The following is a 143,253-nucleotide window of genomic DNA, read 5'->3' on the forward strand; positions in this document are numbered from 1 at the left end:
CGTGGCCTGGGAAAGACAAGGCAGGTGTTCCTACATTAGGCAAACCTGAGAAGGGAGCCCTTGGGGCATCTGGATCCTTGTGCAGAATGGGCTGTCTGTATGACTTTATTTCAGGGGTTCTGCGGGCTGACCACTGGCGGAGAAATACTGATGGGTTGGCCAAGGGGCAAACCCCAAATATCCCTGTGAAAGAACCCTGGTTTCCTTCACATATCAGGGAGCCATGTGCTCAGAGAAGATAGGTCCAACCTCCAAATCAAGATCTGGAGCTGAGCCGAATACAGGTATCAGGCCCCTCTAGTCAGTGATTGGGCTAGCAGTTGTCATGTGACCCAGTACAGGCCAATGAGATGATCAGGAAAGTCTGTGGAGAGCTTCAGAAGTGTGGGAGAATTTCCTCCTTCCTCCTTCTCTCGGGGTGGTCATGCCATGGCCATGGCAGCCATTGTGTGATCATGAAGATAAGAGAATCTCGGAGAAAACCAAGAATCCTGAGGTCTCTGCTGCTGTGACAGACCCTCGCATCACCTACTCCTGGATTTTGTGTTCAATGGAATAATCAAGGTCATCATTGTTCAGGTTCTACTTAGGGACCACATACCATAGTGGTTAAGAGCACAGGCTCTGCCTGGGTGGGAATCTCTGCTGAGCCACCTCATATCAGGGTGATTTGGGTCATGTCTCTGTGGTCCAGGTTCTTCACCTGTCAAATAGGGATGAAGGACAATGACATAGGGTTTTGTGAGCATTAGATGAGGTAATATTGTCATTCACAGCCCGTGGAAGAGACAGGAAAAATGAGTATCCTAAGTTAGCCTCACAATAGAGTTTCCCAGAGGAAAGAAACTAATCCGGATCATGAGGAGGCAGGGAACGGGACACTGGATCTGGACTTTGGAAGGTGACTAGGAGCCCGCCATGTGGGAAAAATGATGGTTGGAGTTGGGGGACCATTCCAAGCAACAGAAACAGTGTAACAAAGGCCCTGTGTATATCAGTTTTCTGTTGCTGTTTAACAACCCCAAAATGTAGCGATTTAAAATGAAACTGTTGTAGGGCCACCTGGCTGGCTCAGTCGGAAGAACATGTGACTCTTGATCTCAGGGTTATTAGTTCGAGCCCCACATCTGGTGTAGAGATTACCAAAGAAATTAAATAAAACATACAAAATAAATAAACTTTAAAAAATGAAATCGTTTTATTATTTCTCATGCTTTTATGGGCTGAGTGGGGCTTAGCTGGATGGTTCTTCTGCTGGTCTCACTTGGGATCTCACAAGTAACTGTAGTCAGATGCAGGTAACATCTGTAACATCTCAGATGGTGACTTGGCAGGGACACTTGACAGGCTGTGCTCAGCTGGGATGTCGAGGTAGCTGAGTCACTGTCTCTTCTCATGTAGTTTCAGGGCTTCTCACTCTGCATGTGGCCTCTCCAGCAGGGAATCGGGGCTTATGTATCAGAGCTCTCAAAGGCACAGAAGTGCGTGCTGTCAGACCTTCTTTAGGGCTTAAGTTTGGAAATGGCATCACTTCTGTCGTGTTCTGCTGGTAAATATGAGTCACAAGGCCAAGCCCAGAGTCAGTGTGGATTGGAACTGGGCAAGGTGTGCCTACCAAGAGGCAGGCTCATGGGGGGCCATCTTTGGGAAGCAGCTACTACTGGGCCAGAAGTCGGAAAGTCTTTGCCTGCAACGTGGAGATGTAGTGGTGGGTGATGAAGCTGGAAAAGCAGACAGGGCAAGGGTCAAATGCAAGTTTCCATGCCCTGCAATCCCAAGTTGGTGGGGGGGGGGAGAGAAGCACCCCATCTTTGTGAGAAAGAAATACCACAATTCTGGCAACTGTCTCCTCAGACCCCAAATGCCATCAGTTGTCTCCCCATCTCCATGGAGGGGGATGATGGTTAGGGGCCATCTAGGACCCACCGTGTGTCAGAGGGGCCAGCACTCTCCCTCCCTCTGCCACAGCAGAAATTGAGATCTCAATTTCTTTAAAAAGTCTTTAAAAAAACAGTCTTTTACATCCTAAAGGTAAAAATCAAATCAGCTACTCCCTGCTTAAAACTTTTTAACACTCGTGACATAAAATCCAAATACCTCCCCACAGCCCTCGCCTACATGATTTTTCTCATTCTGTTTTTCTCTCCTACTTCATCTTGGACCACTCTTGCCCTCACCAACTCTGCTCTGACCACATCCACCATCTCACATCTCCTTCACCCTCCCTCCTGCCCCAGGGCCTTTGTATCTGCTCTCCCTTCTACCTTTAGCTTGGAATGCCTTCCCCCTGCTTTTTTATGGCCTACTGATTACTCTGATTTACCACCCATCTGCAACATCACCACCCCCTCCTTCCCATTTTCATACTTTTTGCATTTCCTGCTCAGCAATTATCAGTGTTAGATTATTTTTAAATGTCTCTGTTTATGTCTCCCATTTGAATGTGAGCTCCAGGAGGGTGGGTTGGCTTCACTGCTCCTGCATTTCCAGCATGCAACATAAGCTCAACACATAGTAGGTGCTCGGAAAATATGCACTAAGTGAACAAATGGCCTTTTCCTCATTGTGTGAGAGTTTGTCCTTTACCTTGGACGGTGAAGAGTCATGAAGGTTTATAAACAGGGGAGTGACATGGTCAGACTTCTGCCTTTAAAGGTCCACCCTGGTAGCTGGGGAGGGGTTGGGTTAGAGGAAGGATGCACCTAGGGGAGGAAAATCAGAGAGGAGGCAGACAAGACTGGGAAGGGGGGGCAAGAGCAGTGGAAAGCAGGTAAGAGACCTCAGTCCCCAAGGGCAGGGGATCTGGATGTCAAAGAAATGTTATCTTACAAGAATCAGTTCATTAGCTCTTGATCACTGTAGCTTTGATTTCCTCCTTTTGCTGACTTGCTCCTTTTCTATCACATCTTGGAGTTCCCAGGCTATCTGCGGGAAAGAGATATTCGTTTACCTTTAATTGCTTTGCTGGAAGCCCGTGCCTCAGTCCATCATTGTTTGGCCACAGACCCTGGGAGACTGGCTTTGGCAAAGTCCGGGCCACAAAGGGGTTCAATGGACTATGTGCAGCTTTGCCTATCTCCCTCTGTGTGGTCCTCTGGGGGTACCCATACTTCCTCCCAGAGAGGGAGCCAGGGCTTAGCAGAGAGCATTACGTGTAATAAACGCTTTAAAATGTTAGGTAGTAGATGAGTGGGGATGGCCGAGTGAGTGGGTGGGTGGGTGGATGGAGGACGGATGGATATTTGGACTGGATGATCATGTTGGGGGGATGAATGAGTGAATGAGTAGGTAGATAGGTGCATGAGTGGGTGTATGGATAGATGGATGTGTGAGTAGGTGGGTAAGTAGTTGGGTAGATGGGTGGGTGGGTGGGTGGGTGGGTGGGTGGATGGGTAAATAAATGAACAGTTAGATGGTTGGATAAATGGTTGGTGGGTGAATGAATGGGTGGAAAGATGGATAGTGAATGGAACATGTGAATGAATAGAAACAAAGATGGATGTGTGAGGGCATGAGTACATGGGTTGATAGATGAGTGGGTAGATAAACGGTTCAGTGTGTAGTTGGATAGTCTGGTGGCTGTGTGGTTGGATAGTATATGGATGGTTGAATGAATGGCTGAATGATGGGTAGGTGGTAGACAAAAGATGGAAGGAGAATGGGTAAATGTTTGGGTTGGTAAGAAATCCAGACTCACCCATTTACCAGGAACCTGGGCCAGGAACCCCAGGGCTTGATAAAGGCTATCAGGCTAGCATAGAATGGGCACTAGAATCAGACATCTGGTCGCTCAAGGGTCATCCAACAGCTAATAGGTATTTATATTAGAATATTCAGCCAAAGGGTGAGAGAGCTAGAAAGACTCTTAAGTGAGGTTAGATACATGCAAAGCATTTAGTACAATGCCTGGTACATAGTAACAGCTCAATGTTAGCTGCTATTTTACAGTTGTCGGTACTACTGTTACATTAATGTGTACTTCTTAGTGTTAATCGTGGTGCTAAGCACTTCATATGCATTATCTCATTTGTCCCCCCAGCAACTCCGAGAGGTAGATGCTATCATTAGCCCCATTTTACTCATGATCATGATTATTATTATTATTGGGTGTGACAACAGAGAAACAGGCAAGAAGACTGGAGTTCAAGCTGGTGGAAAATTCCCTGGGGCTGCTGGGAGTTTGGGCAAGCCACAGCAAAGAGCAGTTGTCTTGACTGACATCTACTCAGAGATGTCAATGATTTCCCTTGAGCCTTTGGGTGCCCCCATGACTACCCTCATAGAGTAATTATTCCTTCCCAGGGGTCTGTGGGGGAGAGGGGAAAGGGGGTTAATTAGTCATGCTCAGTGCCCAGAAGTGCCAAGAGAACTGAGGACACTCCGTGGGGTTATAAATAAGTGATGGCTGTTATTATGGAGTTTAAGAAGGAAAAACTGGCTTCGAGTGGATAGATCACTTGCTACCACAGTTTAGAGGGGGTTCACCTGTATTTACAGTGACGAATTGGGCTGATTTGATGTCGTTCAGCCTCCGGTAAAAATATCAACACATTTTAGCAGGAAGTCTGCCAAGAGGCCATGAACAGATAGGGTTTGTGACTTGCTGCTGGTACTCAGCTGTCCACTCTCTGGTTTGACCTTTGGGATGCTGTTCCCCTTGTGGGCTTTGTATCTTTCCCATCTGTAAAATGACATGTATCTTTCCCATCTGTAAAATGACCTGAACTCTTACGGGGGGACCCCTTCTCTATAAAACATTTTTAATTTTATTGTTCTTTTTCCCTGGGTCCTGTGAGTTCATTTTCTTTTCTCCTGTTTCTTATAAGTACATTCTAAGGAGATGGTAAATTTTGGTTTGTGGAGAAAGAATTGTATCAGTTGGCTCTTTGGGACATAAAGGAAAATATCATAACTTAATCTGGCGTAGGAAAAAAAGGGAGTATTTACTAGCTCACACAGCTGGAAAAATCCAGGGGTATTACCTTCAGGCACATCTGGATCCAGAAGTTCTAATGCTATTGTCAGGACTAGTATCTCAATCTCTGGGTCTACTTTCCCCTGAATTGGCTTTATTTCTAGCTAGTCTCTCTTCTTATGATGGCAGAAAATTCTAGGAAATGAAGGCCAGATGTTTCCAAATAGTTACAGTCTTCATTCAGAAAATAAAAATTCTAAACTGGGTACAGTGCAGAGCCTGGGGAAACAGAGCGAGACTAGACCTATTCCACTGTCTGCACTTCCAAGATCCAGGCGTGGGTCTAGATGTTCTTTATCTAAATCCGGAACCAAACTTTGCAGGAATTGGGTCACCCAGAGGGGAGAATATGAATGACAAGGAACATCTAGAAGTAGCCTTGGGCTTGGGGAAGAATCTGCCCCGGCAGAACCCTGTGGCTGTGAATTACCTAGCCACCTTCACTACCATCATCCCAGCCCAAGCCCATCACCTCTGGCCTGGACAATTGCAGATGTCTCACAAGGAATCTTCCTGCTACCTTTGTCCCCCAACCCTTCATAATGCAGCTGGAAGAATCAGTTCAAAAAATACACCAGCACATGGGACTTCCCTGCTTAAAACTCTTATCATGGCTTCCCATCGGGATTAGGAAAAACTCAAACTCATTCCTTGAACTTGAGAGTAAAATCCCAACAAGGCTCTGCATGACCTAGTCCCGTCCACCTCTCTAACCTCCCTTCCCAAGGTCATTTCCTCCTTAGGGCCTTTGCTCTCCTTGGCTCCCCTGCCTGTCCCCCCTTCCTCGGAACTTCACATGGTTGTCTTGTCCCTGACCTCAGGTTCTCACCTTAGATATATCACCTCCTCTGGGAAGTCTTCCTTGACTGTCCAACCACTCTAAAGTTGCTGGCACCTCTCTCAGACATGCTCTATCACTTCCACTTGTGTACTTTTCTTCATGGTATTTATTACAATCCAAGTGATCTGGTTTCTTTATTTAGCTTGTTTATTAACTGTATTCCCCACCAGAATATAAATCCATGAACACAGGGTCTGCCCGTTTTATTCTTCTCACTGTATCTCCAGTGTCTTGAGTAGCGTTTGGCATATAGTAGATGCTCACTAATTATTGGTTGAGAGAATAGCGTTTCCAGACCAGCGAATACCTTTGCCTTCTGCTAAATTAATCTAGGGTTTCTCAGCCTTGCCACTATTGACATTTAGAGCTAGAAAATTATCTGTTGTGGCTGTCTGTCCATCCTATGCACCTGGAGGATGTTTCTCAGCATCCCTGGCCTCTACCCACAAAATGATGACACCTTGGACAAGGCTCATGATGATGGAGGTGATGAGAAGTAAACAAATTTTAAAAATATAGTAATATTATGCACAACACTATGGAAACGAATCCCTTTATTTAAGAAATGAAGGGAGGAGCCAGAGAGGGGAAGGGGCCCTATGGCTTTAGTCAGTTTTTGTCTTTTAGGGAAGCTTTGCTCATCTCTTCAGGTAAATCCTTTGGTCCTACATTCATTTCTGGAGATTATTTGATGGATTCTGTCTCCTCCACTGGACAGGAGATCCAAGGGAGGATGCTTCCTTTGCTGAGCCTGGCACAGGGCCAGGCACACAGGACGTTCTCAAAAACCAGATGCCCAAGGTAACATGAATAAATGAATGAATCACCAGGCTATATAAATCAGCTGACCCCTCACTCTCTCTTCCTCTCACCCTACTTTATTTTTCACCTTAGTGATTATCACCAGCTGCCACATTGCATATTTATTTGTTGATGTATTTCATTGTCCGTCTTCCTCCACTAGAACCCAGAATTCCATTCTGGAATTAGATTTTAGCAACTAGCATGGAAGCTCATGAAAGCAAGGGCTATTTAAAATTGCAGTCTGCCCCCACCCCAGCCCTGCCTCTTTCCCTCTCCTCTGCTTCCTTACCCTCTCAGCGCTTATCACTGCCTGACATATTACTACTTGACTTTCTTGTTTTTCATCTGTCTCCAGCCAGTTCTACTAGGGCCGAACGTTTGTGTTTGGTTCACAGCTGTTTCTCAGACGTTGATCCTAGTGCCTAGCACATAGAAGGCACGCACCCCCACGTTGTTGACCTGACAAAGGATGGAGGGATTGCGACTCAGCCAGGGAAGGCAGCCCAGGTGGGAAGGGCCGGACCGCCAGGTGCATCTCCTTCGCCCAAAGCCCCAGCCTGCCCCCAGCTTCACCTGGAGGCTGGGCCGGGCAGGCAGGAGTTAAGCGGTGCTCACGCTTCCGACCCGCAGGTGGCGCCGTCCCGCCTCTGTGCCAGACTCCGGGCGCTTCGAAGTGCGGGACAGAATCGCAGCCAGCGCGGAGCCGAAGCTCAGCCCCGACTTGTTGATCTCGCTCAAGCAGCCGCCGCCGCCGCCGCCGCCTCGGGAGCAGAAGCAGGAGCAGGAGCAGGAGCAGGAGCAGGAGCAGGAGGAGGTGGAGCAGGAGGCGCCGCCCGACCGCGGACCTGCCACCCGCGCACCCAGCGTTCGCCCGCGCCCCCAACCTCGGAGAGGGCGCCCGGCTCCGCGGCGCCTGCAGCCCTAGCGCGTTGCTTGCCCGGCCGGCGTAGGCCGGGCCCGGCCCGGCCCCGGGTCCGCCGCTGCCCGCGGGCGGGGGCGCCCGGGCGGCCGGGGCGATGCGCGGTCCCTGGCCCCGGGAAGCGGCCGCCCTGGGGGTGAGTGTTGAGACTCGAGGCCAGCGGCGGGGACACGGGGGGGGGGGGGGTGGGGACACCGAAAGGGGGCTCGCCTGCCGCGGCTCGGCCTGTTGGTCTACCCGGGCTCCGCGGCTTCAGACCGGGGAGGGGGGTTGTGTGTGTGTGTGTGTGTGTCGGGGGGGGGGGGGATCCTCGGGCAAGGGTTGGGGCCTGGGGAGACGCAAGGGGAGAGGGCGTCAGGCTCATATGCTGGGGGGCTCAGGACTGCCCCCGAAATCACTAGCGCGCGGCGGGAGGAGGGCACATTTTGAAAAGGCCAGAAAATTCAGCTCCTTTCCCCGCCTCCCACCTCCCCCACCCCTTCCCTTCCAAGCCCCGGGAAAGGCGCAGAACCCGGAGTTATAAAAAGCCATCGCTGGAGAGGAGCGAGGAGGAGGAGGGGTGGGGGGAAGGAGGAAAGGAAGAATGGAGCAGGTGGATCCGCAGGACTCGGCGTGCCCCTCCTGCGGTGGGGTAGGGGGCACAGAGGGAGGGGCGGGACTCCTTTGCAGATCTCGGTTTGGCATCTTCAGAGCTCACTTAGTCCCCAGAGCGACCTCAAGAGACGCTCCCGTGGTTTAGGGAGCGGGGTCGCTCCGGAACAGAGACGCGGTCTTGACCACCCCATCTGTTGTGACCCCCGACAGGTGGGCACCTGGACCCCCACCAAAAAATTCCCCCAAAGCTTTCAAGGTTTAGAAAAAGCAAACCCGCTGCCACCCCCACCCCCACCCCAGAGCTCAAATTCTAATTATTTCGGAGCGGGGGGAAGGAATAGATGAGAAATCTAAAAAAAAAAAAAAAAAAAAAAAAAGTTTTTCATGCAGCGCCCCTCTCTGCCCATTGCGGGGCCTGGTTCGGGACTCGACGGGGAGACCCGGAAAGAAGAGAGTTTCAGCACTCGAAGGGGAGGACAGCGCCCCGGGCGGCTGGGTCGGGCCTGGGCCGCAGAACCCCGGGGTGGGGCCTCCCGGGTCGCCTGAGCGTCTCTTGGGGGCCCTCTCCCCGCCCCGAAGAGCGGCCCCTCCCTCCACCCATGGGGTGGGGCGGACTTCAGCACCGGCGGGAGGGACAGCGCCAAGCCTTTCTGCACCCACCCCCCCACCCCCACCCCCTGAGCCGCTTAAGCACCGGGAAGGTCAAGGCCGCTTGGGGTCCCGGTGGAGGGGTGGGGAGGGGCCGCGCCCAGCTCTCTGTTTGCTGACCCGCGTCCGCTTCCTGCCTTGCAGCGGTCGGGATGGAGGTGAGAAGACGGCCGTGACGCGCGCCCGCGCGGCCACCTGCACCCCCAGCAGCCCACAGCGCTCCCTGCCCCCCTCCCCCGCGGCGGCCGGCCTTGCCGTCCAGTGACAGCGGCCTGGGGGGGCAGGGGGGGCGGGGGCAGCCGGACCAGCGATGCCGGCGGGCATGACGAAGCATGGCTCCCGCTCCACCAGCTCGCTGCCGCCCGAGCCCATGGAGATCGTGCGCAGCAAGGCGTGCTCACGGCGCGTCCGCCTCAACGTCGGGGGTCTGGCGCACGAGGTGCTCTGGCGCACCCTGGACCGCCTGCCCCGCACGCGGCTGGGCAAGCTGCGCGACTGCAACACGCACGACTCGCTGCTCGAGGTATGCGACGACTACAGCCTCGACGACAACGAATACTTCTTCGACCGCCATCCAGGCGCCTTCACCTCCATCCTCAACTTCTACCGCACCGGGCGGCTGCACATGATGGAGGAGATGTGCGCGCTGAGCTTCAGCCAAGAACTCGACTACTGGGGCATCGACGAAATCTACCTGGAGTCCTGCTGCCAGGCCCGCTACCACCAGAAAAAGGAGCAGATGAACGAGGAGCTCAAGCGGGAGGCAGAGACCCTGAGGGAGCGAGAGGGGGAGGAGTTCGATAACACGTGCTGTGCAGAGAAGAGGAAAAAGCTCTGGGACCTCCTGGAGAAGCCCAATTCTTCCGTGGCTGCCAAGGTGAGTCTGGGATCTGCGGGAGATTGCATCGGTGGCTCCGCTTGTGTCTCCAGATCGAGGACCACGGCCTGGTGTGTGTGTTGGGGCGCGGAGGGGGGGGGGTCCTCTGGTTTAGTTCCCAAATGAGACCAGAAAGGGGAGGGGCTATGGCCCAGGCCTCAGAGATGAGGACCAGCCCCTTTGGACTGTTCCTATTTGCGTTGGTGACCTCATCCCTTCATTATTCAATACCTCGACTTTGTGGGAGACAAGGATTTGTGGAGGCATAAAAAATCCACAGCAAAGGGGTGGGCGCTGTAAATAAGAAAGCACAGAGCGACGCGAAAGCCTTGCTGGGATGGAATAGAGTGTGGTCTGTATACACAGTGCTCCCTTGTGGAGTCCTCGACCCAGACTGGAGGGGGGGTGGTCACCTGCGATTCTAATACTTATCCCTGTATTCATAACCCCACTTTGCCCCAAGGAAGGAATGAAAGCAGCTTACAGACATGCGTGGAGGACACTGAAATACTGTCAGGCAGTTTTAACATAAGTAAGGAAAATGAGGCAGAGAGTCTCAGGGGTGGGTGTGTGCCTGCATGACGAATGCAGCTGGCTGTGGATGCTTGTGGGCGAAGGGTCACCCCTGGTTTGTTCTTTATTTGTTTGGTGAGTTTATTCCAAGAATGATTTGGTGCAGCTTGTAAAGATGCTTGGGCTGTCGGAAGAGGGTGTAAATTTTGAAATGAGAGAGAAAAATGAGGCAATGTGGAAAATGAAGCAGAAGGAGACAGAAAGGCTTCAGTCACACTGAGTGGACCAGTGTGCTGTTGGGTAAAGGCAGAGGCTGTAACAGACTGAGGAAGACTTGGGGCGGGGGGACAGGCCAGGGAAGGGGGTCACTGGTTGATGAGCGGCTTCTTTGTGTTGTGCTGGCTTCTGGGAATGCCTCGGAGAGATGGGGCCTGTCTTCAGGTGGCCAACAGGCAGGGTGTCGGGAATGAATGACAACACAGTGTGCTCAGCACTCTAAAAGAGGTTGTGGGAGGCCCGGGGGGAGCCAGAAAAGAGAAGTGTTGATGTTGAAATCCAGGAAGACCACTTTGGGAAAGATATGTTGGACATAACTCACTTTCGAAGAGTGGGGCCAAGAGGACGGTGGGGGTGGAGTGAGCAGGTAGGTAAATGTATTCGTGGCAAAAAGAAAAAGGCAGGAGGAAGCATACGTATCAGCATCATGTATTTGCTCAGGTTGCCTCCTGCCCGGCCTGGCCTCTCCTTGTGGGATTCCCCTGGCTTAGGTAGCCCATTACTGAAGATCCACCTGCAAGGCTGGGTCCTTTTGCTAGATCTGGCTGCCCAGGAAGAGGCCTCCGAGAAGGAATGCAAGAGGAGGTGGCTGGTAGGATCGTGGAGGGAGGCCTGAAGGTTTTCTCTCTTCCCTGGCAACCCTAAGTACAGATTTCTAGGCCTGGTTTCTTCTTCTGTGGGCTGCCTCTGACCATAATCCTGCCCTAGGTTTCGTGTCCAAAAAACCTCCCTCTTAAGACAGTCACTCACCCTTAACCGGCTTAGGATCAGCAGACTTATTTTGCTATTTCCAGGCCTGACATGGGTTCTTCCTACACACACCCTATTTGGGTCTAAACATGACTCTTCCCCCTCCCTGTCCTGTCCCTAAGACATGAGACTGAGGGGCCACAGGGGTCGAGCCGCCCTCCCACAGAAGAAGCAGGCAAAGGACCGTGTTTGGGTTGGAGTCTGGCAGCACGATAGGGGAGCTCAGGCTTGCAAAAGACGCCGTCTGGCAATAAACAGCCTCATCTTGCCCTCGGGTTAATCCGCTCGCAGGGACGAGCTTCATGACCTCTCCGTGATCCCAGGCTCAGGCTGTCAGCTCACATTCCTGGCAGATGGACAGTCTAGGATATTCTTCAGGCAGAACTGAGATGGGGAGGCAGGCAGGCTCATTGATCCTCAGCAGAAATCCTGACCACCATTGATCAAATATTTTACTGTGTACGAAATGTAACAACACAATTAATCCTTACACCAGCTCTCTGTTGTTATCCCACCTTTCACAAATAGGTTCAGAGAGGTTGAATAACTTGCCTGAGGTCACACAGCAAGCAAACAGGAGTAGCCAGAAGTTCAATCCCAAGTGTGATTTTGAAGACCTTGTTCTTTCCATAATGATTTAATGCCACAGACTCCTCCCTAGTCTCCCCGCTTCCACTTTTGCCCCCTGCGATCCGTTGCCCACACAGCAGCCAGAGTGAGCTTTTCAACATATAAATTGGATCACATTATTCATCTGTGATCCTCCAGAGATTTCCCACAACACTCTGAATAAAATCCACTCCCTCCACCATGGCGTACCAGACGCTACTGAATCGGTCCCCACGTCCTCTCTGAATTCACCTGTTCAGTCTCCTGTCATTCACTGGGCTCCAGACCCACTGGCTTCCTTGCTATTCCTGAAACAGGGCAGGCTTTAGCCTTCCTCAGGACTTTTGCACTTGCTATTCCTGCTGCCTACAGTGCTCTTCCCCAACTTGTCCCGTGGCCAGCTGCTTCTCCTCATTCCTCATTTGAGCAGGTCCCTGTCCAAATAACCCCTCCGCAGAGAGACTTTTCCTAACTCCAGTCCAAAACAGCCTCCTCCTCCTTACTCTCTGCGACCTCACTCAGGGTCTTTCTGAAATTGCATTTGCTTCCTTTCCTTTCTCCCCCTCAAGAGTGTGAGTGCCACGGGTTGTGTTTGCTGCTCTGTTCCCGGCACCCATCAAGGTACCTGGTGCAGAGGAGCTCCAAATAACTACATGTGGAATGAATGAATGGATGGATCAAGCAATCCGCCAGTCAGGGTGTCTCAGGTGTGGGGGCTCTGTCTCTCCTTCCTCACTGCCTGCCTGTGGCCCAGCTTCCCGGGCCTCTGGCCTCCTTAGTTGTCTGCACTTTGCCCATCCCACCCCGTCCATTCCCCCCACTTGGTTGTCTTGCTGGTCAGAACAGTAAAGCCTATGGAAATTTCTTGGAGACCACAGAAGGAGATGGTCAAATGAAGGATCATTCCCAGGTGGTTGTGAGATACAGAAACAACCTTACCTCATGCGTTTAGAGCAAGGACAGACCAGGGGTCTGGGCCCAGCCGCATCACCTCCCCAGTTTCGGGCCTCACGTAGGTTCTTCGCCTCCGTAAACCCTAGCCTTCCACCTATAAATTGGAGCTAAAAGGCCCACCTTGCAGGGTCATCAAGAAATCATGTTTGTCAAGATTTAGCACAGGGCGCATAGGAGTAGGGGGGGCTTTTTTTTGCTATAAATAATGGGCGCAGGCCCTTCTCTATGACCAGGTGGGCTGAGTTGCGACAAACTATTTCCTTCTACTGGAAGACAGCGCTGACGCTGTTAACAACCGATGGGATGTTCGGCAACGGGAGGCAAGCCAAAGCACAGGCCCTAGCCTTCACCGTCAGGGGCGTGGAAATCAAAATCCATTAGGCAAAAGGCAACGTGATTGATTCTTGTTGGGAAGCTGGGGTCAGCCCCGTCGGAGCGGCAGGGCTGTGGTCCTGGGCCACCACTGGGTTTCTGCTTTCTCGGAAAACTCTACAGGCTTTTCTTAGCAGGAGAGCAAGAGGGAAATAATTTGCGAGGCCAGGAGTGTCTGCCCTCCCTGGAATAGTCTCACGGCATATATCTCAGTCTGAGATAATTTCCTGATTTCCAGATTGGCTACTGTTTATGGTGCTAGGCACTGATTAGAGGTACTTTATATGTCCTATCTCATTGAAATCCCCTCAACAATCCTATCAGATAATCTGCCAATTTGGACTGCAAGTAATAAAATAGAAGACTCAAAGTGACCTCTACAAGAGGGAAGATTCTCACATAACAGAAAGCTCCAAGGTAGCTGGTTTCTGGTTAATGGCTCCATGATGCCATCAGGATTCTAGAATCTAGAGTCCTCCAGCTGGCTTGGTCCTCAGGCTGGATGCCTCATGTCACAAGAGGGCTAATGTAGGCCCATGAGATCCACCCAGTGAAGAGGGATATTTCCTCCTGTGTACCACCTTTTCTCTGAGAGGCAAACCTTTCCCAGGAGGCTCTATGAGACTTCTTTTCACATCCTATTGGCCACGATCTGGTCACATGCTCATGTTCTCACTGCAAGGAAGCCTGGGGGAAGCAAGTGTGGCATTTTCAGATGCTGGAAAGAATGGCTTTGATGAGGGGTATTAAGACTCAGGGGCACCTGGGTGGCTCAGTCAGTTGGGTGTCTGACTTCAGCTCAGATCACGTTCTTGCGGTCTGTGAGTTCGAGCCCCGTGTTGGGCTCTGTGCTGACAGCTCACAGCCTGGAGCCTGCTTCGAATTCTGTGTCTCTGGCTCTCTCTGCCCTTCTCCCACTCATGCTCTCTCTCTCTCTCAAAAATAAATATTAAAAAAAATTTTTTTAAACAGATTCTTTCACAGAGAGTAAATGGAGACTCTGAGAGGTGAAGTCATTTGCTAGAACTCACATAAGCAAATGCTCAGCGAATATTTGTTGAAGGAATGAAAATGGGGTTTGGACCAGGGTTTGAACCCAGCTTGGTCTGGCTCCCAGCCTGCGTTTCTTAATCCTGGAATCTTGGGTAGACCTTTCAAGCTGTCAGAGCTTCAGTAAGCTCATCGGCCAAATGGTAGTTATAGCCATGCCCACCTCTTGGGCTGTTTTGATGACTCAGTGAGATTTCAGATGTGAATATAATTTGCAAGTGGAAAGTACTTTATATGTGTGAATAATCATCATTATATATTATTATATTCAAAAGCAGGAATGGTCTTTATGTAATGGCAGTGATGAGTATTTTGCCCACCACAGATTTGCTTAAGAATCATCTCAGGTGAAAGGGTGGGGGCAGGACCTGGCTGGCTCTGTCCGGGGAGTGTGCAGCTCTTGATCTCAGGGTTGTAGGCTCGAGCCCCACTTCGGGTGTAGAGATTACATAAAAATAAAATCTAAAAAAAAAAAGAAGAAAAAGAATCATCTCTGGGGTCCAGCAGATGTGATTCTGTCTCGACTCCATGGCTTGCCAGTAATATGACCTTGGAAGTTCCTTTCCTTCTGTGACTCAGTTTCCTCATCTAGGAAATGGGAATTATAAGGGAGCCCACCTCAGAGGGCCATGAGGAGATAAGCTGCATAAAGTGCCTGGCACGTGGTCAGCATTCGATAAATGACAACAGTGATTATTAACGTTATCACGGAATTCCTCTATACCTGCTACACCCCTGGTTGGCAACCTCTCCTATTACAGTGTTGTTAATTGCCGGGTCACTGCCTGCCCCTTTGGGACTTCATGCCTCTAATGTGATGATGCTTCTGCTTCCTTGACCTGAGCCAGGGGGCTTCATGTATTATCATTAAGTCGTCCGGCTGAGGTTCTTGCCAGCCCCAGGTCAGTCATCCTAGATGTCTGTATTTATTCCTTGGAGGCGAAATTGCAGAGATCCAGAATCCTGGCTGTGGGGTCACACAGTCCTGGGTTGGAATCCCAGCAACCGTAGCTTCCGTTTTCTAATCGGTAGATGAGGATGATAATAAAACCCACCTCATGGGGTTGCCCGAGGGATTAAGTAAGATAGTGGATGTAAGGCATTGAAGTCGGGCTTCAGAGATGCCGTACCCCCTTTTAATACAAGGAAACACGGAGGATGCTTCAACTAGCCTGGGTCCTGCATCGAGCTGGTGAAAGGTCAGGGACCGTTTCCAGGCCTTTCTGACCTCACTGGTACCCTCATCAAGGCTCAAAGATCTTTCCATTCCTTTGGAATCGATCAGGATCGCACCTTGGCAGTGGGTCTCCCGGGGGTTTTGAAAGGCTCCAAGATGTGAAAATGTGAAAATGCTTAGGAAGGAAAGTGTTGGCCAAATGAACGTTTGGCCAAAGCTTCATTGACTGAAAGAGAATAATAAACACTAATTCCATACCCAGCACTTTGTGTACTTCCTAGACTTAACAGTATCATGGATGGGAGCCCTGATTTTAAAGCTGGATTGCCCAGGTTCAAAGTTTGGTTCCTTTACTCACTAACCGTGTGACGTGGGACGAAACGCTGTGCTTCTCTGTGCCCTGGGTCCTTCGCTCATAAAATGAGGGCAGTAACAGTGCCTGTCTCCTTGAATTGCTACCAAATTAAATGGGTTAATGCACGCAAAGCACTTCGAATAGGGTCTGGCACAGAGAAAGCATTCAGTAACTGTCGGGGGGTTTTGTTTTGTTTTGCTTTTAATTGTCATTGTCTCATTTCATCCTCCTGATGATCCTGCCAGATAAATAAGCTCCTTTTCAAAGAAATGTTCTTCTTTTAAAATGGTACGTGCTCATGGTAAGGTGAAGTTCTATAACTTGCTCAACAGCAAGAGGGGCCGTCGGGACTCAGCCCTGATAGAGGCCATGCAGGTCTTACCCAGATCCTTTTAGCTCTTACCATTTCGGGGCCACTAGCCCAACTCCCAGCCACCAGCACCTACTGTTCTTTGCCTTAGAGGCTCCCTCTGGCCGGTGGAGTCCAGTAAAGACAGAGACCTGATGCCCCACCCAGAGCAGCCCTCAACTGCTGCCTGATGGGGGAAGGTTGCAAACACTCCAGTTCCCTTACCCTGGAGGGGGGTATAACTCAGCACCGGATGGTCTACACTGGGCCCCAGAGTTCCTGAGAAGAATTAAGCTCCAGGTGCCTACAGTAAGTAGTTCCTTGCTTGACAATACACCCAGTTTGCTTCTTTCCCTTCCCCGTCTCACGTCCCCTCTCCCCTACCAGGGTTTTCTGGGATCCCTTCCCACATAAGCTGCTTGTGCTTGGATCCCTGACTTCGGATCTGGTCCTGGGGGAGCGAGCCAAAGATCTGTGGGAAATGTTTCTTCATCAGTGTCCTAGTATTGTCTTGCGGGCCAGAAAGGCCTCTTACGACAACACCCCCACCGGAGATGGTCTTAAAAGAAGAAAACCCAGGGCCAGCGGGCTGTGTCGGCCCCTTCCCCATCCCTCCCCGATGAAATGAGAAACAATGGCAGCCGTAGCTACCACTCACAGCTTCCAGTGAGGAGAGCCAAGCGCAGTGCAAGGAACATTACATGCCCTCCAGATCCGATTCCCACATCACCCTCGTCTTGCTGCCATGGAAACTGAGACCCCGGGAGGCAAAGTGGCTGGCCCACGGTCACACAGGGAATAGGAGGACTCCCTGACCGGGAGCCCGTGGTCTGGCCTCTGTGCCGTGTGGCTAGCCTTCCAGAAGTAAGAAGCGAGCCCAGGATGCCACCCCCAGCTTTGCCTTCTCACCATAGGGAGAATGCTGTGAGGGGAGAGGTGTATTTGGTGTCTCTCACCTGACTTGGGGGTGTTCCTGGCTCCTGATCCATAAGGACCTTGCCCCCAAAGGCTTCTGGATGGGACCACTGGAGACACAGGGTTAGCATCAAGCATTGTTTTCATAGGTAATTTCACCGATAAAGTCCACGTCCCTTGAACTTTGAGAAACACTTCTGCCTGGGCCCCACAGTAGGAATATAACCCCAGATGATTTCTTGCTTTATTTATGGCAAAATACATATAACATAAAATTCACCCTCTTAACCATTTTTAGGTGTATAGTTGAATAGGGTTGAGTGTATTCACATTGCTGTGCAGCCAGTCTCCAGAACGTTTTCATCTTGCAAACCTGAAACTCTCTATCTGTTAAATTCATTCCCTACCTCTCAGCCCCTGGCAATCATCATCCCGTCTCTATGAAGGTGATTGCTCTAAGTACTTCATATAAATGGAATCATACTGTATTTGTCTTTTTATGACTGGTTTATTTCACTTAGGTCAGCGTCTTCACAGTTCATCCATGTTATAGCCTGTGTCAGGATTTCCTTCCTCTTTAGGGCTGAATAATACTCCATTGTATGTGTGGGCCATACTTTGTTTAGCCCTTGATCCATCAATGGATGGTTGGCTTGCTTCCACCTTTCGGCTACCGTGAACAATGCCGCCATGAACATGGGGGTACAGATACCTCCTCAAGACCCTGCTTTTAATTCTTTTGCGTACATAGCCGGTAGTGAAATTGCTGGATCGTGTGGTAATTCGATCACCTCCATGGAACCGCCATATTGTTGCATCATGGTGCATTTCCACCAACAGTGCACAAGGGTTCCAATTTCTCCAGTCCTCACCAACACTTGGTATTTTCTGTTCTTTTGATAACAGCCACTCTTTTGGGTGTGACGTGGTATCTCGTTGTGGTTTTGATTTGCATTTCACTAATGATGAGTGATGTGGAGCATCTTTTCGTGTGCTTTGCTGGCCATTGTACACATTCTTTGGAGAGATGTCTATTCGAGTAATTTCCTTATTTTCTAATCAAGTGGTTTGTGTTTGGTGGTTGAGTTGTAGAGTTCTTCATATATTCTGGGTATTATAATACCCCTTATCAGATGTGTGATCTGCAAATATTTTTTTTAATTTTTTTTAACGTTTTATTTATTTTTGAGACAGAGAGAGAGCATGAACAGGGGAGGGTCAGAGAGAGGGAGACACAGAATCTGAAACAGGCTCCAGGTTCTGAGCTGTCAGCGCAGAGCCTGACGCGGGGCTCGAACTCACAGACCGTGAGATCATGACCTGAGCTGAAGTCGGACGCTTAACCGACCAAGCCACCCAGGCACCCCTACCTGCAAATATTTTTTACCATTCTGTAGGTTGCCTTTTCACTTGAGTGATTGTGTCCTTTAATGCACCTAAGTTTTTAATTTTGATGAAGTCCTATGTGTCTATTTTTTTCTCTGGTTGTCTGTGCTTTTGGTGTCGAAGCGAAGAAGTCCTTGCCTAATCCAATGTCCTCCACCTATCTTTTCTTCTAAGAGTTTTATACTTTTAGGTCTTACGTTTAGGTCTTTGAAACACTTTGAGTTAATTTTTGTGTGTGGTGTAAGGTAAGGGACCAACTTTATCCTTTTGCACGTGAGCATCCAGTTTTCCCAGCACCATTTGTGGCTCCAGATGACTTTGACTCCTGGGAAGAGCCCTGGGGTAAGGAGAGTCAGAGGTCCTGACAGATGTAGAGTTCTGCACACCGTGCTGGGGATGTAGAGAGGTGCCGTCTGGGTAATTGTTGACAGAGATAAGGGACAGTCCCTGACACATCCAGCATGGCCCCCCCATTCTCCTTTTCCACTGAAGAAAGCTTTGTGGAATGCCAGTCACACACACACACACACACACACACACACACACACACACACACACACACGTCAGTGACACCTGTCCAGAATGTGGCCACTTCTCACTGCCCCACTGCTGTGTTCCTGACTCAGGTCCCCCTCCTCTCTTATCTGAACCACTGCAGGAGCCTCTTCCTGTCTGTGCTCCCACCTCCCCACACCCCCGCAGTCTGTCCTCCACATGGAGCCAGAGGAACTTCTGAGTCAGATCTGCTCACCCCCCTGCTCAGAATCCTCCCATGGCTCCCATCTCCCTCGGAGAAAAAGCTCAAGTCCTATCATCCAGGGCCCTTGTCTGGCATCTTTCCTCTCTCTTCCAACGTCCTTCCGGCCTCCTTCTCTACCACCCTCCCTCTCTCCGTCACTGCAGTCTACCCACAGTGGCCTCTTTGCTATTCCTCAGGCATACCACTCTCCCACCTGAGGGCCTTTGCATTTGCTGTTTCTTCTGCCTGGTAGTCTTCCTGCATACAGCCGTAAGACTCACTGCCCACACTCTTCAGATCTCAGTTCGAATGTCATCTTAGCGAGGCATTCCCAACCACCCTATAAAACAGTATCCCCGACACTCTCCATTCCCCTCTCCTGCTTTATGTTTCTCCACCTGACATAGCATATAATTACTTAATTATGCAATTACTTTTTCTGTTCCCCACTTGGATACCAGCTTCAAAGGGCAGAGCTTTGGCTGTTTTGTTCACTGTTGTGTCCCCAGTGCCTAGAACAGTGCCTGCCATAGAGCAGGCACTCAGTAAATGTTTGTCAAAGGAATGAAAGGTGTTATCCTAAAGATAACTGAGAATACACACTAATTGGTGAAAAAAGCAATTTGGCTTGCTATCACTAACACATTTTTGGAAGTCTGACTCGCATGGACTTCAGCTAAGCTCTGGATGCAGGATACTTCTGGTTTCTCAACCAGAGCGTGGTTTCTCAACCTCAGCACTTTGGACCTTTGAAGATGGCTGTCCTGTGCATCGTGGACGTCCACCCCCTGGATGTTGCCTGGAAAGTGGGCATTTTACAGAAATAAAGGATGACCAGCTGCCAGGAGGATGTTGCAATGTTCCAAGCAAGAGAAGATGGCGGCCTGGGTGGGGGAAGGCGGGGGCAGAGGAATCTGTGAAGACTGTGTGGGATGTGGGGGCAGTTTCTGGGCAGCCATAAACCCTCAGCCTCCATCAGCATCCACGGACGCCCAGTCTGTGTCTCAGGTCTTATGCCCTGGCCATTTTCTAGCTGTGAGTCCTTGAGCCACATGGCTCAGTTTCCCCTTCTGTAAAATGGGTCCGATCATAGCCCCTGCTGCACAAAGACGTTATGAGGATTAGATAAGGTAATAGGGTAAATAACGATAAGAAACATGTAATGCCCACAAGATCAGTATCAGCTGTATGATTATGATTGGCTGTGTTCATTCAGCAAGATTTGTTGAACACCTACTGTGTGCCAGGCCCTGTGCCAGGTACTGGGGACACAGCAGAGAACAAAATAAAGATCCCAGCTCTAATGGCACTAATATTCTAGTAGGGGAGAGAGTGAAACCATTCAAAGCATTAACAAATACGGAAACTGACCAGAGCAAAGCAACTGTGAAAAAGGAGTCATGAAATGACCGGGAAAGATGAACACTGGCTGGATATTTGGTGCTATTGAGGACTTAATGCCATTTTTTAGGTATGATCATGTTATTGTGGTTGTGTTTTAAAATACTCATCTTTTAGGGGCGCCTGGGTGGCTCAGTCAGTTAAGCGTCTGACTTCAGTTCAGGTCATGATCTCACAGTCAGTGGGTTCGAGCCCCGCATCATGCTCTGTGCTGACAGCTCAGAGCCTGGAGCCTGCTTCAGATTCTGTGCCTCCCTCTCTCCCTGCACCTCCCCTGCTTGTGCTCTGAATCTTTCTCTCTCTCTCAAAAATAAATGAACGTTAAAAAAAATTTTTTAATATTCATCTTTTAGAGATACAAACTGGAGTATTTTGCATGAGAGTACAAGATCAAATAATGTAGTCTTTTGGTTGATAATAAATGCCATGAAGAAAGGTCAGCAGGAAGGAGAGAGTGTATTTGACCGGGGTGGGGGTGGGGGGCATAGGAAAGGGCTTCCCAAGAAGATGTCAACTAAATAAAGACTATCAGAAGAGGAGAGGAGGAGGTATGTGGACTTTTGGGGAAAGAGTGTTCCTGATGGAGAAAACAGCATGTGCTAAGGCCCTGGGGCAGGAGCATGTCTGGGTCAGTCAAGGAACAGCCAGGTGGCCAGTGTGGCTGAAGCAGAGTGAGCCAGCCCGCGAGGTGGGGAGATAAGATCAGAGGGTGACCTGTCACTGTTGGAACTTGACCTTTCCACTGAACTTCCACACTGGCCTCCCTGTCTCCAGCCTTCCTCCTCCAGTTCATCCTCTGCAGAGAACCAAGAGGCATCTTTCTCGGATAGAATCTGCTCACATCCCCCCTTCCAAAAACCCCTCCATGGTTCTCACTGCTCCCAGGGTAAAGCCCAAATTCCTTAGCCTGGCCTTCAAGGCTCCAGCCAACCGCTCCATATTCACTCTGCGCATCCCTGTCCACGACCCCTCTACTCATACCGTACTCAGCTTTTTGCATTCCCAGAATGCAAAAGTCCTGCTCCATACTTTGGGCCCGACTGATTCTTCTGCCTTGTCCCCTTTCTTCCTCTCCTCTACCCACAGCTTCTCTTCCTTCACCACCCACATCCTCTTCAGGCAGCACTGGGTGCTCCCTCCTCTGTGCTCCAAAAACCTGACGTTCATACCTTCCTCGCACAAAACACTGTTAAGTGTAGCTTCTGGGTGGTTATGTGATGCCAGGCCTGGCCCACAGAGAGACAGGAATGCTTAAAAAAGCAGGCTCTGCAGCCTGACTGGCCGGACTCAAATCCCAGCTCAGTGACGATTCAAGCTGTGTGTCCTTGGGAGGATGACTTAACTTTTCTGGGCTTTGACTTCCCGATCCATAATTTGAGGAGTCTCACAACAGCCAGGGTGACAGTTCTATGTAAAAAAAAAAAAAAAAAAAAATTTAATGTTTATTTATTTTTGAGAGACCAAGCATGAGTGGGAGAGGGACAGAGAGAGAGAGGGAGACACAGAATCTGAAGCAGGCTCCAGGCTCTGAGCTGTCAGCACAGAGTCCGATGCGGGGCTCGAACCCATGAACACTAAGATCATGATCTGAGCCTAAGTCGGATGCTTAACCAACTGAGCCCCCCAGGCACCCTGACAGTTCTATCTGAAGCACTCAGAGCAGTCATGGGCACTCAGCAAGTGTTCAGTACAAGTTAACTGTTGTTGTTGTTGTTATTTTTGCTTAAGTGTTAGTAAATGTTTGTTGAGTGAATGAGTGTGGAAACTTGCATGATCATGTGATGATTGGTCAGAGGGATCTCCCCTACAAACAAGGGTCTCTCAGGTGTACCTCCTCCGTATCCTCCCACCTTCCTGGTCTCTACCTGCCCACTCTCAGGCCCATGTTTCCTGGGCCAGGAAGAAGTGGCCTCTGGCCTTCATTCACAACAAGGAGACACAATTAAGTTAGACACTTGAGGTGTTTTCCTCATGCCCTGACTGTTCCATTTTTGCTCTGCAACAAGGCTGGTCTCCACCATAATTGCCCACTGTGGCCTGGCAGGCGGACGCCATCTACGAGAATAATGTTACGTTTGCCAGTTCCACACCATCACTCACATCCACCAGGTAATGGACCTGGAATCAAACAGCTTCTAAAAATAGGTCATCATATTTCACTTATTGCTACCCAGGGCCCATCCTGGAGTCGTTCAAGGCCTCTGTGATCCACGGGGCCCTTCACCTTGGCCAGCTCTGCCTCGTAGAGTCCTCGTGGACCCAAGGGCCCCAGTGAGGCAGCCCACGACTCCCCTGCCAGGGGCACGTGAGGAGCAAAAAGAAGGTAGAGATGGGATGATGATATTGGCCCTGTCTTCCGTCTTCTCTTCATGCCTGGAATTCCCAGCGTCTCTTTGGAGGGATCGACTTTCCTCCATCTCCTGTGCCGTGCATATGCGTACACATCATTTATTATTGTTTCAAATGGTGACCACAATTTCAGTCATCCTCTCCCATTCCTGGATTCAAAGTTAGCTTCCATTCTGGTCTCCTCTGGTTCTTGTAACTTTATACGGATACGTGTGCTTGTTTTGAGGTCCTGCTTCAATGCCACAATGTTGTTTGTGTGACAAACATCCACGGGCTTGTTACTATATGCTAGGCACCATGCTGGGTGCTTGGGAAGCACTTGTGTATCCGTTGGTTAGGATTCTCTTGGTTGCAAGTAACAAGTATACAGCTCAAACGGACCTAAGCAAAAAATGTAACTGAAAAGTCCTGGGTTAGGGATGGCCTCAGGCAGGGCTGGATCCAGGGGCTTAAATATGCCATCAATACTTAGTCTCCGATATCTCTAAGCTCTGGCTTCTCAGCAGGCTGTAACATGGCCGGAAAGATAATCTCCAGCAACTGCAGGCTTCCATGGTGGGTGGGGAGGGAGTGGGAAGCAAGTTTCTTTCCAAATAGATCCAGCAAAACCCCAGGGCTGTTTTCATTGGCCTGTCCCTAAGCCAATCACTTCGCCAAGTGTGGATCACATCTTAGAGCTGGGAGGGGACCCCGAGATGGAAGTAAAGGAGATGGCACCCCAAGGAGAGATTAAGTGCTGCTACCAAGATGGGAAATAAACGTAAGCTGGCAAATCTACAGCCGCCATGGAGTTTACAGCCTACTGGAGAGAGAGATGCATTAAAAAAAAAGTAAATGAAAATAATCACAGAGCATAATGTGTACAACTGTGAAGGACAGAAGCAAGGTGTTGTTTTTTTTTTTAATTTTTTTAACGTTTATTTATTTTGAGAGAGAGAGAGAGAGCGCGCGCTAGCAGGGGGAGGGCAGAGAGAGAGGGAGGCACGGAATCCGAAGCAGGCTCCAGGCTCCGAGCTGTCAGCACAGAGCCCAACATGAGGCTCGAACTCACAAACCGCGAGATCATGACCTGAGCCGAAACCAAGAGTCAGACACTTAATCGACTGAGCCGCCCAGGTGCCCCTGAAGCAAGGTATTTTGACAGAGAACAAGAGGGTGTGGTCAGAGAGGGCCTCACAGGGCAGATGGTCCTTTCTGAGAACCTGTACTTGACCTCCTTCCTTCCCGAATTGCAGAAGCAATCTTTCTTCAAGTTCTTTCTCTGTTGCGCCATTTAGCATCCTTCCTCTTGGATTCTATTCTATTTTCTTCTGACCTTGTCTTATCTCCATGAGTAAGGCAGGAAGTTCTCAAAATCTAGGACTGTTTTGTATTCATTTCTGTGTTCTGAAGCCGGGTAGGTGGGTTGCTTGTTTTATTAATAAAATTCTACTGGAACGCCTGCCACATTCACTTACCTATTATCTGAACCTGCTTTTAGTTACAATAGCATTTACAGGAAAAGTTTGCCGGCCTGTATTCTAAAGTCGCCTCGGGGCCTGATGCAGAGTAGGGGCTTTGTCAGGAGGGCTTTGGAGGATGGCCAGAGGGAATGAAGGTTCAAGCTACCTGTGTGACCTTGAGCAAATTACTTAACCTCTCTGGTCCTCTGACTCCGGATCTTGCAACACCAGCTGCCTTTTCTCATCCTTCAGATCTCGGCTCCTATGTCACCTGTTCAGAAAGGCCCTCCCTGACCTTGAACGACCAGTTTGGATCTGATGGCCCTTACACTCTTCCCGAGATAGGATGTCTCTCTGCTTTATTTTGAAGTTAGGGCCACCTGGGCGCGGACACCCTTCTCCTCACTGGTGTTTTCCCTCATCTGCTGTGCCACCTCCCTGGTACATAAGTGGAAAGAACTCTGGACGCTTGGGTTCATAATCCCAACACTGCCCCATATGAGCTACGAAAACCTGGGCAGACAGACCCTTCATCTCTGGCCTCAGCTTTCTCAGCTGGGAAATGGGTATGGCATCGTCAAGCAGGAAAGATGTGCGCGCCGGAGTGGCCAGCACTGAGCCGGGCCAAGCGCACGTGCTGGGTTCATGATGTTGTTTTTCATCTTCGCCTCCTTTTCTCAAGAGGGAGAGAAGAAAGATAGTCGACCCCACACCTTGCCCTAACGAGGCCTCTGATGACACCTTGCCTGCCCGAATTCTTCGCACGACGCCTGTGCCAGGGAGTGGCTGGAGGGTAGGCAGCTTTATCTTACATAAAGCTCTGTGTAAATGCAACCCAAGGCAAGTCCCCTAGTCCCCCTCCCTCTCCGTCCAGGTTGCTGCCCCCACGCCCCCCACCCCTACATAAAAGTCTGAGACCCTTGACGGCCTCGTGATTAAGAGAACAGACCAATCCAAAGAGGTGGTTTTCCAGACAGATTAGAGAAGTGTGCGTGCGTGCGCGTGCACGCGCGCGCGTACCGGATGCCCCTAATGACTGAGTGATATGCTGACCCGGCTGGTTGCAGAATCTGAGGGTGGCGGGAGGGGTGCGCTGCGAGATGAAATGCAGCCCCCCTTGTGCAAAAACCCCTAAGCATTTCAAGACAGCGACAGCAGAGCACGCAGCCAAACTCGGGGCCCTTCTGGTCGCAGGGCCCCGTGGGACCATGCAGGCTGCACCCCCCGTGAAGCCGGCCCTGCCTGCTAGGAAGAAAGACTCAGAAGTCCTGGGGGTGAGGAGTGTGGAAAGTCCTTCAGTCCCGGTGACTCTATCAAGGAAAAAGTACCTCCCCAAGCTCCCTGCCTTGGGACACGGAGGCCAAAGCTGGGACCTCGGACTCAGATGGCCACAGGGGCCAGGTGGGTAGTGATAACAAGTGAAGCAGGTGGATGGAAGAACTGTAATAGGGCAAGTTCAATGAGCAAGACAGTTAACACTCAGCCTCAGTGTCAAGGAGGCAGCAGGGAGTGGTGGGGACTGGGGCATATGCGCCCATCAAGAGAGGCAGCTGCTGTTCAGCTCCGGGCTGGGTTCTGGGCCCACCCCGCGATTTTATTTTCCATATGAGACATCCCAAGTTACTAATGTTGGCAAGTAGTTTTTTAAAAATTAAAAGATTTGAGTGGGCCAGACAGAGTGGTCTTGTGGACCACTTTCAGCCATTAGGGCTCCACATCTGACCCTTGAAGCATTGAGCCTTCTGATGGCTAGAAGGAGAAGGAGGAATCATTTCTCGCCTCTGAGGCCCTCCCGCCTAGAAGGGAGAGGTGAGGGTGGGGCTTGGGGGACAGAAGCAACGGGTCCCCCTCCCCTTTTCTTACTCTCTGGTGTCCAGCACAAGACAGGGTGGCAAGCGTTTGTTGAATGAATGAGTGTCCCACCCAGCTGGGACTTGGCTTCAAAACCCAAGTCACCCCCGGTGGATGTTAACACAAGTCAGGGAAATTCACAGGTGAATCCTTAACTAACTAGCTAATAGGATCCAACATCCCCCTACCCAACCTCCAACCAGAGCAGGAAGAAAAAGCTACTGCAGTTGCTGTAAAAGGCACTGAATATTAAGTCAGCAAACTGGATTGGATCTGAGCCTCAGTTTCCTCATCGGTAAAATGGGGTTTCGTCTAGAGAACTGAATGAGAAAAAGCATGGAAAGTGCTCAGCAAAGTGCCTGATGTGCAACCAACATGAGCTGGTGCTATTTTTACTGTTATTTTCATCTTTCTTCCTTATGCAAGCATTTGGCTTATTTCTAGGGACTGTGGGCCCATGGAAGAGTTTATTGTGTAGAATTAAACTTTATATCCTTGCAAAGTAATGTCAGCTTTACAAATTCAGGCTGGGAAGCTTGAACACTCGGGAATTCTTGGTAGAGACGGGGTGCCCAGGGTTGGAATTCTGATGTTCAAGATCACAGCAGTGATGTTCGTTGTTGGAACACCGCTATTCAGGGTCGCAGTTCTGGGATTCAAGGTGGGAAGGCTGCCATCCATTGTCAGACTCCTCAATCCGTAATTGGACCCAAGGGGTACACGGCCAAGGTATCGCCACTCGTGATCGAAACTCTAGCGGGCAAGGTCGGAACGCTGATGTTCCAAGTTGGAACTGATGTTCAGAGCCTGAATTTTGAAGGTCGAGGTCAGGTCACCTCAGTGGCGCTCATGATTGGCGTTCTGGCAGGCGCACTGAGAACACTGATGTTTGGAGTCAGAACTCTTGTTCCTGACTCGTTATTTTGTGGGTTTCGTCCCTTACGTGTGTGTCATTAATGCTTCATCATCCACCCTCCAGGGAGCAGTTCCTGAGGAAATGCAAACCACAGAAAGTCCCCAAACCTCCATCTCGCCAGTGAGATTTTGTTACTTACGCCTCTTTCTCTCCTGTTTCTGATGCCCGTCCCCTCAGGCGGTGCTGTGAGAAGTGACACGATCCCCAGGAAAGCGGCTGCACAGTGACTCCCCAGCCAGAGACCCTTGACCTGTTGTCAACTCCATTTAATCTTCTTTTTCTTGCCGGTTGACCTGGAGCGGGCCCAGGGAAGCAGCCCTACCAACCCCAAGGGAGTGGGGGATGGGGGGCAGCGGGCAACCCGGATGATCTCACTGTCCCATTATCCAGAGAAAGGCAAACGGTGTCAGGCAAGGGTCCGAAAGGATGCCAGGGGCGTGTGGCTTCCTGGCTCTTGAGAGGGTGGCTGGCGGCAGCCTGTGGAGAAGTGGAATAGTGTGCTGGTCACTGTGGTCCCCACAAATGCACTGTGAGTGCCAGCTGGGCGGGGAGCTTCATTGACGGTGGAGTGGACAGGTGCTAGGGAACCGTCTTTACATCCTACTTACGTGCGCATGTGCACATGATGGGCACTCAGTGGCGCTTGGCGGGGACAGGTCGCTCGCTAGGTCTCACCCCGTAGTAAATGCTAGACAACCCCTCCCCGACCTTCACGCGCCCTGCTCTCTGACCTTCACCTCCTCCCTCCCCGACCTTCACACTCCATTCCTTTATCATCCCTTTGTTTTTTTCAAGCCCCTCTCACCACCTGGTATATTCTAGGTTTATCTGACTCATCTCGCTACATTATAAGCTCCATCAGAGAGAGAGTCGGTCAGGTTTTGCTTGTGTCTTCTCGTCTTCTCGGTGTTAAAACTGTGCCTATAAAAGGCAACCAACGGAATGGGAAAAGATATTCGCAAATGACACATCGGACAAAGGGCTAGTATCCAAAATCTATAAAGAGCTCACCAAACTCCACACCCGAAAAACAAATAACCCAGTGAAGAAATGGGCAGAAAACATGAATAGACACTTCTCTAAAGAAGACATCCGGATGGCCAACAGGCACATGAAAAGATGTTCAACGTCGCTCCTTATCAGGGAAATACAAATCAAAACCACACTCAAGTATCACCTCACGCCAGTCAGAGTGGCCAAAATGAACAAATCAGGAGACTATAGATGCTGGCGAGGATGTGGAGCAACGGGAACCCTCTTGCACTGTTGGTGGGAATGCAAATTGGTGCAGCCGCTCTGGAAAGCAGTGTGGAGGTTCCTCAGAAAATTAAAAATAGACCTACCCTATGACCCGGCAATAGCACTGCTAGGAATTTATCCAAGGGCTACAGGAGTACTGATGCATAGGGCCACTTGTACCCCATTGTTTATAGCAGCACTCTCAACAATAGCCAAATTATGGAAAGAGCCTAAATGTCCATCAACTGATGAATGGATAAAGAAATTGTGGTTTATATACACAATGGAATATTACGTGGCAATGAGAAAAAATGAAATATGGCCTTTTGTAGCAACGTGGATGGAACTGGAGAGTGTGATGCTAAGTGAAATAAGCCATACAGAGAAAGACAGATACCATATGGTTTCACTCTTATGTGGATCCTGAGAAACTCAACAGAAACCCATGGAGGAGGGGAAGGAAAAAAAAAAAAAAAAAGAGGTTAGAGTGGGAGAGAGCCAAAGCATAAGAGACTGTTAAAAACCAAGAACTGAAGGTTGATGGGGGGTGGGAGGGAGGGGAGGGTGGGTGATGGGTATTGAGGAGGGCACCTTTTGGGATGAGCACTGGGTGTTGTATGGAAACCAATTTGTCAATAAATTTCATATATTGAAAAAAAAAAAGAGGCGCCTGGGTGGCACAGTCGGTTAAGCGTCCGACTTCAGCCAGGTCACGATCTCGCGGTCCATGAGTTCGAGCCCCGTGTCAGGCTCTGGGCTGATGGCTCAGAGCCTGGAGCCTGCTTCCGATTCTGTGTCTCCCTCTCTCTCTGCCCCTCCCCCGTTCATGCTCTGTCTCTCTCTGTCCCAAAAATAAATAAACGTTGAAAAAAAAATTAAAAAAAAAAAAAAACGTGCCTAGCATATAGTAGCCACTAAATAAATATTTGTTGACTGACCGAATGAACGTTGCCACTTCAGATACTTAAGAGAGTTTTTCAAGCCTCATATTATTTCATGCAGAGTCTGCCTCCTGTCTCATCCACTCTATCTGTACAGAGGTTTTGGATGGGGATGAGGGGAAGTGGCAAGAGGGAGGGGCATTCACCCCTCCATGATTTCTCATTGCTCTCAGGATAATTTCCAAAGCCCTTATTTGACCACTAAGGGCTTATAAGAACTACCCCTGCCTTCATATTATACACTTTAAATGACTCCCTATCTCTTTTCTCAGATCCTCAGGACTCCATTCTGGGTCTTACCTCAGGACCTTTGCACATGCTGTGCTAACTAGAACAATCTTGCAGCCCCCCCCCCCCCCCCACCCTGGCCCCCTTGGTCTCCTTAACTCATCTTTTAGGACTCCACTTAAATATCTTCCTCCTGACTTCCCAAACTGAATGTCATTTCCCTCATGATGGGCCCTGGCATTTTTTTCTAAGAATTTGCCATTAGCCCCCTCGGTCAGTGCTTTTGGATTCCAAAGTTCAACAGTGGGGGATAATCTTCCCTGAACTAGAGGTTTCTTATGAGGGAGGTGGCAAGAGCCCCTTCCTTTTTACTCAGAAAACTGTAGAACCTGGCCCTTCCCCCAGATATGAGATGCTCTCACTCAAGGGAGGAGTTCTGGTCTCCCCGGGAGATTTCTTAGCTGCCTTCGAAAGCTTGTCCCATACAGCTCATCACCACGGGCCCTCTGTCCCCTCAGCTACTTCTCCCCCTCCAGCTGTCCTGGGGACTCTGAGGAGTTTAGAGACAGACTGGGTTCTGACAACACCCGCATATCACCCACGTGTCACTCCTACGTCCCTCTTTACAGACAGACTGGTAAACTCGTTAATTCATCCAGCCCTCACTGCACCCTATGAGGAAAGGACTGTTATTATCCCCCATTTTACAGATGAGGAAACTGAGCCCAGGGAGGTCGAGTGACACATGCGAGAATGCAGCTAAAAGGTGCAGATTTGAGCCCGGGCACTGAGCCACTGCACGCCCTCCGCTCCTCCTGGAGCTTTCCTTCTTCATTTTCCTCCTAGACCGCTTGTCTTTCTCTTTCTTCTCTTCTCCCTTTTCTCCGCAAGCAGCCCAAACTCCCTCTCGTGCGTATGCTTTGCTGTACTTCTCAAGCCCAGAAATCATAAGGGCAGCTTTGTGTTTGGTTTCTTCACATCTTTATCATGTAAGGGAGGGAGGAGGGGAAAGGTGGGAGTTTTCCATTTGACTGGAAGGAAAATGGGGCGAGGAAAGAGGGCACATCTTCTCCCAGGGGTCCAAAAGGCTCCATGTGACCAGCCACTCACCCCCGACTTCATCTCCTGGCTTCCTGTGTGCAGCCACACTGATCACATACTTACTAAAGGCCTTTGCACATTCTGTTCCCTCTGCCTGAAATGCTTTTCCTCTCTACTTCACCCAGTTACTGCCTGCTCATCCTGAAGCTTTCAGATCGAATGTGCCTTCTTCACCCAGGAAGCCCTCTCTGATCTCTGAATAGGCCAAATCCCTAGTTATGGTTTTCAAAGTTCTACCTGTCTCCCTTGGTTTGGCCTTGTTCCCACTGTAATGTCACATTCATGCATGCAATTATCTGATTACTGCCTGCCCTCCCCCACTTGGAGTGGACTGTGGGCTCCCTGATGGCTTGACTTGTTTATGTATTCACCTGTCTCTCCCGCACCTGGCACGGTGCCTCCCTCCTTAGGAGTGTTCTGTAAAATCGTGTTGGATAGATGGATGGACAGACAGAAAAACGGAGGGAGGGATGGATGGATTCAGAGGTTATCACAGTAGGCAGAAGGCAGACATCACACTCCTTTCGGGGGGGTGTGGGTGAGATAGTCTGAAATGTCTAGCTGAGACTCCAACCAGAAGTTTCTTACCATCCAACCCTGAAAAGAACAAGGGTGCCAAAATCTTTACACATAGCCACATCTTCTCTGGTGCTCAGAATGTGCTGAAGATAATGACAGTGTCTTTTATCAGCTTTTAAAGGTACCTGCTTGGGTGCTATTGAGTTTTTCTTCAACAAATGCTGCGTGTAAAGACTCTAAACCCAGAAATGTGGTTTATTTGGAAGTTGTACTACCTTTGGGCACATGGTTCAAATCTCAGTTCCAGCCCTAGTGCCTGTGGCCTTAGAAGGTCACTCTCCTCTCTGAAGTGACTTTTTCTCCAGACTCCATCCTACAAGCACCAAGGCCAGCAGAAAGAGAGGCCTTTTTTCCTGGCTATTCCAGCAAAAGTTCCAGAATTGGCTCTGACTGGCTACATTTTAGTCACGTGCTCACCTCTGAAACAATTCTTGTGGCCAGAGGAGAATGTAAGTGAGACCAGTTTGAGTCATAGACTACTGCGTCCAAGGGAAATACCCGAAATAGAATTTGCTTAATATTCTTCTTTAAATTAATTCACTTATTTTACTGAAATCAAGTTGTTTTGCGGGGAAATTTGGTATCATGAAGAGTTGGTACCATTAGTTATAAATCATGTTGTGAAATTCTAGCCCGATGCTGGAGGCTGACACCTGCTTTCTTCGGGTTAAAAGGGGAGATGTACATGTGTTAGACAGGTGTTAAAATCCCGTTAGCTTTAAAAGTGGACTTTCCCCTTAAGGGAGTCCAAAGGTTTGAAGGAGAATCGGAAAAGCTAGCACTGCTCACACTGGATCAGTGTGAGTTGATGTCTTGTCCCCGTGTGGCTAAACCAGTCTCGGCTGCACATGAGAACCATCTGAGGACCTTTGAAAGTCCCAATGCCAAGTCACCACCCCCCCCCCCACCAAGACCAATTGAATCAGAATCTCTAGGGTGGGCCCCACAGTCTGGTATTTTTCAAAGCTCCCAAGGTGATTCCACTAACGGCGAGGCTGAGAAATCCAGATCTCAGTGCCTGTAGCGCTGCTGGTATGTGTCCCACTTTGGCATGGGCAGGGTCCACCGGGCTGCAGGAAGGGGCTCACTGGGAGACTGGGCTGCCCTGGGCCGGTCAGAGTGGGACGGAGAGTAGGATCCTGTTTCTCGTCCGGTGAGGGCCATTTAACACTCTCAAATGGGAAGGAAGTGCAGGTTCCTGGGGTGAAGTTCAGCTCTCACACTGATCCCACCCCCACTATCTGGGACCCACTGCTCGGTACCTGAACCAGCTGGTAACTCTCTCCGTCCATCAGCCGCCTCAGACCCAGCTCTGGTGCTCATTAGCTGTGTGGCCTTGAACAAGTCACCCAGCTTCTCTGGTCTTCCTTCAGGTTCCCCATCTGCATCATGGGAGCACACGGGCTGAGCCCTGTGATCCTTAAGTGCCTTTCCCCTTTGGGCACCTGTGAGTTTCCATCAGGGAGGCAGCCATGGGCCAACCCCACACCCAAGCCTGAGAGGTCAGGGATTCCCAAACCCGAGCAGAATTCAGACTCCCAGGTCTCTCCCCCCAGATCACAGAATGGAGGTCTCTAGTGGAAATGCATTCTCACAAGGATCTCCGTTGCAGCTGACCGAAGCGGCCCTCAAAGTGTGCTTTAAAAGCGTATTGCCTGTGCCTTAGGGTTCATCACGAGAGCCCCTTATCCAGAGGTGCAGCCCATACGAGCCCCGTCCTCCTCACAACAGCCTCCTGTTTGCAGGTGAGGAAACGGAGGCTCAGAGAGACCCAGTCAGTTGCCCAAGACTCTGCCAGGGCTGGGATCTCAACACTGAACCTGCCAAACTCGAGAGCTGGCGTTCTCCCGTTTCTCACCGTCCATTGTTAAACGGCCAGCTCTACCGCGGCACTCTTTCTCCCTTCCCCGCTTTATTGTTACTTTTCCAGGGCAACTGTTACCGTCTTGCTCTCCACAGCCCTGAACCCCTTGCATATGTGCTCCACGCGAACCGGGTTTCTGTTCACTACAGTCTCCCCAGCAGTAGGTGCTTAATCAACATTTGTTAACCAAGGGGGTCACTGTGCACCTCTCTAAGCCTCAGTTTCCCCATGTGTAGCATTGAGCCCTTGGCTCACCCACCTCAACATGCTGAGCTGCAGGTGTTTTGCTCACTGTAGAGCGCTGTGCCCAGGGGAGGGAGGGTTCAACTTGGCAGAGGTAAAGGTGAGGAGTGGCCCTGCCCTAGGCCCTGCTCAGGGCTGCTCAGGGCTCACAGCTGGGATGGGGGCTGCAGGCCAGGCTGTCACCTTCCCAGGGACCCTCTGCCCCCTGGCTCCTACTCCATCATGCCACCTCCCCACAGGGTCGGGTCTGCCACCCCACCCCCACCCCCCTCCCCGCCTTGGACGGTCCCAGAGCCTCCCCTGAGGCCCAGCCAGGCCGCTTTGTCTTTCTTGACCTTGTAACTTCATCTGCCCTGCCTGGTCCTGGAGCCGGGCCCCATCCTGTCCTGGGTCAGGCCTCTGCAGCGGGCATATCAGCTCAGAGAGCCTGGAGGCCACGCTTCCAATGTGCTACCCTCGGTGCCTTGCAGACTCTGGAATCCTGTTAGTCTGGACATGTGAAGTGCTTTTATTTCTTTATTTTGGTTTGATTTTTTTTGTTGTTGTTCTTCAAACACCAGATGCAATGGCCTGCCATGGAGGGGGGCAGAAAAAAACATCATATCTTTTCAATTTTTTCCTCCTTTCTCGTGAGGGGTGGCCCTAAGGTGGGGAGGTGTAGGTACCGATGAATTAATGCAATGGGGGGGGGGTAGTCACTGCAATGAGTGACCCACATCCCCTTTCCAGGCTGGCGCGGCCCACCGACTGTTAATGGCTCATAGTACCCTCGGCCAGTGGGAGTGGCCTGCCTGGGGGTCTGCAGCCCACAATAGCTCCCACCCCGCTGCGGGCGGCCTGCAGCCAGTGACTCACCGAATCAAGGGTGCGGAGGCCTTCTTACTTTAAGGTGAGACCAACTCCGGGTGCTGTCCACACTCCTGAGCTCCCCGTGGGCTCAAGCTGAGCGAGCTGCCTGCTGAGACCACTTTCCAATGCAGGTGTCCGGCTTCCCTCACTCTCCCTTCTCCCAAAGGTACTTCCTCAATGCATCTGCTACCTAACAATCCTCGCCTCAGGCTCTGCGTCTGGAAGCACCCACCTGAATCCTGAGAGGAAGTGATCAGTGTATTTAAAACTTCCATCCATGTGCAAGTGCTGGGGATTGACAATTAAGAGTGACCCTCCGCCTAGGGCAGTCTGTCCCCTCCCCCAGCATTGCCGTCTCCCCTCGATCTTCAGGGTGGGCTCTTATTGGCTCAGTCCTCACGAACACAGACCCCCCCCCCCCCCAGGCCGCACCCCGTGCAGTGTCCTGCAGGGCCCAAAGAGTTTTGCTTCTTCTGCTGACTTGGTGGGGACCATGGCCAGAGTGGGCTGCAGTCCAAGCATGTGTTTGCAGAGTGCTTTTAAAGGCTGGCCTGGCCCTCCCTCCCCACCCTCTCTGCCAGGAATGCTCCCCCTCTCCAATGGAGAAGCTCTGGCAAGCCGGGGCCTTGTTTCCCATTGACCGGCATTTCCTGAGTGTTGGCCTGGCAGGCTTCTGCACCGACCTTGGACGGGGTAATGAAGTTGGGGAGGCTCCGTGCCAGCTTCCCATTAATGTGGGCCTTTGCGAGTGCGTCGGGGGCTCCCAAATCTTTTGGCCTGCTCAGGTCAGGAAGTAGAGAGGGTGAGCCAGGCAGGGAGAAAATGATAGATTCAGGGGCGCTAAGGCACGGTGTGACCTTGGACAAGTCACACCCCTCCCCAGGTCTTAGGTCCTCCTGCTGTAAAGAAGGGCACTGGGCTCCCTACTGTACGCATCCACTGGAAGAACATTTATTGAGTACTGGGTATATGCCAGGCACTCTTATAGGTGCCAGGAACATAGCAGTAAACAAAACAGGCAAAATCCCTCCCTGGTGGGGAGAACATCACCACCAGTGGGGAAGATAGCAAGAATGTGGGATTCAGAATTAGAAGATCTGGAATTTTTGCAATTGACTTCTTTGAGCCTCAGTTTCCTCCTCTGCAAAATGGGGTTGTTCTGAGGCATTACTGAGATGGCAGATACCGAGATGTTCTTGGTAGTAGCCACATCAGACGTTGACTAAGCGCCTGCCATGTGCCGGGGCCCACGGACAAAGACGATAATACCCTGATAGTCTCCCCGTGAGCCGTGATACTGAAATGGTGGCCAGGGGAGGATCCAGAGCCAGACTGAGTTCATGTGCAACTCTGCCGTTTCCTCTGCCGTGTGACCTCGGACAAGCTGCTGGACCTCTTTGTGCCGCGGGTTCCTTACCTATAAGAGAGGGGTCAGACATAACTATACCTAGACCCTAAGGTTGCTGGAAGGATGGACTTGGGTTAGGACTGGTGCATCCCTTAAAACAATGCCTGGCAGGATAGTAAGTGGTCAGTCCGGGGAAGTTGTTTATTATGAAGTGGGTGTTAATCATCTCATTTTACAAAGGAGAAAACAGATATTAAGTGTTTGCTTGAGGTCATCCAGTAAGAAGTTGCTGAAGGAGATGTTGGAGGAGCCTTCCCAGGGTCTGGACCCAGGGATGGGAGCCCCATTACCTCCCTGAGCCACCAGAAAGCCTGGGGCGGGGGGGGGGGGGGGGCCAAGCCGAGCTGCAGACTGAAGCCGAGAGATTTACAGCTTGGAAATACTGTGTGCGTGGGTGCGTCCGTGAGTTCCCGGGCACACATGTGCAGGTGTATGTGTCTGTGCGCACTCGCGTGCCCACATTTGAGCTCGCGTAATAGTTATCGTCAAGAAGAACATACAGTATGATTCCATTTATGTGGACTCCAAGAGTAGGCAAGACTAAGCTATGGTGCGAGAAATCAGACCCGTGGTTGCCTTTGGGGATATTGACTGGAAGGGGGCCCGAGGGAACTTGCTGGGTGGTGGAAATGGTCTACACTTAGTCGGGGTGGTGGTTACACAGGTGTGACCACTTATCAATGGTTAAGCGCTGAACGCTTAAAACTTCGACATTTTATGATGTGTAAATCATACCTTAATAAGAGAGTATTGGGGGAAAAATGATCCATATGAGATCTCATTCATTGAGAGCTGACTAACCACATGCCGGGCACTGTTTCAGGCAGACATGGCTCCATCAGGCAAGCACAGTAGGGAGGTGACAGGCCTCCCAAGGATTTGTGAGCTGCTGTTGGCTACAGGTCTTGCCCTGAGAAGAGCCTATATGCTTAGCGAGTTAACAGAGCCTTCCTGCCCACACCCTTCCTGCCTCTGGGGAGGACCCGAAGGCTCAGAGGGGATGAGCAAGTTATCCAGGGTCAAACAGCCAGTAGGCCACTGACCCAGGGACTGAGCGTGGGTTTCCAACCTTGCAGGCATTGAGTATCTTCCAACGACAATTCACACCCACGAGCAGCTTTCGTGATTTTTCTGCCATTTCCTTTCACTAAAGGTATACTATTTTGTTAGTATTTTTTCCCTTAGCCAGCTCTGTTTTTAAATTTAAGTAAGTTTATTGTAAAAGGAACCTGCCATTAATGGGAGCTGGGATCTGTTACCCATACATTGAAGTAGAGTGACCACCTGTCCCGGCCCCCATTTACCTGGAAACTGAGGCGGTTCTCAGGACATGGAACTTTTCCATTTAAAAATCAGGGTTTTAAAATCCTGGCAAACCAGGTTGAGTAGGTCAACCTAAATGGAAGACGTTTAAAAATAAATACTACGATGGGTGCCTGGGTGGCTCAGTCGGTTAAGTGTCAGATTTCGGCTCAGATCATGATCTCATAGTTTGTGAGCTTGAGGCCCGAGTAGGGCTCTGTCCTGACAGCTCAGAGCCTGGAGCCTGCTATGGATTCTGTGTCTCCCTTTCTCTCTCTCTCTCTCTCTCTCTCTGTCCCTCCCTGGCTTGTGCTTGCTCTCTCTCTCTGTCTCTCTCTCTCAAAAATAAATAAATAAACATTTTTAAAAAATGAATATCGTGAAAATGAACTAGATCGTCAAGCTGTAACTGGCCCCCGTGGCCTGCCACAGGTTCTGAACCTAGAGCCCATTTTCTGTGCTAAGAACAGAGCTTGCTTAGGCTGGCAGGCAGACTCACTCTGATTGGCCTGAGTCAGTGCCCAGACCCAGCCAACTGGCATCACTGGGGGAATATGCAGTTCTGATTGGCCAGGCCTGGAGCTAGAGCCCGGGGTTAGCCTCAGGCGGGGCATGTCGCTCCAGAGTGGAGGGATGGTTTCCCAAAAGCTTGAGAGGAATTTTTTTTACCACAAGGACGCCCCCCGACAGGCGTGACACAGCCGAGGACCCCTCTGCCCTCACAGGCCCTGGCTTCCAGTCTGCCTCCTGCTCCCTGTAACACTTCCTCTCTGTGGGTCTCAGTCTCCTCATCTCTGAAATGGGAACGTTGAGGATCTCTAAGCTTCTTCCAGGCTTCAACATTATGGGATTTGTCTTCCTTGGGACACTTATCACTGAAGTTTGGTAGTGTCTGTTAGTGTGTTTCTCCCTCTCTCTTGCTCAGAGGTAGATGAGAAATGGGAGGTCTTGAAAGGAGCATAAGACATTTCCAGGTTCAAATTTGGGGCAAGTCACTTCACTTCTCTGAGCCTCAGCTTCCTCATCTCTCAGCTGAGAAGAACAATAACATCTTTTCAGAAGGGTGATGATGAGGGTTAACACTGGGGGGGGGGGGAAACTTTGGTAAAGGAAATATGTCTGCAAGGGCGAATTTGGATGCAAGAAACAGAAAGTCAAATCAAGCAGACATAAACAATAAAGGGCATTTATTGGATGGAATAACTGAAAAGGCCCGGTGAGGTTTGATCCAGGTCCGAGAGGGATGTCTTCGCCATGTCTCCTCTTGTCCTTCACGGGCATTTAGTGCAAGGAGGAAACTGAGGCTCAGAGAGAAGAGGCTGGTTCCAGGTGGGTGTCACCGTTAAGACGTAGACGGAGATCTGCCTTGGGCTGAGTTGCTGTAAGACCCCACTGAAATAATAACAACGCGGTGAGAAGGAGGAGGAAGAAGGAAAGACGAGAATGCACTGCACACCTTACCCCCGTGCTAGGTTTCCCACATCCTCATGTGACTTAAACCTGTAGCCACCCTGGAGAGCAGCTTCTGTCCTTGCTCCGGGTTTACAGACTTGAGACAGGAGACCACGCAGGCGAAAGTGGCTTACGCAGGGTCACAGACCGGGAGGCAACACAGCAGGGGCGCGAAGCTGGCCGTGTTCGATTTCTGATCAGGACACTTGCGTTAAGTGTGCATCTAATCTGTGCTCCGCGCTCCCCGCTCCCCGACCCCCGACCATCTTTTTCCTTGAGTAGTCAGTGGGTCTGCCCCATTTTGCAGATGCCCCCGTGTTCTCAGGAGATAATCAGAGATCCCTTCTTGGTTCCCAGAAATGGTCTATTTTTCAAGTTGTCTTTGCCCCTCCTGGGGCTTGTGACTCCTTTTCTGCTCTTTCTTTCTGTCTCCAGCTCCCCACCCCTCCAGCCTTTTTCGGCCCTGGCAGCTGAGCTTCCCCACTGGGAGCTGCTGAGCTTTCCAGGTTCCTGGTATCCAGCCCTGGGGCTGGGTGAGGAAGTTTTTCTGCAGACACCGGGCCTTTGTCTCCTGGGGCCCCTGGGGTGAGCCCCTCCCCCTCCTGGACAGCACCCCCTACCCCCCCCACCCCCGCCCGCACTGGTTTTGTGCCAGTGTTTGGGCTGCTATGGCCCTGGCCAGGCTCGAAAAAGGAATTATTTCTGTCTCCTTGCATAGTTCTCAGCCCAATTCCCAAAATGGGAAGAGGCCTGGGAGGGCCTCCCCACCCCCAGCTCCAGTGGAGGAGGGAGGAAGCGAGAACTTGGCAGAGCTGGGAGAAAGGAGGGGGCCCAACAAGACTCTACACACCCCCCCCAACGGACACAGACACACACACACACACACACACACTCACTGCAGCCCCTTCTCCAGTCCTGTGGCCTGTAAAAATAGTAAGCCTTTGGGGTGTTCCCAGGCCCTGGCAATGTGTTCCTGTGGTTCAGAGGGAGAAGCGGTGGCTGCTGGGAGAGTGGGGGGGGGGGGGGCATGCTGTGGATAAAGAGGTGGGGGAATGTGTGTGGACCCCATCCCCTTGGCTAAAAAAACACTGGGGTTAAGGAAAAGAGGGTACAAACAGGAAAAATGCCTCAAATCCTGGCCAGGGAACAGGCAGCTAGCCTACCCAGAATGCTTTGTTCTTGCCGGCTGACCCTGGTCCTCCTACCTCCTCTTCCAGGAAGCCTTCCTTGACTGCTTCCAGGGCTGTGTCAGAGTCTTGAGAGGCGTGTTCTGACCCCAGTCATTCTGTGAGCTCGGGACCACCTGTCGTATTTCCCAACATCCCTCACAGTGTCCAGCTACAACTCTGCTCAGCCTGAATGTCCTCGTAACAACCAGCTGGGTGACTGGCCAGGGGGCAGGCTGGGTCTGTTTGACACTGTCTGACATCTGATTTGTCCACCACACCACTGGCTGACAGACAGAGTGTCTGAATGACTGGCTGTCTGCCTGCCTGATGATCTGTCCAACTAACAAACTGATTACATGCCTAGATCACTGTCAGTCTGTCTGGCCCCCTTCCTGGGTGTTTGGTTGGCCGGATGGTTTACTGGATGGGTGGCTGTCTGACTGTCTTTCTGTCCACATAGGTGTCTGGCTGACTGCCATGTGTCCACCTGAATGGGTGATTGGCTGTTTGTCTCCCTGTCTGACTGTGTTGTCAGAGCTCTGACCAAACGGATGGCTGGTGGACCGTCTGTCTGCCTGTCTGATTGGCTGTTGTATCTAATTAGATGCATAACAAATCTCCTCTCTGCCCATTTCCTCGTTTAAATGCCTTTCTTAATGTCTAATTGGCCACGTATCTGTCTGCCTCTGAGTGTCTGACCCAGTGACTGAGCGACTGACAGATGATCTGCCTGTCTCCATGTCTGTCCAACTTGCTGACAGTCTGTTTGGCTGTCTGTACTTAGGTGAATGACCTGAGCCTATCTCTCCATCTCCTGGCCTGCCTGCTAGCTGTCTCCATGTCTGACTGACAGGATGCCTGCAGACAGCCTGATTGTCTGTCTGTCTGTCTGCTAGGTGTCTGTTGTATCTAACAGATGAGGACAGAAAGTCTGTCCATCTCCTTGTTTGGCTGACTGACTGACCATTTGTCTGATCAAATGGATGAGTGATTGACTGTCACCTCTCTCGGTATCTGACTGGCAAGATGGCTGACCAGCTGTTTTTCCACCTCTCTGTGCACCTGACTGGCTCACTGGCTATGACTCCTGACTCCCCAAGGAGGACACTACCGAGGGGCTGTCCTAGGTAGTGGTAGGGCTTGGATGATGCACATCTGGAACATCCCCACGCTTCTCTCCTTCCTTCCGTGGCTCTCCCCACTCTCAACCCAGAGGAGCTAAAGTCTTTTCCCTTCCAGAGACGAGAGAGGAACGGGGCAGAAAGTTGAGCACCTGCTCAGTTTCCTCGATTTCAAATGCCTGCACTCTGTGTGGGTAAGGAAGGCACGATGAATGTGTGTTCCCCACCCCATTCCCCAGCCCCATTTTAAGAACACCCGGGGCCTGGAGGCAACTTCACTTCTCCAAGATGCCACAAGGACATTTTCCCGACGTCATCCTTGGAAGCACAAATCTCGACACACTTGTTCAGACACTGGGGCTGATACCCAGGACGGGGGTGGGGGGCAGACAGCCATGCTGGGAGGACAGGCTCCCTGGGTCAGCACACCTCCAGCACCAGGAACTCCACAGTCCCTCAGAATGAACCAGGGCAGAGTGAGTAATGCTTTGCTGGGAGGGAGAAGGCACAGTCTTTTCCTGCTGGTGACACTGCCTCCTGATGATAGGATCCTGCCCAGCTGCTGGGCAGGTTGCCGTCTGACCCCCACTTCCTTAAAGACAGAACTCCGCTGATGAATTTTATTTTGGGATAAACACAAGCATGAACGTGGCAGGAGATGGGCAGGGAGAAATTGGAGTGTGAGAGCCTCTGGACAGAAAAAGGGACCTCCCAAAAACTTAGCTCTGTCTAAATCATGCCTTCCTTTAGGGCTGGCTCCCCAGGCCCCCCAGATTGGCCCTTGGAGACAGCAGGCTGGACAGTCCTTGCACAGGTAGAGGGGATGACTGGTCCAAGTTCTGGGGGAGATGGGAAGGGGGCATTCTGGGAGTTCTGCAGACCCTTGGACAGTGGACAGCAGCATTTGGAGACGGCTGTGTATCTGAGGTCAAAGTAAACTCAATACGTGACCAGAGTCAGGTCTGAACCAATGAGAAGGGTCAGGATTAATGTGTGACCTGGGTCATGACTCAGCCTAGGATCAGGTCTGTGACCAAAGTCAGAGCTCTGTTTTGGCCAGGGTCGGGGTTTAGGCTAGGACCAGAGTCATGAAGGAATCTGTGGCTAGAGTCCAGATTCAGTATGACCAGAGTGAAGTCTCCAGTCAGGACTCATTCAGGGGCTGGAGTTACATTCAGTCTGGATCCTTGGCTGTAAGAGTCAACTGAGATACCTTAACCCTAAAGGACAGGTGGGAAGAGGGGCCAATATGCTCCTGTGGTTCCTGTTCATCCTTACTCCCTCCGCCACCTGGGCTCTGACGACACCACTAAGATGCCTCGTGAGCCCCTGGGGCAGGTGAGGGTGTGGACGGTTGTTCTCCAATCCTTGCATGTTCTGCCGAGGTGAGACCAGAAGGCCAGCCTCATGTCTGGGGGAAGGTGTGGAGGCAGGGGACTGCTCCTGATGAGCAGGGAAGAGAAGGAAAAGTCGAAGAGAGTCAGGAAAGAAGTGGTTACAGTGTGAATCACACAACCCAGTTTCAGTTCTGGTCTGCCACTCACTAGCTGTGTGACCCTGAGCAAGTTACTCACCCCTTCTGTGCCTTAGCTTTCTTATCTGCAGAATGGGGACAAAAATAGTGTTTACTTCATGGGGTTCTAGTAGAGATTAAATAAGCTGATACGTGCAAGGTGCCTACAGAGTGCCTGGTTGGTTGGCATTTCTTCATCAGTTTTAGCTGTCTTATTAGCTGCACAAACATACGGGCCACACCCTGTGAACAGTGCAGGGTAGAAGTCACATCGGCGAGAGAGGGCCCAAGCTCCTCCTCCCCAGATCAGTAGGCCACCCCTCTGTGAGGTTCTGACGCCTCCCTAATCGCCTCCATTGTGAGAGTACTGGTTCTTGTAAGTTGCTTCCCTAATGGCCGTGTTCCCCCACCAACTAGACTGTCCACTCCCTGAGGGCGGTGGCTTATCTTTCTTGCTTCCTGCTGTGTCCTCAGCATGGTACCTGCACATAGAAGGTGCTCAAGGAACACTTACGGAATATGTGATCGTACTAAAAGCAACCATTTCCAATGGACCAGGGGCTGCACTGGGCCCTCCCTCTAATTATGTTCTGATGCAGTCTTTTAAAAACTGAAAATTAACGTGGGTGCATACAAGTAGTGAAGACTGGCTTAAACAATACCCAGGGGTCTGCCAGGGAGAGAGAGAAATCTCACCCCCGCTTCAACGGGTTCAAAGAAGAGCCTCGCTTGTGTGCCCTTATAACATCTTCACGTGTTGCATTTTTATAGCCACAGTCTACCAGCTCCGTGGAAATAGGGGTTTGTGTCTGTTCTGTCCATGCTGTGTTCCCACTGCTTAGAACAGTATGTGGCCAGGAGTAGTTTCCAATCAGGGTATGTTGAAAGTTCAGGGTTTTTTTTTTCCTAACACCAATGGGATTGTCTCATAGACACTGCTCCGTACCTTGCTTTGTAACTACACATAGGCTAATAAATCTTAGAGATCTTTCCACATCAGCAAAAACACATTAGTCTCATTTGTTTTGATGGCTCCATAATCTTCCGTGTTATAGATGTACCATAATTTATGTAACTAGACCCTGCATGGAGGCAGTTTCTGGCTTTCGTTTTTCCTCACCCGTAATGATGACACGTTACTTCAGCTTTTCACGTTTCACTCTGCGAGCAGTAATCTCTGATTTCGGCTGAGAAGACTGTACCTCAGAGAGGTTAAGACACTCATGTGGGTCACACAGCTGACCTCCAAAACCCTCCCTACCACCTGCACGCCGGTGCCCCTCACTGAGTCTTCCCCTCATTCGTCTCAGAGAAGGCTGCCCTGTGACACTTGCATGGCCTGGCAGGGCGTGGTCCTCGGGCAAGGTCCTCGCAGCCTTTGGCCGTGCCTCCCAAGAGCCAAAGCTGGGCTCAGGAGGCTAGGAGTCCCCAAAAGGACACAGAATCCGTTCCTCCAGAGCTGTGGTTACCATAGAGGTTCTCTGCCAAGGGCGATTTGGACCCCCCCCCCCCCGGGGGAGACTTCGCAGTGTCGGGGACATTTTTGGTCGTCATGCCAGGAGAATGGGTATTAATTACTGGCATCTAGTGGGTGGAGGCCAGGAGTGCTGCTAGACATCCTGCTCCCCACAACGAAGAAGGATCCAGCCCCAAACGTCACCAGTGCCACGGTGAAGGAATCCTGTGTTAAGGGCACCGGACTTTCTGGGGTCCAAACCCCGGCTTGCCACTTGCTGACTGAGTGAGCTTAGGCAACTTGTTTAACCTCTCTGTGCCTCTTTGGCCGTATCTGTAAAATGGGGACAAGGATGGTCCCTCTCCTCCAGGTTTGTATAGATTATATTTGTAAAGAATTTTGGCAAGGGCCTAACCGACGCGAACTCGCGGTATATGAAACCGTAATTGGAATCGTTGCCCTGAGAGTCTGGGTGTCAGAGAGCTGGAGGAAGATGTGATCCACGGAGAAAGCAGGGCGGCCAGGCTGTTCCCTGCTCCCGCAGCGTGGCCTCCCCCAGGGATTGTGGCCACAGTCCACAGATAGAAATAGAACCCTCTGGATGCGCCTGACCTCTGATCGGTCAGGAATGGAGGAAAAATTGCTCAGAAGACTGTTTCCATTTTCGGGGCTGAAAAGCAGCTCCCGGGAGACCCTCAGACGTGGGGATTTTCCAGAAGCTGAGCACTAAAGGGTCTTAGAGATCAACAGCTCCAAGTGGTCCGTTTCACAGATGGGGAGACTGTGGCCTAGTGAGGAGGCAGGACTTGCTCACACAGCAAGGCAGTGGCACACCTGAGCTGGAAGCCAGCCCAGGACACACGCGGATCTTGCCACGGCTTCACTCTAATGGTCCTTCCCAGGTGAGGACCAGGACCCGGTCGTATTCACTCTTCCCGCTTTGCTGAGAAGCCCTGAAATCCACCCTACGTGGAAAGTAATGTCGTGCAAGTGTTTCTAAGCACAAGTTCCACCTGGTGCCTGCAATGCCCTTGGGAAGGCCACGGACAATTCCCCAAGCGTTACTCTATTTTGTTGCTGAAGGGGTTAGACACCGTGTGTAGGTAGGCTAACACGTAGCCGGTGGAATGCAAATCGGCCAAACCTCTTTCATTCGGCAGTTCTACTCCGTTAGATAAGCCCTTGCACGTGGGGAATGAAATATGTACCTGGATAATCTTTGCGAATTTGAGAACAATCCAAATGTGGCCCAAGAGCGGACTGGTTGAAGGCTCTCTGGGGCATCTGTACAAAGCCTTTGACACATTAATTAAAAAGCTTGGGCAGCTCTGTGCCTACCGATTTGTAACAAACTCTAACAGACGTCGTTAAGTGAAGAAATAAGATCCCGAAGGGTGAGCATAGGGTATGCTACCATTTTTGTGGGGAAGAAAGAATGTAGATAAATATAAATGGTTATGCATGCACAGCACACGGGGAAGGCATGCACACAGGCAAGCACACGTTAGGAAAGCATGCAGCCGCGAGGAACAGAAAATTCCACAAGTGATGGCCTGAACAAACACAACAAGAAGTCCAGAGCCGGGTGGACCGGTGCTGGCACAGCTGCTCAAGGACTGGGGCGTCCTCCTCTTTCCCACTCCACCATTCTGAGCATGAGACTTTGATCTTCATGTCCTCCAAATGGCTGCTCTGGCTCCAGGCATCACGTCCACATTCCAGGCAGGAAGAAAAAGGAAGGGCAAAAGGAAAAAGAAAAAGACAAAAGTCTTCTCTTTCAGTTGCCTTGTCTTATGGGGAGGGGAGAGGGGGGTAGAAAGGAATGCCTTGCCTAGGGACTGTCACCTGCATTTTATGGCACAGAGCTGGGTCACATTGCTGCTCCTAGTGGCAAGGGAGTCTAGGAACCTGAGTATTTTTAATTTTGACACATTGTCGCCTGAACAAAATCGGGGTTCTCTTAGGCGGAGGATGGATATTGGGTAGGACATCGGGTAGTCCATCACTGGGAGGATCCATAAGAAAATGGGAAGAGTCGTTGCCTGCGGTGGGGGGGGGAGGGAAGCTGAATGACAAAGGTTGGGGACAGAAGAGAGACACCCTTTTAACTGTATATTCCTTTCTACCTTTTTGATTTTTCCAACTGTATGCACCTTTTCAAAAAAAATAACTTGTGTAAAATTAGTCTTTAAAGAGGCAGCTGGAACATAATAAGCTTTCAACAAAAGCAGCTTTCCGTCTTTGGCCACTTAGCATCAGCTGCGGATTACATTCCCAGCGCTGTCCAATCTAAGTTTTGTGACTTTGGGCCTGTTCCCCCCTCTTTCTGTGCTTCCGTCTCCGTGAACAAGATACAGATCTATCCTTTGCGCGGCTGGCAGGAGAAGTGCTGCTCTGGATGGCTTCTCAAGACCTCCTGAAATGAGTGAGCCCCTCTGGGGTGTGGATGGGTGGGGCCAGTGCTGACCAGAAAGGGGGTGAGATCGTGCCACAGGTGACAGAGGAATCTGTTGGTGGGACTAGGGTAATTTGCTCCGGGTGGGCGTCCTTGACGACATGACCCCCCTCGCCTGGCCACCTACCAAATACCCCTCGCCACTGATGGGAATACAGCCGCACAATAATAATAACAGCCAACGTTTATTGAGGGCCAGGCACTGTTCTAAGTGCTTTGATGTACATTCACTCATTTAACCCTGGCGACAGTCACCGGAGGCATCTACTGTTATTCTCCCCATTTTATAGATCTAGAAGCTGAGTCTTTTGTTGCCAGAATGATCAAGAGTCGGGTGGGGTTAAGTGTCTCATGGAAATTGATGGTGGGGGGCTGAACCAGGGCCCGGATGGGGTCAGGACACTTGGATGCAGGGGCTGAAGCAGCAAGGATCTGGAGTCTACGGATCTGTGGGATTTTCCAGAGTTCTGGGCAGGGGCTGGGGATGTGGGATGGACCTTGGAGAGTGGGAGGAGTTCGGACTGTTAAAGGAAGCCCTGCTCCCAGCTGACCGCTGGTTTCATGTTGAATGGCAGCCAGTGTCGCCTGCAGACATCGGGGCTGTGGGGCGGTTGGGCGAGGCCACAGATGGCATTGTCTGCCGACCACTTCTCCACACTTTCCTCTCTGCCTCCACCCCCCGGGCCGAGCCCCCATCGTCTCTCACCTGGTCTGTTGTGGCCTCCTCGCTGGTCTCCCACCTTCCATCCTGCCCACCTCCTCCCCCCTGTCCATTCTCCATTTGCAGCCAGAGGGATTCCATGAACACTTTAGTGAGAACACATCCCTCTTCTGCTTAAAACCTCCTGTGGCTCCTACAGAATAAAATAAGGGTTCCTATGAGACCTTCCATGATCCAGCCCCTGACAATTCTCTCATCTCATCTCCTACCACCTTCCCACTGGCCTATTGCTCCCACCTCAGGGCCTTTGCACTTGCTGCGTCTACTGGTGCTCTTTCACCGGGTATCTGTGGCTCCCTCTATCTCTTTACTCAGATCTCTGTTCACATGTCCTCTCCACAGAGTGGCCTTCCTAGACCTTGATTCCTCTCCTCCACCATCTAAAATAGCTCCAAAAATTACAGTTTTAGATGTACTCTTGTCTCCTCCTTGTTAACTTCCTGACAAGGCAGGGATTTTCTTCTGTGTGGCTCACTTGACTCAGTAGACACTTCATAAACATATCATCTCTCTGCATATATACAACAGCTTTGTTGAGATGTTACTGGGCGGGGATATATAATTCAACCATCTGAAGTATACAATTCAATGCTTTTTAGTACATAGAGACTTGTGTGCCCATCACCATAAGCGACTTTAGATTTTGACCACCCCCAAGAGGAACCCCATCTGTTGTCTGTCTCTTCGATTTGCCTCTTCTGGACATTTCATATAAATGGGTCATGTAATATGCAGCCTTTGATGTCTGGCTCCTTTCACTTTGCATGATGTTTTCAAGGTTCATCCATGTAGCATAGATCGGTACTTTGCTATTTTTTATAGCTGAATAATAGTCCATTGTATGGATATCACACTTTTGGATTATCCTTCATCATTGACAGATATTTGGATTGTTTCCGCTTTTGGTTATTATAAATAATGTTTCTGCAAACGTGTATACAAGTTTTTGTGTAGACATAGCCTTTTTTCAAAAATTTTTTAATATTTATTTTTGAGAGAGAGAGAGAAAGCATGAGTAGGGGAGGGGCAGAGAGAGAGAGAGCGGGGCGGGGGGGGGTGTGGGGGGAGACACACACACACACACACACACACACACAGAATCCGAAGCAGGCTCCAGGCTCTGAGCTGTCAGCACAGAGCCCGATTCGGGGCTCGAACTTACAAACTGTGAGATCATGGCCTGAGCCGAAGTTGGACACTTAACTGACTGAGCCACCCAGGTGCCCCTGTTCCTAGTGTTTTTGACTTGCGTTTCCCTGTGCATCAAATGACGTGCTGTGAGGTGAGGGTCCATACCGGGGTCTGCGTGGCCCAGCCCCCTCAGCTGCCCTCTGGGCCACGGCAGGGCTGAAGCCTGGAGCCCGGGTGACCCCCAGGATGTTGTTCGAGGCTGGACAGCCTCCCGGGTCAGGCCAGGCTGGCCCTCCGTGCTGACTCAGGCAGCCGATGGCCAGCTGGGTGGGAAGAGGCTTGGTGGGCAGCAAGTCCTGACATCCTGGGCGAGTCTGGGCCACTGACCGGCACTTATGGCCAGCTTTTCAGAGCTAAGCTCTAGGAACTGGGACATTGCTGTGGCTCCCTCACTGGCATCACAGGACCCTGCCAGGGCCTTCCCCCCTTCCTTCTGCTCCTCAGCTTTTGTGGGGGCTGCCGTACCTCCTTTGTACAGGTGAAGAGAGCAAGGCTCGGGGAGCTGATTTCCTGCCCCAGCACACCAGAGCCCTGTGCTGACTCTGGGAGTCCAAAGTGACTGCGACAAATTGCCAGCCCAATGGAGCCCACCCTCTAGTGGGAGAGACAGGTGGCACAAAGTAGACAAGCATGTAAGATAATTTCAGGAAGGGGTGAATGCAATGAAGAAAAACAGAGAAGGAAAGGGGAACTGAGTGACAGGTGGAGGGGCTGCAAATTTAGATGATAGAAACAGTTCTGGTCACTTCTGTGGTGTTTACTGAGTGTTGGGTGCTGTGGAAGCACTTTACATATATTACCAGGTGAGGCAGTCAGAGAAGACCTATCACGCTCCCCCCAACACACACATGCTTTGTGGCCCTTGAATTTAAACCAGAAAAACAAGTAGCCTTGCAAATAGGTGCATGACGGTGCTCTGGAAGTGGAAGCAGCAAGTGCAAAGGTCCTGAGGTGGGAATGCCTTTGGTAGATTCTGGGAACACTAGGGAGGCCAGTGTGTTGGCATGGAGTGAGGGAAGGGAGGGTGCAGGAGGTGAAGTCAGCAAAGTCGGGAGGAGGCACAGATCAGGGTGCATGACCTTCCAGGTCGATGTACTGGTAGAACCCAGGTTTTAACATAGGGCTTACAATAGGCCTCGGGACTCAGCCTTAGCACTCAATCAGGGGCCATACTCTTCACTTCTGTCACCCACGCTCGCTACTCCATTCCCAGGACGAAGCATCCCCTACGGGTCTGTGGGTCCCTGCCTCAAAGGAAGAAACAGGACCCCCCTTTCCCTTCCCTGCTCTGGTCCAACATCAGCCTTCATTAAAGCCCCGCTCTGCTGCCTCCTGACTGTGTGGCCTTAAGCAAGCGACTTTACCTCTCTAGGCCTCAGTCTCTTCCTCTGTCCAAGGGAGATAATCCTGGGCCCCACCTCAGAAGGTTGGTGTAAGCATTCAAATAGGCCAGGATATACCGAGTGCTTGAGAAATTTGGGGTTCTATTATTTTGACTGTTCTGCTTCCATTTTATTTTTGCTCCTGGTCTGTGATGTTTGCGATCGGCAGTGGTTCATTTTGTATGGGGCGCTGCCAATTGTGTATCCACAATACAGTCCTGGCTGACAGAAGCTGGGCAGCCCCCCTCCCTTGCCTGAGCCAGCCATAATGGGTGCTCTCTTTCTGATGGAATTTAGGGGCATTATTTGATGTATCTAGCCTAGTCAAGTGCCTTGTGAGTTTTCTCAGAAGGTCAAGAAAAGCATTTACCCTGTAGAGGAAAGGAGGGTAGGGAGAGAGAGGGGAGAGGCCCTGATGGTGCACTTAGCAGGGGGAGGTGAGGGACCACGTTACTGGAGACTCTGTCTCCCCTGAGATTTTCAAATAAATCATGCTTCTGACTCCCAGGATCCCAGAACCTTCTGGAAAGGAAGTGAAGTAACTCCTCTGAATACCACTTTGTGTCAAAAGCTTCCACTGATGTTATTTCACTCAATCTTCACTGTTATTAATTATTATTATTAGCCTGTTTTGCACAGGATGAAACGGAGACTCCATAAAGCAAGGCTGATTGCCTAAGATCCCATGGTTCAGGGAGGAGGGGGAGGAGATAGAGAAGGAGAGAAGGAATGGAGGCATGGGAGAGAGGGGGACAGCAGAAAGCAGGAGCACGTGATGAGTTTCCTGGGCCCTGGGGCCCTTGTGCCTTTTCTCCATAAAAGCTTATATTTTATAGCTGCATTGGTATAAAGGTAAATGTATTAATACTACAAATCAAAATATTTTCTGCAGTCTAAAAGTTCATTTTCCCCCTTCTAATTATAAAAGAAATGAAAACATTGGGGAGGGGCCCCAGGTGTCTGTGAGTTCTAGGCTCTGTATCTCCTGTGCCTAATGGAGACTTGGGCCCTGGCAGGGGAGAGGCGGAGAGGGACGATGAGGAGGAGGGAAGAAGGGAGAGGAGCAAGGAGCTGCAAAATGAAAACTTACGGGCAGCGACTTGAACTCCCTCCCTCTGTCCTTAGCCCAAGCCTTTGCTTCCTTGGGGCTGGCTCCCTTGAGAACCCCTCTCGCTGCCCACCAGGCCTCACCCCTCCCTGGAAGCTCCTCCTCTCGAATCTCCAGACATCATTCGCCTGAAGCTTCAGCCTCGCAGATCAGATCTGCCCCAGGGCTCCGCTTGGAGGCAGCAGACACAGAGAGGGTCCACCACGCCTCCTGCCCCCTCACCCCGCCTGCCCTAGATGCCTTGTCCCACTTCTGATTTATGCCATTGCCTCGGAGGGCCACACCTGGCTAGCGGCCAGCGGCACCGTTCCCTTGTGCTGCCATTAATGCGGCTATTTACCCCCAGTAAAATGACCTTAATTTACACGGCATTATGACTAATACCAGACGATTATGGCCATTAATATTTATGGTTGACACTCTCAGAAGGGGACCTGGGTGCTAATTGGCACTCCTCTCTCTGTGCCTTTTCTCAACGAGGCTTCCAGTTTCTGCTGCTGTGCTGGGTCTCAGCCTCTCCGATTCACAGGGAACTATTGCGTGGGGCATTTCCTTATTTCGGACGGATTCTCATGGCATTCCCTTATTTCCTCCGATTGTGTAAGCAGCCTAGAAACCTACCGATGCGCTGGGGACTCCAGGATGCCACAAAGGGCTGGGTCACGGCTGAGGGGAAGCTGGCGGCCGTGAGCTGCAAGGAGAGTCTGCTTTTGCCCAGAGGAAGTGAAGGGGAGGGCGTCGACGGGGAATGTGTACGTTTGCCCAGAATCAGAGCCCCGGCTCAGACACCCACGCCTTCCTCTGTCTCTAATCAAACACTTTCTGGTTGTTTTACATAAGATGGAATCTCAAACAACCCCCTTCCCCCAACGCCCCGTCTCTCGTTTGGTTGAACACGTGGGGGTGTTTGGGGCGTCTGCATTTGGGGGCCAGATTGGAGAAGGCAGATCACACTCCTCCCCCTTCTTGCCTTAGATTTTTGGGGTGCCAGGAGCTGACGTTGCCTGAGCTGAGAAGGGAGATGTACTCGTCATTTGTGCATTCAGGTGGAAGGCGTGTTTACCAGTGGCAACGTGTTGCCATGGCCACCGAGGGCTTCCTTCTGAGAGGGGGGGAGAGTGTCCTGCCTGGGGTCCCTTCGTGGCCTTGGCCCCTCACGCTGGACCCATCAGCTGAGGCTGGGTTGCCATCTCAGGATACCCCTGGGACTAGGCAGGCCTGTACATGGGCGAGGGCTACGGGGGCCCTGGGGTGGAACGGAGCGTTGGTATCCCTACTGAAGGGGCGCCCACCATCCACCTCCAAGAAATGGCTGCCATGCAGAAAAATGGGTACAGTGTTGCCAAACCTTCTGATTGCCCAAGAGAAGTGGGAAATTTGGATTATAGGCACACTGTCCCAGTTATTTATGTTGTTGGCAAAGAAGGCAAACAATAAAATTTGTTGAACTGAGTGGGTTCATGGGCCAGTCATTTTCGCTGCCATTTTGCAACTGAGCAGAGCATCTCACTGACAAAATCGCCACCCACTCGGCGTGCTTTTGGGGTCACGAGGGAAGGGAATCTAGAAAGACAGCCTTGTAAGGAGATGGGACCCCAAAGAGACTTAGATTTATCAACCAGAAACTGATCGGCCAGATCATGTGTCTCTGAGCAGTCATTCCGGATCTACGAATTGGTGTCGATCCAGGTTTAGGAAAGGGCACATAGATCCTGGCCTGCCTCTGTCCCCAACTTGCTGAGTAATCTCAGACTACGGTCTCCTCTCCTCCGGCTTGTCGCCCCATCTGTACAATGATGGAGTCTTGCTGGTGCCGACGGACCGCCCCTCCTCTGCTTGTTCCGGAATGTGTCCACAGCATCCACTCTGTGTGACACCCAGGAGCTTCCTGAGCTGAGGTTTCTCGGTCAAGAGCGGGTCTCCACCATCTGATTTGCTTATTCTTTAACAGCAGTATGTTGAACAACTACTGTGGCGGGTCCTGAACTGGGAATGGGGATAAACAAGCGGGCGGGACAGGAGACTCCCTGCCCATGTGGACTCACCTCCCACTGGAAGAGGCAGCAAAGACAGAGGAGGTCATCTGCGTTTCTGCTCATCCACATGGCCAGGTGGGAGGCTTGACTCATTACCTGGATCGCTTTAGCCAAAGCTCATCTTTCTAGACTCTGCTGAGCTATTGTACCCTCTAGGAAACCTTTCCCAACCAATTCTCCCACCTGCTTCCACTTGGTGCCTCCGTGACTCAGGATTTGATTCTGATTGGCCCAAGGCAGGGTTTCTCAACCTTGGCGCCATTGACATCTGGAACATTCTGTGTTGTGGGAGCTGTCTTGGGTACTGTAAGATATTTAGCAGCATCCCTGGCCTCTACCTATTAGATACCAATAGCAACCACCCCACACACATACACACATGCATGATAACTATTACAACCCAAAATGTCTCCTAATGTTCCCCGGAGGGAAAAATTACCACTGGATAAGAACTGCTTGTTTGAGACAATCATGGTGACCCCATTCCTTTTACCAGTGATGGTTTACACCTGGATATGTGATGGGTGGCCACCCACCAAGTCTGCCGGGAAGTTTCTGAGAAGGTTTTCCTCTATCTCTGGAAATAATAGGAAAATGAGAGGATCTTTTTTCCCCACTCTTGGGTGTGGTCATGTCTTCATGTGATGGTTAGAGCAGTGGCAGCCACATTGGGTCCATGAGGTGAGCCAGCCTGGGAATGGAACTAGTCCTTAGAGGACAGTAGAGCAGGTGGTAGAGAACTTGGATCCTTGTTTCAGGACTTTTTGAATATGTGGGATGATAAATCTCCTGGTTCCTTCAACCCCTTTTAGCCAACATTTTCTACTTCTTTAAACCAAGCACACTCCTCACTGATAAGTCATAAATCCTCCTTATCCCACATTATCAACTTCCTCAGAGAGTCCTCTCCTATTCCGCAAATGAAATTAGGTCCCCCTTATATTCTGAACTTTTCTTCAGTGACATTCATCCCAATGTATGTTAACATTTTGTGTGTCTACTGAGGCTTGTTTTCCTCCACTAGACTGTGAGCTCCATGAGGACAAAGCTTGTCTTATCTTTTCTTTTACTGTACCCAGAGACTAACCCAGTGCCGGGCACATAGTAGGCCCTCAATAAATGTTGAATTAATGAAGGAATGAAGTAAGTGGGGAAATGGATGGGTGGATGGATAGACGGATGGATAGACGGATGGACAGATGGATGGACAGACGGATGGATGGACGGATGGATGGATGGATGGATGGATGGAGACGTGAAAGGGTGTGTATTTCCAGCTCTGCGTGTGCTCTCAGACCTCTAAACTCCAGAGCTGCACCTAAAGCATCAGAAGAAGGGAGAGCCTTTCATTTCATTTAGTGCTGAGAGGAGAGAACACATAAAAATTGCATCATGCAAATGCTTCACAAGGCAGCAACTTTGTCTCCTTCCTTGAACCCCACATCAGGGTTATTTGAGACGTGGTGACAGAGTCCACGGCCCACAGCAGCGTGCCAGACATTAGCAGGATAGAGTCGAGAAAAACAGCACAATCAAGCCTGGAATCCGTGGCAGGTGGGGCCCTGGGAAAGATGTTTGGCTTTGTTTAAATGAAATCTGATGAAATGTGGAGTGCCATTATATCAGTGGCAGATGGGGATGCTCCGACCGAATGAAACCTCTACCCGGACGGTGAAGGTCACAGCACGTGTGACCTTGGGGAAGTCATTTCCTCTTTCTGAGCCTCTGTTTCTTTGCCTGGATAATGGGGTGATGATGCTGCCTTGCACACAGCAGGGCTGTCTGTCGCATGGCTTCCGTGTCCTATCACCAACAGAGCCCCTGGACCCCGAGCAATGCCCAGTCATCATACTGGGTTCCTTTTCTTGACCCTGAGTGGGATATCTGGGAGGGCTGCCTGGAAGAGGTGCACTGCACATTCTCAATTCTCTAGGAACAAGCCCTCAGGCGAGTCCTCAGGGCCTGGGGTCGAAATCCTTCCTGAGACACCCAGGAAGACAGGACGGGACTGCCCATGCCGGGAACATTGTCTCATTTGTGTGTTCCCCCTTCTAAAACTCCCTTGTCATGGAAATGCATCTCTGGGTCTCCTTAAAAAATGGTTTGGTCGGAACATAATTCACATGGCAATTTAAAATGTATAATTCAGTAGTTTTTAGTGCAGTCACGGGGTTGTGCAGCCATCACCACGACCTAATTTGAGGACATCTTGACCACCCCAAAAAGAAGCCCCGTGCCCGTTAACAGTCGCTCCCCAATCCCACGTTCCCTCAGCCCCTGGCAACCACCAGCCCACTTCCCGTCTCCGGAGATTTGCCTTTTCTGGACATTTCATATCAATGGAATCATACACTCTGTGGCCTTTTGTGTCTGGCTTCTCTGACTCAGCTTCGTGTTTTCACATCTCGTCCGTGTTGTAGCAGGTGTCAGTACTCCCTCCCTCTTCCTGGCGCAATCCTGTCCCATCGTACGGATAGACCACATTGTGTTCGCTCTTCGTCGGCTGACGGGCATTTGGATTGTTTCCACTTTCCGGCTATTATGAGCGATGCTGTCGTGAACATTCATGTCCAAGGTTTTGTGCGGGTAGACAATTTTGTGCGGCTATCTTGGGTAGCTACCCAGGAGTGGGTCAGAGGGCGACTCTGTTTAGCATTTTGGGAAACTGCTCTCTTAGTCTCCCTCTTCCCCCCGGAGATTGTCTAGTGGAATTCAGACCAGAGCTGTCCTCAGGGATCAGGCTTTTCACCTCATAGCTGGGGGCTCCAGGGTCTCTTCCTCTACTTGGAGATTCAAGGGATGACCAGCTTTACGGGAAGATGCTGTGGATGCAGATCCTGCCCCTGCCACTTCCAGGCTGTGTGATCTCAGGTAGGCGGCCAAACCTCTCTGAACCTGCCACATGAGGAGAAATGTCATTCCTGGCTGGAAAGATAATCATGGGAATGTGTGAGAGACTTATTCGTAAAGGCTGAGAGCAGCTGCAGAGATGTGATGTATTCTTCCAACATGTGTCTATCAAGCACCTGCCATTTGCCAGGTGTTATGGGGATGGAGTTGTGACCAAGGCAGACAAGGTCCAGGCCCTGTGAGACTGTATAGTCTGATCTCTTCAGTCGCAAGTTGTGGCCAACTGCTCTACAGTCTTGAGCAGACCGTGCTTCTTTCTCAGGCCTCAGTTTACCATCTGTAAAATGAGTCAGCAGGATCCATCCAGGTACAGGTGGATCTCTGCTTCTCTCAGTAAGACGGGCACGAATGTGCGACACGATACGGACTTTCCAAGCCCCAGCAGCATCTTCGGGGGACGAGGAGAGTGGATTCGTGCTAGTTGCTCAGAACAGTCAAAGGGCGTCTGTCTAGGAGGGGCACGTGCACCGGAACGAGCTGCCTTCCCCCTCACCTCCACGTCTCGGGGACTTCATGACCACCATCGTCCCCGTGCCGCTCCCGGCCTAATTGGCATGATTCCATTACATCTGCTGGTTCTTTCCCATAGTGGAACCCAGCCTGGTGGTCCAGACCTGGCTGCCGGGCCACAGCTGAGAACGGGGCCCCCCAGGAGTGCGTGTTCCTCACGAAGAACAAAGATGTAGGCAGCAGCCTAAAATAGACACGGAAAAACAGTGTTTTTTGTTTTCTCTCTAGAAGGATGTCTGAGAGATCCGCCGCAGGGGACCCAGAATGTCCAGATTGAAAACACTGTTATTATAAGACAGCCAGGAGGGAGCCGGGGGGCCGCACGCGGAGGTGGGAGACACAGCCCTCTCACCCCTGTATACGCTCCACACTGGGGTTTGGCCCCAAGAGAACCCTGAGCCAGACTCGATATCAAGGGTGATTCTCATTCCCCCTCCCCATCTTACTGCTAACTCTGATCGTGCCTCTCTTCGTGCTCCAGAATCTTCTGTGGCTCCCCATTATCCTCAGAAATTGAAGTGATTTATCAAGATACTCAAGGCCCTTCGAGGTTCTGGTCCCAAATGACTTTGCTGGCTTCTTCCCACGCCAGACTACTTATTGGCCATCCTTCTGGTTGCCCTACATTCTCATACCTCTGAGCTTTGGTTTACCCAGTGCCTTCACCTGGGATGCCTGGATGAGTCCAGAAACTCAGTTCTTCTGATGGAAGCAAAACGATTGCCATGCTGTCTATTCCTTCCATCCCAAACCAAAGGCCCTTAGAGAGCTCCGACTGGAGGCCCAGATTGTAAGCGCAGAGTGACAGAGGTGTCTGCGGCCACATAAATGAACGATGAGGGCCAAGCGGGGCCCCTGGCAGACCAGAGTGCTCACGCCTTGTCCAGAGGGGTGCCCTCCACTCAGCCCCAGCCAGTTGCCGTTACAAACGCACGAATGTGCACCTTGATCCTCCGGGTTTTCAAGAGAAGTTGAAAAGTGGGATTTAAAAACGAAATCTCCCACATTCTATAAATGTCAGCGACGAATTCAACTTTTTTAAAACACCATTCAGACAAAACGAAACCTATCTGTGGACCATATTCAATCTGTAAGTCACTAACTTTCCACTTCCCTCTCCTTACCATAAACAGAGGAAACCAAGTCATAATTTGTGTTAGATTGTGTGTATATTTGGCCTTCTCCCTGGGGCCAGATTGGGTGCTTTCTCCTAGGGTGGACTTAATGGTATCTCTCTGAGATTTGTGCAGAGACTTAAAGGGGGTAAGGCAGTCAGGCTGTGGCTATCTGAGGGCAGAATGGTTCAGGAGGTAGGACAAATGCAAAAGCCCTGAGGCAGGAAGTGCCTGGTATGTTCAAGGAACAGCAGCAAAGGTAGTGAGCTAGAGAGGAGTAAGGGGGGGGGGGGGGAGAGTGGAAGGAGATAGAGAGAGATAACCAAACCCAGCTCTATGTAGGGCCCTTAGACCCTGAATATAATTCAGAAGGAACAGTTAAGAGGATGCATGGATGGATGGATTCCAAACTGCTTTCACTGGAATATTCATACCAGTGTGGGGGGTGCCGATGGGTCATACGTTCTCAAGTCTTCAGAAGGACCCTGGAAGACAGATCTGTGGTCAACACTCCAAGTTGCCTTTAGCTGTTGTAATTGTGCTTGGTTAGAAGGCTCAGATGGAGAGGGGTCTTTGTCAGGGTGGGTGTGTATGAGAGAGAAAAACCAAGAGAAACCGAGGCAAAAGGAGGTGGCACTCAGCAAAATAACCCTCAGTCAAGTACCCTCATCCCAGCCAGCCAGGGACGCTGGGCCTCCATGGGCTGGCTCTGAGCTCACACGCATGCCTACAAGACCTCCTTCCCACCAGTCCCCACGACCCCCCACAGCAACCCCTGGTGACCCCGCTGCTGATGGCGTGTGGCGGGCCCGCTACTGTCCTTGGCCACACTCGGCCGTGAGACTGTTTTCTGCTTCGATTCAGGCGCTGGCATCCCAGCTGCTGGCAAGCGGGGCGGGTGGGTTGCCATGGCAACCCTCAAGCATGGATTCCCAGAGATGCTCCCTGCATCCTCCAAGCCTGCCACTGCTGACTGCTGGGGGAGAGCGTGACTCACCGTTAAATATATCGCGGCCGTCCCGAATTGGCTGCTCAGCCCCAGCAGCCGGATGTGGGGACAGGCAGCATCTGGGGGTGTGCGGGGTGAGGAGGCTGAGAGGTACGACCTTCTGTGTATCTTTGGAGCTTTCAGCTCTCATCAGTATCAGCTGGTGCCTTCACCAAACCCCCTCCTCAGGTCTCCTGCCTTTCCCAGTCAGTCTGGGTTTCAGTCCCAGCTCCGTCACTTGCTAACTGTATGACCTTGAGCAAGAACATTCAGTTCTCTGGGCCTCAGAGTCCTCATCTGTAGAATGGGGTGATGTGAGTGCTGACTGTCAACAAACGCAGAGGGTCTCAGGGGCATCTGAGTAGCTCAGTCAGTTAAGCATCCGACTCTGGATCTCGGTTCAGGGTTTGAGCTCAGAGTCGTGAGTTCCAGCCCCGCGTTGGGCTCTGCAGTGGATGTGAAGCCTACTTTAAAAAAAGAAAGAAAAAGAAATGCAGAGGGTCTGAGATTTTACTTTGTTTATAAGCTAACAGGTGAGCCTGCCGGTTTCATAAGTGCTGGCAGAAAACACGAGACTCTTGGGTCAGAGACAAAGGGCTTTATTACTCACAGTCCAGCAGGTGGAATGAGTTCATGTTCACATCAGTTCTCTTTGCCCCTAAGTTCCACGGGAGCATTGCAAAGCACCCCACATAGATCCCACACCACCTGCGTTTGCCACAACTGGGGATCCTGAAGCTTAGGAAATCCCCAGTCTTATAAGGGGGGCTCCTGGCAGACCTGCCCAGCCTTTGCCCTGGAGAGAGATGTTCTTTATTATACTGGTTAGGAAACAACTCTGCCCTCTGCCCTCTGCCCTCTACCCCAGAGGGAGATACAGTTTTTCTCTTCCAAGGCTGTTTGCTATACGACAATCTTGAGAAGATAGTCCAGGGCAAAGCTCTCTGTGTCTCTTGCTCAGAAAACATGCAGACTTTAAGAGGCCCGTGGAGAATTGTCTCCCAACATCTCTGTGTAGGGCTGGTGGGGGGGAACAAAAGAGTCCATACGTATAAAATGCTTTACACAGCCTGGCATAGAATCAGAACTTTAATAAGTGTTAGCCGTTATCATTATGATTCTCAGCATTTATCCTGCTCGTGGTATAACCTCTTCCTGACTAGTAGGAAGTCAGAGGTCTTCTGCTCTGTGATTTCCCCAGCTGGTGACAAGACAATCACAGTTTCTATCCCTTCCGAGCAGTACGTAACCACTTATCTCCTAGGTTCCGCGATGCCTTAAAAACCCCCAGCGTTCACCTCCGTCTCCTCCCTCTGACTTCCCTGGATTCTCGTTTTTAAACCGCTTTATTGGGGACTGATTTATATACCATGAAATTCATTCATTTTAAGGGTATAATTCAGTATATTCTTTAGCAAACCTACAGAGTTGTGCAGCCATCGCTATAATCCAATCTCAGAACATTTCCAAAAGACACCGTATGCCTACGTGCATTCCCTCCCCGTTCCCACGCCCCAGGCCACCACCGATCTGTGTTCTGTCTCTATGGATTTGCCGCTTCTGGGCATTTTGTGGAAATGGAATCCTACAATATATGGCACTTTGGGTCTGGCTTCTTTCACTCTGCGTCGTGTTTTGGAGACTTGTCCATTACGTAGCACTTGGCAGTGTTTCCTTCCTTTTTAGTGCTGAGTAGTCTTACATTCGGATGGACCACGGTTTGTATCCAGTCACCTTCGCTTCACTGTCTTTTCCAGCATACTGTTGATGGAAGCTTTTGGGGGCTCTGTCCGTTAGGGAGCAGGCACTGACTGCTAGCCCTCAGATCCCTGCCTTGGTGCTTCCTGGGCATTGTCCCGTTGTCATGGTCCTTTTAGGAGTTCTAGCTAACTTAAGAGAGAGGGACAGTTTGGCAGACAGAGTTTTGGAGCCTTTTTGAATCACATGACAAACCCACTTCCATGGAGCCAGGCCAAGCCCCAGAAAAAGAGGCATGCACAGTGATTTTATAGGCTGCCTTCCTCCACCTCTTCCCAGTTTTATCTCCATGGCAGCCCCACACAATCATCAAAAGAGCAGAAGGGAAGGTTTCTGGTGCTTTCCTATACAGTGGCCTTATTTCCTTTGATATTCCAAATAGGATGGTAACTACCAGGTAATTCCGTGAAAAATCTCTAAAATCCTGAATTAAGGGAAATCTGCCTTTGTCACCCTCACCCCCGACCACAGAGCATCTAGGGGTGTGTTTGGTTGACCGAGGATTCTATCTGCAATAGGGAAGAGCCCAAGACTATTCTTAGCTATTCCAACCGATGAGATGAAGTTTTCCGACCTGATTTGCTAGCCTTCCTTCAAACGGCCAGACCTCTCTGTTATTATTAAAGTCCTCCATCTGGATTTGGGGGTGCTGCGAGACCCAGGAATTCCTTCTAATTTGGGAAGGTGTTCTGGTTACCTATTGGGGTGTAACATACAGCCACCCCCAAAATTTAGTGGCTTGGAACAGAATCAGTCACTTATTATGGGTCTGCAGCAGGTGCAGGGCTGTGGGGCCGGTTCATTTCTGCCCCACACATGGTGTCCGCGGGGGTGGCTTACCTGGGCTCGCCCACGACATGGGGTTGTTCCTGGCTGGCATCTTCTCTCCGAGTAGCTTGAGCTTCCCCACAGCAGGGCGACTGGGTTCCAAGAGTGATCAGACCAAAAAACAGGAAGGGAAAGATGCCAGTTTCTCAAGGTTTGGGTTCCATGTCATTTCTGCCACAGTCCGCTGAATAAGCAATTGCAGAGCCCAAATTCAAGAGGAAGGGGCATAACCCTTGCCTTTTGATAGAGGAGTGGCAGGCAAAGTGGGGGTGATGTTTGAAGACCCACGTGGCTGGAAAGTGATGTCAGTAGGTCGAGAGGTTTGGGAGGAAAATGCTCCACAGGACTGTTAAACCATATGGGCCTGTCTCAGAATAAGACATTCCTTACCACTTCATGTTGGCCAAAGTTGGTTTGGGCCAAATTCCATTTTGCCTTATGGGGCAAGCCTGAAGCAAGTCCCCACCCTGTCTGTTCTATGCCCCCAGGGCAGTGCCCCTACCCCACCCCCACCCCCAAGGGACTGTGTCCTTGAAAATCCAGGCTTTCTTGCCCAGCCTGAGAACTAGAAAGACCCACAGCTGATTTGGTGGAGACAAAGCACCTGTTGCTGCTCTAGGTCCCTAGCACCTGCTTTAATGGAATCCAAAGAAGGCTTCCCAAACACAATTTCCCTCACCTTTCACCAAAGCTTTTAGGAGAAAATGGCCAGAGCTCTCTGGATACCTTCTAGGAACGCACAGTGAGTCATAACCCCAGCCCAAACCCAGTGCTGCATGACTGACTGGCTTTGTTGTTTGGACGACCTAGAATTTTTTTTTTTTTTCAGGCCCTGGTCGGCAGGCCTGTGCTCATCTGCATGGGCTGTCTCAGCAGCAGATTGCCAGGGCCAGGGTTCTTTATGGACCTTTTCTAGGATTCAGGGTGAGAAGACCAGGGTTTGAGTGCTGACTTCTCTTCGTGGCTGTAGAACAGCCCGCAAAGCATTTCACTTCCCTGGGCCTTGGTTTCCTTTTTCTCTCAGGCAGGGATACTATTCAAAGATATCTTGAGGATTGAGCAGACAGTATACCCAAAGCAGTCCACAGTGCCTCACCCCATAATAGCTGCTCAGTTAATGGTAACTATCATGAATGATTATTTTCTGCATAATAATGAGGTTTTTGGAAATGGGAGCCACCCCAAGGGAAGCCAACTTTACATAAGATCTCATTTACTATTTTCAAAGAAATAATCCCTGGGTCCTCTTTGGTCCCTCGTAAACCACACATTTGGAACTAGATGTCACTGTACACATTTTACCTTGAGCTCCAGAAAGTTCTCATTGCATTTGTTTGACTACCTTGAGGAAACAGAGTGTGTTTTGTCTCCAATCAGAAAAACGTACTCACTGGGTGCTGTCACTGTGGTCTCAGACATGTGGCCAGCAGGTAAACTGCCCAGCCTCAGTGGGAAGGCTCAGTCAGAGCCCAGTGAAGTTCATCTGGAGACCTAGAATTCTCACGTTTGTCCTTCCAACAAATCCTTGTTATCTACTGTATACCAGCCCCTTGCCAGGCCCTGAGGTTCCAGCGGTCAAGAAAAGGACGGAGACCCCACAGTTTATTCCAGAAGGGAGAGAAGAACAATAAGCAATAAGATACGATTAAATATATCTATCCAAAGATATAATATGTCAGAAGTAAGGGCGCAAGTATTAACTGGGGTGGGTGCCGTTTGAAATACAGAGGTCAGGGAAAGCCTTTCTGGGGATGTGACACTTGAGCAGAAACATAAAAGCGGTAAAGAAAGGAGTCCACGTGGGTGAGAGATAGCAAGTGCAAAGGCCCTGAGACAGGAGAGTGCTGGGTACGTTTCAGGAGCAGCCAGAAGGCCGGGGTGGCTAGGATGCAGTGAGAGAAAGGAGTGGAAAGATGTGGGACAGAGGTAAGGAGTGGCCAGGCCACACAGGGCCTTGCGGGTCATTGTTAGGACTTCGGCTTTTGCTCTGAGTGCATGGAAGACATGGGGGTGTTTTGAACAAAGAAGAATTATGAGATGTGGGTTAGGTTCTTGCAGGACCCCAAAACAGGAAAGTGCAAAACGGAGTGTGTTTTTACCGTGGGGGACAGGAGGAAGACAGGAGGTGACTGCATTCCTCCAGGAAGAAAAGGATGGTGGCCTGGCCCAGGGGCCGTCCGAGGTGAGAGGTGGGCACGTATCTGTCAGATACCTTCTGGAGGCGGATCTGGCAGAGCTTGCTGAGCCTGTAGATATTCTATGATGCCCTGTTGGTGGCTCCACAGGAGTCCCTCATTACCAGGCTCAGCAGGACCGGTGGCTGGACCCATCTGGCCTCTGCGCACCGGGCGAGAAGGGGCCTCGCACATCCATGCCCTGGGACCCAGGCACCGAGCTAGACCTCCCCTGGTGTCCTCCAGGTAGTGTCTCAGAGAGAGCTCTGGACTGGAAAACCTAACCATGTGTGACATCCCCCAGCTGTGTGACCTGAGACGAGTCCCTTCCCCGTCTGAATCTCAGCTTTCCTGTCTGTACAATGGGAGCTATGAAGCCAGCCCGGCTACCTCCTAGAGGAGTCGTGACAACCCAGTGAGATGCAGGTTGGACATGAGCTTCGGAGGCAGCAAAGGACGACACTCACGAACGGGTCAAAGTCTTAGGTATCCTTAGTAGGGCGGTTTGAGCATTTCAGGAAACTTTGACCTTGGCTCAGGTCAGGCCACAGCCATGGCTAAATCAGCATCCTCCACTTTGACGTAGTGGCTAAAAGGCCCTGGATTTGGACAGAACTGAGGAGAGCTTCTAGCTCCGTACTGTGAGGGGCTGTTTCCAGAAGAGGCAGCTAAGAAACAACAGGTAGTCCCCCCAGTTTATAGCAGGACCGGCCTTCGAAGCTGGGGATTCGCTTGTGCCCACATTTATCAGGAGCCACATTCCCAGTGGCAGGGCTGGCCCTGCTTCTGGTCATTGTCCCCCAGGGGCAGCTAAATGTGGAACTGTGGATTTACTGTTCCTGTCCTCCGAGCTTCCCCGGTCTCTCCCTGAAGAGAACTGGGACCAGGTCCCCTCGGGCCAACAGAAGCCTGGGAGACTTCTAAGACTTCTATTTTTTGAGACTCCCAGAATATTAATTTATCTAAAAACAAAACAAAACAAAAAAAGAAGAAGAAGACATCCCTAAAGTTACGGTTCACTTAAAATATTCAATTGACCAAACTCGTGCTTTTGACCCACGTGCATGAAATTACCATGCAACATAGAAGTGTGAGGCTCACAAGATAACCGCGGGATTTGTTTTCTTTATCTATACATTTATAGCTGAAATTCACGGTGTTTTCTCCGAGTGAGCCGGTGACAGAATGTAAGGGTGACGTGGCTCAATGAACCTAGCCTTTGCTCATCCCCTCTCTGTCTCTGTTTGTGTGCGTAACCCATTTAGAGATAAGGTCAAAATCCTAAAAATGTTGGAATGCCAGTTCTGTGGATAGGTAATATATTTTCTCAGTATAAAAGTCAAAGTGTTCAAAAGGGCACACGGTGAAAAGTCCTTCCCTCTGCCCCTGTCCCCAATCCCGCTGCCCACCCCCCCACCAGAGGCAGCCACTGTTACCAATTTCTTCTGATCTGTTCCAGAAATAGTGTATCCATATATAAGTAAATCCAAATCCATATGTGTACCTTCTTTTTTCTTTGCTTTATTTTTTTTTTTAATTTTTTTTTTTCAACGTTTATTTATTTTTGGGACAGAGAGAGACAGAGCATGAACGGGGGAGGGGCAGAGAGAGAGGGAGACACAGAATCAGAAACAGGCTCCAGGCTCCGAGCCGTCAGCCCAGAGCCGACGGGGGGGGGCTCGAACTCACGCGAGATCACTCGAGATCTCGCGAGATCGTGAACTCACGGACCGCGAGATCGTGACCTGGCTGAGGTCGGACGCTTAACCGACTGCGCCACCCAGGCGCCCCTTCTTTGCTTTATTGAAATGGGAGCTGGTTGTACGTGATGTTCTCATCTTGCTTTGTTTGTTGCTAATAGGAATTGTTTCCTACGTATGCATATTGGGCCACCTCATTCTTTCATAGCTGCGTCGTATTTCATTGTGTGGATGGCCCACTGTTGACTTAACTTTTCCCCTGTTGATGGACACTGAGGTTGTTTCCAAACTTTCTGATCTAATAAGCTATGGTGCAGTGAGTAATCTTAAGTCTCTATCATGAAAATTCTTGTTTAAGCCCTTTAGGGGTTGTGAGGTCTGGGAGGAATGGCCTCTCCTTTGCACACTCCCAACCCTTTCCTGGAAGCTGGGGTTTGAGGATAACGTCACAAAATGGGGGAAGAACGTTCCCGACAGAGGGGACTTCAGTGCAAAGGCCCTGGGGCAGAAATGAGCTCAACACAGTAGGAGAACACCGAGAAAGCCATTGTGGCTGGAGCATGTGAGGGGGTGAGTAGCACAAGGTGAGGTTAAAGAGGCCGTGGGGGGCGGAGGGGCACGAGTGGGCCATGGTGAGGTGGGATTAAGTGAGTAAATGAAGCCACATCTATGACAACCGAAAAGACATTATGTTGCAAGAGACAGACATGGCCCTCTCCTGACCTCTGGTTCCTGGAGAGACTGGTGGTCCCTCCCCTCTTAGAGCATTCCCCAAGGTCACCCCCAGAAAGGAAAGAGCCCAGTGCCTTGCCACAGCTCTGCAGATTTGCCTCTGGCCCATCCCAGTGCCCACACTGGCCTGGGCCAAGCACATTTTAGGAAGGATGGGAACCTGGGGGGGGACTGCAGTAGGGCTGGGCATATACACCCCTCTAGCCACCCTACAACACTCTTTGTTCCATCATTTGGTGGTCAGCCCCTGTCTGTCTTAGCTCAAAGATCCCCTTCTCAGGGCCCTCTTCACCCTTACCCACCTGCCCACCCAGCCAAGAAGCCTGGTCTGAGGCCAAAGCCGGTCTGCCCCAAGGGAACCCAGTTCTGCCCCTGGTAAGCCGTGGGCAGCCCGCTTCACTGCTCGTAGGGGTGAAGGTGGTGAAGGGGCTCATGGGGTGAACAGCACCTGCCTTTTGGGGCTGCAGCAAAACGTAACAGGTAAAGCACACAACGCGTCCTGAACAAGGCCTGGCACAGAGAGCTCAGGAGGGTTAGCCGCCTGCTTTTCCACGGTGCCAATCCCTGCTCTGTCCTTTTAGTCAGTAGCTCAGGAAGAGGGTGTTGCCAGCCGGGTCCAGCCCTGTGCCCCCAAGTGGTTTCTTTTTTAATGTTTATTTTTGGGAGAGCGCAAGTGGGGGAGGGGCAGGGGGGGCGGACAGAGGATCTGAAGCGGGCTCTGTGCTGACCCTGTGGAGTCTGCCTGGGAGTCTCTCTCTCCCTCCCTCTCCGCCCCTCCCCTGTTCTCGCTTGTGTTCTCTCTCTCTCTCTCTCTCTCAAAACAAACTGTAGAGAATGGATGGTAGGGGTGGGGGAGGACGCAGGGACACCAGTGAGGAGGCAGGTGGAATAGTCCTCGTGGGACATGTCAGTGGCCTGGACCAGGTGACGGTGAGGTGAGAAGTGGTCAGACTCTGGGTCTGTTTTGAGGGTGGAGCCCACACAGCTTTTGCTGGCAGACAGAGAACAGTCGAGGAGGCCTCTTGGGTTTGTGGCCCAAGGATCCGGGAGGAGGGAGCTGCCGTTTGCCAAAGCAGGAAGAACCCAGCAAGGAGCAGTTGGTAGGTTATCAAGAACTTCACTGATCCTGTTTTCAGTTTTCGTTTTTTTTTTTGAGTAGGCTCACACCCAATGTGGGGCTCGAACTCATGACCCCAGAATCAAGAGTCGCATGCTCTACCGACTGAGCCAGCCCAGGCACCCCCTCCACTCGACCTCGTTAAGTTTGACAAGCCCATGGGACATCCAGGTGTCCAAACACATCTCCTCCTCCCCAGCCAGGCCCCACCAGCCCAGACGGTGGGTGGAAGGGAGCCCGCCCTGTGGCAGTGATTAATTCAATGACCCATTTTCGTCTGCCTCCGGCTATCTGGGTCACCCAGACTGCAAGACCTCACCCCTCGGAGCCCATCCTACCCCAGCCATCTTTTTCAGTTCTGGGAACCCCGCTGCCCTGAGAACACTGAAAGAGGGAAACCAGAACACTCCTCTTCCTCTGGCCCCTCTCTGAACGCTGAATTTCTCTGCCTCTTTGCCTTTGCTCTTTGCCCTCTGCCTGGGATTCCCCTTCCCCTCTGCCACTCTCGCATATCCAAATTCTTTCCATCCTTTTATGCGAGCCTGGAAGCCTCCAAGAAACCTTCCGGGGTATCCACTAGCATAACAGGAACCATATTTTGAATGCCTACTATGTGCCAAGCTCTGTAGAAAGTAACTTAACTTTCTGATCTCATCTAATCTTTGTGGGTAGGGATTATCACCTCTGGTTTACTGGTAAGAAGTTAGAGATGACAGGCGAAATCACTACTTCGAGGCCATTTGGGAGAAGTGGCAAACCCAACACTCTGTCATGTTCTATAAGGCAACTTAGGTACTTATCCTGCATAAGGGCCTTTGGGCTCCTCAAGGGCATAGATTGAATTTATTTAGTTTCTGCATCTTCAGAATCTAGCACAGTTCTCCATAAATGCTTCCCGGATGGATGGATGGATGGATGGATGGATGGATGGATGGATGGAGTAGAAAAAGAAATAAGAGAGGTGTGAGAGAGAATTTCCATCTGAGAAAGCTGTTCTTGCACATTAAGTCATCAGGCTCCCCTCTCACCTTGGGAAGCATGTAGTTAGGACACCATCTCTTTTCAGAGAAGACAGGGAAGGGAACCCATCGTTTACTGAGCATGTATTATGCACCAGACACTTTCCTAAGAACTTTATGTGCATTAATTCAATCAGTCCCCACAAAAGCCCTATGAAAAGAGTACCGTTTATCCCATTTCTTAGCTGAGAACACTAAGGCTCAACGAAATCAAGCCACCTGCCACAGAAGTTAGAACCCCATGGATGATCATAACACAGCCTGTTGGTGGGAGGTGCCCTGGCAGCGACAGAAGCCCTGGGGAAGGGGGTCCTCCCACCCTAGGGCATTTGCTCTTACCGGTCTCTGCCTGGGGTTCTCTGCCTCAGGTGCTTCTCATAAGCAGCCCCTTCACGCAGTTAGCTCTTAGCTCAAGCATCTCGTCTCAGAAAGGCCATTATTGGCCACCCCACTTAGTATGACTCCCCGGCATTTTCAGAATCACTTAGGATACAGATTGGCTGTTGCGACAGAGACTCGAGTAGCAGTGACTTGAACAATATCAGAGTTCTTTCTCAGTAAAGAGACGTCACCGGTTCTGGAAATGCGGTGTCTGCATCTGAGGCTGGTGTGGCCCCAGCGAGGTAGCAGAGCACAGTGGTGAACAGCATGGGCCCTGAATCTGCCTCCTACGACTTCAGACCCTACCACTGCTGCCCTCAACAGAGACCGAATGGACCTAGCACGCGCATCTCAGTCTCTCCGAGCCTCTGTTTCCCCCGTCTGAAACCAAGGTTGTGACCACACGCTTATCTCGTGAGGGTCCCAGGCACGAATCCCTGCAAAGCGTGTGGAACAGGGTCAGCAAACCTGGGCCCACAAGCCAAATCGAGCCCACGCCCTGTTTTTGTGTCAAGCTAACCGTGGCTTTTAGTATCAAAAGAAGAGTTCCATTCACGACAAGTGAAAATGATACGAAATTGAAATTTCAGCGTCCGTCCCTAAAGGTGCCTCGGAATGCAGCCACGCCAGTTTGTTTCGGGTTGTCTCTGGCTGCAAAGTGCAGTTGTCGTGACAGGCACATGGCCCGCGGCCTGAGATACTCATCACCTGACCCTTTACAGGAAAAGTGTGCTGACCCCTGGGCTAGAGAGCATTGCCCGTACACAGCAAGCCTCAGTGTGCTATAGCTCTTTGTTGTTGTTTTTTTTAACTTTTTTTTAACGTTTATTTATTTTTGAGACAGAGAGAGACAGAGCATGAACAGGGGAGGGGCAGAGAGAGAGGGAGACACAGAATCCGAAACAGGCTCCAGGCTCTGAGCTGTCAGCACAGAGCCCGACGCGGGGCTCGAACACACGGACCACGAGATCATGACCTGAGCCGAAGTCGGACGCTCAGCTGACTGAGCCACCCAGGCGCCCCGTGCTATAGCTCTTTGTATTCAGGACCTTGGGAAGCAGCTGTGGGGTGGGGACCACACTGCGTTTATTAAGCCAGCCGGCTACCCCCTGGGGGAGCCGCATCTATTTGTCATCTCCACAACACTTCGAGTTAGGTGTGACTGTCCCCATTTTATAGATGAAGAAACTGAGGCTCAGAGAGGTGACGGCACTTGCCAAAGGGCACCCAGCTGGTTATAAGGCGCAAAGCTGAGGTTTGAGCCTGCAGTCTTTTGGTTCCACTGACTAGCCCCCCTCCCCTCCCCTCCGTCTCCATACACCCCCCTCACACCCTACTGCCTGAGCTGGCTCTGGGAAAACGTCAGCACCTGGGTCTCTCCAAGGCCGTGTCATGGAGTCTCCTTGAAGAGTTTGGTCTAAAATGCAGATTTCTGGGCCCTACCGCAGTCTCCTGAATCAGTCTCTCTGGGGAGAACCAGGAATCTACATTGCCAGCAAAATGATTTCAATATCAGAGAGGTGCTCAGGAGAGGAAGAAGTCGCCATGGGCTGTAGCTGTCAGAGAGGGCCTTCTCAGGAAGGGTGGGATGACGAGAAGTTGGACCAGTTAGGGGAAAGGAAAGGGCATTCCAGACAGAGGAACCTGCCTGAGAAAAGGTGGGAAGGCAGGAATGAGGCCAGCATGTGCAGTGAGGTATCGTACCCAGGGGCTGGCTATACACAAACCAGCTAGATTTCCAGGGGAGGGGTGACAGGTTCTCCTGTGAGCCCTGGTGCTCCCAAGAGATAAGGCAGCTCTTCCATTCAGGGCCCAGAGCCTTCTCTTCCTCTGGGTTCTTAGAATAAACTGGAAGCTCCCCTTTCCCCCACTCTGGCCTTCAAAGCCCTGCATGATCTGGCTCCTGCCTGCCTCTCCATCATCATCTCTGAGACCCCTTTCCCTTGCTTCTTCCACACTGGCCTTCTTTCTGGCCCTTAAACACACCTTGTTCCTGCCTCAGGGCCTTTGCACTTGCTGTTCCGGCTATCTTACTCTATGCTCATCCTCAGACCTCAGCTTAGCAGGTGTCCTCAGGGGGCCCTTTCCTGACCAGCTGCCTACCTCCCACAGACACTTCTCCCCATCACCCATGAACTCCCTCTCTGCTGTTTGTCCATGCATGTGTTTGTTGACTCCTTCTCTTGCTTAGGACAGTGACCGCTGCCTCATTCCCGTTCTGCCCCCGGAGCCTAGCAGAGTGCCTGGCACACAGAAAGTACTCAGTATACGGTGACTGAATGAACATAAAATATAAAACATGCCCGAGCCAGAGAAGGGCCGAGCCAAGCTTCTGGGGTCCCCTCTTGGTTAAACACTCAGTGCCCGGCGGGGGGGGGGGGGGGGGGGGCTGCTGGTTAAGGGTTCGGCATGATGACTTTGTGGCATGAACATAGGCAAAGAGGGGTGCTGGAGAGAATTCTTAAAAGAGAAAACAAGACCGTCGTTTGCCTTTTCCTTCCTCGACTCTCTGGAGGTGAGGACGCACTGCCACCTTCTAGAATTCTCCAGAGCCTCCACAGACCCTGGAGCTAACAGCCACCCCAGCTCCCGTCATTGAACAAGCCCTGGGCCAGCCTTCCACACGAATAGTCTCATCAAATCCTCAGAACTCAATGACTGACGAAGTATCACTGCTCCATTTCCCAGATGGGGAGAGTGAGATTCAGGAAGCTGAAGGAATTTCTCCAGGGTCTGGGCTGGAAGCCAGACACTAGACCCCAGTTTGGAGCCAGAGTCTGTTTCCTCAGCCCCCGTGTTGTGCTGCTCACGACACACTCCTCCATTTCACTGTACGTAACGTGTCGTCATTAGGAAGACCTTCCAAGATCGACCTCAGAGCCTCAGCCTATCACGGAGGGGGAGGGTTCAAAACCAGCTTCTGTTTCTGTTTCCACTGTAACTTAAGGGCTCATTTCTAACCAGAAGAGCATGGAAAGTGGCGAGCAGAGAGGTCACAAGGAACCTGAACCCCCGAGGAGGTCACTTCTCAAAACGCGACTTCAGAGAATGTGCTGGGGGTCACAGTGCCTGAGTTCAAATCCCAGCCCCCCGCACTTCTCTGTGTGACTTTGGTCAAGCTGGTGACTCTCTCTCTGTTTCTCTCTGCCTGTGTGCAAAAGAGGGGTCTTAACATCCAGGCACCTATGTCCAGGGCGCTTTGACGTTTGAACCAGAGAAATCAAAGTGTGAGCTGGAGAGCTGGGGGCTAGCGGGGATCCCCGGGAGTGTGGGGAGAAAGCATGGTTTCTCCAGACCAGTTCCAGACTGCGGTAGAAAGGCTGGTGATTAGTCACCAAGTAGAAAGACAGTGAGATCCGACGGGACCTTCCCAGGAGCCGATGTGGCCCAGAAGCAGGACTTGACTTTTATGCGGACATCTTCACCTCAGTACCGCTGATGTTGGGGGCAGGAAAATTCTTTGCTGTGGGGCTGTCCTGTGCACTGTAGGGTGTTTAGCAGCCTCCCTGACCTCTGCCCTCTAGATGCCACTAGGCATCACTCACCCCCACCCCACTGCAAGCCCAGCGTGACAGCCCTTCTCCAGGGGACACGCTGCCTGTAGCAGAAAGGACAATGACGAGGGAAGTAATTTATACTAAACCAGTATGCAGTTCAGTATGCAAATGCCTGATCACGACAGAGACACCAGAAGACCATGAAAGTGTCAGGTGCTTCCACTATACACAGAAGCACTGTGAGTGTGACAGTGACAGAAACAGAGAGCTACAGGTAGGTTGGCATCTCACACACCACAAGCGGCATTGCCGTCAGCCGGCCACGTGATTTTTCCAATGGGGTGACTAACTCTTGAGAAAGTTCTGAGCCGAAAAAAGTACAGTGCTTCTGCTTTACCTAGTGGTTGCATTTCTGGAAAATTCAGGGTATATTAAAACCCTGGCAGAAGATATTCGGTGTGGGGGCGCCTGGGTGGCTCGGTCGGTTAGGCGTCCGACTTTGGCTCAGGTGATGATCTCACGGTCCGTGAGTTCGGGCCCCGCGTCGGGCTCTGTGCTGACAGCTCGGAGCCTGGAGCCTGCTTCGGATTCTGTGTCTCCCTCTCTCTGGCCCTCCCCCCGTTCATGCTCTGTCTCTCTCTGTCTCCAAAATAAACATTAAAAAAAAAAAGAAGAAGATATTCGTTGTGTTTATATGTAAAGCGGAGTCAGAGTCTAGGTTCAGGAAGCCCTAAGCAGCACCGTCTTGGGTATGAAAGGTCACCTGGCATGCCAGCCTCCACCCACTCAGTGCCTGAGGCGTCCTCTCCCATCCTCAGGACACCCTCATGGATTTCCAGAACCAGCGCTCGCTGAGCAGTACCGCCCCCCTGCGAATCCCTGGATCCAACCCCCAGCTACCAGCCAGCCAGTCTCTGAGTAGAGGGCCGTGTTTGCTACCTGTCGTTCTGTCCGTTCTCAACCTAGCGGTTTATTTTATTTTATTTTTTTTTTTTTAATGTTTATTTATTTTTGGGACAGAGAGAGACAGAGCATGAACGGGGGAGGGGCAGAGAGAGAGGGAGACACAGAATCGGAAACAGGCTCCAGGCTCTGAGCCATCAGCCCAGAGCCCGACGTGGGGCTCGAACTCACAGACCGTGAGATCGTGACCTGGCTGAAGTCGGACGCTCAACCGACTGCGCCACCCAGGCGCCCCCTTAGCGGTTTATTTATTTACACTGCCTTAGAGTTTTTGCACGCTGTGAGGGGCTTGTCTTTGTGTCCAATTTGTGCACAGCCTTGGTAATTGCCCTTGGAGGTCAAGGAGGCAAAAACAGCACACGTTATCTCCTGACTGGTCCGAAGCAGCCTCGCTACTCGTCCCTGCTGGAGATGCCCATGGAAGTCAGCAGCTCCTGGCTGGATCCACTAAGGACTCTCAGCCACTCCAGACGAGCACTGTGGACATTAGCCAGCTCCCACTTGGGATTCGAGCCACACACAGGGAGCTCGTGGGGTCTGGAACCCCTGCCTGTTGTTTCCTAGATCTGGAACCGTAATGAGCTTTTTCTACATGCCAGACTTTTAGCTGGAACAGGTTTTCTTATCCCAGCATGAGAACTGGGAAGAGAGGAGCACCTTGGTGTTTCAGTCAGTTAAGCATCTGACTTCAGCTCAGGTCATGATCTCACAGCGTGTGAGTTCGAGCCTCGCGTCGGGCTCTGGGCTGACAGCTCGGAGCCTGGAACCTGCTTCGGATCCTGTCTCCCTCTCTCTGCCCCTCCCCCGCTCGCTCTCCTCCCTCTCTCCTTGCTCTCGCTCTCTCGCTAAAGATTTTTTTACCCTCGCCTGTATTTCTTCCTCTTTCCCTAACCGCTCCCCACCTCATCAGACATGTACATCCTGCCGCATGTGAAATAAAGTTCGTTATGTCTCGCCTTTTGGACTTGCGAGTTGGGGTTGTCACAATTGAAAGGGATTTTCTTTTCTTTTTTTTTTTTTTAATTTTTTTTTTCAACGTTTATTTATTTTTTGGGACAGAGAGAGACAGAGCATGAACGGGGGAGGGGCAGAGAGAGAGGGAGACACAGAATCGGCGGAAACAGGCTCCAGGCTCCGAGCCATCAGCCCAGAGCCCGACGCGGGGCTCGAACTCCCGGACCGCGAGATCGTGACCTGGCTGAAGTCGGACGCTTAACCGACTGCGCCACCCAGGCGCCCCTTGAAAGGGATTTTCAAGAGTAAATGAAGAATGTTCCTCCTAAACGACACCCTTGGGGCAAACCCCTGGGAGACGGGCCTGTCCTGGGTGTTACTTCCCATCTTCCTCACCACCTGCAGGGTCTCCCCGTTCCCATGGTGCGGACGAGGAAGCAGGAGCTCAGAGAGGGCTTGTCCCGGCAGGGCTGGGATTAGTCCCAGATCCGCTGCCCCCAGCGCCCAATCTCGTGCCGCTCACCCTGCTGCAAAGTCACTTTCCTTCTGTCAGGGTGGAAATAGCTGTTTACCCTATTTTCTGTGAACAGGTTTCCAAAGAGGCCTCCAGAATGTGCATGATCGAGCCAACAAATTCAAAAATACAGCACTTATTACGGAACTTAGTATTAACCAGCCACCCACCCGCCTGGCTCTAATTAAAGGCCTGTCTGTCTTCTGCTTTACAAATCATGGCTTTCAGGGGCCTGTAATTTAACCAGTTACAATCAAGGCCTGGCGAGTTGAGGGGGGAGGACTGGTTGCCCCGCTCCCCGGCTTATTGAGGCTAGAGATAGAGAGGCCCCAGGGTGTACCATCAGTACCTAAGGCCTTGGGTTCAAACCCTGGTTCTTGCTCAGGGTCAGGACTAGGGGGAGGTAGGTGAGGCCCTTACCCCAGGCACAAAAACCCAGGGTCCGCGTGATTGATTTGCCTTTTCTCTCAGACTCCGGGGATGGCTCGACATGGCAGAGGCTACCTTTACGTAAGATTGAGATATTGTGTTCATCTTGAACTTTTTTGACTTTCTAAAATAGTGCATTAAGGGCTTACTTATCTGGATTCCTGAGTTTGGGGGACTCCCTTAAACTGCTTCACCCTGGTCTTGGCCCTGGGCTACTTCGTGTAACCTTTGTTCAGTCACCCCAGCCCCAAACCTCAGTTTTTCTTTCTTTGAAGTTGGGATGCTAATACTATCTACGTCCAGGCTACTGGATCTCAAATCTCTGGCACACAGCTAGCACTCAATAATGGCTGCCGTTGTCTACTGGCACGGGGACGGGATCCGGATGGAAGCTCAGGACGCAGGGCTGTTTGCACATCACAGGGCGTCTTCCGTCCCTGGTTCCCACCCACCGACAAGCAGCACCCCCCACCCCATCACCGCGACCTTCAGAAATGCCTGCCCACCCTCACTTTTCTAAAGTGCCTCCCAGGGGTCAGTGCCACCGCCCGCTGAGCTAGGTCTCAGTCTTGGAGTCACGCAGACCTGGGCTCAAATCCAAGTTGTCACTTACCTATGTGACCTTGGGCAGGTTCCTTAACCCCCCTGAGCCTCCTGTTTCCCTCCTGGGTAAAATGGCAATACAAGTATCTGCTAGGAGGGATTGAAGTGTTTGGATATCCAAGCCGGGTAGCTGCTACTGTTGTTATTAAGTCGTTTGTATTCAAAGCGATAAACTCTTCTTGGAGCCGAGGCTCTCTGGTGGCAATTTGTGGGGGAGGAGGGAGCGGCTCACGGACGACTTGTCAAGGGGAAAGGCGCAGATCTAGCCATTTAATGTGTATTGTTTGAGCTGAACTGCATTTGCGTATTTTAATTAGTTGCCAGCGTTAACAATTTGGAAGATTTCAGCAGGAAGAACTCGATTTTTTTGTTTCTCTTGAGAAGCTGGAAAACGAGGCCACCTTTGAGCCATCTCTGTTCCCTCCTGGAGCTGGCCAGAGGTGGCCTGAACATCCCTCACCCTTCCTGGCATTTTTACATCCAGCCGACGTTGGTTGTTCGCACTTCCTGCCTGGCCCCTGTTGAAGGCTGCGTGTTGGACCCCAGGCTGCCTGCAAAGGCTTGGGGGTGGTGTTGGGGGGGCGGGGGGGGGGGGGGGAGAAGAACACCACTCAGGAAACCGGAAGGAAGGTTTTTAAAAGGAAACACGGGATTGGGGCTGGGTTGTCAGGAAAGATAAGTCCTGTAGGAATTCAGAGTGCTTCAGAAAGTGGCTCAGAGAATCAGGGTTTTTGTTTGTTTATTCAGTCTTGCTTGCTCCTGGCAAATTGCTTAGAGCTGGGAAAACGCTAACAATCTAGGAAAGGAGGCTGGGAAGAGGCGTAGCAGGAACGAAAACCTGGAGGCTGGAATCATCCTTCATCGCCCAATGAGACTGGGTAGGGGCTGGGAGGCAGTGAGGTGGGGGACAGAGCACCAAGTCGGGAGCCCCCGACTCCAGTCCAGGTTCTGCCACAGACCGGCCCGGTTGGTCATCCCCTCTCTGGGCCTCCTCCCGGGGAATGGGTGAAAGAAAAGGGTAGGGTTGATCTGGGAAGAGGCCTTTAGGCTCAGAAATTTTTAAGGTTGATCTCATTACACTCCCCGTGATGCCAGTACACAGTAGGCGCTTAAGCAGTACCGTATTGTTTTTGTATGCAGCTGCACAGAGTTGTGCAGCAGTTGGGCCCCGCCCAGGGCTGTGTTCTCTGAAGGCAGGGGTTAAGAACGGCTCCCCGAACAGCCAAAGAGAGTGGTTGTGTTTATAACCTCTGCCTGGTCTGCAGGCTGGAACCCTAGGGAGGATTCCAAACACAGGCAGGAAAGGAAAATGGCTGAAGAGTTTCGTGTGCCTGGATGAGAGCTGGGGTCCCTCAGAGAGCTCAGGAGACAGACTGTAGGGACGGGGTGACGTTCAAGTATGCTTCCCCTCCCCCCACCCCCACACTCCCCACCCCAGGAAGGGATCAAGTGATGGTGGGTCACTTTGAGCTGACGCAAGACCTGACAGGTTGGAGGGATGAATAAAGAATTGATTTAAATAATGGATTATTTAAAAGACAAATCCAGGAAGGGAAGACAGAGAGGAAGGGGTGAATAAGTAGATGATAGAGAACTAAAGGACGTTGGATGCTGGCGAGGTCGGTGGAAGATGGGTGAATTTAAAAATGGAGAATGAGTAGACACAGGACAGAATGAAGGCAGGGAGAGGAGCGAAGGGAAGGGGAAGGAAGGATGGGCAGGTGGAGAGGTGCGTGAGTGTGTGGGTGCATGGAAGGAAGGAGCCCTAGTTCTGTCTCTGAGAAACAATCCATTAGTAAGCATTTACTGAGCGCTTACTGTGTGCGCGGCCCCAAGCTTGGCACTGTGCAGAGACTGAGAAGTCAACTCAGTAAAGGATCCCTACTCACCCCAACACACCTACACAGGGAGCTCTCTGGCTGGCTGGAGAACAAGAATCAGAGGCTGTCCATTGCACAAGGCAGCTCAGGTAAGAGGTAAAAAAAAAAAAAAAAAAAAAAAAAAAAAAAAAAAAAATCCCAGCAGCCCTTCAATTCTGCCTACAAGCTGGGCTCTTCCACCATAGTCTCAGAACCCCAAGGAGGAGAGAAGGATCCTGGCCGGGCTTCCTGTGCAGCCTGCAAGGGGGCCTCCTTGGAATGTCCTAGAGCCCACCTGACCCAGCTCAGTGAGGGCAGGAACCAGGCCTGGGTTCACCCAGGCATTCTAGCATCTAGGGGAGCCCATCTCCACGCAGAAGGCAGTCGGTGACGTTTCTTTAAGAAACGAATGAGGAGATGAGTGAATGTATGAGTGAAAATCTGAGCAGCCGCGCCTGTGGCTGTAGGCAGATTCCATCCTCTTTGCAAACTTCAGTTTTCTTGCCCCTCCAATGGGACCTCAGTGGAACCTGGCTTGGGTTGTGAAAGTGTCCTGTATGCTGGGGACAGATTTACAGAGGGAGAATGTGACATTTGCAGAGGTGCTGGCATCAGTCGTAGGAGCGATCATGGCCCCAGGGGTAATTGGGTTCACGGTGACAGTGATGCTGTTATTGCTGGCGGTGGTAACACAGGTATTAATGAAAGTTGTAAAGGTACACAGGTGACGGCAGTGCTGGTTATTTCCTGATGGTAGGAAGAAGAATACTTGGTGGCAGGGGAGAAGAGAAGGGAGGACATTCCAGGAGAAAAAAAAAAAATGTTCGCATTTCAGTGGCAAGTGACAGAAATCCAATTCAAATTGGCTTAAGCTAGAAAAGAAGGAGAAGGGTGAGTTATTGGCTCAAGCAACTGGCAAGTCCAGAAGGAGCTCTGGCTTCTAGCTCCAGACACACAGCCCCTCGAGCGATGTTGTCAGGACTTGTCATTGCAACTCAGTTTCTCCCTGTCTTTTGTCTCTGCCTTCCCCTGGGCCAGCTTCACTCTCAGCCAAGCTCTCTGGTTTTCCACACTTCCAGCCTCCCAGCTAGACTGTGCCCCTCAGACAAGAACTCGTCCTCCCTGGCAGTTCAGCCAAAGTCCCAGGATTTGCTCTCATTGGCCCATCTTGGTCACATGCCCATCCTTCAGCCAATCACTATGACTAGAAGGGTTGAACTATGGGGGTTGGACCAGAATGGGTTGCATGGCCACTGTTGGGGTTGGAAGTAGATACAGGTGACGACAGAGAGGAGGAAAGAGACGTACGTGGCAGGGGTGTGTGGCAGGGGACCATGGATAGTCTTCGGAGGTAAGAGCAGGTAAAGATGATAGAAGTCAAAGAGCCTGGTGCTTGGTAGGTGCTCAACAATTAATTTTTCTCCTCCCTATGCTCTGAGGATAGGGAACAACCTATATAAGCTGGAAGATAGAACAGACCTGGGTTCAAATCCCAGCTCTGCTACTTGCTAACTGTGTGGCCTTGAACAAAGTACTTAACTTCTCTGTGAGTCAGTTTCCTCATCTGTAAAATTGGATGACAGTCATGGATTTGGGGAGTATTGGACAATGTATTGCGTGTAAAGTTCTTAGAAGAGAGCCTGGCACATAGTAAGTGCTCAATAAATGGAGGTAATAATGTCAAACGTGATTTGTGAGGATTGAAATCTCTTTCCTCTGCCCGGATGCTCCTCTCCTGGATCTTCACAGAGCTGGATCTTTCTCCTTCAGGTCTTAGCTCAGATGTCACCTCTTCAAAGAAGCCCTCCCTGACCACCATAGCTAATGATGCCCCCCCTACACCCACTCACTCTCTATCCCAGTAGCCCATTTGCTTGTCTTTGTAGTGTCCAAAGTGACCTTGCTAATTCATGTTTCCTCATTTCATATCTGCTCGCCCCCACCCAAATGTCAGTTCCCTGAAGACAAGATCTGCTTTGGTCACTGCTGTATCCTGAGAATCTAGACCAGGGTCTGGCGCTTAGTTTGGACTTCGTAAATGTTTGCTAAATGAATGAACGGATTCCTCTCTTCTTCCCCGACACAAAGTCTTTGTACAGCATTTCCCCCAACAGGGCTGTAGGACAGAGATACAAGAACAGGGGAGGAGTGCAGAGATGCACTTTCCAGACTTGCAGGGGTGGAGGGTGGGGGAACCCTGGGGGAGCCTGCCGCCTTCTGCGCTCCAAAAAGGCCTCCTTTTGGTCTCTGTCCTTGCCTATATAAAGGGTCTCAGCTCTGGGGAGCCTTGAGAGGCCAGGGCACCCACCTTAACTTGGGTCATCCTCAGCCAAGGTCAGGCTAAAGCCGGCTGGACAGGACGCTGAGGCCTTGGATTACACATCTTTGCACATCCGGCTGCTTAGCCGGGATTAGTCCACACGCCACGCCTATCCTGTCCAGGCCCAAGACAGGGGCCCGGGAGTATGGGTCACAGGCCGCCTCTCCCTCCCACCCCTCAGGCCCGTCCTCCCCTGGAGAAGCCTCCAGACCCACCAGAGACTGGCCCAGGGCTGCAGACAGTGTGACTATTTTCTGTGCACTCTTATTTCCATTTCTTGAATGCCTAACGGATACCCGGCCCCGAGCCCGGCACGTTATAGTATCTCAGTTGATCCTTAGAGATGGCAGACGGGGGCTTTTTCTTCTGAATTCAGTTCCTCAGTAAATGGTTATCAAGCACCAGCTGTGTGCCAGGTACCGGCCCAGGCAACGGGGGACACGGAGATCTTGAAGATGGTCCCTACCTTCACGGAGCTTTCAGAGGGGAAGACAGGCAGTCGGTAATCCAATAAAGATTTTTTGAAGGCACTTTGGCTCCTTAATGAGGAGATGGAGAAGGAAAGGGAGGGAATCCATGGGTCAGCAGGTGAGATCCCTTGATCCACACCCTGGTTCCAGGAAGGTGGTTTGTACTCCCAAACCCATAGCTGGTTGGGGGAGCTTTGCTGTCTGCGAGAGAGCAAAAGTGGACCACCTGTCTCCATAAACGTGTGTTAAAAGACTGAATGAGTATTCTGCCATTTTCCTTTCTTTCTTTTTTTCTTGTAACACTGTTTTATTAACAGTGAACCCTAAACCATAAACAATGGGAAACCGAAGTATCAAAGGGAACATATTAGGAAGCCTTCCGTAGCTCCCCATTACCTACAGGGTCGCATCCAGACCCCTCCGCCTGTGCTCACAACCTGTCCTGATCTGACCCCAGGTACCCCTCGAGCCTCTTCAGGATGTTCCGCCCCGTCCCTCTATCTCGGGAAATGCCACTCTCATCCTCCTGGTTGCTTAGAACAACACCCAGGACTCTTCCTGGACTTTTCTTTGCCTCACCCCACACATCTGGGCCATCAGCAAATTGGTTAGTTCCACCTCCAAAATATGCCTTGAATCTGTCCTCTCTCTTCTCAACAGCCACAGTCCCTCACCTGGACACCTGCCAGTCCTCCTCACTTAGATTCCTGCATCTGTTCCAACCCACCTACAGTCTGTTACCAAACACAGCTGGAAGCTCTATAAACCCACATTTGGCCATGTCCCTGGTACACTGTTCTCCTTTCTGTTCTTATATGTCAGTCTCTTCTCTGCCTCAGGGCCTTTGCACTTGCTGCTACCTCTTCCTGGAACACCCTGTCCTCAGATCAAATCCCAGGATGAGGGGCAGCTGGGTGGTTCAGTCAGTCAGATCCCCACTCCAATGTCACCTCCTCAGAGAGGCCCTCCTGGGGCACTCTATTGTTTGTTATGTCATAACTTTGTTTTACCAGCAGAGCAGGTGGTGGAGAATGGGAAGGGGCTTCAAGAAGTCTGGAAACAGGAGAGACAGGGGAGAACATGCAGCCAAGGACTCCAAGGAAGTGGCAGCATGGCTTCCCAGCAGACCAGGACAAGCAGGCCACGGTACAGATGGGTGAGGGGCTCCCGTCCCCACCTGCCTGATTCGGAGCACACCATGCACCCCGCTGCAGGCCCAGCATTCTGAGGAAGCCGTGATTGTTTCCCTGGCACCGTTCAATCCTTTCCCTCATCGCTGGCCACACTTGTAATGATTTATTCCCAGGCTCACAAACCGAGATCCCTCGCAGACGCCAAGCAGGCCTCATAAACAACTCCTGCGGGCCGTGTGTAAGACTTTAAAAGCACAGGCCCGGATTAGCTGGCGCTCAGATCCTGCCCGGTTGCCGCCGAGGAAGACACGTCCAGTGTAGCCAGAGCTACAGCTTTGTTTTTTTCTTTTTTTGAGAAGCTGGAAATCTGGATTCATGGGGGAAAGAAGTGTTGGCAAATAATCCACTGTGTGGGCCCAAACAACCTGCCCACAGGTAGGTGGAGCCCTCCAGCTGGCAGGGCGGCCTCGATTCCCACGTGGCGTGGCCACTCACCCTTCCCTGGCACCAAGAGGCATGCCCTGGGTGCATTTTCCACCCACGATTTTCATTGCTGTCTCACAAGCACCCATTTCACAAATGAGAAAACTGAGGCTCAGAGAGTCGACTTAATTACCCACGCCATGTGTGGCACTCGCTTGCGTGGCCCAAAAGCTGAAGAGGTCCCAGTGTCTGTCCTGAGAGCGTCTGTTGCTTTGTCTTATTCTTTCTTCCTAATCTGCCCCATTTCAAGGGGAAACCAAGTCTCAGAGAGGTTAAGTAACATATCGGAGGTCACCAAGCTCACACGAGCCAGGATTGCCACGAGCCAATTCCAAGTCCAGCATCAGAGTGTGCAGGCTAACCCCTTACTTGCTGGTCAGCTCCAGTGTGAAGGAGCTTTGAAAAATGCGAATGACCACAGAGGCTTCGGCGGTACTGAGTCTGTTATCTGTGCGAGCTCCTACCAAGTGTCAGTCTCTAAGAAGTGTTAGGTCAGTTAAAAGGGGAAAAAAAAGAAGGAAGGTCAACTGTACTTTAAATCAGTAAGTAAGTAAGTAAGTAAGTGCTAAGACCTCAGGTCTTTCCCTGGAAACCCTGGGTTACAGCCAGGACCCTCAGAGGGCCTTTTTGGAGGAGTGGGGACTTCAGGAATTTTGTTCACATGCAGACATCCTGGCAGCTAGTTCACTTTACTTGCCAACTCCTGCTCCTGCCAGACCCCAGTGCAGTGTAGAGGATTCCAGAAGGAACCCAGAATCTGCCCAACAGCTTGGAGCTCCGGGGTTCCACATGGTATATCTTTTCTAGTCCTTTGCTCCACCGTTTCTTGGTCAGCGGAAGAAAAGAACATGGTATTTGTTGAGGACCTATTAGATGCCAGCTACCTTCTATGTGATATCTCAGTGTGATTCAACCACTTCCTGGCTGTGGGATCTTAGGCAAGTCACTTTACTTCTCTGAATATATTATCTCACCTGCTAAATGAAGATGAGAATTTTGTTGGCCAGGTCACTTTTTATTTGCAAGGGTCAAAAACCCAAACTGGCCTAATCAAAATAGGATGTTGATCAGTTCATGTCATTGGAAAAATCCAGGGATACTGGCTTCAGGAATGGCTGTATCCAGGTGCTTAAGTAGGGTCATCAGCAACCTGCCTTTGTCCCTTGGCACAAAGTCCCTCAGCATTGGCTATATTCTTTGGAAGATTCTTTCCAGAGGGCCAATGAGGACTCTGGCCTCTGCAGGTTGACATCCTGATAAGTCAGTAGCCCTTGACGAAAGGGAGCACTTCTTCCCCAGTAATTCCAGGAAAAAAAATCCCAGGATGAGGGGCACCTGGGTGGCTCAGTCATTTAAACACTACCTTTGGCTCAGGTCACGATCTCTCGGTTTGTGAGTTTAAGACCCGCATCGGGCTCTGTGCTGACAGCTCGGAGCCTGGAGCCTGCTTCTGATCCTGTGTCTCCTTCTCTCTCTGCCCCTCCCCTGCTCATGCGCTCTCTCGCTCACTCACTCTCTCGCGCGTGTGCTCTCTCTCTCAAAAACAAAATAAACATTAAAAATTAAAAAAAAAAAAGACCCAGGATGAAACTTGATTGGCCAGTGTGAGTCATGTCCACACTACTAAACTGTGGTTTAGGGGTATGGATTATCCTAAATGGTAAACTTGGGTCTCACTCTTACCCACTGGGACTGGGGAGTAAAGGCAACTTGTCTCAGTACATGAGAGTGGACGTGGGGTGATTCTCAAAAAATGATGCTAAGCAGCCCAAAGTCATATCCACTGCGGTAATGCCTCCTGGGTACTTGTAAGGATGGAACATGATAATATGTTGTGCTTGGTTCTTAGTACGTGCTCAGCTAAACGGTTGCCTTTGTCTTCTCCCTCTTGGGCCCCTGAATACCTCTCTGACCCAGCGTGTCCACCCCAGAGTTAGGCGGCCTTGAGTTCAATCCTAATTCTGATGCGTGACTCTGGGCAAGTTATTTAGTTGCTCTAGGCCTCAGATTGCCCCTCTGAGAAATGGAAATGAAAAGAGGCCCTGCCTCCTGGGAGGGTTATGAGCAAATGCCTTGGGACATGGCATGCCGTAGGCGCTCACTAAGTGGTGGCTTCCACTCTTACCAGCCTTCTCTCTCTGTGCACTCCTGTCCCAGCCGTACTGGGCTGTCATTCCCCACTCCCAAGCCTTTGCACCCGTGGTTACCTCTACCTAAACTCGTCCTCCTCCCGTCCCGCCTGCTGGAATGCATCCTTCAAAGCCCAGCCCAAATGATTCCTCCTCCATGAAGCCTCACTTCTGTGAGTGAGCCTGGGATTCTGAGAGTATCTGCCTCTTGGGGTTGACATCAGAAGAAATGAGACAAGGGGCGCCTGGGGTGGCTCAGTCGGTTGGGCATCAGACTTCTGCGTGGGTCGTGATCTCACCATTCATGAGTTCGAGCCCCGCGTCGGGCTCTGTGCTGATAGCTCAGAGCCTGGGGCCTCTTTTGGACTCTGTGTCTCCTTCTCTCTCTGCCTCTCCTCCGCTCGTGCTCTGTCTCTGTCTCTCTCTCAAAAATAAATAAACATTTTTTAAAAAAGCAAGTAAATGAGACGAGCTATGTAGAGCAGTGGACACAGTGCCTGCCATGGGGAGGAACCAATACACTTTGGCTATTATTATTATGTCATTGTTATTAGACATTCAGCTGCTGATTGAAGCTCGTATTTCATCATAGTGCCTCATACAGGGTGAGGACTCAATAAACATTGCATCTTGAGTGGTCCAACTTGGGCCATGCCTTCTAAACCCATCCTTCCAACCATCCATTGATCTATCCATCCACTTTTCATTTAATGTATCAGTGTTCGTTGAGTGCCAACACCGTACCAAACCTCTGTGCCGGCCAGTGGGGATCCAGCTTTGCAAGACAGATACAGTCCCTGCCGTCACAGTGCTAATCTGGGTCGGTGGGAAAGCAGAAAATAAATGAGTGAACAAATAAATAAACACAATGACTGTAAATTGTGACAAATCACCAAGGAGGTAAAACAATGTGGGAAGAATGAGTAATGGGAAGAGTTTATTTTTTTTAAGACTTTATTTTTAAGTAATCTGTACATCCAACATGGGGTTCGAACCTATAACCCTGAGTCACTTGCTCCCCCAACTAAAACAGCCAAGAGCCCCCGGGGGGGGTGTTTATTTTGAATCAGGTTGTCAGGGACAGCCCCTGTAAGGAGGGAATATGAGGGATATGAAGGAGCCAGCCTTAGAGAAATCTGGAAGGAGGGCATCACAGGCAGAGAAGATAGCAAGTGCAAAGGTCCTGAGGCAGAGATGATCTTGGCATGTTGAGGGGCAGATCGATGGCTAGTGTGGCTGGAGGAGAGTGGGAAAGAGCAAATCTAAGAGGTCAACATGGGGACCAGATCGGGCAGGGCTTTGTAAGCCCCGTAAGAGTTTGGACCTTGTTTTGAGTGCAGGAGGAAGCCACTGGAGGGTTTTAAGAAAGAGAGTGACAAGACCTAGTTCCTCCCTTAAAGACTGCTATGACAAGGACAATGAAAGGGTTGAGTGACACATTAGAAGGGGATGTAATTCAGTCTGGGGAAAAGTTGGAAAGGCTTCTCTGAGATGACGTTTCTGCCAAGTCCTGGAAGAAAGACAAAGCCAACTGGGTGTGCAAGAGGGGACGGGAAAGGGGCTCTCCAGGCCCAAGGGACAGCAAAGGCATCGTGCTGAGGGCTCTGCTGACTTCTCTTTTATAACAGGAAAATGAGAGGCTACAGAGGATCCAGAGAAGGAAGGTGTTAAAGAAAAGGTACTTAATGACACTTGCTCTAGACGGTAAGGCAGACTTTATCCAGGACATTGCGCTCCGTATAGGGACCACCGCGATGGGATCTTACCGCGGGGAGAGAGGTTGGACTCGGCTCCCAGTACAGCCCAGGCCAGTGGGAATTTACAGCCAAGGAGCAGGGTGACTTCAGTGGCTGGAAAATCACTAAGAGAAAACAGCACATTAAGGGGGATTCTGGGGGCGCCCGGGTGGCTCAGTCAGTTAAGCATCTGACCCTGGATTTTGGCTCAGGTCATGTCATGGGATCAAGCCCCACATCAGGCTCCAGGCTGGCAGCATGGAGTCTGCTTGGGCTTCTGTCTTATCCTCTCTCTCTGCCCCTCCCCTGTTCACACTCTTTCAAAATAAAGTTTTTTAAAAATGGGGGAGGGGGGATTCTGGCTGAGTATCTGAACATCTCAGGGACTCTTCTTGGACACGAGAATGATTGTCCTTATTGTCCAAAGCAGGCCCTTAGTGGGGCATTAAGAAGGAGTCAGAGGAAGACTACTGCTAACTATATTAATGAGAACCATACGGTGTTCTGCACTGTGCGTGGGAGGCCTGAAGACCCTTGAAGTTCTGCCCCCGTTCCCTCTCCTGCCTCACGCATCTTCTCTTCACTTGCCCTACTCGAACCACGCTGGCCCAGCATGTTCCCACCTCAGGGCCTTTGCACTTGCTGTTCCCTCCGCCTAGAATGCTTTTCCCGCTGATGGTCACATGCGCTCAAATGTCACCGCTCAAATGTCACCTCCACCGAGAGGCCCTACCTGACCACCTCAGGTAAAGTAAACACATCTCCTAGTCATTTCCCTTCCTACCAACCTGCTTAATTTTTTCGAAGCAGTTGGCATCACCCAGAATTGTCCTGTTGATCCTTTATTGTTCACCGTGTATCCTTTCCCTTTATAAGATGCTCAGCTCCACACAAGCTAGGATTTCTGCCTGCTTTGTTCGCTGCTGTATCCGGAACCTCAGGTGGTACCTGGCACATCATTGAACGAATGGATGGATGGATGGATGGATGGATGGATGGATGGATGGACGGACCAATGAACAAGCGAGTTTAATCCTTATGAAAATCTGACCTTGTACATATGATTATTCCCTTTTTATAGATGAGGGAATGGAAGCTCAGGTGAAGTTTCTTGTGTAAACTTAATACAGCTGTGTAAGGGGCCCATGGGGAACATTGATTGTCCAGGGGCAGGACTTGAACCCAGACCTCACCAACTCCACTCTTTTCTTCAGTAGCCCTGCCAATGAATAGTAATAATAGCTTATTGCAACAGTGCCTGCATTAGAATGGTCTTACATTGAGCTCGCGTCTTTCTTCCAGTTTAAAACAAGTAAGCAGCAAACATTCCCTGGGCCCTTACTACATGCAGGCACCACATGCATGCATCATCTCATTGAATCCTTAATGAAGTAGGAACTATGGTGATCTCCATTGCACAGATGAAGAAATTGAGGCTCAGAGGGGTTAAGTAACTTTTCCAAGGTTGCACAGCTGGAAAATTGGGAAGCTGGGATTAGAATGCAGGTCCAAGTTCTTAACCGATACATTCTAGTGCCTCCCTCCTGCTGGACTTAGTTTATTCATTCGTTTTTCTATTCATTTATCTTGCCTTCTTTCTGTGTTCGATAGATGAATGAAGACAGGGTTCACTGTAAAAGACAGGATGAAATTCAGAAATTCAGATTACAGAGTCTTCCTGGTAATTTTGACCCTTTTAGTTAACTTTTTGTCTGATCTGATGAGACCATCATTGTCTTTAACCTCATGTTGTCAGTCCCCGATGGGCTCATACCAGGAGGGGTATCAGTTTAGCTCTTATCTTGATGCTTACCTGGGCTCACATCTCTAATACCTCCTCCAAGCTGTTGTGTCTTTACAAGGACCTTTGTAAGCCATTAGTCTTTGTCTGCAAGGACTAGTTTGCTTAAAAATGGAGAACAGAATCTGCACTCCAACTCAACTAGATGAATTAGCCAGAATACGCTAGATTATGCTGCAGTGATGAAGAAACACACCATCTCATGACTTGACACTTTGAAGTTTTGTTTCTCACTTGTGTGATTGCCACTAAGGATCCGGGAACCATGCAGCACCGCTCTCTTCCAAGTGGTGACTCAGGATCCGATAGCTGTCATCTCAACATGAGACCTCCATTCTTTTTTTTAATTTTAGAGCGTGGATGCACAAGCAGGGGAAAGGAACGGGGCGGGGGGGGGGGGGAGAGGAGCAGTAGAGGGGGGAGAGATAGAGACAGAACAAGAGAGGGAATCTTAAGCAGGCTCCACACTCAGCATAGAGCCCAATGTGGGGCTCCATCCATGCCCCAGGAATCATGACCTGAGCCAAAATCAAGATCAGACACTCGACTGACTGAGCCATCCAGGTGCCCAAGACCTCCATTCTTGCTGAGGACAGGAAGACAACCACATTCACTCACGCTCAGCCCAGAAGCGACCTACATCATCTCTGCACACAGCCCATGGGCCACAGCCTGCCACACCTTCTGCACAGAGAACACAGAGCCTTCCAACGTGCCCGGGAAGAAGACAAGAGCCAGATAGGAGTGAGTGCTAGAAGGTTCTTCCACCCCAGGCATATATACACTGCATTGCTGCAGTCAAAGATGTGAGGGTTTCTTTGCCAACCCGCTGAGCCAAGGAAGGTCTCCTTGCCTCCTTCAAGGCACTTCTGTTTCCCCTACTGCTGTCTCATGTACAGAGTGACCAGGATGCCAGAGTTGATACGTGGACTCAATGTCAGTGAAACTGGATTTCTTATTTTCTTCCTTTTTTTTATTTTTTTCACGTTTATTTATTTTTTTGAGACAGAGAGAGACAGAGCATGAACAGGGGAGGGTCAGAGAGAGGGAGACACAGAATCCGAAGCAGGCTCCAGGCTCCCAGCTGTCAGCACAGAGTGCGATGCGGGGCTCAAACTCACGGACCGCAAGATCATGACCTGAGCCGAAGTCGGGCACTTAACCAACTGAGCCACCCAGGCGCCCCTCTTTTTTTTTTAATTTTTTTAATGTTTTATCTATTTTTGAGAGAGTGTGAGCAGGGGAGGGGCAGAGAGAGAGTGATACACACACACACACACACACACACACACACACACACACACACACACAGAATCTGAGGCAGGCTCCAGGCTCTGAGCTGTCAGCACAGAGCCCGACGTGGGGCTTGAACTCGTTTACCGCAAGATCATGACCCGAGCTGAAGTCGAAAGCTCAACCGACTGAGCCACCCGGGCGCCCCCTTATTTTCTTTACATTAAAAAGTAGAAATGCCGGCATTTTCTCTCTTTTTTTTAAATCTGCCTCTAATGGTATCATTTTTCATTAAATCTATCCCAGTTATTTTTATTATGAGAACACTCAGTGCGAGATCTGCCCTCTTGTTAGTGTGCTTTGCGGTGTCGTTGACTCTGGGTGCAATGCTGGCTGGCAGGCGTCTAGGACTTCCTCACCAAGTGCCAGCCACTTCATCCTGCACCTCCCCAGTGCATCACATTGCACACACCTGCATTGGAGGCCATCTCCTTAGCCTTCGTGAAGCATTTTATAGGTCTCAGAGCACTTACTTCCTCCCCATGAGGGAGGCAGGGTGTAGATCTCAGACCTCACTGTCAGGGGAGGGAATGACCTGTGTCATTTCTGGCCACGGGCAAGTGTGACTTCTCCATGCTATCCCTTCCCCTGCCTTGGCAAGCATGGAGGCCACAGATTGAGAGGATAGAGCCACCGGTTCCCTGAGTCGCCGCTTGGAAAGGAGCTATGCTGGAGACCCAGCAGACTCTCAGTGGCTGTTCGGCGAGAAAGACCAGAGATGCGAAGACACTTGCCTCGGTGTGCGTCCATTTAACCTCAGCGTGAATCTCTAGTGAGACTAAAATACTACCTGAAAGAAGCACCTGGTGGCTCAGTCAGTTATGTGTCCAACTGCGCTCAGGTCGTGATCTCACGGCTTGTGAGCACGTGAGCTCTCTCTGCTGTCAGCATGGAGCCCGCTTCTGATCCTCTGTTTCCCTCTCTCTCTCCCCCGTGCTTTCTCTCTCTCTCTCTCTCTCTCTCTCTCTCTCTCTCTCTCTCTCTCTCTCAAAACTGAACATTAAAAAAAAATGCTACATGAGAAAGATCTCTTGTTAAGCCACCCCACTGTCTCCTTCTAAATGTAAATTGGACATTAACCAGCAAATATGGCTATTTTTGAGAATGACCACTCATGGAACCATCATTCTGACATTAGCCAGAGTGGTGTCCAATCCCAGCATCCAGACTAATGTATTTAGCTTCCCTTAACACCCCCAGCTGCTCTGGCCAGGCTCTCAAACATTACCCACCCCGCTCCCCATCCTGCCAGATTCAGGGGGCAAGGGGACAGCTTTGTGGCTCAGCAGTACCTAACATTTCCTGTTCTCTTCGTTTTTATTCAATACACTGCTCTCTGCAGCATGGATGGACTGATACCATTCATCACTGTTGAGACCGACGGTCCCTTCCTCAGTTCCGCACGCCTTCAGCCAATACAGGGAATTGGCGATCACTCAGGCAGGAAGGACACTGTTCTGATCACGCTCCTCACTATCACCCCCTTCCTCTGCAGGGACCGGAGTCAGGTCTCCACCGCCACCACCACCACCAGAGACATTGTCCTTCGATGGGCAGGAGGTTGTAACGTCACCAGCTCCCAGAATCCCTGCTTTGACAGGGCTCACGGGAGCTTAACTGACCGGTTAGGCGAAGGATGCCCAACCCAGAGAAGAGTCAGGTCACCTGGGGGAGATGGTTCGAGTGAGGACATGTTAGAAACTATAACCTGAACCCCAGGATTCTAGGGTAAGAAAGGTCCTCGTGTGTTAAAACAAAGAAGGGCTTTAGAGACTAGTAGATATGGTATGAAACGCTGCCTCAGCCACTTCCCTCGTTGTCACTTTGGATATTGTCTTTCCAAGCCTCAGTTTCCCCAATTATAAAATGGTGGCAAGGGCACAGCACAACCTACAGGTGGGTTTTGGGATGAAATGATTCTTCGTTCCGTAAATACGGATCAGGAATCATGGTGTGCTCTGAGGATTCGAGATTCAGAAAAATCAGACAAAGCCCCTGCCCTTAAATTGTTTACGTTCTGTAGAGGTGGACATTATTGTAAAATTGCAACTTGGACAGCATTATGAATAGAAGGACATGTACTCAGAAAGCCTGTAATCAGGGATCTGATCTGAGCAAATCAGGGTCAGGGTTGGCTTCCTGGAGGAGGTGATGCCTGCGCTAAGAAGGATGACTAGGAGCTGACCAGACAGAGCGGAGGTAAAGCATTCCAGACAGAAGAAACAGCATGGGCAAAGGCCCTGTGGCAAGAAGGATCATGAAAACCGTGAGGGACCAAAGGAAGACTCATGCACCTGAGGTGAAAGAGCAAAGGGGAGCGTGGTACAAGATGAGGCTGGAGAGTTCAGCAGAGTATAGACTAAATGATTGTAACAGGGAGACCTCAAAATACAGTGGCTTAAACAGGATAGATACTATAAGGTAGACCAGGAGCTGGCAAACTTTTTCACTAAAGGGCCAGTCTAGGGCTGGGATTAGCTTCCGTCTCAGATCCAAGATAGTTGCTTCAACTCTGCCCATCACCTCTGCCTCCCAGCCAGCAAGAAAGAGGACACAAAGACAGGCTTCATTTCTGCTCGTGTTCCATTGGCCAGACTTAGTCACATGACCACACTGAACTGCAAGGGAAGCTGGGAAATGTAGTCTTCATTCTGGGTAGCTCGTGTCTAGCTAAAACTTTATGACAACGGAAGAAGGGAAGAACAGAGATTGAGGACATCTAGTGGTCTTTGCCACAGTGAGCCAGAGTGTCTTTGGGGGAAACCAGGAAGATGTCTGTTTGCAGGGGTCCAGTGGGAGGTGATGGTGGCTTGGGGCAGGGTGGTGGCTCACAGGTAGAGGGAATGGAACAGACCCAAAGATGTTTGTGAGCCAGAATTGACACAACTTGGTGGGGGGTTGGATATGGGGACGAGGGGGACCCCTAGGTTCCTCTCTTGTGCAATTTGATGCAAATCTTGTCTGGAAAGTTCTTCATATACAGTAGCAAGTCATTAAGTGGTTACAATCTTCGATATTGTGTCAGTGGGTCTAGAACTGCAAGCCCAACCCCTACAGTGACCTGACAGATAACAAAAGGAGTCAAGGGGCCTCTAGGGAAACTGGGGAGCCCATGCCCTGTCTAAAGGGGCAGCTGCTCCTTAGCTCCTGCCAGTGGTTGCTGTCGGGAATGCAGGGTGAGTGTAGGTATCATCTGATTTTCCAAGGGAATGTGAAAATCTAGATTTTTATGTGAAATCTTGCAATTTTGAAACTTAGGCAAATAAGCAAAAATAAACTTCTTAGCCCCAAGGCCTCTGGTTTATAATGCTTAGGATACCCCAGCCAAGCCACTGTACCTTGCCTTTTCCACCTTTGTGACTCGGTTGCCCTCTGATGGCGAAGGCCGCTGTTGCTTGGCTCACCCCAAGGCCTCTGCCTTCCTCTTTTGTTGTCCAAGCACACGGTCCCTGGATTCCCGTCCCTTTGTGCCCAGGAGCGCCACCTGCAGGCTTCTGATTCCAACTTCTTACCTATCCCCCACTGCCGGCCCCCACCAGCCGGGGAGGGGGGACAGACCATCAGCCTGCTCCCAATCCCTTTAATCGGATCTGCACCAGTGACCCTTCTAATTAAAACTCCCCGGCTATAATCCCCCTTTAAAGCTGCGGAAGCGGAAAGGGCCATAAAAGGAGCGAAAGGTTTGATGGTCCGGAAGCTGCCTCCTCCTGTGTCCTTGAAAACATCTTCAGGACACCCACGGACCAGATCTACCTCTCACGTGTTGTGTGGCCCTGGAAAAGTCACTTCATTTTCTGGGCCTCCGTTTCATTCATCTGCTTGTTCATTCATTCGTCAACTATTTAGGGAGCACATACGCTGTGCCAGGCACTGTTTCAGGAACCAAGGCCACAGCAGTGGAAGACAGACTCAGCCTGGGTCCTCAGGAGCTGACATTCTTTGCAGGGCACAGAGGAGAAAATTCCAGCTCAGCAACATCAGTGCTATGTGGGGCTTTGGAGGATGGACATACCCAACCTAGACCTGGGGGTCAGAGCAGGCTCACTAGAGCAATGGCCCCTGAGCTGGGGCCTCATGGGGCAGTAGGAATCAGCCAGGAGAAGTGGGGGAGGAAGAGCAGAGGGAACAGCATGGTGAGAATATCAACGTATGAGCAACCAGGGTGGTACAGCAGGATTCGGTATGGAATATGCAGTGGGAAATTCAGAAAAATCTGGAGAGAGAGAAGAGAGGTAGTCAATATAAAAATCCAAAATCTCTTTATCATTCTTCATCAGTTCCTCCTGCCTCTCCAACCTCATCTCCTCCAACTCTCCCTCCTACTCACTCAGTCCCACCTACACTGAGCTTCTTTCCATGGCTTGATCAGGCCAAACTCATTCCCACCTCAGGGCCTTTGCACATGCTATGCCTTCTGCCTGGCATGCTCAGATCTTTGAACGACGCACTGATCATCCTCAAGTCTAAGCAACCAGGATACCTCCCAAAATAGGTCTGCTCGGACTACCCAACCTCACGTGGACAGCCCTCCTTGCCTCTTCACTGATTCCCCCTGGTTTGTTTTTCTCAGTAACATGTAGTACGTAACACTATCTGACATCATCTTGTTCTTTCTGGGCCTATGGGTTATTTTGTCCACTTCTCCCTAGCGGCTCCTTGAGGCCACAGAAAATGGTCTTTCTTATCCGTGCTGCATCCCCAGCAACTAGCATAGCATTTGGTAAGTGCTCAGTAAACGCATGCCAACTATATGCAGAGAATTAGAAACATTATCCAAGAGCTTGGAGAGCCATTGCAGGGTTGACAGCAGGGCTATGGCTTGCTTGGATTTTTGCTTCTCTCCTATGATCTATCAATATGACTGTGAACATCAAAAGCAATGGGATAGGGTGGCTCAGGGGAGCATCTGACTTTTTTTTTTTTTTTTTTTGAGAGAGAAGGTGCAAGTTAGCAAGGGGCAAAGAGAGAGGGAGAGAGAGAGAAGCAGGGCTCACCTGATATGGGGGCTTGAGCCCACCTGATGTGGGGCTCAAGCTCACCCAAAATGGGGCTCAGACTCACAAACTGTGAGATCATGACCTGAGCCAAAGTTAGATGCTTAACCGACTGAGCCACCCAGGTGCCCTGAGCATCCAACTCTTGATCTTAGCTCAGGTCTTGATCTCAGGGTCATGAGTTCGAGCCCCACATTGGGCTCCACACTGGATGTGAAGCCTACTTAAAACAAAAACAAAAACAAAAACAGGGGTGCCCGGGTGGCTCAGTTGGTTAAGCGTCCGACTTCGACTTGGGTCATGATATCATGGTTTGTGAGTTTGAGCCCCGCATCAGGCTGTGTGCTATCAGCTCAGAGCCTGGAACCTTCTTCAGATTCTGTGTCTCCCTCTCTCTCTCTGCCCCTCCCCGACTTGTGCTCTGTCTCTCAAAATTAAATAAATGTAAAAAAAATTTTTAAATAAAAAAGGCAATGGGATACTCCTTATGGAAAGCAAAAATTTTATAACTTTACCAAGGCTTAGTTTACATATCATACAATTCCCCCCCTTCTGTGCAGCTCAGTGATTTTTTTTTTTTTTTAGTGAATTTGCCAAGTTGTGCAGCCATCGCCCTTACCTCAGTGTTAGAGCACTTTTGTCACCCAGTGAGATGCCTCATGCCCATTGACAACGGTTAATCCATAGTCCCACCCTGGCAGCCGCTAATTTGCTTTGTATCCCTCTAGATTTGCCTTCTCTGGACACTTTATTTAAATTGTTTTTAATGTTTATTTCTGAGAGAGAGAGCATGAGGAGGGGAGGGGCAGAGAGAGGGAGACACAGAGTCCGAAGCAGGCTCCAGGCTCCGAGCTGTCAGCACAGAGCCCGACGCGGGGCCCGAACTCATGGACTGTGAGATCATGACCTGAGCCGAAGTCAGACGCTTAACCGACTGAGCCACCCAGGCGCCCCTGGATAATTTATTTAAATGGAACCAATCAGTATGTGGCCTTTTGTGCCTAGCTTCTTTCACTTAGCATCATGTTGTCAAGGTTCATCTGCCTTGTAGCAGGTGTCAGCACCTCGTCCCTTTTTCTGGATAAATACTATTCCACTGTGTGGATAGACCCCGGCTTATCCAGTCATCAGGTGATGGACATTGGGTTCACTCCACTTTTTAATTTACGGATAATGTTGCTATGAACATGCTTGTGCATGAAGAAGTTTCCTCATAAGAGTGCGCTTACCACAATGAGCACCGAGTAATGTATTAATGTATCGAATCGTTGAATCGCTGTATTGTACACTGAAACTAAGAGAACTGTTGTATGTTAGCTATATTGGAGTTAAAATTAGAAGAATTGTTTATGACATTTGTTTTTTAAAAAAGGGTGGGGCAGCTTCCAAGCCCTGAACAGCTCTCAGCTTGCAGAGCCTCTGGTCACTGTACGGATTTGACCCCAGTGGGCTGTGTGACCATGAAAGGGTCCCTTCCCTCTCTGCTTGAGTCTCCCCATCTTTCCAGACAGGAGCCTGTGCCCTTTTATGCACAGATATTCTGTGCCTTGTTCACATTCCTGGAAGAGCAGGGGAATGTGTGCAGGAAATGATAAACAGTTTGTATTTATAGCTGCTGAGCCAAAGGTGGGCATCCCCGTGATCAGCCACCAGAGCCGACAATTAGGAGGAGGGCTTGGCTCCAGCACCCCCTGGGTCCCACCCTGAGGACTCCCGCTGCTGCTCTCTTCCCCCGAGAGAGCCCAAGCCTCCTCCCCCATTTTGGTGCAGACAGGTGGGTTCCAGGATCCAGAATCTCCTCACAGGGAGGGAATTTGAGGACTGCCTCCAAGTCCCTTGTCCCGGCTTTTGCCTTTGCTCCCCCGGGTTCCTGGAGTCCTGCCCAAACCTGATTGGGCTCAGATCCCAGGCAAACAGGGCTAGAGATGCAGAGGCCCAGACAGAGTTTTGAGCAAAACCTGGGAGGGCTCTGGGTGTTGGCCAGTCCCCCCATCCCTGGGGTCCATCCGGAGACTGGGTCAAAACTGTCTGGGTTTGAGAACAGAGCCCAAGCTTGTAGGATGTCTGCTGCCTTAGCCAGGCACTGGGGTCCACAGACCTAAGCAACCAGTCCAGGGGCTGGGGGTGGGGGCGATGATAAACTACCCAGATAATAACTTAGTAACAAAATGTGTATTAAGTGGCTGTTATGTGGTGAGTGCTCAATTGCTTCCATCTCCATTCTAGACACAAGGAAATGGAGGTTCCAAGAGGGGAAATGATTTGTCCAACCAGCTCATAAATAAGTGTAAGGCTGGGGATAATAGCAACAAAAGCTGATAATTCACTGAATTCTCATTGCAGCCTTGCCCCGGACACCTCCTCCCCCACCCCTCAGTCTTACAGATAAGGAAACTGAGGCACAGAAGGCTCAACACCCATTTGGAAGGTCCCCAGCCACTTCCTGGCTGGGGAAGTGTGGCCCTGACTCTAAAGGCTTCAAGTGGGTTCAGGAAACAAAACTATCTTGTGAGCAGGGCCAGGAGAGGGTGCAGAGAAAGACCCTGCACGCTGCCTTCGGGGAAGGAGGCTTGAGGTGCTCTGACCTTCCCAACACAGCCCTGAGCAGCAGGCAGCCCTCCCCCAGGACCCAGTGAGGCCGCCGCCCCCTTTTCTTCTTTTCTAGGCATCCTGAGGCTGAGAGGAGGGACGGGGAGGGCGCATTCTCAGGTACAAAGGTGGTGCCCGCCTTAAAATAACAAGCCCTAAGGACTGTACATAATATGCCGGGTGCATAATTCATGCGTCTGTCAGCAGAACAGCAATTATGTGGGCCTTCCCTGGAGTTGTCTAGGGGTTGGAAACTGGCTCGGGCTTCCCTTGCCAGCCTCTGGGGGAAATGGGACCTCCCAGCTGTTAAAGGAACAGGCTCCCCAGGAATCGGGAATCAGCTCCTTTCCTGCAGGCCCCCTCCTGGCCGGGGGGTCAGCGCCTAGAACCGCAGCCTGCCGGGCTCAGCCCAAGACCCTGGCTGGCTGCCCCCACAAAGTCAGGCCCACCTGTGCTGGTAACTCTACGTGCGTAATCTCCTTGTGCCCCACTCTACAATTTATAAGGGGCTGGCTACCAATATTCCCCAGGGTTTCTCAACCGTGGTACTATCGACATTTCGAGCCAGGTAATTCTTCATTGTGAGGCTGTCCCGTGATCTTCCTCCCCCAAGTTGCGACAGCCAAAAATTTCTGTGCAGTTTGCCAAATATCCCCTGGGAGGGGGGGTCAAAATCATCCCCAGTCATGAATGACTAGAATATCCCCACTTTACACATTTGAAAACTGAGGCAGGCAAAGTTTCAATGCCAAGGCCACCCAGCTGGGTTCTACCTCTAGGACCCACGCTCCTAACTCAGTGCAGGAGTTGCCAAAGTATGCTGCCCAAATGCTTTATTCCAATAAGCACATATTCGTGTTGATGAATGTTGAACATCCCTTTCCCTGGCACCCAAACTCAGCATCTTTGCAAATGTCATTTCTCAGGACGAGACTAAAATAGAACAGGAAGGGGAGCCGTGTTTGTTGTTGTTGTTGTTGTTGTTTTGCTACTGAGTAAAGAGCACAGGCAGCAAAAGGACACATACAGTAGGACGTCAGTCCTGAGCAAGACACAGTACTAGTTTGTGAGGGCCATCTGCCTCTGCATTAAACACTACCGATGGGGCACCTGCATGGCTTGGTCACTGAAGCATCCGACTCGGTTTCGGCTCAGGTTATGATCTCACGGTTCGTGGGTTGGAGCCCCACATCGGTTCTGCACTGTCACTGTGGAGCCTGCTTGGAATTCTCTTTCGACCTCTCCCTCTGCTCCTCCCCTGCTCGAGTTCTCTCTCTTAAAAAAAAAAAACAAAAAACTCTGGGGCGCCTGGGTGGCGCAGTCGGTTAAGCGTCCGACTTCAGCCAGGTCACGATCTCGCGGTCCGGGAGTTCACGATCTCGCGAGATCTCAAGTGATCTCGCGTGAGTTCGAGCCCCCCCCCCCCCCCCCCCCCCCCCCCCCCCGCCCCCCGTCGGCTCTGGGCTGACGGCTCAGAGCCTGGAGCCTGTTTCCGATTCTGTGTCTCCCTCTCTCTCTGCCCTTCCCCCGTTCATGCTCTGTCTCTCTCTGTCCCAAAAATAAATAAACTTTGAAAAAAAAAAATTAAAAAAAAAAAAAAAAAACTCTGGGGCGCCTGGGTGGCGCAGTCGGTTAAGCATCCAACTTCAGCTCAGGTCACGATCTCGCGGTCCACGAGTTCGAGCCCCGCGTCGGGCTCTGGGCTGACGGCTCAGAGCTTGGAGCCTGCTTCCGATTCTGTGTCTCCCTCTTTCTCTGCTCCTCCCCTGTTCATGCTGTGTCTCTGTCTCAAAAATAAATAAACGTTAAAAAAAAATTAAAAAAAAAAACTCTACAGAAAAGACAAGGGAGGAGAAAAATTTCTGGTTACCCACAGGGTGGGGAAGGACCTGTGAGAAGTGTCAACATTTCTGTTGTGTACCCTGTTTCTTCGCCTGGGTGGTGGGTTCGTGGGTGTTCTTTTGATTATGGTTCGGAAATATATATAAACTTGACCTACTTTTGTGTATCGGATATTTCTTTTTATAAAGTGATTACAGAATTTTACTTTTCCGGTGAGTGCAAATCAAGGTATTAACACTCAAAAGCTTTTGTTTAAAAGACACAGGGTACTTGGGGGGGACACCTGGTGTGGCTCGGTCGGTTAAGTGTCCGACTTCGGCTCAGGTCATGATCTCACAGTTCACGAGTTCGTGCCCCGCATGGGGTTCTCTGCTGTCAGCATGCAGCCTGCTTTGGATCCTCTGTCTCCTCTTTCTGCCTGTCCCATGCTCATACTCTCTCTCTCAAAGATTAAAAAAAAAAAAAAAACATTAAAAATAAATAAAAGAAAAAATAAAAGACACAGAATACGTTGAACATGAGTACAGCAAAAAAAAAAAAAAAAAAAAAAAAAACCAGGAAGTTGATAGAGCACCTGAGGTTGGAGAAATGCATAACACATCCTTTCGGCATCTGGGCTGGTGGAGAAAGAGCTCTCTTGCTGCTAATGGTGCCCCCGGTGCCTAGCAAAGTGCTTCACATGTTGTACATGATCAATAAATAGTAGCCAGATTGACAACTGAATTCTGGTCCTGTTCCTTCCGCTTGTCACTCTGTGAACTTGGACTAGCCCCTGCCCTGGGCTAGGTGCGAGGGGTGCAGAGACAAAGCTCTGAACCCATCCCTCGTCCCCCCGGAAGCTCACGGATTCTGGGCAGTGATGAACACACACGCCTCTGTAATGGGATGTGTTGTAAAAGCACGCAAGGGAAGGCGAAGTGGTGAGGGACCCCGAAGGACGGAGCGGCCAGTCCCACCAGGAATGACCTCTACAGAGAGGGGTCACGTGGGCTGGGTTTTTAAAGATGGCACAGACATGCGGGATGGGCCAAAAATGGCGTGTGGCCAGAGAAGTGTGACGTTTGGGAACCTGTGGCAGGAGAGACCCAAAGAGAGGGGTCGAAGTAGAAATGTAGGCTTGACCACCCTGTGTTGTGCGTGAGGACTGATTGCAAAGGACGGAAAACTCTCACATGCAAGCAGCAGTGGCATTTGCTCACAGGATATAACAGGACATTCGGGGACAGGGCAGGAAACAAAGGCCAGCTGAGCCACGCAGAGCCTGGGTGGTCTCAGCTGACGGCATGTTGTGGGGTGAGGGCTGAGAGGTCGCCCCCACGAAGATAGCGGGTGTTTATCAGACACTCCCCGTGTGCTGCTGGAAGCTGTCCTAAGCACTTTGCACACGTTAACGCCTTGACTTTTCATAGCAGCTCTCTGAAATAGACACTGTATTTGCCCTCCCATTTTGCAGATGAAGAAACTGAGGCTTAGGATAAACACCCGGCTCCAGGCAAGGAAGTGGCAGAGCTGGGATTTAAACCCAAAACAACCTGACACCAGAGTCCAAGCTCTTAAATTGTTGCTCCTCACGCTGTCTTTCAAACCTGCTGGGTCCTCACTGCTGACCCCTCGGGCTAGAATAGTTAGCTTGAAGTCATTGCGGTCTCCGGGCTTTGGTTTTGAATGGATTCAAAAAAACAAAAACGGATTTGAATAAATGATCTTTTTAGCTCGAACAACCAGTCATTAGGTGACAAGTGAGATGTGACAGTGCCCTTGAACTGTTGACGAGCACCCCGCAGAGTCAGGGTGTTAGGATGATCATCCTACTGGAGGTCGGTAACTAAGTCCCGCTCTCTTCTCCTTGCAGATCCTTGCCATCATTTCCATCATGTTCATCGTCCTCTCCACCATTGCCCTGTCGCTCAACACGCTGCCCGAGCTGCAGAGCCTTGACGAGTTCGGCCAGACCACAGACAACCCCCAGCTGGCTCACGTGGAGGCCGTGTGCATCGCGTGGTTCACCATGGAGTACCTGCTGCGGTTCCTCTCCTCACCCAAGAAGTGGAAGTTCTTCAAGGGCCCACTCAACGCCATTGACTTGTTGGCCATCTTGCCCTACTATGTCACCATCTTCCTCACCGAATCCAACAAGAGCGTGCTGCAGTTCCAGAATGTCCGCCGCGTGGTCCAGATCTTCCGCATCATGCGTATCCTCCGCATCCTCAAGCTCGCGCGCCACTCCACCGGCCTCCAGTCCTTGGGCTTCACCCTGCGAAGGAGCTACAATGAGCTGGGCTTGCTCATCCTTTTCCTCGCCATGGGCATCATGATCTTCTCCAGCCTTGTCTTCTTTGCCGAGAAGGACGAGGATGACACCAAGTTCAAAAGCATCCCGGCCTCTTTCTGGTGGGCCACCATCACCATGACGACGGTTGGGTATGGAGACATCTACCCCAAGACTCTCCTGGGGAAGATTGTCGGAGGACTCTGCTGCATTGCAGGTGTCCTGGTGATTGCTCTTCCCATCCCGATCATTGTCAATAACTTCTCTGAGTTCTACAAGGAGCAGAAGAGGCAGGAGAAAGCAATCAAGCGGAGAGAGGCTCTGGAGAGAGCCAAGAGGAATGGCAGCATTGTCTCCATGAACATGAAAGATGCTTTCGCCCGGAGCATCGAGATGATGGACATTGTGGTAGAGAAAAATGGAGAAAATATGAGTAAGAAGGACAAAGTACAAGATAATCATTTGTCTCCCAACAAATGGAAATGGACAAAGAGGACACTATCTGAAACTAGCTCAAGTAAGTCCTTTGAAACCAAGGAGCAGGGATCCCCTGAGAAGGCCAGATCATCTTCCAGTCCTCAGCACCTGAACGTCCAGCAGTTGGAAGACATGTACAATAAGATGGCCAAGACCCAATCTCAACCCATCCTCAATACCAAGGAGTCAACAACACAGAGCAAACCAAAGGAAGAACTTGAAATGGAGAGTATCCCCAGCCCTGTAGCCCCTCTGCCCACTCGTACAGAAGGGGTCATCGACATGCGAAGCATGTCGAGCATCGATAGCTTCATTAGCTGTGCCACAGACTTCCCCGAAGCCACCAGATTCTCCCACAGCCCTCTGGCCTCACTCCCCAGCAAGACTGGGGGTAGCATGGCCCCAGAGGTGGGCTGGCGGGGAGCTCTGGGTGCCAGTGGTGGGAGATTTGTGGAGGCCAACCCCACCCCTGATGCCAGCCAATGCTCTTCTTTCTTCATTGAGAGCCCCAAGAGTTCTATGAAGACGAATAACCCCCTGAAGCTACGAGCACTTAAAGTCAACTTCATGGAGGGTGACCCCAGTCCACTAGTCCCCGTTCTGGGGATGTACCATGACCCTCTTAGGAACCGGGGGGGTGCAGCTGCTGTCGCTGGGCTAGAGTGTGCCACACTCTTGGACAGGCCTGTACTGAGCCCAGAGTCCTCCATCTATACCACAGCAAGTGCTAGGACACCCCCCCGGTCGCCTGAGAAACACACAGCAATAGCATTCAACTTCGAAGCAGGTATCCACCAGTACATTGATGCGGACACAGACGATGAGGGGCAGGTTCTCTACAGTGTAGATTCCAGCCCTCCCAAGAGCGTGCATGTGAGCACCAGTCCCAAGTTCAGCGTCGGGACAAGATCAGAGAAGAACCACTTTGAAAGCTCCCCCTTACCCACCTCCCCTAAGTTCTTAAGGCAGAACTGTATTTACTCGACAGAAGCATTGACTGGAAAAGGCCCCAGTGGTCAGGAAAAGTGCAAACTCGAGAACCACATCTCCCCCGACGTCCGCGTGTTGCCAGGGGGAGGAGCCCACGGAAGCACACGGGATCAGAGCCTCTGAGCTACCCTTCCTGCAGCAGAGACTTGTGGCAAGACCTAAGAGGCGTGCCGTTCAGCTGACCTGCCGCAGAGACAGACAGGCTCTGCAGAGCCCCCAGGCAGAAGAGAGACTCCAGAGGAGGCTCCCTAGGGCCTGGAGAGCCATGACAGGTACAGCAGGACGAAGTGGGCCAAGCCACAGGCTATGGCGTCTCCTTGTAACAACTCTGCTGCCCTCTTTGGGAGATGACATGGGCAGAACTCATAGCCACCACTACCACATGCTAGACCTCACCAAGACTACCTAGTCCCCACTTTTCTGTCACGGCTGTCCATCGCAGCCTCAGGGGGCAACATCTCCATCCCTTGGGCTTCGGCTGGAGACGGACGCTGGACAACAACAAGTGGCCGGGTTGACCAATTTCGTTTTGGGCATTGCCCAGCCACCTCTAGGAACTCCTGTCCATCGCCTCCTGGATGGATCCCACTGTCAGAAGGCTGCAGAGGATGCTTGTGTCGTGGGGAAATTTCTGCGCCATAAACCACGGTCCCAGCGCAAAACCCTTCCTCAGATGTCTTCATCGACTTCAGTGTTCCGTAGTACCTGAGATTTTATTTTGAGATATCATCAGGGTGAGTTGCACCACTTGTTCCCGATTCTAATTGCCCCCCGGCAACGTGGGAAGGGTTCAGACGGCAGGCACTCAGCCAACAGTGTGAACTGTGAACATTGCTTTAGGGTTGTATAAGGAAAACCCTCTCTGTACATCACTAGCAGACTCAAAAGATATGCAAGAGTCAAATATGCAAAAGAAATAGCTTATTCAAAGAGACTGTATGTTACCGAAGAACAGAATAAAATCTGATTTTTTTTTTACCTGCAAAAATGGAAAAAAAAAAAAAATCCCCAATTGAAATGCCCAGTTCAGACTTTTGAATACTTCCTGTGGCAGCAGGGAAAGCATCTACTATGATAGAAATTCTTTTTTGTTTCCTGTGGTATTCAAGTTTAAAAAAAAAAAAGTTAAAATAAAAAGCACTTTATGTTTTTCAAAAATAGGTTCTACCAGGGACAGTGTCAACATCTGGCACTTTAAAAACAAGCACTATTTCCCGTGGGCCACTTTTTGGGACTACAGTTGGGCTGTTAACTACATGCCTGTGTCGGGCCACGGTGGGTGATGTTGTGCGGGTATTGCTGTCCGCCATGTTGAAGTCTGTGGGCTCCTTCCCTGTCCCTCTGAAGCTTCCTGTTGGCCCCCTTGCGAGGAAGGGTACTTGAGCCCTGGAGTGGGGCCTCTCACAGAGTCCCGTGTGCAGGAGACACGCGCATCTCGGAAGAACACAGTAGGCGGTGGGCACTGGGTGTTTACTCTGTTCTCTTTCTCGTCAACCAGCTGTTGGTATGTGTTCAGTGTCACTGTCTGTACTAAAACTCAGCTCTCCTTTCTGCAGCCATCAATGCAGCTAGTACAGACAAAAGCAATAAGTATTTGTGTGCGTTGTGAGTGGTTCCGGTGTATTTCTTGGTGTTGGTCTCCCTGTCCTAGTTCGACGACTTGGCGTTGGCCTGCCTGATTTGGGTCCAGTAAGGACAGTGGTGTTGGCCATTCCTCAGTTCAGACACATTGGGTTGAGCCACCGGTTAGCATGATGCCCTGCTGTTGGCCCATCTGTCAGTCAAGATGACCTATCTGCCTGTCTTTAGTACAACGGACCGATGTCGTTCCCTAAATACAACGTGGATGGACGATGTCCCAAGTACAGTAGTGTAGATCTGCCGGTCCACAACACGGTGACAGGCACACGTCTTCCTGATGGAACAAACATGGTGTGGGTCTCCTGTTCCTCATACAATGTGTCATTGGTCTGCCTGTGAGTGTGATGGCATGAGCCACCTGACAGTACACAAATAATCAGAGTCATTCTGCCTGCCCTCTGCACAATGGCATGCGGTTGGACCACCTGTCACAGGTGTCCACGGGAGTCATCCCACCGCCCTTAAAAACACCTGTGCTCTGCTGAATATGTACCTGGTTCCTACTGCTTCTCAGTGTCTCCGGGGACTGTGGATCCTTCCAAGAGGGTGCAGTCCTGTTCTCTGCTGTGTTAACAAAGGCTACGATGCCGATGCCGAAGTATCTTGCCACTCTGAGGTATCTTCAGAGCATCCTCGCAGCCACTGCAAAGGGACTTAAGGGGCAGGGAAAGTGTGAGGTCATCCTGTGCTGGTAGCACCAGAGAGAGAGGAAGCAGCCACGCCCCCAAGCGCTTTGCCCGGCACACAGCGCGGGCTGGGGGCCTACTGAGGAGCGGCCGACGGACAGTCCTCCCCGGCCCATCTCATCTCACCTGCCTCTTCTTTGTTTTCGTGACCATTTACGTCGGCCATCAGCACAAACGTGAAAATTCAGGGAAAACAAATGCTTTTTGATAAAAGTAAATAGTTGTGATTTCCGATTCCGATATTTTTAGAGCTGATGCTATCTGTAAAAATTAGTAACAATAGTAATATAGTCTATTTTACATATCAGGAAAGTGAACATGTTTAAATATAGCCATATACAGCGAGAAGGAACTTACCACCCCTTCTTCAAATCAAGGCATTTCATTTGTTGGTTGAAGCCGATGAGAAGTGTACAGATTGGATATGATTTTTTTTTCTTTCTTTTTCTTTTTTTTTAAACTAATAACCAATTGGTGCAACTCTCCTTGTAACCAAAGGCCCTTTCTGCCTTGTGTGGTCACACAGGACCTGGCCCTTCCTTCCCTGTGTAGTTTGTCTGACCTTAAAGTAGCATTTTATGGAGTCACTTTTGAAGGACGAATTCAGAAGTATCATTAAGAACCTACCTTTTCAGGCTTACTAGCCAGAGTCCTATAGAGTTCTTATAGAAACAGAATAATTGAAACTCAGCATATACTATGCTTAGAAAGTATTGCATTATGTTTTGGTTTTTTTTTTTTTTTTTTCCTTTTACTTGTGTATGTATTGTGGGAATATAGCTTTTCCCCTGTGCCCAATTCAAAATAGAGTATTGTAAGTTTTCCCAGGCCCCACCTGCCAAAAAGGAGCATACCCTGATTTTTAATACGTGTACACCCTACCTGTACCTGTGTATATGCACTGGGAAATCTACCTAAGAGTCTCCACTGAGAAGCTGACCTTGACAGACAGGTCCTCACGGAAGAGAGGAAGGCATGGTCTGGAGGCAAATACCACTTTACCTTGGTGATCCATATCGCACCCATTCCTGAACCAACAAAAACGGGGCGGGGGGGGGGGGGGGTGGGGAGGAAAAAAACAAGTCAACCCAAAGAAACCAAGCTAGGGGCTCGCGCGGGTGGATGCCTGGTCCCTTTGGCGAACTCCGTGAAATTCGCCGAGAACCCAGCCGAACTTGGCTTCCAACTTCCGCCATTATCAGTAAGGGCTAGGGACCAGGCGGCTGTGTGTCCCGATCACACAGGGGAGTCTGCGACCTGCAGAGAGAGGAGGGCCAGCTCTGGAGGAGTCGGTTTTTTCACTTTTTTTTTTTTTTTTTTTTATCTTTGGGTAAAAAAAAAAAAAAAAAGAAAAAAACAGGGCTTTGGTGCAGTAGATTTCTCAGTGCCTTCTTTAGGAATTTTATCTTAAGCACACTTAACGGGGAAAGAAAGAAGAGGAGAGGACGTTTGTTCCCGTGAAGGCCCTTTCTCTAAAAGCACTGGGGATCAAGAAGAAAGAAGAAGACGGAGAACAGCAAAATCCTGAGGAGACCACTTCCTTTCAACTCACCCGGCTTGACCCCCACCCCACCCCCCCCACCCCCGCCCCCAAAGTGCTGGCGACCACAAACTTGGCCAAACTGACTCCCAGCTCTCCTCCACCGCCTCTTGGTGACTAGCTTCAGCCCTGCCCTCTCTCCTAATAAGATCCCCTTTTCTGAGGAGAAAAAGAAACAGTATTCTCTTCTGTAAAACTGTGACGTATTCATGTTTGTAACTATCGTACGTTTCTGTCTTGCTCCAAGTCATGGCTGGAGTGTCTAGTCCATGGACAAGGGGAAATTCAAACTTCATCGCGGACAAGGGTCACTGGAGCCAGGTCTCTCTCTCTCTCCCCGTCTCTCTCCTCCTCCCCCCCCCCACCCCCTCCCTCGCTTCTTAGTTCTCTGCTAACTAGCCCCAAGTAACATAACCCCAGGCTTCAGCCTCCAGTTAGGTAACTTTGAATCCGAGGAGAGCCAGGCAAACCGCCTCGAGGGGCATGATCCTTTTTGGGAAATGGCTCTTCCTGTGGCCAGAGGAAGAAGAGGTCACCTCCGCCACCCCCAACCGGACAGTGGAGAGCCTCCAGCCCTGAGTTACAGTTTGCCGTTTCTCACCACATACATGACCGCATCCAAATGCTTTCGCTCAGCCAGGGGGACCCAGACCAGCCTGGCTACGCCCAGAAATAAAAAAGTTACCTCTGCATTTTCTGTTGCTGTTTTTCTGGCTCTAGAAGTGTCTGACGCGGGTCTACATCGTAGGATATCCATGTGTCTCAGAGTAGCCTCTTTTTCTGTTCAGATAAAAAGTATATAGGTACATAGGTGTTTTTAGCCAATTTGTAATAGGGCCGCTTCGTCTCATGGCTACTTTTGTAATCTAGAATAACGTCTTAGGAGTTTAATTGTTGGGTCATCACCATAGCTGATACTCTCTGGTCTTTTTCATTTCCTCCCATTGCCCCTTGGGCTTGCTTTCTTTTCTTCCTTTTGATTCTGACTTTCTGGGGATAGGGAAAGACTTGGGGTTCTGACCTGCTCACGCAGGCGTTTCCTGACACTTGGCCTAGAGTCTGTGGACACTGTTACTTCCCTCGTTCCGTGTGTTTCTTCTGTTCTTAACAATCCTGGGCCTGGATGCAGGAGTGAGACCAGGAGAAGCAGGGCCGTGGATGGCCCTCAAGATCGGGATAGAATGTGGGCTGGTTCAGCTCATTCTCCCCCACCCTGCTGGCACTTGGAAGAGACTGAATTTTCTCATCCCCAGAGATCTTGGAACCAAAAATCTCTTGCAAGCAAACTTCCTGCTGGGGTCCAGGATACACCTAAGCCCCTCTCAGCTGGCCTGTTGCAACACCCCTGCTCCCTTGTAACATCAGTTGGATCCGAAGGCCAGAGCATTTTCAGGTTCTTGCAAACCTCGGAGAACATGCTGGGGCCTCAGATCTCATGAACTTGTTACCAGGTCCTCATTTTAATCCATTTCCAACAGCCTCACCAAAAAGCAATAGACAAGCTTGCAGCCGAACCCTGAGAAGACGTGTCCCCCAGAACCTGCCAGCACATCTGCCCTCCCCTTCCCAGCCTCCTGGCTCCCTAGCACCCGAGACGTGTGGCAAGGGCAGTGGTGTTTCTCCAGTTCCCACCTATCCAGGCCCCGGGGAGTTTCTGGAGTGTCCTGATGAATCCCCCCCCAAGCAGCTTCCAGCCTCAGGTGGGCAGAGGACATCTCAGGAAGCAGGATCTTCAGCAGAAAGTGATTCTCCACTCTTCAACTCCTACAGGAAATTGAAGAAAACCCAGATAATCTTCAGCTTCCATTCATTTAGGTGTTCATACCCCCACCTGCCTCACTGTTGGCTTCAGGACTGTGGCCTCTGGCCAGATCAGAGATTTGAGCCGAATCTGGACCCCCATGGCAGTGAACCATCCCTTTGGATAAACCCCAAGAGGAAACCAACCGAAAGACAAATGTATTATTCTGGACTATGACCCTAATTGGAGTTTTGCTACCCCCAAAAGTTCCTGGTAATCTGGTTTGGACCAGAGCCAAATAAAACAGACGAGATTTTTAAAAACTTTTGCACAAGAACAAAACAAAATTGTCTCCTAGTAGTTTGCTAGGTTTGATGCCCAGATAAGCAAACAGTCTAGCCTGTGGCTGTTTTCATCTAGAGAGAGATTGTGTCATTTGGGCTTCCCTCCACTGCCCCTGGTTTTGTCTTAACCTGGAATTTCTCCTGGACTTCCCCAAATGCCAACCTGACGAAATGGATTTGGAAGGGGCTCTGGTGAATCCAGCGGTCCCTCATCTTTTTCTTCCCTCCGATTCTAACTCTCCATTCTTCTCTGCGGAGATCCCGAAAAGATCTTCTAAGGGCTGGCCAGGATGGGGAGGGAGGGGGGCAGTTCTCCTGAAGAAGACGTCATCTGCCTGCGGGATGGCTGAGAGCAAGCCTCTGAGTGAAGCCTCTCTCTTGAGTGAGAGGAACAAGGTGGTCAGTTTCAGCTCAAGTTAAGAAAGTGCTTCCCGCAGGTGGTGACTTCCTCACCATGGAAGTCGGTGCCGTGTTGGGGGATGAGCTGATAAAAAGAGGGTGGTTCATGCACAAAATGGATGTTGCAGAGAGACCCTCACTTTGCATGGCAAGTGGACTGAACAACCAGGGCAATTCTCCTTCTCTCTCTGGGGTGTGTGTGTGTGTGTGTGTGTGTGTGTGTGTGTGTATGGTTTGGACGTCTAGGCACAGGCTCAAAGCCTTGAGGCAAAAGCAGGGAATACAGTTAGCAGGAATTCAAATTCTAGGATTTGGAGTTTTCTGCAGGGGTGCCAGGGAAGGAAGTGGCAGCAAGATACCCTGCTTCCCCTCTGCTTCCTATCTTGGGTAATTTTAATGACCCAACCTGTCCCCAGTGCCCTAACAGGAGCCACACTGGCTGGGATGAGGCTTATGCTGCCCTCCCCAGACCAGCCAAGGAACAGTCCCTCTCTGGCTGACCATGTCACGGTGCTGCTCTTCTGCCCAGACCCTGTGCCCTCATGGGCCTGAGGCTTTCTGTGCAAGAGATGCAATGATCTTTTATCCATTAGCCAGCTGCCTAACTACCTAGGCAACAGCAAATGGCACCATTCCAAAAGGGCTCCCCCCCCAACCGGCAAATAAAACAGAAAATCCCATTTAAGATGTTTGAAAATCCCCACCCAATGAAGTAAATCCAGAAGGACCAAAAGAGAGAAGCAGATGTAATCCATTTTTACAGCAAAACTAGGCTTCAGCTGCCCGGTCGCCCACATCTCTAGCCCCTTCCCAAGTGGGTCTGGATACTGCATTCTCCAAGGAGACCATTTGACAGAAGAAGTTTTAAAGTACCCCCCCACACACACACACACACACAACTATGTCTGGTGGGTTTGGAGGAGGTGGGCCTTCCTCCTCAGGAAGACCCCAAGTCCAGGCAGTGATAGGTGGTTTTATTATGAAGTGAGGCAGGACAATAGGTTTGCATGGATAGCCTGATCAGCTACTTGCCTTCAAAACAAAATGAAACAAAAACCCAGTTCCCAAGATCCCCCTTTGAGGCCCTGTCCTGCAGAAATAGCTCACATTAACGGCTCCAGAGGCATGACGGTTCTAGAAAATGAAGGAGGCTCCCAATTCTGTTCCATTAAGATGCTCTCGAGGATCATATGTGGATCGTCGCACGCTTCTTGCCTCCTGAGCTAATCCAGGTTTGGACAACAAGGAAGGAAGCACAAGAGAAGATGCCCAAGAGATTCAGACTTCTCTATGGCTTTGGATCGTGGCCCCCTAAGGCTTCACTAGGGTTTCGGGCTCTCTCTTTGGTAGGCTTGACATCTAAGCTCCGGGTGCCTGATGGGTGGAGAAAAGGAAAATCAGCAGCTGCTGAGCTGGGGGCAAGTTGGTCTCTTTGCTCTCCAGACCTCCTGGCTTTGATCCAAAGGCAAGAGCTGGAAACACCATTTTCTGCACCAGGAACTCAGGGTTATCCCCCAGTGTATGCCCTTGGCACATAGTGGTCACCCAACCCGTGTTCCTTTGAGTGAATGAATGTGTAAATGATTGACTTCTGAATGAGCGAATGTGTGAGTGAATACAGGAGTTCATTAGTTCTTATCCAGCTTGAGGTATTGCTAACTGGGAAGGAAAGAGAAATGGTGCGGCGGGGAGAGGGGGCTCTCATTAAAACCTGTAAGCTCCACCAATGCCATCTAGCCTTTGATTCAATTAGGGGCCAAGGTGATGTCCACATTTGACACTTGTCTGCCCTCAGGGCCCTGGTCTTCTCAGAGCAACACTTCCAGGGGCCCCATGGGGCAGCCCCAGCCTCCTTCCTACTCTCCTATCCTGCATTTTCAGCCTCATGTTCTAGTTTAGCTCACAAAGAAGGGATTTCTCCTGGTCTGGGACTTGCTGGGGCAGGAATTTGGGAGCTGACATCTGGAAACTGGATTGCAATCCCTGAGCCATGGGAGTCCAGCTGGAAAAGAGGGCCAGCCTGCCCTCCAACTTTGAGAGCCAACGGGTTTTCCTATTTTCTGAGCCCCAGTGTCTCCCTTGGTAGCATGTGCCCCAACTCCATTAGCTAAGACCCTCTGTCTCGCCCAGGAACTATGGTGTGAGGTGGAGGCTTTTCTGCCAGCAAAGCCATTCTGATTACCCCACCCACGATGGGGGCCAAGCCAATCACATTAGCCATAAGTGACCAATGTCCTTAGCCGCTCTTCTCTCGGGGTCGCATTTGTGGGTCCTGTTCATCTCTGGTCAGTTGATGTCTCTAGTCCTTCCTGTAAAGGTGACAATGAGCATTGTGTGTGCGTGCTCAGGCACACACACACACACACACACACACGCACACACAAAGAAACCAAACAACAGAAAAACCCGTGTCTTTTTATGCATGTGATGGGATGAAATTGTGACCTCCAGCTGCTGTCCTGTCTTGTAAAATATGTCCAAATGTTTAAGAATTTCTAAGCAAATGGTCCTTTAATGAAGTATGCACAGTTCAATAAAAAGGTATGGAGAAAACAAGCTTGGTGGGGTTTGTTTTATTTTCCGGAGGGCACAGGGAGATGGGGGTCGGGTGAAGATCTGCACAAGAGGCTGAATTGGGGGACGTGGGGGGCAGCACTGATTGCCTTCACCTGAAAGAGGGTACGAAAATGTAACTGGTTTGTCACCCCAGTAGGCAAGCAGCGGTAACCCACCCCATGCTGTGTTCATGGACCAAAGTCCAAATTCTGGTTATTTGGCTCTCGTGTCAGCTGTACCTGGGTATTCTCGGCCTTACGACCACTCTCTCATCAAAGTGTCTCATGGGGCCTTGGGGACACACACACACACACACACACACACACACAACTTTTACAATCTGTCCCCTTCTCTGCCTCATTGTTCTCCATAACACCACCTCTGACACACTATATTTTATTTGTGTATTTTGTTTATTGTTTACCTCCCTTCAATAGAACATAAATCCCTCCCTCCAGTGTGGCCCAGAGCTGTGGCAGTGCAGGGCCGCCGAGGAACACAGATTCCAAACCTGGAAAGCGGAGAGAATAAAGACTGAAAAAACAAAACAGCAACAACAACAAAAACAAAACAGAACATCCAAGGACCACGTGTGTATCTGTGTGTTTTGCTTTTTTTTTCTTTTTTTGCCCCACACAAATAGTAACATACCATAAACTGTTCTGCATATTGCTTTTGTCATTTAATATATCTTGAAAATCATTCTGTATTTCTGTATTAATGCACGAAGAGCTTTCTCATTCTCCCTGGAAGCCTGTGCTGTGTGCTATTATGCACAGTAATGGCCAGTCTCCTACAGCTGACCATTAAGGTTGCTTCCAAACTTTTGTGATAACAAACAGTGCTAAAATGAATGGCCTGTCAGCGGTTCCTGTGGGCTCTGCCTCCAAAATAGATTTGGAATCTGTGCTCCTCGGCCCTGCACTGCCACAGCTCTGGGCCACACCGTCATTGTCTATTGCCTAATGATTACAGCAGCCTCCAGACCACATTCCCGGTTCCACCCTCGATCCCTTTCAGGCTCTTCTCAGCACAGTGGCCAGAGGGATCCTGTCAAACTGTCAGTCTGATCATGTCACTTCGTCATCAAAATGTTCCAAAGGCTTATCACGTTTTGAATAAACTCCAAAGTCCTTGGCACTATCTGCAAGGCCTTACATCCCCTGGTCCCACCTGTCTCTTTGATTTCACTTCCCATTGCTGTCCCCTGAGGGTGCTGGGCTCCATTGTCGCTGGTCTCCTCACTGTTCCTCAGACATGCCCAGCGTGGACTCGCCCAGTGACGCTGTCCCTTTCCAGCCTCCCTCCCAGACTCTTCAATCCTCTTTGATCCCCTAGCTTATTACTCTTCCCTTCCCTCACTCCCCTTCAGACACAGTGGCCACCATTCAATTTTTGAATACGCCAAGCACACTTCCACCCCAAGGCCTTTGCACTGGCTGTCCCCTCTACCTAGCACATCTTTTCCAAGCTAGCCACATGGTTCATTCCCTCACCAGCTTCAAGTTCACCTTCTCAGCATCCCCTTTATCTGAAAATCCTAGGTATAATGGCAACCTCCCCGCCCCCCGCACACACACGTGCACCTGTCACCTCTGTCCCCTTATGCGTTTGTTGTTTCTCCATAACACTATCTCTGACACACTATATTTCACTTCCCTCCAATAGATCATAAATCCCTCCCTTCAGTAGAGCATAAATTCAAAAACTAAAAATCAAAGAGGATAAAGACTAAAAGAAACAGAAGATCCAAGGACTGTGGGACAGTTACCAAAGGAATAACATCTGCATAATGGGAATACCAGAAAGAGAAGAAAGAAAGAGGGAAACAGAAGAAATATTTGAAATGATAATGACTGAGAATTTCCAAAAGTTAAAATCAGACACAGAACCACAGATCCAGGAAGCACCAAGAAGCATTACTTTCCCAAAATAACTACAGTAGGCACGTCATTTTCAAACTACAGAAAAATCAAAGATAAGAAAAAATCCTGAAAGAATCCAAAGGAAAAAACACCACACCCTATAAAGGACCCAAGATAAGAATCACATCTGACTTCTCAGAAACCATGCAACAGGAAGTGAGTGGAATTGAAGATTTCAAGTGCTGGCGGGGGGAGGGGGGGCGTGGGGGGGCGCGGGGGGGGGTGGGGAGGGGGACCCACCAACCTAGAATTCTATACCCTGCAAAAGTACCCTTCAAACGTGCAAGAGAAATAATGACTTTCTTAGACAAAAATTGAAGGAATTTGTTGCCAGGAGACCTGCCTTGCAAGAAATGTGAAAAGAATAACAGGTCCTAGAGAGGGAGGCTGCAAAGAAGAAAAGATAAAATTGGGTAAAGAGAGAAATGGGGCAACAAAATAGCACCCACCTTATAAGGTTGGTGTAAAGATTAAACTGAATGATCTGCATTAAGTACCTTGTTGCACAAACGTTGGCTATTAATGTGGTTTCAGTGCTGGCTCAGGGACCACACACGGGTTAGACACCCCAGGGCACTGCTCCCCTGACGCTTACAGCTTAGGACAGTGTTTCATAAACCATGAGCTTGGGCCCACTCATGCAGGGGCTCTTCAACTTTGTGTGCCCTGTCCCCCCATGCAGTCTGATGAACCCCATGGTCACCTTCTCAAAAAAATAATTTTAAATGCATGAAATAAAATACATGGGTTTACAAAAGAAGCCTACTGAAATATTTTAACACTGTGATATAGTAATACATGTGCCTCCTTATTAACAAATAACAAGATCTAGCAGTGGGTCTAGTAATTACCAAAACATTGAGGTCATGCAGAGCGTAAATGCTGCTTTGAGTCATCTGCAACAGCCATAATGCAATACAGAAAAATCTATGATTTCTATTAGTGACGTCGCAAGTACTGTTAATACTACTATGATTTGCTGCCCATATTCATAACTGAAGGAAGTGTTGCATTTCAGCCAGAGGTCAGTGAAGATAAAGATACAGAATTTTGTCCCATGCAAGTTCACAGACCCACGTCACAAACCTGGTATTAGGGAACTTTGAAATTTATTTCATGGGTCATGACTAGTACTTTTTTTTTTGTTTATGTATTTATTTTGAGAGAGAGAGAGAACAGAGGAGGAACAGAGAGAGAGAGAGGAGGGAGAGAATCCCAAGCAGGCTCCCCATGGTCAGCGCAGAGCCCAATGTAGGGCTCGAACCCACCAACTGTGAGATCATGACCTGGACCAAAATCAAGGGTTGGACACGTAACCAACTGAGCCACCAAGGTGCCCCATGACTAGTACTTTTTAAATGAAAGAATAGTATAGGCCGGAATAGAGTAGAATAGAACAGAACAGAATAGAACAGAATAGAATAGAACAGAATAGAACAGAACAGAATAGAATAGAACAGAATAGAATAGAATAGAATAGCACAGAATAGAACAGAATAGGATAGAATAGAATAGAATAGAACAGAATGGAACAGAACATGCATTGCTCATAATGTGGGTACAGATTCATGAAGCTTCCCTTTCAATTGTGTGTGTTACAGGTCATGGTGAAACAGACTAGAACAGAATAGAATAGAACAGAATAGAATAGAACAGAATAGAATAGAACAGAACATGCATTGCTCATAATGTGGGTTCAGATTCATGAAACTTCCCTTCCAATTGTGTGTGTTACAGGTCATGGCGAAAAAATGTACTTCTTCCTGCAATTCAGAAATAGCTGAGAAGCAGTGACATGGGAGAAAGCAGACCCAGCACAGCCACTAGCACACTGCAAGTGCAAGCACCCTTGTCCCTCCCTCGAGGCCCCATTTGCCCTCCTGCCCATACACAAGTACACACACAGACTCAGAAAAGGCTGTGTTATCAGGGGTTACCCAACTGTTCTCCCCCCCCTCCTCGGGGAGAGGAGCAGGTGTGGCGATGCCCATGTCCTGAGCTCATCGTCTGTCTGGGGACATGCCCCTCCTGATGGCCACATGTCCCCACAGCAAATATTAGGAGAGCTTTTGTGAGGAGCCAGCTGGCAGCGTGTCTGGAAGTGCCTGGCTGCAAAGGTTTGGGGCTAATTAAGCTGCCTCTGAGGAGCCACCACAGGGAACGAGGGCTGAGCAGGCAGTTTTGTGCTTTTCTGGATGTGTGTGTTCTTCTTGTTCCCAACCCTGGATATGGAAGGAGCGGGTCTGGGAGAGGACACTGGAATCAGAAGAAGAAAATTTCTAAGGGACCCGCTCTCTGGTCTCCGGAGGGAACGGGAGCTTGACATTTGCAGAAGGGAGACGCAGGAGCAAATTATTTGCTGGTCAAATGTGTTGGCAACTTTACCGCTGTGCTGATGAACAGGAAATGGCTGAGGGAGAACAATGGGCTTTGGGGTGGGAGGGGGGGTACGTCAATCTGCAGCTTGGGCTAGTGGTGCCCAAGAGAAAACTTGGGGTCCGAAGCATCTGAGTTCAAATTCTGGCTATGGCACTTCCTTGCTGTGTGACCTAGGGCAAGTCATTTTCCCTCTCTGGACCTTGGTTTTCTAGTCTGTAAAATAGGAAAACAATAGCATGCACTTCAAGGGGCTGCTGGAGGGCTGCAATGAAAAGACGTAAATTGCTTAGCCCAAGTCTTGGGATAGAGCTGTAGCTCTCATAGCTACCACAATTTTTATTGCCACTACAACATACAGCCTAGACCCATTCTTTCATAGAGATCTATTGTCTAGGCTGAGCTCCTACCAATGCCAGAAATCACGGAGCACATGAAACCATACCACTTAACATTTACAGAAGGTTTACTGCACGTCGGGCACTGCTCCAAGCACTTTACATGCATTCGCTAATTCTTAGCAACAACTCTATGAAATACAGCCTGTGAAATTATCATCGTGGGTATCATCAGAAGATTATCATTACCAGCAACCCTGTGAACTGAACATCATCCTCATTCTACAGACGAGGAAACATGTCAGTTATCTACTGCTGAGTAACAAATTATCCCAACACAGTATTTATTATCTCACACAGTGTCTGTGGCTCAGGAATTTGGGAGTGGCTTAGCTGCGTGACTCTGGAACTTATGAGGTTACAATGAAGATGTCAGCCGGATCTGAAGGCTTGACGGGTGGAGGGCGGACTTCTAAGATGGCGTCTCCACATGGTTATCAGGCTGAGATGTAGAGCTGATGGCAGGAAGCCTCTGTGCTTCACCAGGTGAACTGGTCCACAGGGGTCCTTGAGCGAGCGTCCTTATGTACCAGTGGGGGCTTCCCCAGAGTGAATGATCCAAGAGAAAGACAGAAGCTACAATGTGTTTCCTCCCAATTATTTTTTTGTGACAAAATACACATCATATAAACCTTACCATCCCCAGCCATTCTTTCCCCAAAGATTATTTTTAAGCCATCTCTACACCCAACATGGGGCTCAAATTCACAACCCTAAGACCAAGAGTCACATGCTCCACCGGCTGAGTCAGCCAGGAGCCCTCCCCACCATTTTTAAATGTGCAGTTTAGTGGCATTAATTATACCCACACTGTTGTGCAACCATCCCCACCGTCCATCCCCAGAGTTTTTCATCTTGCAAAACTGAAACTCTGTCCCCATTAAATAAGAACTCCCCACTCTCTCCCCCCATGCAGCCCCTGGAAACCATGCTTTGACTTTCTTTTTTTTAAGTTTATTTATTTATTTTTGAAAGAGAGAGAGAGAGAGAGAGAGAGAGAGTAAGCGAGCAGGGAAGGGGCAGGGAGAGAGGGAGAGAGAATCTCAAGCAGGCTCCCCACTGACAGGACTCAAGCCCACGAACCGTGAGATCATGACCTGAGCTGAAATCAAGATTCCGATGCTTAACTGACTGAGCCACCCAGGCGCCCCAACACACCTCTACTTTCCATCTCTATGACTTTGACAGCTCTCAGTACCTCACATAAATGGAATCACGCAGTATGGGTCCTTTTGTGCCTGGCTTGTTTCACTCACCATAATGTCCTCAAGGTTCATCCATGTTGTAACCTGTGTCAAAATTCCCTTCCTTTTTAAGGCTCAATAATACTCCACTGTCTTGTCTTTTTATTATCCAGACTTGGAAGTCACACACACACACTGCCCCTTCTGCAATATCCTATAGGCCACGCAGGTCAGCTCTATTCACTGTGGAAGGAGATGACCCAAAGGAGTGAAAAGGAGGAGACGGGAATCATTGGACGCCGTCTTGCAGGCTGGCCACTGCAGAACTGGGTCCCCAGGGGGTTGGTGATTTACCTAAGGTCCCACAACAGGCAAGTGACAGACCCTGGATTTGAACCCACATCACGATGAGTTGAGGTATACCCATTCTATGGTATTAGCACCCCTCAATCCACACCTCAACGCGGCTTCCACTGGAGAGAAGGTCAGGAGGCCTGGGTTGGAGTGTCAAGTCAGGCACTAATTCACTTACCATGTGACCCTAGGCAAGGCCCTGCCTCCCCCCTCCAGGCCTCAATTCCCTCAGCTATCAGGCAGGAGCAATAATTACTTCCCAGGTTGTTGAGGGGAGTAAAGAAAATGAACACACTAAATGAAGCTTAATGCACAGAGGTATGTGAAAATAATACATTCCCTTCAAGTTTTTTTTTAATGTTTCCTTATTTACCAGGTAATAATTTCAAGAGATGCCAATTGGAAAGGTGTGAAAGGGTCCGCAAGGAGAATCTCCCTCACACCCCGTTCACTCACCACCCAGTTTCCCTCTGCAGAACCAACTACTCTTACGAGTTCTCATTGAAATGCCACATTTCTTTATTTTCTTAAACCAACCTAATTTCCGAGGACCTGCCAAGCAGGAGAAGAGGTCAACTCAGCCTCTCCTGGGTCTGGGGAGCCTGGCTCTCACCTGGCACCACAGCATAGACCGTGGAGGGGCAGGGGGCAGGGTCTTCTGGTTATCGATGATTGAACCACCTTAGTGACTTTGGAGACGCCCCTGGAGCCAAGGGGAGGAGCTGGGATTTGAAACCAGGTCTGGAGCCCAAGCTTTTAAGGCCTCCATTGCCTCACTAAGCTTAGGGAGTCGATCCTTGGAGCATTTGGGAGAACATCAAAATTGCAAGCACACACCTGCCCAGAATGACGAATAGCACTGTCTCTCCCCGGAATAATATGCATTACTTAAAAATTTAGCTGTGGACGGTGTGGAGATGTTAAAAATTCTTAAGCTGTAATGTAAACTTAAAAATAAGTAAATTCCAGACACAGCTAAGGCACCACCTCTTAGGGAGTTTTGTTGATCCTTCAAAGGCAGGATCAGGCGTTTTTTTCCCTGGCCTCCCACGGCCTCCTAAGCTTACACCAGTGCAGCCCTTACAGCAGGAGGCTCTAACTTCCTGTGATTTCAGTGAGCTGGTTAACCCAGCCAATGTGGGAGCAAGATGGCCTGCGTTCAAATCCTGGCTCCTCTAGTCTCTGGCTGTGTAAACTTGGGCAAGTTATTTCACCTCTCTGTGCTACCTGAACTAGTACTAGAAACAGCTAGTTCCAAGGGCTTTGGTGAGGGCTGATTGTGTTCTGTCTTGTAAAGTCCTTGTCATAGTCAGTAACGTGTGTTTGTTACTGTGGCTTGTCCCTCTCTGCACCAGATTGTAAGCTGTAAGATACAGGGTGACTGAGGACTCTAGATGGGCAATCAGGGAAGGCCTCCCAAGAGGTGGTGATCATAAGACGAGATCTGATTGGCAGTAAAGAGCCATCCACACCAAGAGCTGGCAGAATGGCATTTTAGGCAGAGGGCACAGCAAGTGCAAAGGCCCTGAGGCAGGAATACTCTCAGGAGGCCATCTTGGCTGGAGAGGGATGTATGAGAAGAGGGGTAGGTAGGACATGGGAGAGGTCAGCTGGGGCCCATCACACAGCACCTTGTCAAGCAGGGTTACTTTGAGCAGTGGGCAGCCACTGGGGGAGGTAAGCCAGATAGCAACACAGTCCTTGCATCCAGGAGCCTCCCACATAATAGGAATGGTCCCAGCCTAAATCTATAGGCATCTGCTTATCCAAGGCAGCGTCTGGGCTCGGCCTGGAGCAGCTCAGCCCGGGAGTCCCTACCATCCATCCTCGTCTCAGCCTCCCTACAAGCCAGACTCGAGGTCCCATTAATATAAATGAGGTCCTTTGCAGACTCGATTTCCAAATGAGTCCAGCCGTTCAAGATCTCTATTCCAGGAAATGTGAAATTTATGTAACGAAAATTAAAAGAGAAACTGGGGAAGTGGCTCTTAAGTGCCCACTTCCCAGGTCAATGAGCCAGGTCTGCGCATCTGGCAGGAGATGGGCGAGGGCACCACCTGAGGGCTGCTGGGAGCCTGTGACCAGCAGGGAGGCAGGGAGCACGTTGGCTGTGGGCAAGGGGTGAAGCCCCCAGACCCATTCCTTCCCTCAGAAAAAGAGCCATGGTAACAACAGCTCATGCTCACTGCTTCAAGCCCAGCCCTGTTCTAAGCACTTTACTTACATTGGTTATCACATTTAACCCTCACGACAACCTAGTGGGATAGCCACCACCATTTTCCCCATTTCACAAATGGGGAGACTGAGGCTCATATTGAAGAAATTACTTGATCAAGGTCACACAGCAAAATGGTGGCTAATTTGAGACTCAGTTCTTTTGTCTATTACCCCCGCAGAGCCTCTTGTCCAGAGCTCGGACAATGTGGAATGGAAGAAAGTCTCAGGAGTCAGAATGACCTGGGTTCAAGTCCAAGCTCCAGCTACTGACCTGCTGTGTGGCCCTGGACAGGCCACTTACCCCCCCCCCCCGAAGCTCAGTTTCTTTGAATCCTAGCCCCTTTTTCACAGAGTTCATCTCTGAATTCAAGGAGATAATGTATAAAGATGCCAAGCACAGGATTTCAGATGCCCTCTCAAACTGGCTTAATTAAAAAAAGTTTTTTAAGTAAAGTCTTAGAACTGGAAAGTCTTAGGGTAATGGCTTCAGGTATGGCTGGATCTAGGGGCTCTAAAAATGTTATAAGGGCTCAGTTTTTTACTCCTCTCCGTGTACCGGACCTTCACTAGGAGCTCCAGGGTTATACCATTCGTATTGCTATAAATCTTAGTTGAAAGAGAGCTCTTTTTTTCCCAGAAAGGCAGCAAAAAGAGCCAGAATTCACTCTGGAACAATGTGGGTCATATGCTCATCCCATAATCAATCTCTCCATCTCTATAGCCGGAGGGATAGACTATGCTGATTGGGCCGCCCAAGTTGCATGCCTACCTGTGGAGCTGGGGGAGGGGTACAGAAAGCCCAGGTTGAACCACTTGGACTGTGAGGGGAAGAGACTAGGTTCCCTAAAGAAAAACTGGGGTGCTGTTACCAGAAAAATAAGGCACAGATGCTGGATGAGCAGGAATACCAAATGATACTCCTGGCACATAGTAGGCCCTAAATAAATATATGTTCAGTCAAATGAACAAATATCTACACCAGAAGCTGGTTGTAAGAATAAAACGAAATAATGTATGCAAGTCCCTGGTATGTAGTCAGCACTCAGTAGATCTTATCTTCAAGGAACAGGAAGTGCTCAGACTGGGTTTGGATTCTGGTTGAGCACAGACGCTGGAAGAAACTGGAAGGAAAGGCTTCCCTTGCCTCAGCCAGCCTCCCCCACATTCATTTTCCATCCCTGGGCCAGAGTAGGGCCAGGACTAAGGTGAGGAGAGTAAGGCACTTGCCATGGCATAAAATGTAAGAGGGCACCAAAAAAACTCAGTAATTGAGATAAATCCTATTTTTAAAAATCAACATGAATGCAAAAATGCATGATAAACAAAATATTAACATTTTAAATAAAGATATATCCATATACACACATTTACGTATCATTTATATCCAAATGTCCAGACACATGCACTTGTAGACATTTTTACAGACATGTTTTTATAATATTTACTCACAAATATGCATGGGGCCACCTCTAGGATGTCGCATTCCATTGTAATCTACATGGATGGCATCCCCTGAATTGTTCAGGCACAGCCTCCGGCTGGACACAGCAGGCCTGTGCATGAACAAACATGTACAAACATCTCCATCCAGAACCACCCACATACCACTAAATGTGTGTCACCTAACATCACATGCGGACATGCCAAGAGATATAACTACACTATACAATGCCACACATGCTCACTTTCCTGCCCCAGGGCCTTTGCACTTGCAGTTCCCTTTGCCTAGGATGCTCTTGCCCCAGTTAGCCACACAGCTCCCTCTTTCACCTCCTTTAATTTGTGCCCAAAGGTCCCTTTCTTACTGAAACTCTGGCACCCTCACATCCTGCCACTGTCTGAAACTGTAACCCCTGCTTCACAGTCCACATCCCCCAACCTTGTTTTATTTTTCTTCTTAACACTTAAAATCATCTGACATAGCATGTTTCCTTTTTCTCATATTTAATGTCTATCTATCCTGCAAAAACGTCAGCTCTACGCAAGCAGAGATTTTTGTCTGCTTTGTTCCCTGCTGTGTTCCCAGCTTCTAGAACATTGCCTGGCACATAGTGGCTGCTCAATAAATATTTGTTAAATGAATGCAAAAAGCCAGGGAAGTGGAGATCCCAGAGAATGACGGAGAACACATTCCCCACTACTGCTGCAGGAAGGCCACCTGAAGTCAGATGGAAGCTGATTTCCAGAACTCAGTAACCATGCCGGGCACATTCTAAGGGCTATAAGAGTACTCTGTCATTTAATCATCCCAACGACCCTCTAAGACACTACTGTTTATGCTGTCTTTACATTGAAGGGAATTTGGGCACCAGAAGAATAATTCACTTGCACAAGGTGTCACGGTGCAGAAGTGGCACAGTCAGGATTCAAATCAGGCAGCTTGGCTGCACACAGCCCAGACTCTCCCCTACACACGCGCGTGCACACACATGCACGCACACACACATGCACACGCACACAGACTTACGTAGCCTCATTAGACCCTTCCAGCCTTTAGGCAACTCTCAGAAACAAGGCCTCCTTCCCCCATACTGGGCGTTTAGGGTCCCCATTGTCCCGACTGCATCCCAGCCAAGAGTAGACCTCCTCCCTAGGGATGCAGGAAGCTGTGGGTTGTCCAGTTGTCATGGAGATGGCCCCAGCTCCTGTAAATAGTCTTGCCTCCTGGCTGCCTGGCTGGCTCACTCTTACCACTCTCAGAGGCTGCTCCCTGGGCCTTACTCCTCGCTTGAACCCTCCAGGGAGGCAGGGTGGGCCCAAAGGTCCACATGTCTATGCTGTTCCCACCTGGGGGCCACAGGAAGCTTGGAAGCAGGGCACCTAGATCCCCATCTCCCTTCCTGCCCCTTCCCTGGGTCTGTGACCCTGAGTAGTCACTTCCCCTCCTGCCCCTGCTTTGCAGGACAGTCATGAAGAGTTAACGAGTTCAGCCATCCATTCAACAAATAATTATTGAGCACCTACCATGTGCCAAGCAACAGTCTAGGTGCTGAGGATACAGCAGTGACCAAGACAGACCAGGTCCTCTGGGAGACGGAAAACAAGTTCTGGGAAGAAAATAACATAGGTGAATGTGTGTGACTACTTTACTAAAGGTGGTTGGGGGAGGCCTCTCTGAGGAGATGACACCTGAGCTAGACCAAAATAAGAAGACAGCCATGCAAAGATATAGGGAAAGAGTATGTCAGGAAGAAAGAGCAGCGTGTGCAAAGGCCCTGAGGCAGGGGTGACTTGGCCTATTTAAGGAACAGAAGCTCTTTCCCTCAAAATGATGTTTATAACTCTACGAGGGTAGGCCCAAAGTGTGAAGCTGGATATATTAATGCATTTAACCTGCACAGCAACACTATATTATTATTCCCATTTTCCAGATGAGGAAATCGCGGCTTAGGGAAGTGAAGTCATTTGGCTGTTGCTAATATTTGCTGGAACTGATCTGAGGTGGCAGGTGAGGGAGAACAAATGGGAGGAAGGAGAGAATAAGAGAGGAAGAGAAAGATAAGAAGAAAAGAAGCCGTCTCGGGCCTTCCCCCCCCACCCCCCCAAGCTGGTCTCTGACAAAACTGAGTGGAATCTGGGGAGGCCACCGCACCCGGGAGAAGGGCCTGTGGCATTTCTGAATCACGGTGCCATCCGCCCCGGCTTGGCTCCTCTCCGGCGATCCAATTACTAAATGCAGCCGCATTCTTTAAAAATGTCTTTCCTCTTATGTAATGCAATAGTGAGAAACGCCAAACAGATGGTGCTGTGACAAGCTTTTTCAAAGTTGATTAGGAGCCCATCTTTCAAAATTAATGTATGGGCATTTAAACGAGTTTCAGCTGGCCACAAAAGCCCATCAAGAATCCATACGAGATAAATTGCTTGATGGACTGGCCACGCTCCCCTCCTCCCTGACCAGCGGCTGACGTGACAGGCGGTCAAGTGGACTTGGGAGCAACACTCAGAAGATACCTGGTTTAGACGGAGAGGAGAAACACCTCGGGCCTCTCAAAAGCCCAAAAAGCTGGAGGCTTCTCAATGGATTACCAAGGCATTCTTTCAGACTTTTACGTCTTCTTCGAGCAAGCAGACCATCTCTCTTTCCGGAGAGAAACGGGTTAGTCACAAATTATGTCAGATGCTGCCAGTGAGCTGTCCCCCCCCCCCCCCAAGCCGCCCTTCTTCCTCAGTGTTCAGAGATGAGATCATTTCATTCGGAGCCAATTATAGATGGAGAACACTGGAGATGTGCAAAGAAACCTCCTTGGAGCCCTACCCTCCCACCATCACAGGCTGTACCCTGCCGGGATGGGCAGAACGGGAGGCTGGGTGTCCCGTCCCAAGTTCAACCTCAGGGTTTGTGAAGGCCATGCATTCCTAAGCCGCAGCTCGCATCTGTTAAGCTAGGAGGCAGGGCCATTGGCTAAGTGAAGCCTATTGGCCTCAGAAGCGCAGAGCTGGATGAATCCGTGGAGATGATCGCTATACAGACGGGGAAACTGAGGCTCAGGGAGATGAAAGGGCTTGCTCGAGGCCACACGGCAAGTTGGTGGCAAAGCCAAACAGCTGGATAACAGCCCCTCCACTTGCCAGGAGGAAGACATCTGTGGTCTTGGGACCTGCCCAGCTCTCATTCCTGCTGTTGCTGCTACCAGCACCTTGCATTTTCCTTGAGGGTACCACCCCTTCCCCATTCTTGGTCTAAATGGTTCAAGAAGAAGTGACCCCTCCCCTATCTCCAGGGACGCATGCTTGGTGCAGTCCCAGTCAGTCAGAGCAGTCCATTCCCTACTTACTGCCTGATTGGTTCAGGGATAAGCAAGTGAGATGAGCCAGACAAGTAAGTAGCGACCCCAGCACTTTAGCTAAGGATAAGGCTTTTGGGAATGAGATGCTGGACTGGGAGGAAGAAAGCCTACAGCTCCCGGCAGCCATCGATGCCACCACAAGATGTCTGCCTAAGAATAAAGCCAACACAGAGGAGAGCATGGCCAAAGGAAAAGGATACGATGAGCTTCAAACTTTAAAATGCTAGATCCAGCCAAACCTGAAGGCCGACCTATTCTGGATATTTTAGTTGAATGAGTCAGTGGTCTTCCATTTTTGCTAAAGTTGGTTGAGTTCGGTCACTCATCCCCAAAGGCCTTTGACTTGAAGTCCGTAGTGTGGGGCAAGGTTCCAGGAACACCACACTGCTCACTCCCCATCTCCGTCTTCAACACATTTCTGATCTTTTTAAAGTATTGGCTGCATGGAGATACCTCCCCCTCCCCAGCAGATTCCCCAACTCTGCGCAAGCTCCAGCAACATTCTCCAGAGGGGGTACCCAAGGAAAATGCCCCATTTCGGGATACCCGAGAGACGGCTCTGCCTTCTGGGCACCCGTTACCCAGCTGTGCATCTCTACAGCCTCTGCCTTCCTGTTCGGTCAAGAGCACAGGCTTTGGAGTCCAGTTTGAATCCCAGCTCCAGCATTTCCTAATCATGAGACCTTGTTCTGATGAGACCTTGTCACCTGACTTTCCTCAGCCTCAGTTTCCTCTTCCGAAAATGGGGAAAAGATCACCTAACTTACACGGTCCTTGAGGGGATTAGAACAGGCATCACTCCTTGGGGGCTGTGAGAGTGGTAGCTATGAAGGGCTCCAAAAAGTACATACTTCAGAGCTTGGGCAATTCAGGCACTTATGGTTGGCTTGGGAAGACAGCAGCTAAACACACACAAAAGGATCTACACACACACACACACACACACACACACAAGCCTCCTGCAGTCAAGTGGAGGGGTCAAAGGCAGGGAAAGCCTGGCCTGGATGTGAGTCAAGCCGTGCCCTCCCTCGCCTCCTGGCCCATGTGCACCTCTCTCCCCTCCACTGCCCCCAGCTCCTGCCCCAGACTGGCACACACAGGTGTTTCTCAAAGGTTTGCCCAGTGACTCATTCGCACTCCCAGAGAGGGGAACAGACAGCGATTCCCAGGAGTGCCCAGAGTCCTGATTGAGGAAGGAGAGCTAGGTAGAAGCCACCTGTGGGCCAGTTCCTGCCCAGGCCCAAGGACAGCTGAAAGATACACCCCTCCCCCAGCTCCAACCTTGGAGCTCCTGGGTCCAAAGGCAGGGAAAGCTGGGCCAGCACCACTCTGAGCAGGGAGCGAGCCACAACTCTCCGTTGCAGCGATGCCTCCCAAAGTGGTTGTTGAGATGATTTTACACAAACCCAGCATGGGGCGTGGAAGAACTGATTCTTGGACAGCTACCTGCTCCAAGATGGGTGAACCTTGAAACCATGATGCTAGGTGAAAGAAACCAGACACAAAAGACCATTTGTATGATTCTATTCATACGACATGTCCAGAATAGGCGAATTCTTTGAAACGTAAAGCAGATTAGTGGTTGCTAAGGACTGGAGGGATCTGATGAGTCGGGGGTAAGGACTCTTGATAGGAGACTTCTTGCGGGGGGGGTGGGGGGTGGGGGGAGAGTTTAAAAAGTGTTCTAAAATTAGACCATGGGATGTTTATACAACCCCTATGAATATACAGAATATATATACCTTACGAATGGACGGAATGGTCCGCTTCAAATGAGTGAATGGTACAGTACGTGAATTTTATCTCAGTAAAGGTGTTTAAAAGTATATTGATAACAGTTGACTCCCAAAGGGAGAAATCATTCCCTCTTTCAAGCCCCTTATATAATTCTTTCCATTTGTCAAAGAACAAGTCTCCGTTAGACTCATGCTAATTTCCTGTTTGAAGGAGAAGAGAGCAGACTCCATGCTCAACTCCTTGGGCAGGTTTGTTTGGTTCCCGCTGTATTTGTTTTTCTGATTGCCTTCGAGGTATGGCAACAGACCATTCATCTACTCACTCGTTCAGTTATTTATTCAACAAATATGTCCTGAGCATTACTGCATGTTCTAAACACAGGGGACACAGCAGGGAACAAGACAAAAACCTTGCCCTCACGGAGCTGATGCATTACTAAAGCAGGGAATCTCAGCAGGAGATGTCACTCTTGGGTTCAGATGCCTCACTCTGCCACTACCTGTGTGACCTCGGACTCGTGGCTTCACCTCTCCGGGCCTCAAGATCCTCACTCAGGATCCAGCGAGGCAACAGGTTTCAAGGGTCAGGACAGTGTTTGACGCACTGTAAGTACTTGAAACAAGTTGGCTGCCGTTGTTTGTTCTTATTTCTGAGGACAAAACACTCCCTCTTCAAACACCTGCATTTTAGTGTAAGCTTCCTTTTAAAACAAATCTATTTAAGTAAAAAAAAAAAAAAAAAAAAAAAAAAGGTAGGGGTGAGGGCACCTGACTGGCTCCTTCAGAGGCGCATGGGGCTCTTGGCCTCGGGGTTGTGAGTTTGAGCCCCATGTTGGATGTAGAGATTGCTTCAAAATAAAATCTTAAAAAAAAAGTAGGGGGGGAGAGTCAAAACATGAAAAGGTAAGTCTACAGGCAAGGAGAATAGGGTAAAAGTCAGGCGAGTGTGTTTTTCAGAGATGAAATTCGGGCCGCCCTGAACTGGCAGGAGATGTCAGCAAGGCTGTGACTCAGCCAGCACGGAGGGAAGCACAAAGCTATTTTCAGTGTCAGCAGGACAGGGCAGCTCCTCCAGTCCCACATTGGCACACTTCTCCCCACTGCCTTCTCCTTGGGAGCCCAAGCCCTGGGGGATCTCCCTGCCAGCCAGGGAGGCTCGGGAAAGAGGGGCTCTAGGCAGTGACGGGGCTCCGGGCGCTAGATGAAGACGAGGCTGTGGACCTCGGGGCAGGAACAGTCCCGGAGCTGCCCGAGCCTCTCCCAGGTCCCTCGGCACAGGGAGACACAGGACTGACTCAGTGGCCTTAGGACTCTCCTGGGCTCCAGAGACGCTTGCCTTTGTGAGCCCCTTCGGCCCGAGAAAATGTTTTACGTTCATAGCGTGCGGCTGTATCGTGTAAAGACAAATATAACCCAAGCTGGACTTACAATTAGATCTTCATTATTATTATTCATCTTTTTTCTTCTGATTTTAAAAGAAGTTAAAATCAAAGCATTTTCGTGGGCCCTAAAAGCGTGCGGGCGCTGCGGCCTGATAGAGGAGTTAGTCCCGAGCTGACGGCACAGCACTGACCCCAGAGGCCACAAGGGAGCAATCCAGACTCAGCTCGGAGGGTCTGGTCAGGTGACACGGTCACATCCTTGCTGGGCAAACTGGGCAAGTTGCTTAACTTCCCTGTTTCCCCTCCCCCTCCTGCTGGAAGGCAACACAGTGCAGCGACGAAGAACACAGGCTCTGGAATCAATGGTGTGTGCGACCCAGCTCCTGGAAGTGCCCACGCCTGTCCATAACCTTCATTCCTCTGAAGCGCTGGCGGGGTTCTGAGAGATGCTTTGTGCAGAGGAAATAAAAACGATCAGGACACATCAGCTAACCATCTCGGCAACAAGAATGAACGCTGTAGGGGCGCCTGGGTGGCTCAGTGGGTTAAGCGTCCGACATCAGCTCAGGTCATGATCTCACGGTTGTGAGTTCGAGCCCCGCGTCAGGCTCTGTGCCGACAGCTCAGAGCCTGGAACCTGCTTCAGATTCTGTGTCTCCCTCTCTCTGTCAAAGATAAATAAACATTAAAAAATTAAAAAAAGAAGAAAGCTGTAATAAACTTTAAAGGGGGGGGGGCACCTGGGTGGCTCAGTCAGTTAAGCATCTGACTCTTGATATCGGCTCAGGTCATGAGCCCATGGGTTTGTGAGTTTGAGCCCCGATACAGGCACTATGCTGAGCCTGCTTGGGATTCTCTGTCTCCCTCTCTCTCTGCCCCTCCCTCGCTTGCACGCACGCTTTCTTTCTCTCTCAAAGATAAATAAACTTAAAAAAAGAAAAGAAAACTATATAATGGATTACCATAAAAGTCGGGATGGTTGTGTCCTTTATGGGGAAGGGAAGGGTTGCGGTTAGCAGGGGCGGGGGGAGGGGGGCTGCCCAGGTTCTGTTTCTTGCCTGGGTGGTGACTATCCATGCGTGTCTCCTTTCCAAACATTAGCGTTTAAAAACATTTTTTAAAAATATTTATTTATTCTTGAGAGAGAGAGACAGAGACAGAGCGTGAACGGGGTAGGGGCAGAGAGAGAGGGAGACACAGAATCCAAAGCAGGCTCCAGGCTCCGAGCTGTCAGCACAGAGCCCGACGCGGAGCTCGAACTCACGAACCGTGAGATCATGACCTGAACCGAAGTCGGTCGCTCAACCCATTGAGCCACCCAGGTGCCCCCAAACATGTGTTAAGCTGTTTGTATATGTTTCCACCAATTCTCTGTAGGTATAATTCAAATCTTTACAAAATGCAAAATAAGAACTAACAATGACAGCCAACACTGATTGGGGGCCTATTATATGTCGGGCACCGTCCTAAGCTTGGCACATAACAGGGACTTCACGAACGAAGTACCATTATTGTTGCCAACCTCATTACATAAATAGAGTTAATGCCCCTTGCCTCAAAAGGGCTTGTGAGCTCTGAATGAGCACTCACGTGTAAAGCACCTACTTGGCACACGGCACACAGTAGGTGCATGGCTACGGCAGGTGTTCCTCCCGCCTGTCCCCAACTCACGGACACTTCTCAGCCTAAATAAACCCTCCTGAAATCCCCAACCGACAGGCTAATCCCTCCCCAGGCCCATGCCCTTTGCATGCCCGCCCTCACCAGCTGCCCGCGGAAAGAATCCGGCTGACAGCTTGTCTCCGTCCCCGCTCTGATCCCCCTCCTGCCCAGTCCTGCCTGGTGAGCTCATGTCCCAATCAGACCTTCCATCACCTGTTCTGGGAGCCTGGCCCCCGGTAGGGCGGGGTGGGAAGAGATGTGTCCCCAGCACGGCCCAGACTCTGCTTTCCATGCTGCCCATCCCCAGTGGGAGCAGGGCTTCCTGTGACCCCCATCTCAGCCTCACCAAAGTGCCACGTTCCTCATCCTGGAGCGTTTGCATCCAAAAGAGAAACTGAAGACTAATCAGAGTTTGGGGGCTAGAAAGGCTTATCCAAAAATGCACGGAAAGACGGAGGCTCTAAGTAACGAGCATCTAACCCAAAGAACAAATCTGTAATGGCAAAGCCTCCGGTCTAAGGTAAGTGGGAGAGAAGCTGGAGGCAGGTGGGCAGACAGGGCCTCCCTAGAGGGTGATCGTAATGACTGCCACTTGTTTATTGGATACCTACTGCGCACCAGGGTCACCACGCCCACTCCATCTCATTTTCACAAAGTACATATTATTATACCTATTTTTATAGGTTAGGTGTGATGATAGCGGCTTCCACCACTAAGCATCTCCGAGGGGCCAAGTGCTGTGCAAAGGCCTCAGGATCTTTCTGCCGGTCTGAGAGGTGGAGACCGTCGGGGTCAGGAGGAAGGCTTGCTCGGAGCCACGCGGCTAGGAAGGGCCAAAGGCAGCGTTTGGAACCCAGATCTGTGCAGTGACAATGCCTGTTGTTCAGATACATCCGTCCCTGACGCGCCATCTGGCATTGGCATTCCCTGCTCCAGGGCCGCTCAATTTGGAAAGGAAGGAAATTAGTACCCTTGCAAGTGTGAGAATAACTCCCCGGTCAGACCCCAGAAGAGAGGCTCTCATATAATAGTCCCCGAATTAGGAAAGCGCTGTCAGCGAGAAACAGTGTAGTCTCTAGAGCTCGGGGGTCGGATCAGTTCGGGTTCAAATCCCGTTCCTGCCACTTGCTAGGTGTGTGACCCTAGGCACCTCTCTACACCTCCATCTCCCCAGATGGAAAGAGAGAGTCCTAAAAGTGTCCACTTTGAGTTCTTGGAATGTTTCAATGGCATCATATGTGTTAATGTGTCCCCACTTCCTTCCACACTCCCCCATGTTTTCACTCCACTCTGGTCACGATGGAGGCACACTCCCACCTCAGGGCCTTTGCACTTGCTGTTCCTTCTGCCCGGAATGCCCTTTCCCCAGATAGCCACATGGCCATGTCCTCATTCCCTTCAGATTTCTGTTCAAATGTCACCTCCTTAGTATCGCTTTCCGCGAAAAATAACAAAATTTCGCCCGGTTTTGCTTTCTTTCCCTAACGCGTATCTCGCATCTGACAAATTACAGACTTACTTGCCTAATGTCTGTCTCCACACAGCAGAATGTTGTTTCCATAAGAGAAGAGACCACATCTGCTTTGTTCATTGCGTCTCCCCAGTGCCCAAAACATTGCCTGGCACATGCTCAATAGTAAGTGCTCAACAAATATTTACTGAATGAATTAATTAATTAATTAAAAAAAAAGACCTTAGAATAATGCTCAGCACATAGTAAGCACTCAGTAAGTGTTAGCTACTATTATAACTAATATACTGTTTTCTGAGACATCTACCTTTCTAGGAGGCAGTGTAAGAGGCTGACAAAAGCCAAATCTGGGTCAAATCCTGCTGTGTGATCTTGACTAAGTCACACTGCCTCTCTGAGCCTTGGTTTCCCCATCTATAAAATGAGGGTAGCCAAAGCTGGCTTTTAAGGGAATTGTGAGGATTCAATAATAATACCAGCTCCCTTTCCTTGAGTGCTTTCTGGATGCCAGCAACTATGCTCTCTCTTCAATTTGCAAAATTCCGTTTAACCCTTACCATTGTCCCATGAGGAGGCCCTCTTATTAGCTGCATTTTCAGATGAAGAAACTGGAGTTCAGAGAGGTTATGAGATTGCCCCAGGTCACGCAGCTGGAAGAAGCAGGAGCTGCTCCTTCTAGGACACTGGGGCCAGGACCCTCACGGGCCCCACCCCAGCCAGGAATCAGCATCTCACTCCTACAGCACCTCTGTCTCCCAGGCAGCAGGCTCTACAATCATACTTCCCCAAGCCCAAGTTCCGCTGCTTACCCTCCGGCCCCACCGCCATCCCCACAGCAGCACCGGCTCCTGGCGTCCTGGGCAGGCCACTCACACCTCACACAAACCGTGTGGCCTCGGGTCAGGTACCTCGTCCACCGGACATGCAGTGCCCTCACCTGCCGGCAGCTCCCTGGAATGGGCCCCAGCTGGAACCGAACACAGGACCTGCAGCCACACAGGGAGACACCACCCCCAAACACCCGTGAGCATTTATGGAGCACCTGCTGGGTACCTAGCCTTACGTAGACCCACGTTGGTACAGTCTCTCCCTGAGAATAGAAACCTTCCCGGCAGCCCAATATTCATCAATTGAATATGGTTGCATAAAACAAAAGACCGCTCTACTCTTTAAAACTAACCTCACTGAGGGGGCGCCTGGGTGGCTCAGTCGGTTGAGCGTCCGACTTCGGCTCAGGTCATGATCTCACGGTTCGTGAGTTCGAGCCCCATGTCGGGCTCTGGTGCTGACAGCTCAGACCCTGGGGCCTCCTTCGGATTCTGTGTCCCCCTCTCTCTCTGCCCCACCCCTGCTTGTGCTCTTTCAAAAATGAATGAACATTAAAAAAAAAAAAAACTAACATCACTGAGGATTTCTGTGTATCAAGCCTCTTCAAGCATCACATCCAAAAGATTATGTGGCTTATTTCTCACCTGCGTCCCCACTCTAATGCCAGTGCCGCAAGGGCACAACTCCTGTTTATTCTGGTCACAGGTGTGTCCAACTCCTAGAATAGTATCCAGCTCCATAAAAATTTGCTGAATGAATCATTGAAGTGTTGCCCCACTTTACAGATTAGGAAACTGAGCATCAGAGAGATAACGTGCCTAGAGTCACACAGCAACTAAGTGGCGGTGCCTAAAATGGAACCACCTAAACCCAAAAAAGCCCAAGCTGACACTCGAGGGTGCCACTGCAGTTTACAAAAAAATCCTCTTCTATAGAAAAGATGTACCGGGAGAATTATTTAAAAGGGCAGTCCCCCATTCTGGAGTATCTGAAGTAATGAGCGAATTACAATTTTACTTCTACCCAACTTCTTCTACAATTAGCAGGAAATGCCCCCCCCCCCCCCCCCCCCCCCCGCCCCGGTCCTTGGGGAAGAGACACAGCCTGTGGAGCACTTGGGGGAGACTCTGTGTGGGGCTGCTGCCCCCTGGTGGCTGCAGCCTCTGGGAGGCCTGAGGAATAGACTTTTCCAGGACAAGCCAGAGCTGTCCACAGCCCCTTCCATTCTGTGCTGCCCCAGAACCCTCCAGAATCTGTCTCTTACCAAAAGCCTGTGGAAATTGGAACGTTTGTCTTCCCAGTACACTTTCTCTTCCCCTTTTGGTGGTTTATTTGGAGGATTCTTGCCCTCATCCTGTGAGTACCCTGCAAGTAGTTCTGTCCTTTTTTGTTCCTTGCTGTAGCCCCAAGTACCTGTCCTATAACGGGCATTTAATAAACACCGAGTGAATGAATGAACAAACAAACAAAGTTGAATGGAGACCCATTATTAAGGACTTCAAAATCCATGTTAATGAGCTTACAAATGAACCAGGACAAGAAATGGGGAGGTGCTGATGCTATCAAAGTAAGAGAAAGGGACAGGATGGAAATTTAATCCAAGGAAAAGTGTTCACAAATTTTACCTTGACTTTGGGTTTATTTGCATTCACTTACCCTAGTGTCTCCTGCTCCTTGGGGACACCTTGCTTTTTCCGCTCTTTCCCATAGCTATCTGTGGCTATCAGAGCAGGGACTGTGGGCCAAGGAGAAAACAGAGTTAGGTAGCCCAGCACCCCCCAGACTATGACACCACAGGAAGCAGGGTCAGATACTGCTGGTGTTTGAGCTATTTCTATGGCAACCCAAAGGAGAACGTGGGATCTGGTAACTGGGTAGGTGAGCCCCACTTGTACCATTTAGCAACGCTGGGGGCAGGGTCAGATTGATCTCTGTGTCTCAGGGACTAGCACAGTGGGCTGCGGAGTGGGTCTCAATAAAAGGGTTTCAAATGAATGATTTCCATGAATGAATGAGTAAAACAGAGTAGATAAAACCTCCCAGCGGAGTGAATGGATGGCTGGCTAGCTGAAATGATGGAAGAAAGAAAGGGAGAATGGATGGCTGACGGATAAATAAATGGAGAAGTGGGAGGATAGATGATTGGTAGAAGAGCTGATGAATGGAAAGAAGGATGGATGGAGAGATGACAGGTGGATGGATAGATGAATGAAGAAAAGAAATCGATAGACGGAAAGGTAGACGGATGAGCAGACGAATGAGTGGATAGGAAGATGGAAGGATGGAAGAAAGAAGGTACAGGGGAATGGATAAATGAACCAATAAAAATATTTTGTTGAGCCAACTGCCAGGTTTCTTTCTTCCTAGAGCAGAGAGCAAAGAGGAGGTGAACAGAGAGTTGGTCCATAAGAGAGTGGAGATTCCTCAGGAAAATTAAAAAGCCAAAGGAGGGGTGCCTGGGTGGCTCAGTCGGTTAAGCGTCCGACTTCAGCCAGGTCACGATCTCGCGGTCCGTGAGTTCGAGCCCCGCGTCGGGCTCTGGGCTGTTGGCTCAGAGCCTGGAGCCTGTTTCAGATTCTGTGTCTCCCTCTCTCTCTGCCCCTCCCCCGTTCATGCTCTGTCTCTCCCTGTCTCAAAAATAAACGTTAAAAAAAAAAAATTAAAAAAAAAAAAAGCCAAAGGACATTCCCTACCTTGCCCCATTCCCTGAATGATTCGGCGTTGAACTAAATGATGCTTGTGACCTAGACGAGGGCCGCACCAGGGCATCCCAGGCCTCTCTCCCTGCTGCTGCCATTAGGACTGGGTTTGGTCTTTGCCATAACACATGTAATAACAATTGGCCTTTCCTCCTCTCTTCCAACATCCGTAGTGCCTTTTTTGGTGCAACCTACGGCCCTGAGGAGAGTGCAGAGAAGCTCTCCCTCTTACAGCTGAGTGATGTTGGTCAAGTTCCTACTCCTCTCTGAGCCTCAGTCTCCTCGTCAGCAAAATGGGGATGATATTAGTACCTATTCATAGAGTTATGGTGAGAGCTGAATAAGATGTTACAGAACGAGCCGTGCACCCTGGGCAAGTTTTGCGCCTCTCTAAAATGGGAACAGTAACACTGGCCTCATAGAGTCAATAATGTGGCAAAGTGCTCGGCACCGAGATGCCCAGAGGAAGCCAGAGCTCCTCACCTCATTCACAAGGTGAGGAGGGCAAATCAGGGTAAGCGAAGACAAAAGTCCTAAACTCAGACCCCACCCAGGCCCCCACGCCCAGCCAGGCGGTTCCCCCCGACAGATGCCCCACACCACCACCCCGGCACCGCTCCAAGGCACTTAGAGACTGCTGGCACTCTGCTCCCTGGGGCCTCTGGTCATCCACACAGCCGGCCCGCTCTTCCAGCGGGGGGCAGGGGGCACCCCCGTTCCTTGGCTCCCGCAGGACATGCCTCTGGCGGACGCGATGGGAGAGCTGGCAGGGCTTGAGACAGCGACCCCAGCCACTCCACTCGGCCACGACACAGGAGACCCCTGGAAGAGAAGGCGGGGTCTCCAAGGGTAACTTGTGCGGAATGTGGCTGGCCAGCGGCCAGGTCTTCACCTTCCCCACACAACCCCCCCAAAACACCACATGGCCCCTAGAACTCGTGCAAACCTGAGTCCCTGCCTTCCTTGAAAGTTCCTCTATGACCACTGTTTATAGGTCCAAGGAAACTTGGAATTTCATGTTTTATTTACCCATCATCCTGCCGGTGACCATTGGGCTGTCTCATCACTCATTCTTTCAATCAGTGTTTCCTGGGGCGCCTGGGCGGTTCAGTCGGTTAAGCATCTGACTTCGGCTCAGGACATGATCTCAGCGTTTGTGAATTCGAGCCCCACATCGGGCTCTCTGCTGTCAGCACAGAGCCTGCTTTGAATCCTCTCTCCCCCTCTTTCTGCCCCTCCCCCTCCTACTCTCTCTCTCCCTCTCTCTCTCTCAAAAATAAAAGAAACATTTTTTAAACAATTAAATGTTTCCTAAGCTCTTAATGGCAACTGATTTCACCTCCCCATCCCTCAGTTTCTTCCTTTGTCAAACAGAAATAATAGCAATATTCATGTGATAGGGGGGCCTTGAGGATTCAGTCAGATATGAACATAAAGCGCTTGCTCCTGGCACATAGCAAGTACTCAATAAACACTAGCTTTTCTGTTGCAGCAGTGAAACGAACCACAGCTGCACTAGCAACATCATGGGGTGGAAGGAAACCTCTTGCAGAAGCCAGTTCTGGCGTGATAGTATTTACAGTTTTAGAACCTGCAAGACCGTGCTCTACGGTGTTTAAGAATTCGTACAGGTAGGGGCACCTGGGTGGCTCAATCAGTTGAGTGTCTGACTCTGGGTTTCGGCTCAGATCCTGATCTCACGGTTCCTGGGTTCGAACCCTGCATCGGGCTCCGTCCTGCTGGTGTGGAGCCTGCTTGGGATTCTCTCCCTCTCCCTCTCTCCCTGCCCCTCCCCCGGCTCACACTCTCTCTCTAAATAGATAAATAATAAAACTCAAAAAAATTAATTCATACAGGACTCATATACATGAGAATATATATGGTCAATCCTCATTATTCCCAGATTCTGTATTTGCCAATTCACCTTCTGCTAAAATTTATTTGTAACCCCCAAATCAATACTTTAAGGTGCTTCGGCGGCCGTTCACCGACACGGGCAGAGCAGTAAAAATTCTGAGTCACACGTTCTCGGCTGAAGTCAAGCAGGCCGATGTGCCTTCTTGGGTGGAGGCCGCGGGTGGAGCTTCAGCCCTGGGGCCAGGTCTACCCGGTCTGAATCCCAGCTCTGGCTCCCGGTAGGGAGGCGGCTTCGGGCCAACCCCTTGACACCCCTGAACCTCAGCTTCCTCTTTTGTAAACCAAAGGAAATAGAATCTACCAAAATGAGTGGCTTTAGGATTTAAGATCATAGTCTCTGTGAGATATAGGTGTGCTTATTTCCCTAGGAGCAATGGTTCGGTATTCATTAAGTCAGTGTTTGCTGTGATTTCATGGAACATAACTACTGTGAATCATGAGAACAGACCGTACATATGTATTCATTGCATATATTTGTGTATGTAAACACAGGCGTACATATGCAGGGGAACTGTAAATACCAAATTCAGCATAGCAGTTACCTCTGAGGAGAGAAGGAAGGAGAGCCACTGGGTGGGGGGAGGGGAGGGGAACTCAGAAGTGCCACAGTGGCATTCCTCAAGACTTGTTTCTTAGCTTCGCATGATGGTTTGTTGTAGTGGAGCATGTCTGAAATGGCTCATCACAATGAAAGAGGGAAGGCGCTGGGTGTCCGGGTCCTTGAGATGCTCTGTGTGCCTACCACGGTTGGGAGCTGTGTTGGGTAGGTATTTGCTGATGATGGAGCCCCTGGGACCTTCAACATCTTTATCCAATTCCATAGTCCCAGATCAGAACGGGACCAAATGAGACAGAGAAGGGAATCAAGCCAAAACACAGGATCTGAGGACTTCACCAGGAAGAGAATTTCTACAGATGTGTCAGCACACTCACACACACACACACACACACACACACAAGGCAGCTACAACTGTCAGAATTCATTCACTCATTCCACAAATATTTACCAAGAGTCTGCTATGAGCCAGGCACTGTCCGGGGGTGAACAAGGAAGATGAAGTCTGTCCTCATGCAAAGCACTCATCACCTATGAGACATGTCCCAATTCAGCAACATGAATGAGGTATGACCACCTCAAAATCGTTGACTGCTTTCACCATCCACCTAATAACGACACTGATTATGTCGCTGGTGCTGGACCAGGCAAGTCACATACTGACCTCATGTAATCCTGCCAACAATCTTAGGATGTTGTGCTCTCCTGGATCCTTCTTTGTCCTGTGCCCTCAGGAAACCTGTGCATCACAGAGGCTCCCTGGGCAGCTGGCTGCCAGGTGACTTGGGGGAGGGGGTGGGGGGGGGGCAGGAACCAGCAGGGAAGAGAGCCCAGCCCTCCCTCCTGGGTAGGGGGAGTCTCAGCCACGGATCCCGCTCTCACCAGGCTCCCAGAACACCATTTCCTCCTGCCCCCCTGCCCTCACCTTTGTGAATAGAGCCCTCATCAAATTCTCTTCCATTCAACTGTTCTGGGTGTACCATCTGTCGCCTGCCAAGACCCCGGCTCCAAATGTATTTGCACTGTTGTCAAATCCATCTCGCAGGGGAGGCAAGTGGGGCTTAAGGGGGTGGAATATCTGAGCCGAGGCAAGGCGTTGGCGTCGAAGTTGGATTCAAACTGCAGTCTCACAGGATCGGCGCAATGACAAATGAGAAGCACTGTGCAGACTGTAAATGCTCAATACGACAGGGGTCTTGATGCATTTAGGGCCTACCGTGTGCTAAGCACTGGTCTGGGTTCTGGGAACACAGACGAGCAAAGCAGAAAAAGCCGTGCCCTCGAGCAGCTGACATTCCATCCGGGAAACGGACAGCAAACAGCACATTATCCAAGTTCAGTGACTGATGCTCTGGCAACGAACAAAGCAGAATAAGAGGGGCAGCGGTGGGTGATAAGACACTGTTTCAGATGGAGGAGTCACAGAAGGCTCCTGTGACAAAGGATGTCTGAGGAGGTGAGACAGGGGGCTGTGTAAGCGTCTGGGGGGAAGTGTTCCAGGCAGAGGGATCAGGCGGTGCAAAGGCCCCGAGGCAGGGTCAAGGTTGGATGCTGGAGGGACAGAGTGGCTGGAGCAGAACAAGCAGAAGGAAAGTGATAGGAAGTGAGGTCAGAGAGGGAGAAATAGTGATAGCATCCAGGGCTCTGATGACTGCTGTAGGGAGTTTGGATTTTATTCTAAGCATGAAAAAGAGCCATTGCCAAATTCTGAGCAGAGGAGTGACACGATCACATTTCAGGGTTTGGGTTTTTTTAATGTTTATTTATCTATTTTTGGAGAGAGAGAGAGAAGGAAGAGAGAGAGAGAGCATGAGCAGGGGAGGGGCAGAGAGAGAGGGAAAGACAGAGAATCCCAAGCAGGCTCCACAGGGTCAGTGCAGAGCCCGACGCGGGGCTCAAACTCGCAAACAGTGAGATCATGACCTGAGCCAAAATCTAGAGTTGGACGCTTAACTGACTGAGCCACCCAGCCGCCCCCACATTTCAGGTTTTAACAGGATGTCTCTGGCTGCTGCATGCGGGTGAGAACAGAAAGAGGGAGACCAGGAAGACTGCCACTGCTGTTGTCCAGACAAGAACGGATAATCTACAGTAGAAGAAGCTTCTAGAAGAAAGGAGTTCTATGTCACTGGAAGTGCTCACAGAGTGGCTGGACAACCTGGCAGGCAGACTGCAGATCACAGTCAGGCACTGGCTTGGCAAAGTCCCACCATGATCCCCTACCCTGCCTACCAAGCAGGTGAGAGATTTTGCAGAAAATTAGGCAAGCACCACTCTGCAGATTCCTTTCCATGTTGCTGGCATTTGTGAAGTCAGCAAGGAGGATACACATGTGACACTCCCAGGGAACGGTCATCACGGTCATCACGTCTCACCTGGGCCTGGGGTCGTGACCTCAATACATTCATGTGATTAATCGTATGTCATCAGCCTCCTCCACTAGAATGTCAGCTCCCCGGAAGCAGGGCCCCTGTTCCCTGCTGAATCCCAGTGCCAAGCACAGTTCCTGGCACACAGGGACCCAGTAAGTACTGAGTCCGTGAATAACAAACGAGCAAATCTTGCCTTAGCAACAGCAAAAGAAACAGGACCACAAGTTGGCGTTGCAAAAAGACACCACCAGATGGCAGTGTTTCTCAAAAAAGGCCATGCCCCTTTTTTCTGAGCAAAGGAGAAATTCTAGCAAAAAAAAGAGGGGTTGGGGGGTGGTTTAAGGTTGCTCACCCAACCCTGGAGACTCAGATAACATCGTGCCATCTGAGCCTGCTGGAGCCAGACCAAACTTCCCACAGTCCCTTTGGACCCCTGCCCCTACTCCAACAGGCCCAAGCTCCTGGGGAAATCCTTTCTGAATAATCAAAACCCCACCTTCTTCTCTGAACCCCATTGCCCAGCCCCCTGACTGTCCATCCTCCTCACTGCTTACCAAAAGGATTTTTCCGGAATGTAGTTCTAGCTCTAGACTGTTACCTGAAATCCTTTGTGTTTCCTGTCTCCTATTCATTGCAGTGTTCACCAAAGGTCTTTTTTGATAGTGGATCATAGAGATCCCCAAGCCTAGTGACTAAAACTCATAAGTGTTCCTACAACACACCGCAGTCACTCACTCACTCCTCCCATTTAATATCTCAGCACGGTTTTCACTTTGAGTTTCCTGAAACGCATGGTCTCCCACAGCTCAACTTTGGGCAGCTGTCATTTCTGCCCTCCCAGCCTCCTTACCCTCATCTTCTGGTAACACCACCTCAAGTTTTCTTTTGGGGAACCAACCCTCCCCACTCTCCACCCACATGGTTTGAACAGAGTTGACCTCACGCTCTCATTCCTAGGATGGAGTATGTGACCCAGACAGGGCCAATTGCATATTCCTTCTCCCTCAGCTCAGCAATTGACTGGATCTGGAATGAGCCTGTGACCCAGTGGGGCCTAACAGAACCATCCCTAGGATTTTGATTGGAACAGCTGGGAAAAGGATGCTCTCATTTCACGAGGGACACAGTCTGGAGCTGTTGGGTACTACCTCTGCCACCACCTGGTGACAGTATGCCTGAAAATGAGCTAACACAAGCAGAACTGAGTGGTGGAAAGAATCGTGATGACATCCGTGGAGTCCTGGGATCCAGCCATGCCTGAAGAGGACTCAAGTGCATAAGTGAGGACATTGATCCTCACAGGGTTGAAGTGGGAATTTTTCTTTAATGTTTTTATTTATTTAATGTTTTTTTTATTTTTGAGACAGAGACAGAGCATGAGCAGGGGTGGGGCGGAGACAGAGGGAGACACAGAATCCGAAACAGACTTCAGGCTCTGAGCTGTCAGCACAGAGCCCGACGCGGGGCTCGAACTTACGGACTGTGAGATCATGACCTGAGTGGAAGTCGGACGCTCAACCCACTGAGCCACCCGGGGGGCCCCTGAAGTGGGAATTAAAGAGAATATAGGGCGCCCGGGTGGCTCAGTCGGTTAAGCGTCCGACTTCGGCTCAGGTCATGATCTCACGGTTCATGGGTTCGAGCCCCACGACGGGCTCTGTGCTGACAGCTCAGAGCCTGGAGCCTGCTTCGGATTCTGTGTCTCCCTCTCTCTCTGCCCCTCCCCCACTCATGCTCTGTCTCTGTCCCTCAAAAAAAAAAATTGAAAAAAAAAAGTATAAAATACGTGAAAACATTCGGTAAAGAACTTGAAAAATGTGAAACTGGTTTCTAACTAATGGCTCCAGCGCAACCCTCTCCCTGCCCCCACTCCATCCTCGCCAACCATTGCTAAGCTGCATCTTGCTCTGACTGAAAGTGTTTATTTCTTTCGTAGCTACCCAAACATGGACTGTAAGCCTGAGGCGAACCACAGCCTCATCTTCCTAGACCCGACTGTTTCTCGCTGGCCTGGGCACACAGCAGATGACCACCTGCTGTACCGCACAAGATGCGGGAAATGTCAAGGGCCGCTCTTTCACCTGGAGGGTCGAGCCTCCCTCGCCAACATGCCTCAGACGCCCCCTCCCTCGAGCAACCATATAATACTGTGGTCTGGAGCCAGCCTGCTGGGGTCCAAATCCCGTATCTGCTGCTTAATACCTTGCAACTTGGAGCAGGGCACCACCTCTCTGTGCTTCATCTGTGAAATGGACACAACAACCCCATCTATTCTGTAAGGCCGTTATGAGGCTTAAAGGAGACAATTTATTTATTTTTTTATTTTTTAATTTTTTTTAACGTTTTTATTTATTTTTGAGACAGTGAGAGACAGAGCATGAACAGGGGAGGGTCAGAGAGAGGGAGACACAGAATCCGAAACAGGCTCCAGGCTCCGAGCTGTCAGCACAGAGCCCGACGCGGGGCTCGAACTCACACACTGCGAGATCATGACCTGAGCCGAAGTCGGCCTTTTAACCCACTGGGCCACCCAGGCGCCCCAGAGACAATTTATTTAAAGCGCTTAAAACAGTACCTCCCTGGCACTCGGTATGTGCTCAGTAAACGTTAGGGGGTTTTTAATCATCCTCAACATCACTGCCCACTACCATCGATTACTGAAGTCAGTAAATTTGAACTCCTATATATCTCTTGATAAAACACACTCTTCTCTCCTCCCCATCTCTTGCCTCCCTACTGGTCCCCGCATCCCCTCCTGCCCTGCTCCCCCGGGTGGTGGGAAAGTGAACCTATCCCGGCTCCATTCAAGCCCTCGGCTCCGCCCAGCCCAGACACAGGGGCAGATCCTAGGCCTGCTGCTTTTTTGCTGCCTTCCCAAAAGAACAAAACAAAGAGGAAGGCAAAGCTTTGAGGCTCCTGGGCCCATGAGCCCAAGCTCTTTATGCAAAGGAATACGCTAGAGAGCTGATAAAATCCTGTGATTCTGTAGGTGTGGGTCAGAGCGTGGGAAAGTGATCCCTCTGATCCCTCTGCCTGGTCCTCTTCCTGAGGCCCCCATTCCTGGGCTGTGGCAGGGGAGCTCCTGTGGCTACAGGGAAAGGAGAGATGTCAGCCCCACACTCTAAATGACCCCATGGCTGCCTGCTGTCTCTGCACAGAAAGCAAAGGAGTACAAAAGTTGTCCCAAGACAGTCCTTCAGCAAATTTAATCTGGGGGGGGAGGCTCACTTGCTATGATTTAGGAATATACCATGCCCCAAATTACTTTTCCCTCTCACTGTTGCCCGAATGTCCACCATTAGCCACTCAAACTTGTGGGAAGCTAGCACTAAGAGCTAGAAGACATAGGATTGGATCCAGACCCAAATCCCGCCAGATGGCCTTGGCTGGCCAAAACCCTCTCCCCCAAGCTAAGCTCCCCCCCCCCCCTACTGAACAGGCACATTATTGTAGGCCAGAACCCCAGAGTGCTGGCAGAAAGTAATCAGATTTGATGAGACACCCAGTGCAGCCCATGGGCACAGAGTAGGTAGGTGATAACAAAAGTCAGGTCCCTTCAATTTTGAATTTTTAAAAATCGTCCCCTCTTTGAAATGTAAATTTCCTGAAAGAAGCCTCACTGATGTCTCAGGGTGCAAGAGTCCACCAACTTTTCTCCCTGACAAAGGAAATTTGGATCGCATCACTTCACAGGGTGCCACAATTTAGATTTTTGTCTCCAGTGGCTGTGGAAAATTTCCTTCCAGAATATGAAAAAGGCAGAGTCCTCCCATTACTATCTCAGAAGCAGACCCTGGGGCACGTGGCTGGTTCAGTGAAGCATGGGACTCTTGGTCTCCAGGTCATGAGTTCAAGCCCTACTTTGGGCTTAGAGCTTACTTTAAAAAACAAAATAAAATAAAAAGGCAGCCCCTAATTTCCAAGCCTAGTGGATACCACTCTGGCAGGGTTTTATTAGAGGGCGTGTTCACATCTTGGTCTGGCGACCACAGGCCTGTGTTACCTACTTATGGATCAGGTCCCTCTGCCTCCGCCCGGCCTACCCAAATTTTAACCTGCTCCCCGCCACACCCCACACCCCCAGTTCCTCCACCCTTCCCAGACCACCCAGCCCCGGGTCCCTCCACTCCAAGCTCCTTCCAGGTTTCAGCGCCCCCCTCGGTTCTCATCACCTTCTCCCTGTGCCTTGTGAACTCCCGGCCCGCTCCCCGGCCGCACCCCATCCGTGACCCTCTATCCTTGCCCCATCCAGCGTTGCCAGATAAAATCCGGGACGCCCAGTTAGATTCGAATTTCAGAAAAACAATCTCTTTTTAACATCAATATGGCCCATGCAATATTTAGGATATATATACTTAGACTGAAAACGATTTTTTATCTAAAATTTGCGTCTAAATGGGCATCCTGTGTTTGAATTTGCCAGATCTGGCCACCCTACCCCAATCCAAGCGCCCTTCCCTCCCTCGCACCCCTCGATGCTTCCCGAGCTCCTCTGACCTCACGCGCCCCCTCCTCTCTCGCCCTGTGTGCCCAGACCCGCCCGTTTCCGTTCGGTGCTCTACGCCCCCACCCGTGCCTGGCGAGCGCCCCTCTTCCACGAGGCACCCCACCCTCGTGCCGCCCCCCTGGGCCCGCGCGCGGTCCTCGCGCCCCCACTTCCCAAACGGCCCTTAACTCTCCACGCGTCCTTCTCCATTCGGCCCCCGGGACTCGCGCAACCCTGTCCACGCCGCACGCATCTCAGTCCGCCCGCAGCCGCACAGCCCGCTCTTCCCTGCTGCGTCCTGCGCGCGGGAGCCCCCCTCGCGCCTTGCTCGCGCGCTTCTCTGTGCCCAGGGCCCCTCCGTGGGCGGCTTCCTTCCTGCCGCCGCCGCACCCCCTTAATCCCGCTCCCCTCCGCGCCCATGGCCCCGCGGGCTCCTCCTGGAGCACCTGGGCGGACCCGCGCGTAGTCCGCGCGGCAGTGCCGCAGCGCACCGCACGCCTGGTCGCAGAAGCAGCGCGGGGGCCCGCGGGCGACGCAGGTCGGATCGCGGCCGGGACAGCAGCGGCCCTGCCCGGGCCAGAGCGCGCCCGACGGCCCCCGGGCCCAGGACACCCGGGCCACCACCGTCAGGGCGAGGGCCAGGGGCAGGACCCGCGTCGCGCTGCGCAAGGCCGTGGCCGGGCTCAGGCTGGGGACCGAACACGGACGCCGGCGGGGAAAGACCCCACCTGGCCCGCCCCGTCTTGGGGCGGAGGCTACGGGCCCGACCCGTCCCCAGACCCACCTCCCACCTGTCAAGGAGCTGATGCCCGTCGCCCATTGGTCCGATCCAAACTTTGCACAGCTAGTGGAACCAAGATAAAGGTAATAACCTCAACAACTTCGCAAGGGGGCCCCGCGGCCCCCAGTTTCCAGGGAGATAGAGGGAGTAGAGGCTCATCAAAGCAGTGTGTTGTAAGAGATGACGATAGTGCTGTGTATTGTTATAGTGATAAC

At 50.5% G+C, this 143,253-nt stretch overlaps 1 protein-coding gene across 1 annotated transcript; it reads left to right on the plus strand.

The window, feature by feature from the left end:
• Window positions 1–8,278: 8,278 nt before the first annotated feature.
• KCNB1 (potassium voltage-gated channel subfamily B member 1) lies at window positions 8,279–105,556 on the plus strand. The gene is made up of 3 exons (XM_047854130.1): window positions 8,279–8,343; window positions 8,926–9,658; window positions 99,114–105,556. The coding sequence occupies exons 2-3, from the start codon at window positions 9,092–9,094 to the stop codon at window positions 101,118–101,120; spliced, it is 2,574 nt and encodes an 857-aa protein (XP_047710086.1). The 5' UTR covers window positions 8,279–8,343; window positions 8,926–9,091; the 3' UTR covers window positions 101,121–105,556.
• The last annotated feature ends 37,697 nt before the right edge of the window (window positions 105,557–143,253 follow it).

The sequence above is a fragment of the Prionailurus viverrinus genome, chromosome A3, assembly GCF_022837055.1.
Source record: "Prionailurus viverrinus isolate Anna chromosome A3, UM_Priviv_1.0, whole genome shotgun sequence".
In the NCBI taxonomy this organism is placed as follows: Eukaryota; Metazoa; Chordata; class Mammalia; order Carnivora; family Felidae; genus Prionailurus; species Prionailurus viverrinus.

Coding starts and splice junctions, on each gene's coding strand:
- KCNB1 (XM_047854130.1), top strand. CDS start 9,092: ATGCCGGCGGGCATGACGAAGCATGGCTCCCGCTCCACCAGCTCGCTG. Junction 9,659..99,113: donor ATTCTTCCGTGGCTGCCAAG/GTGAGTCTGGGA, acceptor TTCTCCTTGCAG/ATCCTTGCCATCATTTCCAT.